Below are 144,179 nucleotides of genomic sequence, written 5' to 3'. Positions count from 1 at the left end.
TTTGCATGCCTCACTGTGCCCATTTGCATGCCTCACTGTGCCAATTTGCAGCCATAGGTCCTCTTAACTTTAAACTCTGTAGTTAAGGGTTCCTAGATGCCCCCTAGCTACAGCCAAAATTTGGGGTCTCTGGACCCAAAGGGTCCCGAAATGACATTGCTGCAGATGGACACAGTTGACCGATTTTGGGGCCCATATCTCGGGGCCACTTGGTGGTAGGAACCCCAGCTTTGGATATGTTGTAGTGCTATCAATATAGTTCCTGATGACGCATACTATGATGCGAAACGCGTAGAGGCTGCTGGGAGATTCTCAATCACGTGAGCGTGAACGTCCGGAACGGACGGGAACGGACGGGAACGAGGGGTGAAGCGCAAGCCGGATACGGGGGTGATCCTTATCGCACACAGGCTGACCACGCTACTAGAGACACCCATCCTTAACTGCTGGAATAGCTTAGTGCCGGCTTGAGGGCACTTTTAAATGTGAGTGTACACTTGTATTTTAGTGATAATAAATAAGTTTTAAACGCACTGCGCAATGATCTTTGTCCATATATTTTGCATGAGGAATACCAAAGCTCAGGCATAGCAGGTGTGGAACAGCACAAACAGGTGAAGTGGTTATCCCTATTAATGAACTGAAGGCATATTATACAAGAAATATCTGGTGAGTGGCCGATCTAAACGGTGGTGGTGTGTCACAAAAGTCACGATGAATCACAGATGATACACAGCGATACCTAAAGGCTGAATACACAGCATCTATTTACGGATTTGCACTTGGCACATGGACTTTGTTAATCCTTTTTTGATAGCAATTTTTATTTGCAGATTGGTGGATATTGGTGACTTAGATATATGTTTTGATAGTGGGGGAATATATAAGTGGAATACACATAATTTAGAGGGAGGCATGAGAGAGTTTGTATTAGTTCATTGATTGTACAATTTATTGATTATTGACATGAGTTGTGTATGGTAAAAGGGTAGCGCACTCACACACACAGATTATAGCATGTTGTAGTGCTAGTTCCACTGGGTATGCATACCAAATTTGGGGTTCCTAGCGCCATGTGGCCCTGAGGTACGGGGCCCCAAAATCGGTCAACTGTGTCCATCTGCAGCAATGTCATTTCGGGACCCTTTGGGTCCAGAGACCCCAAATTTTGGCTGTAGCTAGGGGGCATCTAGGAACGGAAAGTGTCAAGCACTTTTTCTGACATTTTCTGAACCGAATTTGGGGCTCCATATCTCGGGGCCACTTGGTGCTAGGAATCACAGCTTGGATATGTTGTAGTGCTAGTTCCACCAGGTTTGCATACCAAATTTGGGGTTCCTAGCACCAAGTGGCCCCCGACATACGGGGCCCCAAATTCAATTCCGAAAATGTCATTCTTTGCACCAGAAAAGTGCTTGACTCGAGTATAAGCAGAGGGGGGCACTTTCAGCACAAAAAAATGTGCTGAAAAACTCGCCTTTTACTCGAGTATATACGGTATACATTTATATAGCTCTGACATATAACATAGTGCTGTACAGAGAACACCGAGCCAGTCACATCAGTCTGTACCAGAGGAGCTTACACTCTAATGTCCACCTACAGTCACACACACACTATTATTAATATACATTTTATTTAAAAGCTTGTGAATCTTTGGAGAAAGTTGCATGACTCTTGGGTGAAAACATTGATAAATAAATCCCTAAGAGTGAATAAATATTGATAAAAAAAAAAAAAAACATGAATATGTAACTAAAAGTCCAAAATATGAAGAGGATACTGCATATAGTAGCATGGAAACACTACTTGGCATAAAAAGCACGAGGCCCAGCTCTTGATACACTTCGTCCTCCCCCATTTAGCTCCCCCATCCATTGCCACAACCTGTTTCACCACTTATAACATGCAGGAACTGTACACTATATGGCCCATAGTTTGTGGACCCCTGACCATCACGCATATATAAACTTGTTAGACATTTCATTGCAAAAGCATGGTTATTAATATAGAGTTGACCCCCCTTCACTACTATAATAGCCTCCACTGTTCTTGGATGGCTATCCACAAGATTTTGGAGTGGATCTGTGGGAATTTGTGCATATTTGTGAGGTCATGTGTTTAGTAGGGTTGAGATCCAAAGGCATTTGTTAGGATTGTATCACAGGGTTAAAGTCCAAAGGTGTTCAGTAAGTTTGAGGTCCAAAAGTGTTAAGGTAGGGCTGAGGTCCAAAGGTGTTCAATAGGGTTGAGGTCCAAAGCAGTTCAGTAGGGTTGAAGTCCAAAGGTATTCAGTAGGGTTGAGGTCCAAAGGTATTCAATAGGGTTGAGGTCCAAAGGTGTTCAATAGGGTTGAGGTCCAAAGGTGTTCAATAGGGTTGAGGTCCAAAGCAGTTCAGTGGAGCTGAAGTCCAAATGTGTTCAGTAGGGTTGAGGTCCAAAGGTGTTCACTGTTCAGTAGGGTTGGGATCCAAAGGTGTTTAGTAGGGTTGAGATCCAAAGGCATTTCTTAGGGTTAAGGTCCAAACATATACCACAGGGTAAAAGTCCAAAAGGTGTTCAGTAGGGTTTGAGTTACAAAGGACTTCAGTAGGGTTGAGGTCCAAAAGTGTTAAAGTAGGGTTGAGGTCCAAAGGTATTCAGTAAGGTTAAGGTCCAAAGGTGTTCAGAAGGGTTGAGGTCCAAAGGTGTTCAGAAGGGTTGAGGTCCAAAAGCTTTTATTAGAGTTGACCTCCAAAGATGTATCTTAAGGTTGAAGTCTAAATGTGATCAGTAGGGTTGAGGTACAAAGGAGTCGGACTTCGGTAGAGTTGAGGTACAAAGGACTTTAGTAGGGTTGCGGTCCAAAGGCGTTCAGTAGGGTTGCAGTGCAAAGGAGTTCAGTAGAGTAGAGGTCAAAAGGGGTTAAGTAAGGTTGAGGTCTAAACGTGTTCAGTAGGGATCAAGCTCAAAGGTGTTCAGTACGGCTGAGGTCCAAAAAGTGTTCAGCAGGGTTGAAGTCCAAAGGTGTTCAGTAGGGTTTAGGTCAGGGATCTGTGCAGGACATTCAATTTCCTCTACACCAGACTGGTCAAACCATGTCTTAGTGGAGCTGGCTTTGTGCACAGGGGCACAGTCATGCTGGAACAGAAAGATCAGATTAACATGCACAACAGAATTAATCAGAAGAAAGACTAATGACAGAACCGCTATGACAGAACATGCTAATGACAGAACATGCTATGACAGAACAGCTATGACAGAACCCGCTAATGACAGAACACGCTAATGACAGAACGCGCTAATGACAGAACCGCTATGACAGAACACGCTAATGACAGAACCGCTATGACCGAACACGCTAATGACAGAACTGCTATGACAGAAACACGCTAATGACAGAACCGCTATGACAGAACTGCTATGACAGAACACGCTAATGACAGAACCGCTATGACAGAACATGCTAAGGACAGAACCGCTATGACAGAAACGCTAATGACAGAAACGCTATGACAGAAATGCTATGACAGAACCGCTAATGACAGAAACGCCATGACAGAACACGCTAAAGACAGAACCGCTATGACAGAAAATGCTGTGAGGCATGAATCATGAAATGACCATGGAAGCGGAGCAACCCCACCAATCAGCCCCCCCACCTGCTGGTCTGCACCCCCCCAGTGATTTGTGACCCCAAGGTAGCCTGAACTATCAAGCAAGGCTCAGCTGGCTTGCTCTCCCAACTCTCAGGGCCATGCCAGGACAGATCAAGCCAAAACATGTCCTCACTAGGATTTACTGAGAATCTGGTGACACACTGTGTAGAAAGCAAACTAAAGGTAGACTTGAGCAGGGGTTCTTAAACAGGGGTGATATGGATCCAATTGATAGGGGTATGATATGAATCTTTGAACAATTGAATTAAATTGAAATGGCAGTCTCTGCTGTGCTGCAAGCAACCCCCCCGTTATTGGCACCCCCCCGTCCCATCCATTCCAGGACTAAAACAGCTAACCAATGCGGGCACCCCCCCTCCCCGATGATGCCCAGCGTGAGTACCGGGAGAAGTGAGTGACACACGATCAGACAGAGGAGGAGGGATATATACCCCTCTGACTCCTCCTACAAATACAGGCTGGATTCCAGCCAGCCTTCTCACATGTCCATGTACACCCGCCACTCCATAGAGGACAATGGAGGGTCATTTCGGGTCCTACCACAAGATGGACAGGTGGACTCGATCAGACCGCTAATGTGTAAGGGGCTTAAGAAAACAGATAAGATGACCCTACACATTGTTGTTATCGTGTCCCATATTTCCAATACCCAAGGAGCGTCACCAATCCAACACTGACCAGGATTGTAAAGGTGAACAGAAGTGCTGCCTCTCTGGCTGCCAGTATATATGCACAGGCACCAAAGGTAGGAGGCACAGGACTGACATGACGTCCATATATCAGAGTCCAAAAGTCACCCCTCCTGCCTCCAAAGACACCCTTTTAATCATATAATACAACTTTTTTAACAAGTTGGTTGCAGGAGAAGATTAAACAAGACTATGACAGGAAAAGGTGTACATAATTTGTAAGTCCTCTTTATTCAGAATGACAGAGAAGTGGTAAGTGTGTGGTATATGTAGCCAATCCACACTTACCACACTGACAACCATAACCCAGATACCTCCCTTCCTCTTCAAGGGCAGGAAGTAAACCAAGTTGTTGGAAATAAGTCATGGAAGGGTAGGGATCATTTCTGTTAGTCCTCTGAAAGGAGCACTCTTAACACCCTAAGGCTCGCCAGTTCCTAAATGTCTTGCAGGACAATTTTATGGGTCAGATGGTAGACGCACCAACTAGAAATAAAGCGTTACTGGATCTACTGATTACCAACAATACAGACTTGATCACGGATGTAGAAATACGGGGCAATTTAGGTAACAGCGATCACAGGTCAATTGGCTTCAGTATAAATCACACAAATAGGAAATATAAGGGGAATACAAAGACACTGAATTTCAAAAGAGCCAACTTCCCTAAACTACGAACCTTGCTAGAAGGCATAAATTGGGATAAAATCTTAGGAACAAAGAACACAGAGGAGAGATGGGTTTGTTTTAAGAGCATATTAAATAAGGGCATTAGCCAATGCATTCCTGTGGGTAATACATTTAAAAGAGCAAACTAAAGTCCTGGATGGCTTAACTCCAATGTAAAAATGCATATAAAAGCAAAGGAGAAGGCCTTCAAAAAATACAAGGTTGAGGGATCATCATCAGCATTCAGACTTTATAAAGAATGCAACAAGAAATGTAAGGGTGCAATAAGGACGGCTAAGATAGAACATGAAAGACACATAGCGGAGGAGAGCAAAAAAAATTCCAAGAAATTATTTAAGCATGTAAACAGTAAAAAAGGGAGGACAGACCATATTGGCCCCATAAAGAATGAGGAAGGACATCTGGTTACAAAGGATGGGGAGATGGCGAAGGTATTGAATTTATTCTTCTCCTCAGTCTTCACAAGGGAATCGGGGGGCTTCAGTAATGATCCTCATGACACATCACAGGAAGCACCTCCATGGTTAACAGAGGACAGAATTAAAATTAGACTTGGGAAACTTAATATTAATAAATCGCTGGGACCAGATGGCTTGCATCTGAGGATACTTAGTCAAGTAATTGCCAGACCATTGTTCCTAATTTTTACTGACAGTCTACTGACTGGAATGGTACCAGCTGATTGGAGAAAAGCCAATGTAGCACCAATATTTAAAAAGGGCCCAAATACATCCCTGGGAATTACGGACCAGTTAGCCTAACAATAATAGTATGTAAACTCTTGGAGGGGTTGATAAGGGACTATATACAAGATTTTAGTAATGAGAACGATATCATTAGCAGTAATCAGCATGGATTCATGAAGAATTGTTCTATCTATTAATATTCTATGAGGAGGCGAGTTGCCATCTAGATAAAGGTAGGCCTGTAGACGTGGTGTATCTGGATTTTGCAAAAGCATTTGACACAGTTCCCCATAAATGTTTACTGTACATAATAAGGTCCGTTGGCATGGACCATAGGGTGAGTACATGGATTGAAAACTGGCTACATGGGTGAGTTCAGAGGGTGCTGATAAATGGGGAGTACTTGGAATGGTCAGGGGTGGGTAGTGGGGTCCCCCAGGGTTCTGTGCTGGGACCAATCCTGTTTAATTTGTTCATAAACGACCTGGAGGATGGGGTAAGCAGCTCAATCTCTGTATTTGCGGACGATACTAAGCTAAGCAGGGCAATAACTTCTCCGCAGGATGTGGAAACGTTGCAAAAAGATCTGAACAAATTAATGGGGTGGGCAACTACATGGCAGATGAGGTTCAATGTAGAAAAATGTAAAATAATGCATTTGGGTGGCAAAAATATGAATGCAATCTATACACTGGGGGGAGAACCTCTGGGGGAATCTAGGATGGAAAAGGACCTGGCGGTCCTAGTAGATGATAGGCTCAGCAATGGCATGCAATGCCAAGCTGCTGCTAACAAAGCAAACAGAATATTGGAATGCATTAAAAAGGAGATTAACTCCAGAGATAAAGCGATAATTCTCCCACTCTACAAGGCTCTGGTCCGGCCGCACCTGGAGTATGCTGTCCAGTTCTGGGCACCAGTCCTCAGGAAGGATGTACTTGAAATGGAGCGAGTACAAAGAAGGGCAAAAAATCTAATAAAGTGTCTGGAGGATATTCGTTTTGAGGAAAGGTTGCGAGCACTGAACTTATTCTCTCTGGAGAAGAGACGCTTGAGAGGGGATATGATTTCAATTTACAAATACCATACTGGTGACCCCACAATAGGGATAAAACTTTTTCGCGGAAGGGAGTTTAATAAGACACGTGGCCACTCATTAAATTTAGAAGAAAAGAGGTTTAACCTTAAGCTACGTAGAGAATTCTTTACTGTAAGAGCGGCAAGGATGTGGAATTCCCTTCCACAGGCGGTGGTCTCAGCGGGGGGCATTGATAGTTTCAAGAAACTATTAGATAAGCACCTGAACGACAGCAAAATACAGGGATATACAATGTAATACTGACATATAATCACACACATAGGTTGGACTTGATGGACTTGTGTCTTTTTTCAGCCTCACCTACTATGTAACTATGTAACCCTTGCAACCTTATCCACTTCAGCTCCGGAAGGATTTACCCCCTTAATGACCAGGCCTTTTTTTGCGATACGGCACTGCGCCGCTTTACCTGACAATTGGGCGGTCGGGCGACGCTTTACCCAAAACAAAATTGATGTCCTTTTTTCCCCACAAATAGAGCTTTCTTTTGGTGGTATTTGATCACCTCTGCAGTTTTTATTTTTTGCGCAAAAAACAAAAAAAGAGCGACAATTTTGGAAAAAAAACAATATTTTTTTACTTTTTGCAATAATAAATACCCCCCCAAAAAATTTGTCTTCATCAGTTTAAGCCAAAATGTATTCTTTTACATAGTTTTTGGTAAAAAAAAAATCGCAATAAGTGCATATTGATTGGTTTGCGTAAAAGTTATAGCGTCTACAAAATAGGGGATATATTTATGGCATTTTTATTATTCTTTTTTTTTTTACTAGTAATGGCGGTGATCAGCGATTTTTAGTGGGACTGCAACATTGCAGCAGACAGATTGGACACTTTTTTGGGACCAGTCACATTTATACAGCGATCAGAGCTAAAAATAGCCACTGATTACTGTAATGTCACTGGCAGGGAAGGGGTTAACACTAGGGGGCGATCAAGAGGTTAAGCGTTCCCTAGGGAGGTGTTTCTAACTGTGGGGGGAAAGGGGACTGACTGGAGGAGGAGAGAGATCGCTGTTCCTGACCACTAGGAACAGCAGATCTCTCTCTACTTCCCTGACAGAACGGGGATCTGCTGTTTACATTGACAGATCCCCATTCTGGCTCTCTGAGGAGCGATCACGGGTCGCCGGCGGTTATTGCTATCTTACCAGATGTGGAGGAATGGATACCTGTCAAAATCAGGTACCCGTTCCCCCAACAAAAAAAGTGCCAAATGTTAAGGAGGAGGGGGGGAGGAGAGGAGGAAGAGAGGAACTTTCCCTTTTGGGTGAAGTTTCGCTTTAGGCTCCCTTTACATGTCCCATTTTCACCTAACTCCCATGGCCAATAGAAAGCCAAATAAAGGTGTCACCCTGCACTAATGGTTCCCCATAATGTAGAATAAAGACAAGTTTGTAGGAGTTAAACATTGAGTGGATTACACCCTTGCTATGGTCTTGGGATGAGCAAAGACAAACTGTTGGAGGGGCTTAGAAGGAGAAGCAGAGACACGAGCTACAGTGGTAACTGGTTTGTGCTGGAGATCACGCTGGACTGACTGGATCAGTCACTGGTAATGGATGGGAAATTGTGTGGGTGAGTAGGAAGAAAGCCCTTTCCAGTAGGTTATGCCCAATGGTGGATGGTGGGGGTGAACTCTCTTGGGACTTGGGCTGCTACCTTTTCCGATTCAGCCTTACGGTCATTTCCACATGTAGATTTGGAAAAGAAGGAAAGAGCACCCGATGTCCAAAGAAATGTGAGTTTTAGGTAGGGTTAAAGTGGTTGTAAAGACTCATTCTCAGTATAGACAGTTATTGCCTTGTTATATCCTGGAGGGAAGGGACTGATGTGAATGTACAATCTATCTGTAAAGTGCTAGGTAAATATAACTACCTGTAATAATATTAATAATAATAATAAATGTGTTTTTTCCTGCAGAGACGAGGAAACCAGGCACCTGTCCCGTGGTTTATACCTTTGCAGCATGTAAGCTCCCCATCCCCAGGCATTGTAATGTAGACAAGGATTGCCTCGGGACAATGAAGTGCTGTAACGTCGGCTGTTCTATTGGTTGCCATGAACCCACCGGTAAGTGGATGACTGTGATAAGATATTAAGTGGCCCAGTACAGACCAGATCTTACCCAAATGTGAGGGAGGAACTGTCAGCATTGCCCCTCGGAGCCAATAATCCGATCCTCCCTTTCCTTCTCCCAGTGTAGCTTGTATAAGAACAATGTGTACAGCAAGTTTTTACAAAGACTTTGCAGAGCTTTCGTCCAGCTTTTAGCAGCTTTGTAAAAGCGTCCATCCAGCTGTACACACTGGGAGTAAACAGAGTGTGTGTAGTACATCCCGTCCTTCTTCCTCGCTACTGTTGCCCCATCTCATTTGCAACAAATGGCTGTCAAAATGACAGCAGGGAGTTCCTGTGTAAATACAGCAGCTTTAGAAGCTGCTGCTGTCAAAAAAGGACATCTGACACAGTGTTTATAAACATTGTTCAGCTGTAAGATAGAGCGGTAGAAAGCAACATATTTACGCATATTTTTTTAGACAGGAGATAGAGAGATACAAAGTAACATTGTTTATAAACATTGATCAGACGAGAGATAGAGAGATAGATCAGACAGGAGAGAGATACAAAAAGTAACACTGTTTATAAACATTGATCAGACAGGAGAGAGAGAGATTCAAAAAGTAACATTGTTTATAAACATTGATCAGACAGGAGATAGAGAGATACAAAATAACATTGTTTATAAACATTGATCAGACGAGAGAGAGAGAGATAGAAAGTAACATTGTTTATAAGCATTGATCAGACAGGAGAGAGATACAAAAAGTAACATTGTTTATAAACATTGATCAGACAGGAGGGAGAGATGCAAAAAGTAACATTGTTTATAAACATTGATCAGACGGGAGATAGAGAAATACAAAGTAACATTGTTTATAAACATTGATCAGATGGGATGGCAGCATACATTTTTGGGACATCAGGCCACCCTTATGAGGTTAAGGCCCCTTTCACATGGGCCGTACTCCATCAGAAGTCCACTTGTTCAGTGGGGAATCTGTCTGCTGATCCTCCGCTGAGCAGGAGGATAGTTGGTCCGTGTCCGCTCCATTTATACAGAGTAGACACAGACACAGCCTGCTGTCCTCTATGGACAGTCGAATGTATAGAACCCGATTACCATCAGATCCACCCAGATGGAGGGTAACAGAACCCCATCCATTCATTTTTAGCAGATTAGATGTAGGTGGGTGTAAACAGACACATGTCCACTTACACCCGCCACTCCATAGAGGAGAATGGAGGGTCATTTCGGGTCCTCCCACAAAATGGACAGGTGGACTCGATCAGACCGCTAGTGTGAAAGGGGCTTAAGAAAACAGATAAGATGACCCTACACATGGCTGTTATCGTGTCCCAGATTTCCAATCCCCATCATCCCCTGTTCTCTGCAGGAGATACCCAAGGAGTGTCATCAATCCAACACTGACCAGGATTGTAAAGGTGAACAGAAGTGCTGCCTCTCCGGTAAGGATGGTCTCGGGCGTGTTCACACTCCACGTACAGAGCCCGCCAGGAAGTCGGCGCGGCGCTGCGCTAATCACAGGCAGTGAGACATTGTCCCAATCTCTGCAGCCGCACATCGGGAAAATGTCTTACTGCCTGTGATTAACGCCGCGCCAACTTCCTGGCGGGCTCTGTACGTGGAGTGTGCGAACACGCCCGAGACCATCCTTACTCTCCAGCTGCCAGTATATATGCACAGGCACCAAAGGTAGGAGGCACAGGACTGACATGACGTCCATATATCAGAGTCCAAAAGTCACCCCTCCCGCCTCCAAAGACACCCTTTTGATACAAATTTTTTAACAAGTTGGTTGCAGGAGAAGATTAAACAAGACTATGACAGGAAAATGTGTAGATAATTTGTAAGTCCTCTTTATTCAGAATGACAGAGAAGGGGTAAGTGTGTGGTATATGTAGCCAATCCACACTTACCACACTGACAATCATTACCCAGATACCTCCCTTCCTCTTCAAGGGCAGGAAGTAAACCAAGTTGTTGGAAGGAAGTCATGGAAGGGTAGGGATCATTTCTGTTAGTCCTCTGAAAGGAGCACTCATAACACCCTTGAAACCTTAACCACTTCAGCCCCGGAAGGATTTACCCCCTTTATGACGGGGCCATTTTTTGCGATACGGCACTGCGTCGCTTTACCTGACAATTGGGCAGTCGTGGGACACCCAAAACAAAATTGATGTCCTTTTTTCCCCACAAATAGAGCTTTCTTTTGGTGGAATTTGATCACCTCTGCGGTTTTTATTTTTTTGCGCAATAAACAAAAAAAGAGCGACAATTTTGAAAAAAAAAAACAATATTTTTTACTTTTTGCTATAATAAATATCCCCCCAAAAAATAAAAAATGTCTTCAACAGTTTAGGCCAAAATGTATTCTACATATTTTTGGTAAAAAAAAAAAAAAAAAAATTTGAAATAAGTGCATATTGATTGGTTTGCGCAAACATTATAGCATCTACAAAATAGGGGATATATTTATGGCATTTTTATTATTCATTTTTTTTTATACTAGTAATGGCGGTGATCAGTGATTTTTAGCAACATTGCGGCAGACAGATCGGACACTTTTGAGACTTTTTTGGGACCAGTGACAATTAGACAGCGATCAGAGCTAAAAATAGCCACTGATTACAGTATAAATGTCACTGGCAGGAAAGGGGTTAACACTAGGGGGTGATCAAGGGGTTAGGTGTTCCCTAGGGAGGTCTTTCTAACTGTGGGGGGAGGGGACTGACTGGAGGAGGAGAGAGATCGCTGTTCCTGATCACTAGGAACAGCAGATCTCTCTCTACTTCCCTGACAGAACAGGGATCTGCTGTTTACATTGACAGATCCCTGTTCTGGCTCTCTGAGGAGCGATCGTGTGTCCCCGGCGGATATTGTGATCTGACCAGAAGCTGAGGAATGGATACCTGTCGAAATCAGGTACCCGCTCCCTCCCCAAAAAAAGTTCCAAATGTAAAGGAGGATGGGGGGGGGGGGGAGAGGAGGAAGAGAGGAACTTCTCCTTTTGGGTGAAGTTCAGCTTTAGGCTCCCTTTACATGTCCCATTTTCACCTAACTCCCATGGCCAATAGAAAGCCAAATAAAGGTGTCATCCTGCACTAATGGTTTCTCCATAATGTAGAATAAAGACAAGTTTGTAGGAGTCAAACATTGAGTGGATAACACCCTTGCTATGGTCTTGGGATGAGCAAAGACAAACTGGTTGAGGGGCTTAGAAGGAGAAGCAGAGACACGAGCTACAGTGGTAACTGGTTTGTCCTGGAGATCACGCTGGACTGACTGGATCAGTCACTGGTAATGGATGGGAAGTTGTGTGGGTGAGTAGGAAGAAATCCCTTTCCAGTAGGTTATGCCCCAATGGTGGATGGTGGTGGTGAACTCTCTTGTGGCTTGGGCTGCTACCTTTTACGATTCGGCCTTACGGTCATTTCCACATGTAGATTTGGAAAAGAAGGAAAGAGCACCCGATGTCCAAAGAAATGTGAGTTTTAGGTAGGGTTAAAGTGGTTGTAAAGACTCATTCTCAGTATAGACAGTTATTGCCTTGTTATATCCTGGAGGGAAGGGACTGATGTGAATGTACAATATATATGTAAAGCGCTAGGTAAATATAACTACCTGTAATAATAATAATAATAAGAAAAAGAATAATAATAATAATAAATGTGTTTTTTTCTGCAGAGGTGGTGAAACCGGGCACCTGTCCTGTGGTTAATCGCACTCAAGCATGTAGGCGCGTCATCCCCATGTATTGTAAGGTAGACAAGGATTGTCTCGGGACAAGGAAGTGCTGTAAGGTCGGCTGTTCTTTTAAGTGCTCGGAACCCACCGGTAAGTGGATGACTGTGATAAGATATTAAGTGGCCCGGTACAGACCAGATCTTACCCAAATGTGAGGGTGGAACTGTCAGTATTGCCCCTAGGAGCCAATAATCCGATCCTCCCTTTCCTTCTCCCAGTGCAGCTTGTATAAGAACAATGTGTACAGCAAGTTTTTACAAAGACTTTGCAGAGGTTTCGTCCAGCTTTTAGCAGCTTTGTAAAAGTGTCCATCCAGCTGTACACACTGGGAGTAAACAGGGTGTGTGTAGTACATCCCGTCCTTCTTCCTCGCTACTGTTCCCCCATCTCATTTGCCACTAATGGCTGTCAAAATGACAGCAGGGAGTGCCTGTGTAAATATAGCAGCTTTAGAAGCTGCTGCTGTCAAAAAAAGCACATCTGACACAGTGTTTATAAACATTGTTCAGATCTAAGAAAGAGAGGTAGAAAGCAACATATTTACGAATATTTTTCAGACAGGAGATAGAAAGATACAAAGTATCAATGTTTATAAACATTGATCAGACGGGAGATAGAGAGATACAAAGTAACATTTTTTATAAACGTTGATCAGATGGGAGATAGATACAAAGTAAAAATTTTTTATAAACATTGATCAGACGGGAAATAGAGAGATACAAAAAGTAACAATGTTTATAAACATTGATCAGACATGAGCTAGAGAGTTACAAAGTAACATTGTTTATAAACATTGATCAAACAGGAGATAGAGAGATACAAAATAACAATGTTTATAAACATTGATCAGACAGGAGATAGAGAGATACAAAGTAACATTGTTTTATAAACATTGATCTGACAGGAGAGAGATACAAAAGGTAAAATTGTTTATATACATTGATCAGACAGGAGATAGAGAGATACAAAGTAACATTGTTTATAAACATTGATCAGACAGGAGATAGAGAGATACAAAGTAACATTGTTTATAAACATTGATCAGACAGGAGAGAGAGAGATACAAAATATCATAGTAGGACATTTATTTAAAAAAGGTAGAAAACCTACACAAAATAGGATAAAATGAGCAGTTCGTCGGCCGGCATAGCGAGCCCCCGTTCACAATAGGATCGCGATGACGTCAGAGCGTCAACCTCCCGACGTACGTTTCGTCCACAACTGACATCGTCTGGGGAATGGGCGACGCTCTGAGTCATCGCATTATATAGAGTACATAAAACCACGCCTCGCTGTGACATCCCAGCGGCGAGAGGGGCAAGCCATCAATCCCCGATTGGATTGTAGCCAGAGTTAAAAAAGGGAAAAACCAGAAATCACTCGTTATCTACAAGGGATATACTTAGAACCATTAGAATTAAGATGTATAAATTATATAAGGAAAGAATATTAAGTGTATGAATGGTCAAATCCATCAGTATAAGGCCGGTGAATCAAATCGACAACAGGGCGTATCCTTACGGGCACAGAGTGTATGTAAAACGACGCTCCGCCATCTTGTGGAACTGAGGGGAATTGCGTCTCAAAAAAACAGAATATTATACACCCATAATGTCTGTGCAATCTACATGGATATAAACCTAAAAAAATATATGTGAAAAATGTGTATATATAGGACACATGTACAAAGTGTTATAAAAAATACCCTTTAAAAGTACATATGTCTTTACCAAAAATTATGTCAAAAAGTGGTCATTGTAAAACTAAAAAAAGGAAGTATGTAGGCCAAGAGGCAACAAACCTCGTACGAAATGATACAAAATGGTGTTTATATGAAACCATAATGGGAAGGTCACGAAAAACAAATAGGAGTCAAGGGACAAGAACAAAGGACAAAACAAAAACAAACAATCTATGAAAAAATGAGGGAGAAATATGAACTCCTATCAACACTGAGATGTCACATCGAGTTCACAGCGATATTAACAATATTAGGCATTATCAATAAATGCATTCAAGTCTACCTCCACATTTAACCCGAATGGTGTATAACATTTAATTTTAAATATCCATGCCATTTCTAACCGCGAGATCCCTCGCACTAAAGATCCACCCCTCCAGGGACATGTATATTTATCTATCCCCAAAAAGATAGTTTTATCTGGATTTTTATTATGGACTTCTAAATAGTGCCTGGACACAGGATGTTTGGGGAAACCACTGAGGTGACCCTACACATGGCTGTTATCGTGTCCCAGATTTCCAATACCCATCGTCCCCTGCTCTCTGCAGGAGATACCCAAGGAGTGTCATCAATCCAACACTGACCAGGATTGTAAAGGTGAACAGAAGTGCTGCCTCTCCGGCTGCCAGTATATATGCACAGGCACCAAAGATAGGAGGCACAGGACTGACATGACGTCCATATACCAGAGTCCAAGAGTCACCCCTCCTGCCTCCAGTCACCCCTCCTGCCTCCTTTTAATCATATAATACAAATTTTAACAAGTTGGTTGCAGGAGAAGATTAAACAAGACTATGGCAAGAAAATGTGTAGATAATTTGTAAGTCCTCTTTATTCAGAATGACAGAGAAGGGGTAAGTGTGTGGTATATGTAGCCAATCCACACTTACCACACTGACAACCATTACCCAGATACCTCCCTTCCTCTTCAAGGGCAGGAAGTAAACCAAGTTGTTGGAAGGAAGTCATGGAAGGGTAGGGATCATTTCTGTTAGTCCTCTGAAAGGAGCACTCATAACACCCTTGCAACCTTAACCACTTCAGCCCCGGAAGGATTTACCCCCTTAACGACCAGGCCATTTTTTTTGCGATACGGCACTGCGCCGCTTTACCTGACAATTGGGCGGTCGTGCGACGCTGTACCCAAAACAAAATTGATGTCCTTTTTTCCCCACAAATAGAAATTTCTTTTGGTGGTATTTGATCACCTCTGCGGTTTTTATTTTTTGCGCAATAAACAAAAATAAGCGACAATTTTGAAAAAAAAAAACAATATTTTTTACTTTTTGCTATAATAAATATCCCCCCAAAAAATTAAAAAAAAAATCATCAGTTTAGGCCAAAATGTATTCTACATATTTTTGGTAAAAAAAAAAAAAAAAAATCGCAATAAGTGCATATTGATTGGTTTGGGCAAACGTTATAGCGTCTACAAAATAGGGGATATTTTTATGGCATTTTTATTATTTTTCTTTTTACTAGTAATGGCGGTGATCAGCGATTTTTAGCGGGACTGCAACATTGCGGCAGACAGATCTGACACTTTTGACACTTTTTTGGGACCAGTGACATTTATACAGCGATCAGAGCTAAAAATAGCCACTGATTACTGTATAAATGTCACTGGCAGGGAAGAGGTTAACACTAGGGGGTGATCAAGGGGTTAAGTGTTCCCTAGGGAGGTGTTTCTAACTGTGGGGGGAGGGGACTGACTGGAGGAGGAGAGAGATCGCTGTTCCTGATCACTAGGAACAACAGATTTGTCTCTACTTCTCTGACAGAACAGGGATCTGTATGTTTACATTGAAAGATCCCCATTCTGGCTCTCTGAGGAGCGATCCTGAGTTGCTGGCGGACATTGCAATCTGACCAGACGTGGACGAATGGATACCTGTCAAAATCAGGTACCCGCTCCCCCCCAAAAAAAGTGCTAAATGTAAAGGAGGAAGGGGGGGGAGGAAGGAAGAGAGGAACTTCTCCTTTTGGGTGAGGTTCAGCTTTAGGCTCCCTTTACATGTCCCATTTTCACCCAACTCCCATGGCCAATAGAAAGCCAAATAAAGGTGTCACCCTGCCTTAATGGTTCTCCATAATGTAGAATAAAAACAAGTTTGTAGGAGTCAAACATTGAGTGGATAACACCCTTGCTATGGTATTGGGATGAGCAAAGACAAACTGTTGGAGGGGCTTAGAAGGAGAAGCAGAGACACGAGCTACAGTAGTAACTGTTTTGTCCTGGAGACCACGCTGGACTGACTGGATCAGTCACTGGTAATGGATGGGAAGTTGTGTGGGTGAGTAGGAAGAAAGCCCTTTCCAGTAGGTTATGCCCCAATGGTGGATGATGGTGGTAAACTCTCTTGGGGCTTGGGCTGCTATCTTTTCCGATTCCGCCTTACGGTCATTTCCACATGTAGATTTGGAAAATAAGGAAAGAGCATCCGATGTCCAAAGAAATGCGAGTTTTAGGTAGGGTTAAAGTGGTTGTAAAGACTCATTCTCAGTATAGACAGTTATTGCCTTGTTATATCCTGGAGGGCAGGGACTGAAGTGAATGTACAATGTATCTGTAAAGCGCTAGGTAAATATAACTACCTGTAATAATAATAATAATAATAATAATAATGATAATAATGATAAATGTGTTTTTTCCTGCAGAGGTGGTGAAACCGGGCACCTGTCCCTTTGTTAAACACATTAAAGCATGTGCGCGCAACTTCCCCAGGCATTGTAACGTAGACTCGGATTGTTCCGGGACAATGAAGTGCTGTGACAACGACTGCGATTTTGTTTGCAAGGAACCCACCAGTAAGTGGATGACTGTGATAAGATGTAAACATTGTTCAGATGTATGATAGAGAGGTAGAAAGCAATTTACGAATATTTTCCAGACAGGAGATAGGGCAAGTTCACACCACTGCATCAAAAACGCACCAAAAACATGCATGCAGAAAAGCATCTGGACTGCGTTTCTATGGTGCGAACTGGCCCATAGAGAGTTACAAAGTAAATTGTTTATAAACATTGGTTATACAGGAGATAGAAAGATACAAAGTAATATTGTTTATAAACATTGATCAGATGGGAGATAGAGAGATACAAAGTAACATTGTTTATAAACATTGATCATACAGGAGATAGAGAGATACAAAGTAACATTGTTTATAAACATTGATCATATTGGAGATGGAGAGATATAAAGTAACATTGTTTATAAACATTGATCAGACGGGAGATAGAGAGATATGCAAGTTTTAAGTAGGTTTAAAGTGGTTGTAAAGACTCAAGGTTTTTTTACCTTCATGCAGTCTAAAAAACCTTCTGTGTGCTGCAGCCCCCCCAATACTTACCTGAGCCCGATATTCCTCCAGCGCTGTGCACAGGGGCCTCAGCTCTCCCAGGTCTCTCCCTCCTCATTGGCTGAGACAGCAGTGGGAGCCATAGACTCCTGTCTACTACTGTCAATCACAGCCAGTGAGCCAATGAGGAGAGAGCAGGGGCAGCGGCTCGGGAGCGAGTCTGCTTGGGTACCCCTGTAGCAAGCTGCTTGCTATGGGGGCACTCAACAGGAGGGAGGGGCCAGAAATACCAGCGAGGGACCAAAGAAGAAGAAGATTGGGGCTGCTCTGTGCAAAACCACTGCATAGAGCATATAAATATAACATGTTTGTTATTTTTTTTAAATAAAAAAATGCCCTATTTATTACTTTAAAAGGCATTTATTGAAATTAGCATCATGTACATCAAGCCAACGTGTTTCGGGGGAAAGGACTACCCCTTCTTCAGGGCTGTTACTGCATGCTATTATTAGATGGGAAAGATTGCTGCCTCTGCAGCTACTGTATAGCCGGGACTCTGTCAGCCTGCAGTCTGAAGTCTTGCAATTAATATAACCAGTTTGAGAACCATTTCCATCTAATAACATGCAGCAACAGTCCATAATGTATAAAGCCAGATACTCGGTGTACTCTTAATAAAGAAATCCTTTTTGTGGTTACATGTAAAATGACAAAGCATCAGAAATGCAATGTGTTTCGGCTTATACAGCCTTCCTCATAGCATACCAACAACAGCCCTGAAGAAGGGGAGTCCTTTTCCCTGAAACGCGTTGGCTTGATGTACATCTCGCTACTTTCAATAAACACCTTTTAAACCTACCTAAAGCTCGCATTTGTTTGGACATCCGCCGCTCCCTCCTTCTTTTCCAAGTCTACAAGCTACAGTGGGGAAGTCTCACAGCTGTAGGAGGAAACTCTGATATAAGAAGCAGGAGGATCATTCAACCCAATCGTGTCTACCCAAATCTGAAATACCATGTGTCCATTTTTCATGTAATAACGCTTCTATATGACATATTGACCGGTGATGTGTTTGGATTATATTGCTAATGCCTGCCTTCATTGTCTCCTCCTCCAGAGTGAAGTCACAACAGGACGAGACAAGTCACAAGGTCTTCCAGATGATGAGAACAACATTAGTTCTTTTCTCCCGTGGGGACATCAGCCTGTCAATGACTAATAATGACTAATAAATAACTAATGACTAATGTCAATAACTAATAAATGATCATTCCAATCTACACCATGACGATTTGTGGTTTCTATACTTTTGAAGGTTCTCATGAATCCAGGTCATGGTATAACTAATAATAGTTAGTCACATGTCACTGGTGTTGTTCTGTAACGCTGGAGAGGTGAATACTTAGGACCATGTGATATTTCAGTTTTTCTTTTTCTGTCAATATGGGGTGCTGTGTGTACATTAATGAGGAAAAAAATGTACTTAAATGATTTTAGCAAATGGCTGCAATATAACAAAGAGTGAAAAATTTAAGGGGGTCTGAATACTTTCTATCCCCATTGTATGCAAGTTATTGCCATAAAAAGTGTTTGGGGACCCGGGTCCTGCCCCAGGGGACTTGGATCAATGCAAAAAAAAAAGTTTTAAAAACAACGAGAGCAGTGATTTTAATAATGCTTAAAGTGAAACAATAAAAATGAATTATTCCTTTAAATATCGTGCCTGGGGGGGCAGGCCCGGACTGGCCATAGGGCAGACCGGGCACTTGCCCGGTGAGCTGGGGCTGCCCGCTCCGTGGCCTGTTGATGATCAGGCCGTACAGTGGGAGGTAAGCGGCGACCGCGGCCTGGACAGGGTTAACACAGGCCACAGCCGCAGCTCGCCTACCGCTATGCGGCCGTGCCAGTGCCTTCTCCAGTGGAACTAGCGGCTGCAGGGGCTGAGCTGTGCCTCTCTCACACACAGATCAGCCTCAGAGTCGCGCTGACAGTTCCGCTCTAGGCCCCTATGGACTGCTCCTCCTCCTCCAGCCATTGGTGTCTGCACAGTGGGGTAAGGGGGGGAGAGCTGCGGGCCGCTGTCAGGATGTCTCCCCCTCTCCCCCTTTCTCACGTCGGCAGCATGGGAGAGGAGAAAGCTTCCTGCTTGTTCTTCTTCTCTCCCAATTAGCCACAGCGGAGGGCCAATCAGAAAAAAACTAGTGGGGCATCATGGGAAATGTAGTCCCAGAGATAGGAGGCCCAATTGATCACAGCAGGGAGACAGCTACAGCCTACAGTCCCCAGCATGCACTGTGCTGGGGGAAAAGAGAAAACCTGGAAACAAGCCGAGTAGTGCTACACTGTAGAAGGTACTACAGGAGACATGGAAAAAGAAAGAGGACTGTGCTGGGGGAACTAATAGCCCCAGCACCAGACACGCTGTACCCGCACCACCAGAGCGCCACCTGTACCTGCACCACCAGAGAGAGAGAGAGACACGCTGTACCCACACCACTAGAGAGAGCCATGAGAGCCACGCTGTACCCACACCACCAGAACTCCACACTGTACCCACACCACCAGAGAGAGCCACGCTGTACCCGCACCAGCAGAGAGAGAGGGAGAGCCACGCTGTACCCGCACCACCAGGGAGAGCCACGCTGTACCCGCACCACCAGAGAGAGAGCCACGCTGTACCTGCACCACCAGGGAGCCATTAGAGCCACACTGTACCAGCACCACCAGAGCGCCATGCTGACCCCGCACCACCAGATAGCCATGAGAGCCACGCTGTACCCGCACCACCAGAGAGAGCCACGCTGTACCACACCACCAGAGAGAGCCACGCTGTACCGCACCACCAGAGAGAGAGAGCCACACTGTACCCGCACCACCAGAGAGAGAGAGCCACGCTGTACCCGCACCACCAGAGAGCGAGCCATGCTGTACCCGCACCACCAGAGAAAGAGAGCCATGCTGTACCCGCACCACCACAGAGCCACGCTTTACCCACACCACCAGAGAGCAACGAGAGCCATGCTGTACTATACCACCAGAGAGAGCCACGCTGTACCACACCACCAGAGAGAGAGCGCCATGCTGTCCAGGACCACCAGAGAGAGCAGGTCAGTATCACTGCACAGAGTGGGCACAATAGGAGACAGACAGTACTAGCATTGTATGGCCACAATAGGACCGGGACACTGTAATATAAAGGGGACTGCAATTACAGTGCCCCTTTACAGTGCAGTCCCCTTTATATCACAGTGTCCTTGCACAGTGTGGAGGACCGACACCAGCCACCCCCACAAATGTCTCCCGACACCCCCCCGGTCCCTGGAAAAGTTGTCTGCTCCGTCTAAAATGCCCGGGCCTATTTTTTGCCCCAGTCCGGGCCTGCTGGGGGTGTCCTTAGCATGCCTGTAAAGTAGCGCATCTTTCCCATGCTTATAAAAGTGTCACAGCAAAATTACATTTCTAAAGGAAAAAATGTCATTTTAAATTACCAAAAAAAAATGGCGTGGATGTCACCCCCAAAATCCATACCAGGTCCTTCAGGTCTGGAATGGATATTAAGGAGAAAATTTTTTTAAAAATGGCGTGGGGATCCCCCAGGAACTATATACACTGAACAGCAGTATATATACTATACGGCCTGCCCTATATACTCTTCAGAAAATTGGGCCTTAGGTGTTACCAGAACACTGTATCCCCTCACAGTTACTCTTGTTGGGTGCAGGAACGCCCTGCTGTGAAATATTATATCAAGAATTTTAATTACATGCCCCTGTTAAACAGGGGCAGAAAAATTGGGCCTTGGGTGGTGGTGCCACAACACTGTACCACCAGAAGTGTAGTAGAAACTGTACACACTGTATTAGATACTGTGTACACCACCTGAAGTGTATTAGAAACAGTACACCACAGAATGCAGTGTAGATATAAGCTACACTAGATGCAGAATATATATATATATATATATATATATATATATATATACATATACATGAGACTGGCACTGTGTATACAATATCTCACAAAAATGAGTATACCCCTCACATTTTTGTAAATATTTTATTATATCTTTTCATGTGACAACACTGAAGAAATGACACTTTGCTACAATGTAAAGTAGTGAGTGTACAGCTTGTATAACAGTGTAAATTTGCTGTCCCCTCAAAATAACTCAACACACAGCCATTAATGTCTAAACTGCTGGCAACAAAAGTGAGTACACCCCTAAGTGAAAATGTCCAAATTGGGCCCAAAGTGTCAATATTTTGTGTGGACACCATTATTTTCCAGCACTGCCTTAACCCTCTTGGGCATGGAGTTCACTAGAGCTTCACTGGAGTCCTCTTGCACTCCTCCATGACGGCATCACGGAGCTGGTGGATGTTAGAGACCTTGCGCTCCTCCACCCTCCATTTGAGGATGCCCCACAGATGCTCAATAGGGTTTAGGTCTGGAGACATGCTTGGCCAGTCCATCACCTTTACCCTCAGTTTCTTTAGCAAGGCAATGGTTGTCTTGGAGGTGTGTTTGGGGTCGTTATCATGTTGGAATACAGCCCTGCCTCTGAAGGGAGGGGATCATGCTCTGCTTCAGTATGTCACAGTACATGTTGGCATTCATGGTTCCCTCAATGATCTGTAGTTCCCCCGTGCCGGCAGCACTCATGCAGCCCCAGACCATGACACTCCCACCACCATGCTTGACTTTAGGCAAGACACACTTGTCTTTGTACTCCTCACCTGATTGACGCCACACATGCTTGTCACCATCTGAACCAAATAAGTTTATCTTGGTCTCATCAGACCACAGGAAATGGTTTCAGTAATCCATGCCCTTACTCTGCTTGTCTTCAGCAAACTGTTTGCAGGCTTTCTTGTGCATCATCTTTAGAAGAGGCTTCCTTCTGGGACGACAGCCATGCACATATTTGCCAACATTGCAAAAAAATATGTGGGACACTTTTTTGGCTGTAGGCGGAGCCGTACAATAATTAGGCGGCGGGGCATTCGTTTGTAGGCATGACCTAGCAAAAAATTAGTGCGCTGCGGCGACAAATGGGCGTGGCTTACGGTAAAAGTGGGAGTGGCTTAAATGGGCGTGGCTCAAGAGGGTGTGGTTAGAGTCTGAGATGAATGAGGGATGGAGAGGGAAAGGGGGAGAGGGGAATGACAGGACAGCAGCCCCAGATCCTACACAATAGAAATATGTGTATTCTAGAAAGTTTAACAATCAGCAGATAAAGATACTCCAAACACCAGATGTTAACGCTTCAATCATCCCGCGGCACCATGGTTGTTATGGTGTCAGGATGATTGAAGCGCATTATTTCTATTATTACATTGTAATATAAAATTAAATCATTCAACTCACCATAATGCCGAATCAGTGGGATCCCTGAGCGTGTCACTAACCACGTCGCCTGCCACAAGCAGAGTCCATCCTTGCATCAGGTGCCCCCGGCAGAGTCTGTCCGTGCATCAGGTGCCCCCGGCAGAGTCTGTCCTTGCATCAGGTGCCACCGGCAGAGTCTGTCCTTGCATCAGGTGCCACCAGCAGAGTCTGTCCTTGCATCAGGTGCCACCGGCAGAGTCTGTCCTTGCATCAGGTGCCACCGGCAGAGTCTGTCCTTGCATCAGGTGCCCCCGGCAGAGTCTGTCCTTGCATCAGGTGCCCCCGGCAGAGATCTGTCCTTGCATCAGGTGCCACCGGCAGTCTGTCCTTGCATCAGGTGCCACCGGCAGAGTCTGTCCTTGCATCAGGTGCCCCCGGCAGAGTCTGTCCTTGCATCAGGTGCCCCCGGCAGAGATCTGTCCTTGCATCAGGTGCCACCGGCAGAGTCTGTCCTTGCATCAGGTGCCCCCGGCAGAGTCTGTCCTTGCATCAGGTGCCCCCGGCAGAGATCTGTCCTTGCATCAGGTGCCACCGGCAGTCTGTCCTTGCATCAGGTGCCACCGGCAGAGTCTGTCCTTGCATCAGGTGCCCCCGGCAGAGTCTGTCCTAACATCAGGTGCCCCCGGCAGAGTCTGTATAGACCCCCTCAGTGCAGACCCCCTCCATCAGTGCAGACCCCCTCCATCAGTGCAGATCCCCTTAATCAGTGCAGACCCCCTCCATCAGTGCAGACCCCCTCAGTGCAGACCCCCTCCATCAGTGCAGATCCCCTCCATCAGTGCAGATCCCCTCCATCAGTGCAGACCCCCTACATCAGTGCAGACCCCCTCAGTGCAGACCCCCTCAGTGCAGACCCCCTCCATCAGTGCAGACCCCCTACATCAGTGCAGACCCCACCTCTATTAGTGCAGACCCCCCCTCTATTAGTACAGCCCCCTCTATTAGTGCAGCCCCCCTCAGCGCAGCCCCCCCTCTATTAGTGCAGCCCCCCTCTATTAGTGCAGCCCCCCTCAGTGCAGCCCCCCCTCAGTGCAGCCCACCCTCTATTAGTGCAGACCCCCCTAGGTGCAGCCCCCCTCAATTAATGCAGCCCCCTCAGTGCAGCCCCCCCTCTATTAGTGCAGACTCCTCCCTCAATGCAGCCCCCCTCTATAAGGGCAGGCCCCCTAGGTGCAGCCCCCCTCAATAAGTGCAGCCCCCCTCTATTAGTGCAGACCCCCCCCTCAATGCAGCCCCCCCTCACCCCCCGCTCACCCCCCGCTCAGTGCAGGTGCGGCCGGCCGGTGTTCTGCCTGCCGAGTTCCCCTCGGCAAGCATGGACCCCCTGTACTGCGCAGGCGCAGCGCTTGTGCAGTACGGGGCTGGGGAATTTTCGTCAAGACACGGCGCCATCGCAGTTGACTTCTCCTTCAGTGGAGAGGGGAGGGGCCGTGCAGCTAAAGAAGCCGCTTCATTGGCTGCACGGATCAACCCCCTTCCTCTCTCCACTACACAACACACAGTCACTAGGCGGAAGATCGAGCGGCAGCGCTGGCCGCCATTTTGCTGGAGCCAGCTGCTCCAAAAAAAAAAAAAAAAACATTCCCGATTTTCCTTATGTAAAATCCCAATTCAGGACAGCCTCAATCCGGGACGAGGGTCCCAAAATCAGGATTGTCCCGGGAAAATCGGGACTGTTGGCAACTATGCATGCAGACCAATTTGATGCAGTGTGTGCGGCGTATGGTCTGAGCACTGACAGTCTGACCCCCACCCCTTCAACCTCTGCAGCAATGCTGGCAGCACTCACACGTCTATTTCCCAAAGACAACCTCTGGATAGGACGCTGAGCATGTGCACTCAACTTCATTGGTCGACCATGACGAGGCCTGTTCTGAATTGAACCTGTCCTGTTAAACCGCTGTATGGTCTTGGCCACCGTGCTGCAGCTCAGTTTCAGGGTCTTGGCATTCTTCTTATAGCCTAGGCCATCTTTAAGTAGAGCAACAATTCCTTTTTTCAGATCCTCAGGGAGTTCTTTGCCATGAGGTGCCATGTTGAACTTCCAGTTAACAGTATGAGAGAGTGAGAGCGATAACACCAAATTTAACAAACCTGCTCCCCATTCACACCTGAGACCTTGTAACACTAATGAGTCACATGACACCGGGGAGGGAAAATGGCTAATTGGGCCCAATTTGGACATTTTCACTTAGGGCTGAGCTCACTTTTGTTGCCAGCAGTTTAAACATGAATGGCTATGTGTTGAATTATTTTGAGGGGACAGCAAATTTACACTGTTATACAAGCTGTACACTCACTACTTTACATTGTAGAAAAGTGTCATTTCTTCAGTGTTGTCACATGAAAAGATATAATAAAATATTTACAAAAATTGTGAGGGGTATACTCATTTTTGTGTGATGTTGTATATACAGTGCCTTGCAAAAATATTCACCCCCCTTGGCATTTTACGTGTTTTATTGCCTCACAACCTGGAATTAACAAGGATTGTTTGAGGATTTGCATCATTTAATTTACAGAACATGCCCACAACTTTGAAGATGTTTTTTTTTTTTTATTGTGAAGCAAACAACAAATAGGACAAAATAACAGAAAAACTCAATGTTGCCTAACTATTCACCCCCCTAGTATGGATATACACTGGATCCTCAGCAATCAATCGACTCCCTCAGATATCCACAGCAATGCCGGTACCAAAGTAGATTTCAGGCTCATCAAATGCAGTATAGACATGCAATAAAGAAGGGGGGCTCCATAGGGCAGTAATTCAATCCAATTTATTAAAAAAACAAGTAGTAACTTACAGTTCAGAATAATAGGTACAGCTATGTAGGGTACGTCCGGTCTTGGCCTGCGACCGGAAGTGTCGACACCTGGCTCCTCTCTGACGCATTGCGTCACTGAACACGTGACTTCATCAAAGGGTAATGGAGTCAGGTGTCTATTGCCAGTTGATATACTAAGTTCCGCTGTCATAGCAACAGCAATTGTTGATAAAACATCCTAATTCTCTCTGAATTAAACAGCAACATGTTAGCAGTACCAGGAATCCTCCTACACAATTCATAAAACACTTTTCAAAACTAAAATAAAGACATAAAAAATATATAATAAAAATGATCTAGGACAGGGATATGCAATTAGAGGACCTCCAGCTGTTGCAGATCGATAAGCCCCATGAGGCATAGCAAGACTCTGACAGCCACAAGCATGACACCCAGAGGCAGAGGCATGATGGGACTTGTAGTTTTGCAACAGCTGGAGGTCCGCTAATTGCATATCCTTGATCTAGGAGATACATATAATCTGCCATGGACAGCGCCATCTGGTGGTTAAATCACATAACTTGCCCATATTACTACGGAACTCTCTGAAGACATCTAGTGGATAAAAGAAAGATGGCGCAAATATTGGGATCCTCCTAACACAATTCATATAACATTTTAAGTACAACAAATGATCCAATAGACAGACATGATTCAATACAGGTCACCGCCATCTAGTGGATATAATGCACATGAAAAAAAAAAAAAAAAAACATCTTATTAGGTAAATCTCTAGTAACATCTAATAAGAATATAAGAAATAGGAAAAACAAATAACCCTGATAAGGTTAAAAGACCAATAAACCTAAATCTTTTTTTTTTTTTTTTTTTCCTTGTCAAAAGAAGTTTATTGAGTATACAATGTTATAAAGATACATAAAGTAAGTTTACAAGGATCTATAAAGTAAGCTCATTGTTTTACAGTAGGGTTTATATAGGTAAATATCATGAAATTTCAAATATTAAACATTGGGTTCACGTAAACCTAAATTAAAGATATATATCATTTCCTTAGTTACTTTTGTAGGTATTTAAATGATTTATACCTACTATACATATTGTTTACAAGTAGAGTGTATATAGGTCAAATAAATTCTGATAATGAGCTTTAATCGTAAGGTGGAGAAAAGGAAAGAGAAAGAAGAAAAAGGGTTGAAAGGTAGAGGTATGGTCCACAAGGTTGTCCTGCTCGTCAGTTTATTATTCTTTTTAGTTCTCTTTGAAGCCTTAGAATGGGTGTCTCTGTAAGTCATTTAATCTGTTACCATGGCAACAGGACAGAGTCATTGAAGTTTGACAGGAACTGTTGTTTTATCCAAGGATGCCAAAGTTTTTCAAATTTTGGAATTTGATTTTGATCGATGGCTACCATCTTAGCATGGGACATTGTATTATTCATTCTGTGAATTGTTTCTGCTAGTACCAATGTAGGAGATTTCCATGCCTTGGCCACTGTTTGTTTTGCAGCCGTTATTAGTTGGATCATAAGTTTGAATTGAGAGAGTGTTAACCATTCCGGTTTTAGATTAAGTAAAGTTAAATATGGATCTGGTTGTATTATTTTTTAAATATTTTAGATGCAATCACGAAGACTTCCTTCCAGAAGGTTTGGATTACTGGGCACGTCCACCATATGTGTAAATATGTGCCTATTTCTGGGCATCCTCGAAAACAAAGAGTTGAGGTATTAGGTGAATATTTTGCCACTCTAGCGGGTACAAGGTACCAGCGAGTTAGGACTTTATAATTTGTCTCCAGTGCTAAGATGTTGGGTGAAGATGACTTAGATGTGAGCCATATGTTAGACCAGTCCGTGTCTTCTAAAGTTCGTCCCAGGTCCTCCTCCCACCTCTGAACGTAAGAGGGTCTATTAAGATTTGCTCCATATAATTGATTATAAAGTGATGAAATTGTACCTTTAGCAAATGGATCTTTTGTACAGATTGATTCAAAAATGGATAATTGGGATAATGGTGTATCCCCCTTTAGGAATGGTGTATAGAAATTTTTGATTTGGAGATATCTAAATATCTCAGAGTTTGGTAGATCATATTTTTCTCTAAGCGATGGGAATGAAAGGAATGATTTAGATGCTATGAAGTCATTTAGTGTCTGAATGCCTGATGTTGTCCAAGCTTTAAAAGAATTTGGGTAGATCCATGCCGGATAAAAGGCCGGATTTCTGATAAAAGAAAGGAGAGGATTGTGTGGAGATTGTAACTGATATTTGGTTTTTAGTTTATCCCATAGAGATAAGAAGTGTTTAGTTATGGGATTATGAATTTTAAAGCGGTCTTTAGGATCAAGCCATAATAAATTTGATATTAATAGAGGGTCATTTTCTGAAGCCTATATAAATACCCATAATGGGATTTCCTGTTTTGCATGGTATTTGGACAGACTGGCCAAATGTGCTGCTCTGTAGTAGTTAGTAAAATTAGGGTATCCCAGGTCTCCTTTATTTTTAGGAAGATGCAGTGTGTATATAGGTATACGTGGTTTAGAAGAACCCCATATAAACGAAGTTGCTCTTTTTTGTACTATTCTCAAAAAATAGGAAGGAATTGGAATAGGGAGGACTCTGAATAGATAAAGCAATTTGGGTAGAATAGTCATTTTGATTGCATTAATTTTCCCTATCCAGGATAAAGGAAGTTGCGACCATTGTTTTATTAGATTTGTGATCTGTCTTAATACAGGAGGATAATTGGTTGAGAATAAGTCAGAATGAGATGCTGTTAAATGAATTCCAAGATATGGGATTGATTTTTCTGCCCATGTGAATGGGAGTGCAGCCCTAGCCGGGATCAATTCCATGTTTGTGAGTGAAATATTGAGCACTAGGCATTTCTTAGGATTAATCATAAGGCCGGATAGGGCTGCAAATCCATCAAGAGCTGGTATTAAGTTAGGACCAGAGACCTGTGGTGATGATAGAAAAAGTAATATATCGTCTGCAAATATACATAATTTGTGTGTAATACCTCCTACTTCAATGCCAGTTATAGTTTGGTTTGTTCTGATGTATTGGGCCATGGGTTCGAGTATAAGGGCAAATAATAAGGGAGATAATGGGCAACCCTGTCGGGTACCTCTTTCGATATTAAAGGCTTCAGATTTGTATCCAGCATATTTTATATAGGCTTTGGGTTTATTATATAATGTTTTGATCCATGTTAAAAAGTGGGGTCCAAAACCCCATTTTTGTAATGAATATTGCATATATTGCCAGGATACTGTGTCAAATGCCCTCTTAATATCGAGAGATAGAAAACATAAAGGGATTTTCCGTTTTTTAGCAATATGTGCCAATAACACTGCCCTGTGTATATTATCGCCTGCCTGTCTATTTGACAGGGGCATGGCGCAGACATCATGGCTCTTTCCTGAGTGGCTCTGTCACGAGTGATGCGCAGTTTCACCGACGCAGTTATCAATTCTGATCATGTCTTCTCTGCTCTTTTACAGGTAATTGTCTCCTATCTCCTATCCAACTGTACATCCCTACTGAACTGGCTTTGCTGAGTCTGCTATTAGTATTTTTGGTAATTGTCTCCTATCTCCTATCCAACTGTACATCCCTACTGAACTGGCTTTGCTGAGTCTGCTATTAGTATTTTTGGTAATTGTCTCCTATCTCCTATCCAACTGTACATCCCTACTGAACTGGCTTTGCTGAGTCTGCTATTAGTATTTTTGGTAATTGTCTCCTATCTCCTATCCAACTGTACATCCCTACTGAACTGGCTTTGCTGAGTCTGCTATTAGTATTTTTGGTAATTGTCTCCTATCTCCTATCCAACTGTACATCCCTACTGAACTGGCTTTGCTGAGTCTGCTATTAGTATTTTTGGTAATTGTCTCCTATCTCCTATCCAACTGTACATCCCTACTGAACTGGCTTTGCTGAGTCTGCTATTAGTATTTTTGGTAATTGTCTCCTATCTCCTATCCAACTGTACATCCCTACTGAACTGGCTTTGCTGAGTCTGCTATTAGTATTTTTGGTAATTGTCTCCTATCTCCTATCCAACTGTACATCCCTACTGAACTGGCTTTGCTGAGTCTGCTATTAGTATTTTTGGTAATTGTCTCCTATCTCCTATCCAACTGTACATCCCTACTGAACTGGCTTTGCTGAGTCTGCTATTAGTATTTTTGGTAATTGTCTCCTATCTCCTATCCAACTGTACATCCCTACTGAACTGGCTTTGCTGAGTCTGCTATTAGTATTTTTGGTAATTGTCTCCTATCTCCTATCCAACTGTACATCCCTACTGAACTGGCTTTGCTGAGTCTGCTATTAGTATTTTTGGTAATTGTCTCCTATCTCCTATCCAACTGTACATCCCTACTGAACTGGCTTTGCTGAGTCTGCTATTAGTATTTTTGGTAATTGTCTCCTATCTCCTATCCAACTGTACATCCCTACTGAACTGGCTTTGCTGAGTCTGCTATTAGTATTTTTGGTAATTGTCTCCTATCCAACTGTACATCCCTACTGAACTGGCTTTGCTGAGTCTGCTATTAGTATTTTTGGTAATTGTCTCCTATCTCCTATCCAACTGTACATCCCTACTGAACTGGCTTTGCTGAGTCTGCTATTAGTATTTTTGGTAATTGTCTCCTATCTCCTATCCAACTGTACATCCCTACTGAACTGGCTTTGCTGAGTCTGCTATTAGTATTTTTGGTAATTGTCTCCTATCTCCTATCCAACTGTACATCCCTACTGAACTGGCTTTGCTGAGTCTGCTATTAGTATTTTTGGTAATTGTCTCCTATCTCCTATCCAACTGTACATCCCTACTGAACTGGCTTTGCTGAGTCTGCTATTAGTATTTTTGGTAATTGTCTCCTATCCAACTGTACATCCCTACTGAACTGGCTTTGCTGAGTCTGCTATTAGTATTTTTGGTAATTGTCTCCTATCTCCTATCCAACTGTACATCCCTACTGAACTGGCTTTGCTGAGTCTGCTATTAGTATTTTTGGTAATTGTCTCCTATCTCCTATCCAACTGTACATCCCTACTGAACTGGCTTTGCTGAGTCTGCTATTAGTATTTTTGGTAATTGTCTCCTGCTGCCATATCTTTAAACTTCCATATTTACTGCTAGCTCTATAACAAACACACTGCAATAGCAATATTACTGGTGATTGATTCTCAACTCCATGTGGCTTGAGTGATCAAGAGAGGTAATTAGCTTTACGACCCTAGCCTGTGTCTGGCCTGGCCCTGGCCATCTCCTCCCCATATTCAGGTGTCTCACATCAGACCCAATAATGACCAACTGAGAAATGCATCCCAGCTTAGGCTGTCTATAAATTTATGGCAGCTTATGGGGTGGCGCAGACAGGGGCATGGCGCAGACATCATGGCTCTTTCCTGAGTGGCTCTGTCACGAGTGATGCGCAGTTTCACCGACGCAGTTATCAATTCTGATCATGTCTTCTCTGCTCTTTTACAGGTAATTGTCTCCTATCTCCTATCCAACTGTACATCCCTACTGAACTGGCTTTGCTGAGTCTGCTATTAGTATTTTTGGTAATTGTCTCCTATCCAACTGTACATCCCTACTGAACTGGCTTTGCTGAGTCTGCTATTAGTATTTTTGGTAATTGTCTCCTATCTCCTATCCAACTGTACATCCCTACTGAACTGGCTTTGCTGAGTCTGCTATTAGTATTTTTGGTAATTGTCTCCTATCTCCTATCCAACTGTACATCCCTACTGAACTGGCTTTGCTGAGTCTGCTATTAGTATTTTTGGTAATTGTCTCCTATCTCCTATCCAACTGTACATCCCTACTGAACTGGCTTTGCTGAGTCTGCTATTAGTATTTTTGGTAATTGTCTCCTGCTGCCATATCTTTAAACTTCCATATTTACTGCTAGCTCTATAACAAACACACTGCAATAGCAATATTACTGGTGATTGATTCTCAACTCCATGTGGCTTGAGTGATCAAGAGAGGTAATTAGCTTTACGACCCTAGCCTGTGTCTGGCCTGGCCCTGGCCATCTCCTCCCCATATTCAGGTGTCTCACATCAGACCCAATAATGACCAACTGAGAAATGCATCCCAGCTTAGGCTGTCTATAAATTTATGGCAGCTTATGGGGTGGCGCAGACAGGGGCATGGCGCAGACATCATGGCTCTTTCCTGAGTGGCTCTGTCACGAGTGATGCGCAGTTTCACCGACGCAGTTATCAATTCTGATCATGTCTTCTCTGCTCTTTTACAGGTAATTGTCTCCTATCTCCTATCCAACTGTACATCCCTACTGAACTGGCTTTGCTGAGTCTGCTATTAGTATTTTTGGTAATTGTCTCCTATCTCCTATCCAACTGTACATCCCTACTGAACTGGCTTTGCTGAGTCTGCTATTAGTATTTTTGGTAATTGTCTCCTGCTGCCATATCTTTAAACTTCCATATTTACTGCTAGCTCTATAACAAACACACTGCAATAGCAATATTACTGGTGATTGATTCTCAACTCCATGTGGCTTGAGTGATCAAGAGAGGTAATTAGCTTTACGACCCTAGCCTGTGTCTGGCCTGGCCCTGGCCATCTCCTCCCCATATTCAGGTGTCTCACATCAGACCCAATAATGACCAACTGAGAAATGCATCCCAGCTTAGGCTGTCTATAAATTTATGGCAGCTTATGGGGTGGCGCAGACAGGGGCATGGCGCAGACATCATGGCTCTTTCCTGAGTGGCTCTGTCACGAGTGATGCGCAGTTTCACCGACGCAGTTATCAATTCTGATCATGTCTTCTCTGCTCTTTTACAGGTAATTGTCTCCTATCTCCTATCCAACTGTACATCCCTACTGAACTGGCTTTGCTGAGTCTGCTATTAGTATTTTTGGTAATTGTCTCCTATCTCCTATCCAACTGTACATCCCTACTGAACTGGCTTTGCTGAGTCTGCTATTAGTATTTTTGGTAATTGTCTCCTGCTGCCATATCTTTAAACTTCCATATTTACTGCTAGCTCTATAACAAACACACTGCAATAGCAATATTACTGGTGATTGATTCTCAACTCCATGTGGCTTGAGTGATCAAGAGAGGTAATTAGCTTTACGACCCTAGCCTGTGTCTGGCCTGGCCCTGGCCATCTCCTCCCCATATTCAGGTGTCTCACATCAGACCCAATAATGACCAACTGAGAAATGCATCCCAGCTTAGGCTGTCTATAAATTTATGGCAGCTTATGGGGTGGCGCAGACAGGGGCATGGCGCAGACATCATGGCTCTTTCCTGAGTGGCTCTGTCACGAGTGATGCGCAGTTTCACCGACGCAGTTATCAATTCTGATCATGTCTTCTCTGCTCTTTTACAGGTAATTGTCTCCTATCTCCTATCCAACTGTACATCCCTACTGAACTGGCTTTGCTGAGTCTGCTATTAGTATTTTTGGTAATTGTCTCCTATCTCCTATCCAACTGTACATCCCTACTGAACTGGCTTTGCTGAGTCTGCTATTAGTATTTTTGGTAATTGTCTCCTGCTGCCATATCTTTAAACTTCCATATTTACTGCTAGCTCTATAACAAACACACTGCAATAGCAATATTACTGGTGATTGATTCTCAACTCCATGTGGCTTGAGTGATCAAGAGAGGTAATTAGCTTTACGACCCTAGCCTGTGTCTGGCCTGGCCCTGGCCATCTCCTCCCCATATTCAGGTGTCTCACATCAGACCCAATAATGACCAACTGAGAAATGCATCCCAGCTTAGGCTGTCTATAAATTTATGGCAGCTTATGGGGTGGCGCAGACAGGGGCATGGCGCAGACATCATGGCTCTTTCCTGAGTGGCTCTGTCACGAGTGATGCGCAGTTTCACCGACGCAGTTATCAATTCTGATCATGTCTTCTCTGCTCTTTTACAGGTAATTGTCTCCTATCTCCTATCCAACTGTACATCCCTACTGAACTGGCTTTGCTGAGTCTGCTATTAGTATTTTTGGTAATTGTCTCCTATCTCCTATCCAACTGTACATCCCTACTGAACTGGCTTTGCTGAGTCTGCTATTAGTATTTTTGGTAATTGTCTCCTGCTGCCATATCTTTAAACTTCCATATTTACTGCTAGCTCTATAACAAACACACTGCAATAGCAATATTACTGGTGATTGATTCTCAACTCCATGTGGCTTGAGTGATCAAGAGAGGTAATTAGCTTTACGACCCTAGCCTGTGTCTGGCCTGGCCCTGGCCATCTCCTCCCCATATTCAGGTGTCTCACATCAGACCCAATAATGACCAACTGAGAAATGCATCCCAGCTTAGGCTGTCTATAAATTTATGGCAGCTTATGGGGTGGCGCAGACAGGGGCATGGCGCAGACATCATGGCTCTTTCCTGAGTGGCTCTGTCACGAGTGATGCGCAGTTTCACCGACGCAGTTATCAATTCTGATCATGTCTTCTCTGCTCTTTTACAGGTAATTGTCTCCTATCTCCTATCCAACTGTACATCCCTACTGAACTGGCTTTGCTGAGTCTGCTATTAGTATTTTTGGTAATTGTCTCCTATCTCCTATCCAACTGTACATCCCTACTGAACTGGCTTTGCTGAGTCTGCTATTAGTATTTTTGGTAATTGTCTCCTGCTGCCATATCTTTAAACTTCCATATTTACTGCTAGCTCTATAACAAACACACTGCAATAGCAATATTACTGGTGATTGATTCTCAACTCCATGTGGCTTGAGTGATCAAGAGAGGTAATTAGCTTTACGACCCTAGCCTGTGTCTGGCCTGGCCCTGGCCATCTCCTCCCCATATTCAGGTGTCTCACATCAGACCCAATAATGACCAACTGAGAAATGCATCCCAGCTTAGGCTGTCTATAAATTTATGGCAGCTTATGGGGTGGCGCAGACAGGGGCATGGCGCAGACATCATGGCTCTTTCCTGAGTGGCTCTGTCACGAGTGATGCGCAGTTTCACCGACGCAGTTATCAATTCTGATCATGTCTTCTCTGCTCTTTTACAGGTAATTGTCTCCTATCTCCTATCCAACTGTACATCCCTACTGAACTGGCTTTGCTGAGTCTGCTATTAGTATTTTTGGTAATTGTCTCCTATCTCCTATCCAACTGTACATCCCTACTGAACTGGCTTTGCTGAGTCTGCTATTAGTATTTTTGGTAATTGTCTCCTGCTGCCATATCTTTAAACTTCCATATTTACTGCTAGCTCTATAACAAACACACTGCAATAGCAATATTACTGGTGATTGATTCTCAACTCCATGTGGCTTGAGTGATCAAGAGAGGTAATTAGCTTTACGACCCTAGCCTGTGTCTGGCCTGGCCCTGGCCATCTCCTCCCCATATTCAGGTGTCTCACATCAGACCCAATAATGACCAACTGAGAAATGCATCCCAGCTTAGGCTGTCTATAAATTTATGGCAGCTTATGGGGTGGCGCAGACAGGGGCATGGCGCAGACATCATGGCTCTTTCCTGAGTGGCTCTGTCACGAGTGATGCGCAGTTTCACCGACGCAGTTTAACGAAAGCAGGATAACTAAAGCTGCATGAACAACAGGAACTCTGCTCCACTCTGCAAGACGACAAGCAAACCAACTTTGAAATTTATTTTATATTAGGTTAGTTTCCCACTCTCTATCCACTAACATGCTCCTTATTCTCTTCCTTCTCACATTGGTGTCTTCTATCCTCAAATTATCTTTACTCTACCCCTCCTCTCTTCCCTGCAGCATGCACATATCACCCTCACTCCTACCCTCTCCCTACTATGGCACCCATCATCTCCTGCAGTTGTTGCACCCACATGCTGACATAAACTCCAGGGCCACTAGACACGTGCGCTCATGCACATCCCACTCCCACCTTGCCTTCCTCACCCTCCTCCTTCTCCTAGTCTCAGGTGATATTTCTCCTAATCCTGGTCCGCCATTTTCCAAATGCAAGCCACATATCCAATACCCCTCCCCCTCTGGCAACCACCGCAATCCACTCAGTTTAATTTCTATCCCCCTACTTCCTCAAAGTACCCCACCAATCTCATGTGCCCTGTGGAACGCCCGCTCCATCTGTAACAAGCTAACATCTGTACATGACCTCTTCATCTCTCATGGCTTGAACATACTGGCCATAACAGAAACCTGGCTGCAAAATTTTGACTCAGCTTCTCCTGCTGCCCTCTCCCATGGTGGTCTCCATTGGACTCACTCCTCCAGACCCAACAGACAGAAAGGAGGTGGAGTTGGCTTCCTTCTGTCCCCACAAAGCACCTTCCAAGTCCTTACTGTCCCTCCCTCTCTATCCCTCTCTTCTTTCGAGATGCACTGTATTCGTCTGTTTTCTCCCATTTCTGAGGATTGCAGCAATTTATAGGCCTCCAGGACCGGTATCGCGCTTCATTGATGACTTTGCTGCCTGGCTACCCTACTTTCTCTCCTCTGAAATACCCACCATTATTCTTGGTGACTTTAACATTCCTGTCAATGTCAACAGCCCAACTACAGCTAAACTTCTCAACTTAACCTCATCTTTTGACCTAACCCAATGGACACATACTTCCACTCACTCCAATGGTAATACCCTTGACCTTGTATTCTCCCATCTCTGCAACCCTGGCAACCTCACCAACACCCCCTTTCCTCTATCTGATCACAACCTCATTACTTTCACTGTATCCTTGCCTCCAACCACCCATCCCTCCAAGCAGCAAACAATTACTTGTAGAAACCTTCGCCACTTTAACCCTTCTCTTCTCTATTCTGCTACTGACAACCTATATGACATAATCTCTCCCCTGTCCTGTCCTGACCTGGCCACTTCTGTCTACAACAGTTCACTCTCATCATCACTAGATGCACTTGCTCCCCTAACCACACGCAGAATTAGGCCCCGACCGTTACAACCCTGGCAAACTGACAACACTAGAAATCTCAAGAGACATTGCCGTGCTCTTGAACGACTGTGGCGTAAAACCAAATGCCTGCAAGATTTCACCCTATATAAATCTGCCCTTCTAAAATACAATTCATGCCTCCATGCTGCCAAACAAGCCTACTTTGTCTCTCTTATTAATTCCTTGTCATCCAGTCCCCGTCGGCTCTTCTCAACCTTTAACTCTATGCTTCGTCCACCACCCCCTCTACCCACTAACTCACTCACTGCCCAAGAGATTGCCAATCACTTCAAAGACAAGATCAATGCAATTCGTGAGGACATCTCCACTGTGCGTACATCTTCCCCACCCATCATACCTTGCCCAGCAGCACATTCAACCCTCTCCTCTTTTGAATTGGCTACTACGGAAGAGGTTACAAAAATTTTCTCGAATGCCCACCTAACCAATTGTCCCTTGGATCCTGTTCCCTCACAACTACTACGGTCACCCTCTTCTTCTATCCTATGCTCCCTCACCCACATCTTCAATCTCTCCCTTTCTAGTGGCATTTTCCCCTCCCCTCTAAAACATGCACAGATCACTCCCATCCTTAAAAAGCCCTCACTGGACCCTACCGACCTGAACAACTTAAGACCCATCTCATTACTCCCATTCACCTCTAAACTTCTAGAACGCTTAGTCTACAACCGTCTTAGCTCCTACCTCAATGAAAATAACCTTCTTGACCCCTTACAGTCTGGCTTTCGCTCGCAGCACTCCACGGAAACTACCTTACTAAAACTCACTAACGATTTACTAACTGCTAAAACCAACAGCCAGTACTCCATACTCCTACTACTTGACCTCTCTGCGGCCTTTGATACTGTTGACCACCCGCTCCTTCTCAATAAACTACATTCCCTTGGCCTCCGAGATTCTGCTCTATCCTGGTTCTCTGGCTATTTATCACAGCGCTCCTTCAGTGTCACCTACAACTCTGTCTCCTCCTCTCCATTGCCCCTTTCTGTGGGGGTCCCCCAAGGCTCGGTTCTTGGACCCCTTCTCTTCTCTATCTACACCACCTCCCTTGGTCACCTAATAACTGCCCACGGCTTCCAATACCACTTATACGCTGATGACACCCAAATCTATCTGTCTACTCCTCACCTCACTCCTTCAGTCTCCTCTCGCATTACTAACTTACTAACTGACATATCAGCATGGATGTCGCACCACTTCCTTAAACTAAATCTCTCTAAAACTGAGCTATTAATATTCCCCCCCGCCCGTGCCCCCCTCCATGACTTTTCCATCAAAATCAACAATGCAACCATCAGTCCCTCCCCTCACGCCAGGGTACTAGGTGTAATCCTAGACTCCGACTTGTCATTTCAGCCTCAAATCCAATCATTGTCAAAAGTTTGTAGAATTCACCTCCGTAACATCTCTAAAATTCGCCCTTTTTTAACAAATGAAACCACCAAGCTCCTCATTCACTCCCTTGTTATCTCTCGCCTTGACTATTGCAACTCCCTTCTCATTGGCCTACCGCTCCATAGGCTATCCCCTCTTCAGTCTATCATGAATGCTGCTGCCAGACTTATCCACCTTACCAACCGCTCAGTGTCTGCCAACCCTCTACTTCAATCCCTACACTGGCTCCCAATCACCCAGCGAATTAAATTCAAAATTCTAACCACAACATACAAAGCCATTCACAACTCTGCTCCAAGCTACATCACTAATCTTGTCTCCAAATATCACCCAAATCGTCCTCTCCGCTCTTCTCAAGACCTCCTGCTTTCAAGCTCTCTCATCTCCTCCTCCCATGCTCGTCTCCAGGATTTCTCCAGAGCCTCTCCCATCCTCTGGAACTCGCTACCTCCATCTATCCGGCTATCCCCTACTCTTGCTACCTTCAGGCAATCCCTGAAAACTCATCTCTTCAGGAAAGCCTATCACGTCTCCAACTAATCTCCTACCACTTCCACCAGCTCATTCCCCACAGTTACAACCTTTTGTACCACCTGCCCCACCCTATTAGATTGTAAGCTCTTCTGAGCAGGGCCCTCTTAATCCTATTGTATTGTATTGTATTGTATTATATTATAACTGTATTGTCTCCCTTTTATATTGTAAAGCGCTGCGTAAACTGTTGGCGCTATATAAATCCTGAATAATAATAATAAATAATAATAATTTGGCATGAAGCCTACTTGATCTCTATGTATTAATTTTCCTATAATGCTATTGAGGCGTTTTGCTATTATTTTTGCTAATAATTTAATATCGAGGTTTAACAGAGAGATAGGCCGATAATTCACACAGGAAGTATCATCAGAAAGGGGTTTTGGGATCATACAAACAATTGCCATTAGTGTTTCTTGCCGAAAAGAATGTCCATCTAGAAGTTTGTTAAAAGTTTCAGTGAGAATGGGAGAGAGTATTTCTGAGAATGTTTTATAGTATAAAGCCGAGTAGCCGTCTGGGCCTGGTCTTTTGTTAAGTTTTAGGTCTTTTATGGCGTTAGCAACTTCATCTATAGTTATAGGCTCATCCAAACTGCTTTTTTGATTCTGAGACAACTCGGGTAAGGTTATTTTTGAGAAGAAGGATTCAGCTTCTGTAGGATTAAATTCATTGTTTGTCTTGTATAAAGTTGTGAGATGTGAGTGAAATTTATGGACTATTTTAACTGGATTACAAGTGTAAACATTTTTTGATAATTTCAAACGTATTGGTTTGAAAGATTTATTAGTTGAATTTAATGCCCGAGCCAAATATGTACCTGGTTTGTTTGTATTCATGTAGAAATTGTGTTTGGAGCGTTTGAGGGATTTATCAACTGACTCAGTGAGAAATAGATCGTATTCCAATCTAGATTTTTCCAGATGAGATTTTGTACTCTGAGATGGATTATCTTGAAATTATATGTAGGCTGCATTAAAATTGAGTTCTAGTTTTTTTGCTAGATTTTTGCGTTCCTGTTTAAATAGTGCCATTTGTCTTGTATTGTACCACGCAAGACAGGCTTATGAGCTTCCCACAGTGTTATTGGGGAGATGTCTGTTGTATTATTAATTGATATGTATTCCTTTAAAGCTTGTTCAATGGCCATCTGATGTAGTGGGTGTTTGAGCATTATGTCCGGTAAGTACCACGTTGGGTCATGCGCTTTTGGTATGGCTGAGGCTATAGTAGTGTATACTGCATTATGGTCAGACCACGGAATCGGAATTATATCTGATGCAATAATTTCTGGTATCATTCCTATTGTTAGAAAAATATGATCTATTCTGGTGAAGGTTTGATGAGGGTGCGAGAAATAAGTGAATTTCTTTTTCATTGGGTTAATTTCTCTCCATGAATCTACCAGATTGTATTTGGAAAGAAGTTGAGAAAAAGGTAATCTAGAGGTTATTTTGGATGGTGTAAAAGGTGATTTATCTAGAAATGGGAGGAGGACCTGGTTTGAATCCCCACACATTATCACTGTTCCTATTTTGTGTGTATTAATCACTTGTAATATATGTGAGAGGAATGGTGTAGGTTGTTTGTTAGGAGCGTAGTAGGAAATCACCGTGATTGCTGTATCCATTATATAACCCATGAGTATCAGGTATCTACCTTCTGGGTCTTTAATTTCTGATGATAAGGTGAATGGTGTGGATCGGTGAAATGCAATTAGAGTTCCCCTTTGCTTGGTACAGGCAGAAGCCGTGTAAATTTGTTGATAAAAAGGAGAAATATATTTTGGAGTAGAATCTTTGGTGAAGTGTGTTTCTTGGAGGCATACTATGTGAGCCTCCTTGTTATGGAAAGTACGGAAGGCTTTGGTCCTTTTTTGAGGGACATTTATTCCCTGAACATTCAGGGAAAGTATATTCAGTGGTGCCATGGCAATAGATCAAATAGTTTTGACTTACTTTTTGTTATGCAGAGCTGACTGCGCAGATCAACCTGTGTGGACTGAAGAGATGAATAGATAGAAAAGAAACCAGTGAATTCTGGAGTAAAGAGCAAACAAAAAACATATGAGATTAGATGATACATTGTATAAATTATTTTTTGCAAGTAATCACAATTTACCCGTGAAAGAGAATAAATATCTCTCTCAGGGGAATAAGTGCCTTCGTCACACTCCCACATAATATGGTTGGGAGAATGAGGAGGGCTAATGGGGGTACACGGATCTTGCGCTTACAGGAGAAAAGTGCTATGTCAAAAGACATCAAAATGATGTTTCATTAATTGGAGTGCAGAATATAGTTTTTGTTGAAATTATTTATTCCAGGGTGGTTGTATATGGTTAGTCTTGCCCTAGGCTAAATAATTCAGTTAGAAAGGTACTGTTAATAACTTTGGTATTGATGAAGATAGTTTGAATTATTTTGGGATTTTAACCCTTTTAGAGTAAACAATTACATATTTTATTCATATGTAACTGTTTAGATATGTTAACTCATAAAATTGAGGTTGTATTGCTTCAGATTAGAATAAACAAAAACATAATTCTAGGAACTAGTTAGGTAATAATATATTTGTTTTAAGAAAAGAAAGAAAAAGCGTCCATTACTTCTGGATTATTGAACATATTTGTCCTAAAAAGTAATAAATCTATTGTTATTACCTGATAATATATAACTGAACAAGAATTTCCTTATTTCACTTATATATTCTAAGGCTATATGAATCAGAAGTAATAAGAAATATAACTGGAATGTAACATGATCCCACACAGTGTGAGACTATCAGAATGCAGTTACATTCAGTTATAAATATAGGTTTTTTATAGAGAACCATCTCTTAGTATAATAAATGAAGAGATATCAGGAATATGGATGTCAGTCCATTGAATCTTCTTGGTCCATGGATGATGTGGCATAACGGCCTCTTTTGTGAGAATGATGATTCCCATTTTGTTCTGAAATTTTCTGGGTGCTGCCTGAAGGTGAAGATGACGCCATTCTTCTGCGTGTGGGAGTGTTGCTGCTTGTGGGTTCTGTCAGATTTAATTTTAAAAGGGTTTGTTGTAGTTCATCTGCTGATCTGCTTCTGTAAATTGTACCTTGGTAGTTAAATCTGACTGAAAAGGGGAAGCCCCATTGATACATAATGTTGTGGCGTTGCAGTTCCATTAGTTGGGGTTTCATGGATCGTCTTTTAGTAATAGTAAGTTGGGATAGGTCAGCAAAAATTTGATAATTGTGTCCTTGAAAATTAAGTTCCTTTTTTTCTCTTGCAGCAATTAGTATTTGTTCTTTCGTTCTGTAATAATGAAATTTTGTGATTATATCACGTGGGGGTCCATCTTTCTTTTTGGCTGTGAGGGCTCTGTGTACTCTGTCCAGTTCTAAACGTTCAATAGGGATATCTGGCTTTAGTTCTTGTAATAGAGCAGTAATAGTAGATTGCAGGTCTGTCACAGTTTCAGGTATTCCCCTTATGCGCAAGTTTGAACGTCTGGCTCTATTTTCGTAATCTTCGAGCTTAGTTTGAAGTATTAAATTCTCTTTTTTTAATTGTTCCAATTCTGTTATATTTTCTTGGGTTGTAATTTCAATTTCATCCATTTTTATTTCTAAGGCTGCGGTGCGGTTTCCCAGCTCTCTTATTTCTTTGGTTAGGCTTTTTGTTGTTTGGTCTGAGGTTTGTTTTAAAGCCTTATGAAGCATCTTTTCAAATTGTAATAATATTACTGGGGATGCTGAGGAGGCTTGTGGAGAAATTTGTGAGAGGGTTTGTTCTGTATCTGACTCAAATGGAGAGTCTTGCTGTGACATTTTCTGTCTGTGAGAGCGCCCTGATGCTGTATATTGTGAGGTGACTGGAGCTGCTTCAGCTGCAGTGAGTGCCTGTGAGCTCTTTGTGAGGTGATTTTTATTTCTGCCACGGTTTCCTCCCAGTACCATATTTCCTGCCCAAACTTTCACAGTTTGTTCCCTGGGGCAAAAAGGTTCAAATGGATAACTTTTGAGCCTGCAGGCTCCGCTTTGTCCTTCTCTTCTCTCCTCAGCGGTGTGGAGCTCTAACAATGCATGTCTGCTCCGCTAGGCTCCGCCTCCTGCCCCCCCCAATAGACCTAAATCTTAATCCTCTCAGTATAGCAATGAAAGGAATAAAAATAACTCCAGTACTCTTGTGGTAGAGCAGATATTCAAATGAATACATAACTTATAACTCATAACGCTGTCTAATGGCTAATACAGCCTAAAAAGACTCTCTAATAGTGTATGAATGCAAGATGAATAATCAAGGGAGATAAAGAATAAAATAAAAAATTAGATATAAAACAGTTCAAATCGAACTCAACGTTATGTCCCAATGGTGCTAAAGTAAGTAGCTCATGTATCTAGCGAGACCCTGGCTCAATTTAATAATTTTGTTGTCCCCCCTCCAATGGGGTTTATACTTTTCTATTCCACAAACCATCAGGGATGAGGGATCCCTATTGTGGTGCTGTGCATAATGTCTGGATAGGCTATGTTTAACAAAACCATTCTTTATATTTTGCACGTGCTCTCTCTAATGATTTCCATAGTTCTCTTTTGGTCCTCCCAATATACTGAATCCGGCAAGGATATTTTAAAAGGTAGACAACCCCTTCAGTTCGGCAAGATATAAAATCTTCTATTCTTCATTGTTATCTAGAGTTAAGGTCATGGAAAATCCAAAATATTTGACTTGCCACCTAAACAAACGGTGGAGGAAATCTTTAATAGGGTCACCTGACCTTGTGACAACTGTCAATGTTTGGGAGATATCCTCTCAATAGTCTATATTTAGGATGTATCTGGTCTATAAACCAGAGGCTCTGGATGGACAGTTGGGGAAATGGCTCTATATTTAGGATGTATCCAGTCTATAAACCAGAGGCTCTGGATGTACAGTTGGATAAATGGTTCTATATTTAGGATGTATCTGGTTTATAAATCAGAGGCTCTGGGGCACCCTGTACTGTACCCTTCTGCCCCCTGTACTGTGCCTTCCTGACCACTGTACTGTACACTCTTGACCACCCTGTACTGAACACTCCTGATCTGTACTGTGCCCTTTTGCCCCCCTGTACTGTACCCTCCATACCGCCCAGTACTGTACCTTCTGCACCATGTACTGTGGCCTTCAGCCCTGTAACGGAACGTCCCACACTCCGCTTGAGTGCTTCCGTCATATACCACTTCCTCCCAGTCTGTATACAGATATCCCAACCTCTCTGAGCACAAAACAAGGCGACACTTGCTTGTTGCTACCAAGAACTCACTTTATTCAGAACCAGAATACAGTCTTATATACACAGGAGAAGATTACTCTAACAATACAAATGTAACCTAATTAACATGAGCTAATTATCTAATCCTTTATACAGCCTAGGAGACTGAGACATGACCTTTCGCCCAGACTTGTGGGCACCGAGTTTCACACAGTTATATCAACACAATAGCAGCTCCAATAGGAGTCGTCCCGTCTCCTACATTGTATAGAGGACAATGTCATTAGCTCATTCAATTAACATAAACACAGGTTGATGACACCAGCATCTCCTCACAGGATGTGTCCCAACAGAATGAATCAGTCTTATCAGCAGGGGGCTGCTGGAGGAACCCCCCCTCCCTCTTCAGGGACACAGATCCACAGCAAGGAGTCCCCATACAATATATACATATATACACAACTGAGTCCGATTAGTACAGTTCAAACCGGACCTCCAATTCACCCCACAAAGAGCACCGTTCCATTGAAAATCCAGGGCCCATAATCAAAAGGCAACAGGCTAGTGTTCAGTCCCCTCCAATAGCCTCCTCCTCGGGTGAGTCTGTCACAAGCCCCCCTGTACTGTGCCCTCCTTCCCGTCTGTACTGTTTACTTCTGACCGCTGTACTCTACCTTCCTGCCCCCCCAACACTGTGCCATTCTTACCACTATACTATACACTTCTGACCCCCCCCCCATATTGTACCTTCCTGCCCCCCCATAATGTGCGCTCCCGACTGCTGTACTATACCCTTCTGACTTCCCTCTTCTGTACCCTTCTGACTTCCCTGTACTATATTCTTCTGACTTCCCTCTTCTGTACCCTTCTGACTTCCCTGTACTGTACTCTTCTGACTTCCCTCTTCTGTACCCTTCTGACTTCTCTCTTCTGTACCCTTCTGACTTCCCTCTTCTGTACCCTTCTGACTTCTCTCTTTTGTACCCTTCTGACTTCTCTTTTCTGTATCCTTCTGACTTCCCTGTACTGTACTCTTCTGACTTCCCTCTTATGTACCGTTATGACTTCTCTTTTCTGTATCCTTCTGACTTCCCTCTTATGTACTTATGTACCCTTCTGACTTCTCTCTGAAACCTCTTCTACTGAAATCTGTCTAAGAAGGGATTTATACTCACTTTGGAGGGATATTCTCCTTCTGATTCTCTAAGAAAAAAGTGAGGGGAAATCTCAACAATGGGACAGAGACAGAAAAATTGACAGGTGACCAGAGGCTCTGGTTATAGATCAGTTACATCCTATAAAGAGAGCTATTTATCCAACTGTCCGTCCAGAGCCTCTGGTCTATAGACCAGATACATCCTAAATATAGAGCCATTTATCCAACTGTCAATCCTGAGCCTCTGGTTTATAGACCAGATACATCCAAAATATAGAGCCATTTATTCAACAGTCCATCCAGAGCCTCTGGTTTATAGACCAGGTATATCCTAAATATAGAGTCATTTATCCAACTGTCCATCCCGAGCCTCTGGTTTATAGACCAGATATATCCTACATATAAAGCTATTTATCCAACTGTCCATCTAGAGCCTCTGGTTTATAGAGCATGTACATCCCAAATATAGAGCCATTTATCCAACTGTCCATCCAGAGCCTCTAGTTTATAGACCGTATACATCCTAAATATAGAGATATTTATCCAACTGTCCATCCAGAGCCTCTGGTTTATAGAGCAGGTACATCCTAAATATAGGGCCATTTATCCAACTGTCTACCCAGAGCCTCTGGTTTATAAAACAGATACATCCTAAATCTAGAGCCATTTATCCAATTGTCCTGCCAGAGCCTCTGATTTATAAACCAGATACATCCTAAATTTAGAACCATTTATCCAACTGTACATCCAGAGCCTCTGGTTTATAGACCGGATACATCCTAAATATTGAGCCATTTCTCCACCTGTCCATCCAGAGCCTCTGGTTTATAGACCAGATACATCCTAAATATAGACTATTGAGAGGATATCTCCCAAACATTGACAGTTGTCACAAGGTCAGGTGTCCCTATTAAAAATTTCCTCCACCTTTTGTTCAGGTGGCAAGTCAAACATTTTGGATTTTCCATGACTTTAACTCTAGATAACAATGGTCACCTGTACCACAAACATTTCCATGGAAATAAATAGAGATGGGTCACTCTGACCCTGTTGGTGGCTTTAACATGTACTGCAATATATGCCATACAAGAATCCAGCATACTTTTCCAAGAGGTGGATATAGAAGAAGCAGTAAGCGGAGGGTTAATGGTGAAGATTAGAGGTTGGCGTGCAGTCACACCCCTCCAGCACCTAACATTTATGCCTGGGACTAGAGGTTTTAATACAGCATTCCAGGTAATTACACCAGAACAAAATTGTCAGTAAACAATTGCAAAGCTGGATGATGGCAGAAAATTGTGAAATATTAGTATCCAATCAGATGTTTGAGGCTCTAACCGCTTTTTTTTTTTTTTTTTTAAGATTAGGATATAAAGATATAAAGTCCATCCACTGAAGGGAGATATTCCTTCTAGACCAAAGACACGAAACTAACAGCAGTGACCATATCCATCCTGCTTGGGGCGCTACTGTTCCAAGTGGTGATTGCAGGTAAGTGATGCTCTGCTATGGCTTCTATTGATATGTAAAATTCCAACATATACCACAGTGCTGTACAGGGAACACGTCACAAAGCCAGTAACATCAGTCTCTTAAGCAGAGGAGCTTACACTGTAATGACCCTCCACAATCACACACTATTATTATTATACATTTATATAGCTCTGACATATACCACAGTGCTGTAGGGAGAACACTGAGCCAGTCACATCAGTCTCTGTACCAGAGGAGCTTCTCCACCAGGTGGTGCTGTTCTGCAGGGTGCTGTTGGCTCACTCTGCTGTGATCTCAGCTGAGAGAAGCAGCAAGCCTGGGGCCTCTCATGCAGGCTTTTCCTAGGCAAGCATGGACCATATTGGGGAGGACGAAGGTGGAGGCTCTCCAAAGGCACTGAGGCCTACTCCATGTGCTCAAGCTGCAATGGATCCTGGGCCTGTTCCTATGCAAGAGGGGTCCTTACCAGTCTTCCAGGATAAAGTAGTAAACAGACTTTGCCGCATTGCTAAGGAGGAACAGAAACTTTCTGTCATGAAAGAAGATCTCAGAAAAAGAAATCCCTGCATAGTAAGCCTGGAAACAGTAAGAGGAAAGTCTCCAAGCTGAAGTTTCTGGAAAGGCATTGAAAAAGCCGGAGAAGTTGGTCGCCTCTCTGAAGGAGAGCAGCGCGTGTGTTCAGAGAGAAGTGTGAGAATGAGGACAGATGCCAACAGATGAAGGAGAGTGCCTGTGCCAGTACCAGCCAGAGGGTGGATTCCACAGCAACGGTGACAATAAGGATGGGGGGGTAAGGAAGTGGCTTCACATGGTGGCCCTAGTACTACCCCTGTCTCAGGATCTGTTGCACCTGAGTCAGTATCTGCCCCTTTCCCTCCACAGCGGCCTGGGTCATCTCAGGAGGGGGTTGAGGAAAATGGCAGATTGCTGCAGGCCATTGCAGAAATGGAATCTCCATTGAGTGGCACTGACTCATCAGATGAAGATCATGGGAATGCAGGAAGAGATGGCGTGTATCCAGACAGAGAAGTTTCTGCTGGCTGTGAGGAGTCCCACATGGACACTAACAGTGCAGAGAAGGAATGTCGCATGAACATTGAAACTGCAGAGCAGGAATGTTGCATGAACATTGAAACGGCAGAGCAGGAGAGCCGTATGAACGCTGAAACAGCTGGTGTTTTTTCTAAACAGAAGACTTTACTTGATGATGGGACTTCTGGTAACTGTGGTACTTCTGGGACTATGGTGAGCGGGACTGTTGTGCTGGAGGGGAGGAGGGAGGATTAAGTGGTTGGTAATTTACCAAACCAGTTTTCAGAGGTTCCTATGCAGCCAGTTAATGTTCCTATGCAGCCAGTTAATGTTTCATCTGTCCCAGTTAGGAATTATGCTAAGGCTGTGTCGGGAAAAAGTCATGCTATTGGTGGTGGAAGGGAGCCAGTTGTGTGACTTTCACCTAACGCACCTTCTTCCTTTAAATGCAGGAATGTGATACAGCTCAGGTGGGAAGGAGGATATATTCCACTTATCAGGAGGGTGGTTGTGGATAAGATCCTAGCCATGGGATTTAAGGCAGAGGATATTTATGCTCTCATCAGTCCGGCTGGTTCTTATGAATATAATTTATCCTTTGTGTGTCCAGAATTGCTGGATCTGTTTTGGGAGCGGTATGAGCGTGTATATGGGGGCCAGCCGGACTGGAAGGGGCTTGTCCCAGAAGTTGTCTCACGACAGCCCTTGATAAAAAAATGTGACTATCCTGAAAAGGAATGAGTCTATACCCCCCAAGGATTTATGGGTCTGGTTGAGGAGGTTTGGTGAAACGTTGTGTCCCCTAAAAAAGATTGTGGATGATAGGGGAATATGGACAGGTGGGTGGTCAGTATCAATGAGGTTGAGTGTGCGTGCAAATGTGGTCCAGCATTTGCCCTCCTCTGCCTTTATTGGTAGAGATAGAATTACTTCTACTTCTACTACTTTACTTCTACCCTGATCAACCTAAGCTGTGCCATAAATGTGGAGTCAAGGGGCATTTCTCCTCTAAATGTCCAGAATAGAAGTGCTCTTTGTGCCAGTAACTGGGGCATCTGGCAAGGGGCTGTAACAACATTAAATGTAACCTATGTGATAAGGTTGGTCACCCTTATAGCTGGTGCCCTAAGGCTTTGCACAATAAGCCAGAATTAGTGAAGGAATTCTTCCGTCCGGATAGAGAAGAGTCTGGGTTGGTGGAGGTTGTACCAGGGGATCCTAGTGTCTCTGTCCCCTCAGAATCTGTGTCTGTGAGGCCCTCTGTGGTGTCAGTGTGCCCCCAGTCTGTGGTCTCCCAGTTAGTGTCAAAAAGTGTGGTTGTCAAGTCTGTGTCTGCACCTATTGTAAAGGCAGCGAAGGGTGCTGAACCAGAATGTATGGTGGTGCCAACCCCTCCTCCTCGGCCTGGCAGAAGTGCAGCTGGAGGTCAGCGGACACGGAGGGGTCGAGTGAGGGATGGATTGGATGATGGTGGAGGGGAAGGTGAGAAGGGAATGAGGGTGGCTGGTGCAGAATGCAAGGTGAATGATGTGTAAGTCAGGGTGAATGATGTGGGGGGAGGGGTTAATGGAGGGGTTTTGGAATCGCATCCTGATGGCGATTAAATCTCAAAAGGTTTCTTAGCCTGGATTATGTTTAAGTTGAGGTTCGGGGTTTGTAGTCTCTTTTTTTTTTTTGTCATTAAAATATTTCTCTTTATATTTTATCTTGTCAGGAAATGGTTTTCTTTACTTGCTGATGTAAGCTTGCTTGTTTTTGTTTAGTTGTTGTTTATTTTTGTGTAAATATGTTTTTATTAATGAGCTGTACGTTTGTATGATTTTTTTAATATTAAAAATTTACACTCTAATGTCCCCCCACAGTCAAGCATGTTTATTATACCTTTATTCTATATAGCTCTGACATATACCGCAGTGTTTACTGCTGACAATACTAGTTGAGTCTCTCCCCCCTACAAGATACAGACACCAATCAGCCCTAACTTTATGACCATTGACAGGTAACAGTGAATAACATTGATTATCCTGCTTAGGGCCACCATCAAGGGGGTACAGGCAATACTCATGTAAGGGGCCCGAGAGGGCCCCTAGGAACCTTACAGCAGCATGTGAAATTAATCATTTAGCAGCTCTGCCACTTCTGTCTACTTTTACCCACACCCTGAAGAAATCAGTAACATTCTCCAGTATTGTAATTTAGTGAGCCCGCTCCGCTGCCTGAGCACTCACCGCCTATCAGAATAGCAACACCCCCAGCAGGAGATCGCGGCCAGCGCTCCTCTTCCATTCCCTGCTGAGGCGGAACATGATGGATGGTGGTAGGTATCCTTTCAATGTAATTGGCCGGGACAGGGGCAGGGGGAGTGACCAGCTCGTCGATGGTGCACATGGACACAGCCATAACAGGTGCATGCAAAGGGATGCGACAGTGCAGCATTGAGGGTAAGTCACAAAAATGTATTTTGTGCTGCTGTGCCCCCTGTGCTGCCTGTAGATTTGATTTGGACTTTATTTAATCTCCTTCTTCTTGGATGGGACACCTGAGGCTGACAAGCTGGCATGATTGAGTTGCATAGTGAAAATGGATGAGGATGACTCTCCACCCAGTCATCATCATCCATTTTCACAATGCAACTCAATCATCTTCATCCCCACCTAGCACCATTCATCCGTCCAGTCTCAACAATGCATCCCCACCTACGCCCAGCACCATCCATCCCTCCAGTCTCCACAATGCATCCCCAATCCCACCCAGCACCATCCATCCCTCCAGTCTCCACAATGCATCCCCACCTACGCCCAGCACCATCCATCCCTCCAGTCTCCACAATGCATCCTCACCTACGCCCAGTACCATCCATCCCTCCAGTTTCCACAATGCAATGCATCCCCACCTACGCCCAGCACCATCCATACCTCCAGTCTCCGCAATGAATCCTCCCACTACGCCCAGCACCATCCATCCCTCCAGTCTCCACAATGCATCCCCACCTACACCCAGCACCATTCATCCAACAGTTGGTGCGATTATTTGCAAATGGAAGAAACACAAAATAACTGTCATTCTCCTTCAGTCTGGGCCTCCATGCAAGATCTCATTTCGTGGGGTTTCAATGATCATGAGAACAGTGAGGAATCAGCTCAGAACTACACTGGAGAATCTTGTCAATGATCTCAAGGAAGCTGGGACCATAGTCACCAAGAAAACAATTGGTAGCACAGGACTGAAATCCTGCAGAGCCTGCAAGGTCCCCCTGCACAAGAAAGCACATGTACAGGCCTGTCTGAAGTTTGATAACGAACATCTGAATGATTCAGAGGAGAACTGGGTGAAAGTGTGTCAAGCTCTTTGGCATCAACTCAATTCGCCGTGTTTGGAGGAGGAGGAATGCTGCCCATGACCCTAAGAACACCATCCCCACCTTCAAACATAGAGGTTAAAACACTATGCTTTGGGGATGTTTTTCTGCTAAGGGGACAGGACCACTCTACAACATGTATCGTCAAATCTTGGGTGAGAACCTCCTTCCCTCAGCCAGGGCAGTGAAAATGGGTCATGGATGGGTATTCCAGCACAACCAAAACACACGGCCAAGGCAACAAAGGAGTGGCTCAAGAAGAAGCACATTAAGCTCCTGAAGTGTGCTATCCAGTCTCCAAACCTTAATTCAATAGAAAATATGTGGAGCGAGCTGAAGGTTCGAGTTACTAAATGTCAGCATCGAAACCTTAATGACTTGGAGAAGATCTGCAAAGAGGAGTGGGACAAAATCCCTACTGAGATATGTGCAAATCTGGTGGTCAACTACAAGAAACGTCTGACCTCTGTAATTGCAAACAAGGGTTTTGCCACCAAGTACTACAGTGCCTTAAAGTGTTCATACCCCTTGAAATTTTCCACATTTTGTCAGGTTACAAACAAAAACATAAATGTATTTTATTGGGATTTTATGTGATAGACCAACACAAAGTGGCACATAATTGTGAAGTGGAAAGAAAATATAAATGGTTTTCAATTTTTTTTTACAAATAAATATGTGAAAAGTGTGGCGTGCATTTGTATTCACCCCCCCTGAGTCAATACTTTGTAGAACCACCTTTCGCTGCAACTACAGCTGAAAGTCTTTTTGGGGATTTCTCTACCAGCTTTGCACATTTAGAGAGTGACATTTTTGTCCATGCTTCTTTGCAAAATAGCTCAAGCTCTGTCATATTGGATGGAGAGCATCTGTGAACAGCAATTTTAAAGTCTTGCCACAGATTTAGGTCTGGACTTTGCCTGGGCCATTCTAACACGTGAATATGCTTTGATCTAAACCATTCCATTGTAGCTCTGGCTGTATGTTTAGGGTTGTTGTCCTGCGGGATGGTGAACCTCTGCCCCAGTCTTAAGTCTTTTGCAGACTCTAACAGGTTTTCTTCTAAGATTGAACTGTATTTGGCTCCATCCATCTTCCCATCAACTCTGACCAGCTTCAATGTCCCTGCTGAAGAAAAGCATCCCCACCACATGATGCTGCCACCACCATGTTTCACTGTGGGGATGGTGTGTTCAGGGTGATGTGCAGTGTTAGTTTTCCGTCACACGTTGCGTTTTGCTTTTAGGGCAAAAAGTTAAATTTTGGTCTTATCTGATCAGAGCTCCTTCTTCTACATGTTTTCTGTGTCCCCCACATGGCTTCTCGCAAGCTACAAACGGGACTTCTTATGGCTTTCTTCCAACATTGGCTTTCTTTTTTCAACTCTCTCATAAAGACCAGATTCATGGAGTGCACGAGTAATAGTTGTGGACAGATTCTCCCACCTGAGCTGTGGATCCTCCAGAGTTGCCATGGCCCTCTTGGCTGCTTCTCTGATTAATGCTCTCCTTGCCCGGCCTGTCAGTTAAGGTGGACGGCCATGTCTTGGTAGGTTTGCAGTTGTGTAGCCCCGATTGGCTGTTGGGGCTACACTACACAGGATTTATATGGACTTCACATATAATTGTCTTTAATCACTTTATCATAGTATTATATATGCACTTTGATTGCATGTATTTGCTTTTTGTCACTTTTCAGTCTTACTTGTATTTGTGATTATCACTTGCATAGGGGAACACAGCGCGGCACACTGACTGAGTAGTTTGATTATATTTTGCACACCTGTATGGGAATGTGAATAGTGCTTGCAGCTTCTTTGATTTGGTGACTATACAGTACATACTGTAGTAGATTGCAAGAATTTACTACAATCATTGACCTGGTGCCAATGGCATACCTCCCAACTTTCTGAGATGGGAACAAGGGACACCTATTAGCAAAAGTATGTAGGCATAAGACACTCCCCCTTCCACACACCCCCCTTACGAAATGAAATGATTGGTTTTTACCACTACTATTCCTTTATATTGGATTTTGGAATTAGAAATTGGATAAAAGGTTTAACACTGGGAAACACTTTTTGAAAGATAAAAAGTGCATTTTATATACAACCATATAGATCAGACCGAAATGAGGGACAAATGAGGAGGAAAGAGGGACTTTGTTTTAAATCAGGGACAGTTTGGAGCTATGGCCAATAGTCTTGTTAACACCAACAATGTTTTAACTACGCAAATTTCTTTGGGGTAATGAGATGTGCATGAACATGTGAAATGTGTATTATGAAAGGACCTTGCAACACACACACTATGCGCCGGAGATCTTTTTTCTGTAAAGGTGTTGACACATTTTACTGGGGTGTGTATTTAGATTAATTATATGTTGTGTGCATCATGGATGTGCGTGGCCTATGTCATTAGAGTGTGCCCCCCAAAGACGCGGTGAATGGTGGGTGTTGCCAAATAGTTTTTTACAGTGGGAGGGGCTTAAAGGGGAATGGTTAAATAAAACAAAAGTTTTCCTATACCAATAAAATATGCTTTATGGTCTTCTCTCCCCCCAGTAGGGTGCATTCACACTAATGCCGTATGGTTTTCATGTTTGCAGTGCAGCGTACTTACAGTTTCGGTGCGGATTAGTTGCACTTTGCCATAGACTTCTATTAGATCCTGCAGTTTTGGTGCGCTTTCTGAAAACAAAAACTGAAAGGGCGGTTTTGGCGCACCTTCAGAAAGCGCAAACCAAGGGACATAATAGAAGTCTATGGCAAAGTGCAACTAACCCACACAGAGACCGTGGTTACACTGCGCTGCAGCCATGGTGTGGGGAAGCTGCACCACATTAGTCTGAAAGCCAAGCTGATCATTTATTATTACTGACCTCTGAACTCTGGTATTTACTACTGACCTCTGAACTCCGCCTCACTTACTACTGACCTCTGAACTCTGCCTCACTTACTACTGACCTCTGAACTCTGCCTCACTTACTACTGACGTCTGAACTCTGCCTCACCTACTACTGACCTCTGAACTCTGCCTCACTTACTACTGACCTCTAAACTCTGCCTCACTTACTACCGACCTCTGAACTCCGCCTCACTTACTACTGACCTCTAAACTCGGCCTCACTTACTACTGACCTCTGAACTCTGCCTCACTTACTACTGACCTCTGAACTCTGCCTTACTTACTACTGACCTCTGAACTCCGCCTCACTTATTACTGACCCCTGAACTCTGGTTCACTTACTACTGACATCTGAACTCTGCCTCACTTACTACTGACCTCTAAACTCTGCCTCACTTACTACTGACCTCTAAACTCGGCCTCACTTACTACTGACCTCTGAACTCCGCCTCACTTACTACTGACCTCTGAACTCTGCCTCACTTACTACTGACCTCTGAACTCCGCCTCACTTATTACTGACCCCTGAACTCTGGTTCACTTACTACTGACATCTGAACTCTGCCTCACTTACTACTGACCTCTGAACTCTGCCTCACTTACTACTGACCTCTAAACTCTGCCTCACTTACTACTGACCTCTGAACTCCGCCTCACTTACCACTGACCTCTAAACTCCGCCTCACTTATTACTGACCCCTGAACTCTGGTTCACTTACTACTGACATCTGAACTCTACCTCACTTACTACTGACGTCTGAACTCTGCCTCACTTACTACTTACCTCTGAACTCTGCCTCACTTACTACTGACCTCTGAACTCTGCCTCACTTACTACTGACCTCTAAACTCTGCCTCACTTACTACTGACCTCTGAACTCCGCCTCACTTACCACTGACCTCTAAACTCCGCCTCACTTATTACTGACCCCTGAACTCTGGTTCACTTACTACTGACATCTGAACTCTACCTCACTTACTACTGACGTCTGAACTCTGCCTCACTTACTACTTACCTCTGAACTCCACCTCATATACCACTGACCCCTGAACTCTGGTTCACTTACTACTGACGTCTGAACTGTGCATCACTTACTACTAGGGTTGTCCCGATACCGATACCAGTACCTGTACTGATACTGAGCATTTGCACGGGTACTTGTACTCGCGCAAATGCTTCGATGCTTGACCCGATACTTGGGCAGTCAGTGGTGATCGGCGTATAAATATCAGCACAGATCCCCCTGTATAGATTTCAATATAGCAGCTGACAGACGCTTTTTCTCCTCTTCCCCCCCCCCCATGGCTTTCAGCTGCTATATTGAAATCTATACAGGGGGGTCGGTGCTGATATTTATACACCGATCACCGCTGACTGCCCAAGTATCGGGTCAAGCATCGGAGCATTTGCGTGAGTACAAGTACCCGCGCAAATGCTCAGTATCAGTACCGATACTGGTATCGGTATCAGGACAACCCTAGTAGTAGTAAGTAGTAACCCCCCCCCCCCCCCCCACAAAAATAACAAAAGAAAAAATTTTTAAAAAATAATTTAAAAGAATTAATTGTAAAAAAAAAAACACTACTGACACAGTCCACGCGTCATCAGTGCTGCATTTTAGTGCCACTGTCACATGACATAAAAAAAAAGTATCGGTATCAGGGAGTACTTGAAAAAAAGTATTGGTACTTGTACTCGGTCTTCAAAGAGTGGTATTGGTGCAACCCTACTTACTACTGACTAGGGATGAGCCGAACACCCCCAGTTCGGTTCACAGCAGAACATGCGAACAGGCACAAAATTTGAACGAACACGCGAACACCGTTAAAGTCTATGGGACTCGAACTTGAAAAATCAAAAGTGCTCATTTTAAAGGCTTATATGCAAGTTATTGTCATAAAAAGTGTTTGGGGACCCAGGTCCTGCCCCAGGGGACATGTATCAATGCAAAAAAAAGTTTTAAAAACTGACTTTTTTTGGGAGCAGCGATTTTAATAATACTTAAAGTGAAACAATAAAAATGAAATATTGCTTTAAATATCATGCCTGGGGGTGTCCTTAGTATGCCTGTAAAGTAGTGCATCTTTCCCATGTTTATAACAGTGCCACAGCAAAATGACATTTCTAAAGAAAAAAAATGTAATTTAAAACTGTTCGCAGCTGTAATGTATTGATGGATCCCAGCAATATAGATAAAAGTAGCCAAAAAAATGGTGTGGATGTCACCGCCAAAATCCATACCAGGCCCTTCAGGTCTTGTATGGATATCAAGGGGAACCCCGCACCCCGCGGCTGGTCCAGAAGAGGTTAAAGGTGTTTTTAATGAAAACATCCCACATTGTAGAGGGTAAAGCAAGTTGAGTTTTGAAGTGGTAGAGTAAGAGAGGAGTTATTTATTAATGGAAGTATTAAGGTCTTGGGATTGCAGTGGAAAAGTTAATAGAACTTATCACTCCTGAGGCCAGGTGGAGCTCACATCTAGAAACTTAGGGACACTGTGTCTGCAGTTAAATCCATTATCGAAGGTGAATTAGTATGCTACGGATATGTCTGCCATATAGTTCAGAGACAAGATACGCAGGAGTAAAACTTCGTTTTAAAAACAGAAAGTAACATTAAAGAGCTTTTAGAGGTTCAAAGGGGCATTGGAAAACATTAATGGCGAAGGGTACCAATCCTGGCAAAGTGTCCATGTTTGCTGTAGCATCGCGGGAAAATTAATTTTCATGTATTTATTGATTATGAAAAATATTTGAACCAAAGGATGGTCAGGCAATGACTGTCTAGATTGAATAGATGATAGCTGGTTTAATATGAGGAAGTTAATTTTTTGCAGCCTGAAATTTCGAGATATGTGTAAGCCCATGTATTAATATAGAAAAAAAAAAGGGGGGGGAACCTGCCATTGCGGCTATAGAATCAGATTGCAGATCGCACGTCTGATGGTTCAGTCATCCGATGCTCCTAGAACTACAGCTATGTGCCGTTCTAATCCAGTTGTGTAGCTCAGAACAAACACCAGGCAGGCTGTATGTAAGTTCAAACGGGAATCTCTTTTATTGAAAAATACAGGCTCTTTTATACAGTAAAAGAGGAGGAGCATACCTCCTGCTCATATTACTCTGAGCATACACCTGTGACAGAAACCTAATTAACATAGGCTAATTAACTAATCCCTTTAGACAGCCTAGATGACTCAGACATGACCTTTAGGCCAGACTAGCCATCTTGTAGCTCAGAAAACCCAATTAACATTATTACAATAGCAGAGTTAATTAACACAAACAACAATGGGGATCTAATGACTCTTAGATTCCATACTAGAGACTTATTTACAATACACATTCTAGCAGGCAACAGACAGACAGGTGGCTGGAATTGACACCAGCACCTCCCAACAGTATTTGTCCCAGCATTTTGAATCAGTCACTATTTCTAATATTGCAAATCCAGGGTCCCCAGAGTCTGTGTGTCCTGGGGGACCAGGACTTGAATCCACAGTAATACCACCTCAAGGGTCCCCAGGCACACAGCTCACAAAGAGCACCATTCCCCCAAATGCCATGGCCCACGATTGATCGGCAAGAGGCTAGCATTCAGTCCCCTCCAAAAGTCTCTCTCCTGGCTAGGTCGGTCACAGGGGGAACTTGCCATTCAGCATAATGTTGTTACTTGTTTTAAATGATTAGCCAAATACAGACCAAGTGTTTTAACACATATAACATTGCCATCTTTGTTTTGATAATTTAATAATAAAGGTTGGAACAGAAAGGTAAGAGTTAGGAGGTTAACCCAAACATAGCTTAAATGTAAGAAGTATTGTATAGCAGAGCTTTGGAGTGTGTATGTGTGCAGGGCACACACAAGCGGTATCACTCGTAGCATTTTTTACAGCTCATGAACTACTGGTGAATTACTGGTTATTAGGTAAGAGAAAGTTGTTGTTAATAGAGAGAAACGCTTAATTTTATGTATATGTGAATTTTTGTCTTGTCTTGGAATTCCAATTTAGAGTATAAGTTGTTTTTTCCTCTGAATGCAAATGGATTGTTAGGTAGTTGATATGTGTCCTATGATCCTGCCAAGACGGAGAGCATTGCTAAAGTGGCCAGGTGAGAGGGACAGAGTAGGGTACTCATCTGTGTGTGTGGTGCTTTAAGAGGATTGAATCATGGATTTGGACAAGGACAAGTTACTACTTGAGTGATTCCTCCTATCCAAAGTATTGTTTAGCACAATACACAGAGGTACATATACGCTTGCATGGATCTGCTATGTTGCTTCAAGTGAAAAAGGGGTTTAAACCGCCGAACATGCCTTAGTCACTGCTCTTGCGCAAGACATACTGATATATATGCATTACATATTCAGCGAGTTTGAGAGACTTGCTGAGGTGGGGAGTGAATGTTAAAGGATTTAATTCAGAAAAGTTATCTATAAAAATATATGTTTATTGTTAAAATGTTGCAACTATTGTCAGTCTATTCATAAAATGTGTTGGGCACATATTAGGCCCATGCCCAATGCATAGTTAATTGGGAACACTAAAAGGGGAATGTGACATGTCACTGATAAATTACATGTATGCCCTGGTACCAGAAATCTGATCAGATACAAGTAGCATTTCAATTTATGTATAGGGTATTTTGATTATTTCTGACTTTAAGGACTGTTTTAATTGTCATTGCCTATCCTTACATTATTTAAGTTAAAAGGTGTTTTTTTTCAATAACAGCAAATGTGCTATATTTGTGCAAATGGTTTTAATTGTGTTTGGGCTATATTACCAAGGATTGGGGATTTTAAAATGTTTGATTTTATCTTTTTTGTTAAATACAAGTTTAAGAATATTATAAGTAAGAAGTATATATCTATGCTATGGAAAGAATAGGGAAGTTATGTATTCCAGCCTCTACGCCCGAGGAATTGTGGTTAGTAGAGAAAAAGAGAACTGTGTTGTGTAATGCTATGCACTAGGGAAAATATATACTTCGGGTGAGATAAGGATTTAAAAATATGGAAAAAGGTGTTCAAAGGTGTTTATATTGCGTTTTTTTTTGTTTTGGGAGTAGAGGTTATTAGGCCCATGTTCCTGATAATATATATTTCCCTAAAAGTTTGGGGTTAAATTAAAATTAATAATGGGATTTTGGTAAAAAAAAGGGTGAAACTATAAATGTTTGAAGAGTTACTGACATTAAGTAACCAGGACCAAAATAAATTGCTGCATGTATTGAGTCCAAGAGATACTAAAATATTGAGGGGGAAAGTTTGTTTGAATAACAGCCAGAGTGACTATTCTGGATATACTGTATTTACCCTTTGAATTCCCAGAATGTCAATCGTGAAGTGTTAATGATGTAATGGTGTTTATCCATCAATGTTTTGTTTGTTGCTAATGATCAGACATATTTGCGAAGTTGGGAGGCTGACTTCTGAGTCAGAATATGTGTTTGGGTAAAATGTTCTGTTCAGAGACCCTCAGGTCCACTTGGATCCCGGGATAGAAGGAACTAAAAGGTGTTTAAGTTTTGTTGAAATACTGGATTTGAAGGGGGAAAAAAAATTACACCTTGAGGGTTAGCCAATGACGCATGCCCAAGGTCTACGGAATTTCAGTGAGCATCACAAGAGAGAGATCCAGATTCGCCAGCGCGAAGACCCAAGTCTAGCCCAATGCATCAGTTCCAGTCTGTCTGTGGATATTGAGTTCTATCCTCACAAAGAGAGGCAGGGTTTTTGGGGTGGAGGATCTCTGTAAAATATGGATGAGCACACAATCGAAACAAAAATGTTTTGGGAAAAGTTTAGGAGAATGAGGACATTTCCTTTTCCTTCCTTGTTATGAATTTAATGGATATTCAGAAGCCATACAAGAGATTTTTTTGTTTGTGCTTGTCTTTGGGACTATTTTTATTTGGCCTAAAGGCTGTCATGCCCCTCCCACTTGCTTTTATGGACTGTCATGCCCCTTCCCCCTTTATATTTCATGGACAATTGCTATGCAGCTGAGATTATGTGTTTATTGTTTTCTATTTTCACATGCTTAGTGTGGTGGTAAATTGGTGGGAAAGTAGTCCAGGTGAATGTCGGGGGCGTATTGGGTTTGTGATTGTCACGTTCGTGACAAAAGAGAGGATTGTAATAATATCACCAATGTGACTCCATTTTGATATGCTCTGCTATTTCTGTATACAAGATAGCTTAAATCTGCAACTATAAAAGAATGCTTAGAAAAATGCTTGCACAAGCACTGTACTCTATATACATCATTGTGGGTTGGTTTGTCCTATCCTGTTCTCTGTTCTGTAGGCCATGGGACAGGATGCATGACTCATGACTCATAACCAGATGGCCTGTTGACTCTTGTAACCTCATGATAGATGTATTTTAGGGGTCATTGACTTGTATAACCATATATTTTATACCAATACATCATTTTCTAACCACTCCCCCCTCCCCTCTTTCTATTGGTATGTTGAACCATATATAAGCTGTAACACACCTAATAAAGGCAGACATTTTATGAATGCACAACCTGCTTCTCGTTTAATTTGGTGTCTCCAGATATCTGAGGGCCCTGTTGGTGTATCTAATAGAAGGGTGGTCATCCAGAATACCTACTATTTCCTTTCACACAACAAGTAAAACTGCAAGTCTTAAAAACTTTTCACGATCACAAGCTTGCAGGACAGTTTGGAGAACAAAAGACCTCCAAACTAATACAGCGTTCTTTTTGGTGGCCGGGTTGGAGACAAGACTGTAAGAACTATGTTAATTCATGTATTACCTGACAACGTAACAAAGGGTCCAACACTAAATCCTGGGGCCTGCTAAAACCTTTACCCATCCCGAAACAACCCTGGAAGGAAGCCTCTATGGACTTTATCGTTGACTTAAAACATACTTCATCAAAGACGTGGTGAGGCTTCATGGGGTACCTAACAATATTGTGTCTGATAGGGGAGTCCAATTTACCTCCAAATTCTGGAAAGACCTCTGCAAGTCCTTAGAAATTAAAGTCTGCCTTTCCTCAGCATACCATCCTCAAAGTAATGGCCCAACGGAAAGAACAAATCAAACTTTAGAACAATACCTTCGCTGCTTCTGTTCCTGCTCCCAAGACAAGTGGACTTCTCTTCCTCCTTGTGCAGAGTTTACCTACAATAATTCCATACACACAGCCACCAATCAAACCCCTTTTTGGGCCAATAATGGGTTTCACCCCTCCTTTCTTCCTGATTCTATCCCTGAAGCTTCAGTCCCTGCAGTACAAGGTCGAATAAATTTAATTCAAATACATTTTCAACATATCCAAGAAGCTACGCAGAAGGCTCAGGACAGCTACAAAAAGTACTATGACAGGGGGAAAAGGAGCAACCCATCCTTCAAAGTGGGGATGAGGCAAACAACCCCCGGTTCGGTTCGCACCAGAACCTGCGAACGGACCGAAAATTCGCACGAACGTTAGAACCCCATTGACGTCTATGGGACTCGAACTTTCGAAATCAAAAGTGCTCATTTTAAAGGCTAATTTGCATGGTATCAATGCAAAAAAAACTTTTAAAAACGGCCGTTTTTTCAGGAGCAGTGATTTTAATGATGCTTAAAGTTTAAAAAAAAAGTGAAATATTCCTTCAAATATCGTACCTGGGGGGTGTCTATAGTATGCCTGTAAAGTGGCGCGTGCTTCCCGTGCTTAGAACAGTCCCTGCACAAAATGTCATTTTTAAAGGTAAAAAAGTCATTTAAAACTGCTTGCGGCTTTAATGTAATGTCGGGTCCTGGCAATATGGATGAAAATCAGTGAGACAAACAGCATGGGTACCCCCCAGTCCATTACCAGGCCCTTTGGGTCTTGTATGGATATTAAGGGGAACCCCGCACCTAAATTAAAAAAAGGAAAGGCGTGGGGCCACCAGGCCCTATATACTCTGAACAGCAGTATACAGGATGTGCAAACAAGACAGGGACTGTAGGTTTGTTGGTAAGTAGAATCTGTTTGTAATTTTGAACTGGTACATTTTTAACGTGTTTAGCTCCAGCCAAAAAATCTATTTTAAGCTTTTTGGAAAACATAGGGAAGGGTTATCACCCCTGTGACATTTGTTTTGCTGTCTGTGCTCCTCTTCAGAAGATTTCACCTCATTTTTTGTCCCAATGACAAATGTTTTTTGAAAATGTGGGGTTTTTTGTGAAACAAGGATTGGTGATAAAGCATCAGTGGAAAGGAGAAACGTTTTTCCCTTATTTAATCTTACAGGAGAGAATTTCCCTTCCTAGGGGTAGATTTCATCTCACTTCCTGTTGTCTCCTTCCGTTTGCAAGTAGGAGTCGTTTGTAAGTTGGATGTTTGAAAGTAGGGGCCTGCCCTATATACTCAAATTTATATGAGTAATTGTGTCTGCGCTAAGAAAAAAAAAATATAAAACAATTGCTAAAAAAAATATATATATAACAATAGCTAAAAAAATATAATATAGAACTGTGCCGAGAAAATTCAATATAGTAAAACCGACAAAGTGCCAATACAACACAAATCCATATAATAAATGCAGTCCTTTTGTGAAAGTATAATATAAAGTGCAACATGCAAAAGGAAAACAATATATGCATATGAGTGTAGCAATCAAGTGTCCACATCCAAATAAAAATCAGCTCATTGATAACAAAACGTAAAGTGCAAATATATAGTGTCCATAAAAATTAGTGTCCATCATGCTCCTCCTTAATGGTGTTCACAATATAGCATGCTTCAGTGCTCTCCTGTGACCCCCCAATCGTGCTTGCGCTCACCTCTAAGCGTGTGACACGGTAATTAAACGGTGTCTAAACACGCATTGGAGCCACTCCTGGGCTCATACAGGGTATGCTGATGTAAACTCCAACCCTCTCAGATGACATCAATGGTTTCACATAAAAGAAAGAAAAAGCTCCATAGTGTGATATAGCCAAGGATTTATTAAAAGTAAATAAAAATTCCCACCAGGAGGGTACTCACAATATACAGGTGCGTGAGTGCACCAGCCTTTCCAGAGTGTAGTATACAAAACAAAAACTCGTATGACGTGCGGTGTGGTGTGCTTCCTCTGCTCCTTTGCTGACAGCTTCGTCCTACCCCTCCCCGACGCGTATTCGGCACAGGGATCACGTGCCTTCCTCTGGGGGATCTCATTGGACGGACGCTTTGTGTGCTATATATATGCTGGCGGTGGCCATTTTGCCTAGGACCGCTGACAGCTCTAGTGAAAGGCTACACCTGTAAACGGCGGCCATTTTGCCTAGGACCGCCGACCGCTCTAGTAATAGGCTACACCTACACATTAATTCAACGAACAGCATAAGAAGAACCAGTTATAGGTTACAGCTGTGGGAGAATTATAGCAACCTATGGCGCTAATGATTATTCACATTAACCTAAAATAAATTGTTGTTACCTGGCATTAATAACCCAATTGAGATATATAATGTATGTATATGTAACTTAAACATTATTACTAATCAAGGATGGAGCTGCGCAATCCAGAGGACACCATACCGCACCTCATAAGCCACTGCTATGAGTCTCAGCCTGCTAAATTAATTACATAAAAAACATGTATTACAATCAACCATGAATGTAAAAATTATGCACATGAATATGATTATACTTAAAACAGATCCCAGCATATGCTAAAATTGAATCCCAAAATAACGAAGAATCAATTAATTCTCAGTGATAGATCACACACCAAGTACTATAGCCCTTCTAAAAGAAGGGGGGTCTAAATCCTATAATCCTTTATTGAAACTAATCCCTACCCTTAAAAGGGGGCTATTTATAGTAAAATATATATACCAATAAATAAAAACCAAAATTATTTAATATATAAAAAAATATAAAAACAAAAAATCTTAATAACATATGAACCCCATTGCAGGGTGCCTAGAGGGAGTACTAGTCCCAGTAGTACGACAGAATAAAATTTAAAGTATGTGGTGTGTCATGAAGAATGATATACAAATCAATAATTCCGCCACCACCGTAATTTCACAATAATAATCTTCACATACTGTAATCAAAACCTACATAGCCAAATCAGATAATCAATTGATACATACCAGCCTAACCACAAACTGTCTAAAATGTGGGTAGGTATATGGGGTACAGTACTAAACTACACTTTAAAAATTACTGAGAAAACATTTTAAATCAAACTCTTTGTTAAGCCCACCAGGAGATAAAGAGCCCAGCTGGTGTATCCACCAAGATTCTCGTTTACTGATTTCCCTCACAAAATTGCAGCCTCTCCAGTGGCGTCTGGGAGCCTCTATTCCCCAAAACTGCCTACCAGCCGTGCTTTGATTGTGCACTTTTTTAAAATGTATGGACAGATGGTGCTTATCCGACCCTTTGCGTATATTTCTTACATGCTCCTCTAAGCGGTCTTTCAAAGCCCTAGTGGTGCGACCTACATAAATATAATTGCTAAGAATTGCGGTCTGTTGCTTTAAAAAACGATCTGGTAATAATACCGTCATTAGTGTTAAAAATTTCCAGATCTAAAAAATGAATACATTCCCTGTTCACATCCCAAGTTAAAGAGATGTTGAGATCATTGCTATTCATGGAGTCCAATAGACACATTAGTGATTCCATGTTGCCCTTACAAATAATCAGTAGGTCGTCAATGAACCTCTTGTATAGTAAAATGTTGCCGCATATTTCATTTAAAACTCCCTCCTCTTCCCATTTGGCCATGTATAAGTTCGCCACGCCAGGGGCAAATTTAGCGCCCATAGCGACACCTTTTGTCTGCAAATAAAATTTGTTGCCATACCAAAAGAAGTTGTGCCGCAAACAAAAATCTAAACACTTCAGGATAAATATAATGAAATCTTCATCAACTGAGTCTTCTTTCCTCAGAGCCCATTCCACAGCTTTCAAGGCTCCCTCATGATCTATATTGGTGTAAAGTGAGGCCACGTCTCCCGTGGCCATAATAATATTCTCTTGTGCAGTACATTTATTCAGAAGATGTAATGTATGCTTGGTGTCTTTGAGGTAAGCTTTGTTTTTTTTAACCAGAGGTTGCAGATGAATATCTATATACTCCCCCAATCTAGATGTTAAAGATTCAATGCCGCTCACTATCGGTCTACCTGGGGGGTTCTTGCTATCCTTGTGTATCTTTGGTAAAAAATATATCACTGGTATCCTGCTAACCATGGGTACTAGGTACTTTGCTTCTTGCTTATTCAGGAGTCCTTCTTCTACACCATATTTAATAATATCTTCCAATGTTTTTTTGAAGGGTTTAGAGGAGTTACCATCCAGTAACCGGTATGTATCAGTATCATTTAGTATCCTTTCCATTTCCTCATTGTATTGTTGTAGGGATAGCACAACTATCCCACCCCCTTTATCTGCTGGCCTAACCACTATATCTGTCCTTCTTTCTAATGAGTTCATTCCTTTTTTTAAATCTTTATGTTCATAAAACTTTTTAATGGGCAATTGTTCAAGTTCAGTGGGGACCAACTTCTTGAACAAATCCACATATTTGTTATTGGCTATGTGAGTATTAAACAGAGTTATTCCTCAGATTGGTATATCTGGTATTCCCAATAGCGTTTTCGATAGGATTAAGAGCGTAATATTTTTTGATATTCAGCTTTCTAATGAACTTTTGTATCCCGACAAACGTCTCAAATTTACTGAGCCCTTTTTTGGGGGCAAACTTGATGCCCTTATCGAGCACCAATAGTTCTTCCCTTGACAGTGGAACCCCACTTAAATTGAAAATCCCCTCCCCTAGTCTTCTCGCCTTTAGAGACTTTATATCCTGTGACACTGTAGGGGTCGTATATGCGTTAAAATGCCCATGCAATTATATTTATGTAGGTCGCACCACTAGGGCTTTGAAAGACCGCTTAGAGGAGCATGTAAGAAATATATGCAAAGGGTCGGATAAGCACCATCTGTCCATACATTTTAAAAAAGTGCACAATCAAAGCACGGCTGGTATGAAGTTTTGGGGAATAGAGGCTCCCAGATGCCACTGGAGAGGCTGCAATTTTGTGAGGGAAATCAGTAAACGAGAATCTTGGTGGATACACCAGCTGGGCTCTTTATCTCCTGGTGGGCTTAACAAGGAGTTTGATTTAAAATGTTTTCTCAGTAATTTTTAAAGTGTAGTTTAGTACTGTATCCCATATACCTACCCACATTTTAGACAGTTTGTGGTTAGGCTGGTATGTATCAATTGATTATCCGATTTGGCTATGTAGGTTTTGATTACAGTATGTGAAGATTATTATTGTGAAATTACGGTGGTGGCGGAATTATTGATTTGTATATCATTCTTCATGACACACCACATACTTTAAATTTTATTCTGTCGTACTACTGGGACTAGTACTCCCTCTAGGCACCCTGCAATGGGGTTCATATGTTATTAAGATTTTTTGTTTTTATATTTTTTTATATATTAAATAATTTTGGTTTTTATTTATTGGTCCAATGAGATCCCCCAGAGGAAGGCACGTGATCCCTGTGCCGAATACGCGTCGGGGAGGGGTAGGACGAAGCTGTCAGCAAAGGAGCAGAGGAAGCACACCACACCGCACGCCATACAAGTTTTTGTTTTGTATACTACACTCTGGAAAGGCTGGTGCACTCACGCACCTGTATATTGTGAGTACCCTCCTGGTGGGAATTTTTATTTACTTTTAATAAATCCTTGGCTATATCACACTATGGAGCTTTTTCTTTCTTTTATGTGAAACCATTGATGTCATCTGAGAGGGTTGGAGTTTACATCAGCATACCCTATATGAGCCCAGGAGTGGCTCCAATGCGTGTTTAGACACCGTTTAATTACCGTGTCACACGCTTAGAGGTGAGCACAAGCACGATTGGGGGGTCACAGGAGAGCACTGAAGCATGCTATATTGTGAACACCATTAAGGAGGAGCATGATGGACACTAATTTTTATGGACACTATATATTTGCACTTTACGTTTTGTTATCAATGAGCTGATTTTTATTTGGATGTGGACACTTGATTGCTACACTCATATGCATATATTGTTTTCCTTTTGCATGTTGCACTTTATATTATACTTTCACAAAAGGACTGCATTTATTATATGGATTTGTGTTGTATTGGCACTGACTCGGTTAAATTGATGATAGGCAACTCCTATCCTCATATTGATTAGTGGTTCCAAATTAATAATAACTACTGCAGTAGGGAACAGCCACAAAAGATACGCTCACATCTTTCCAAATTACTGTTCTGCTTTATTATGACGCAATTGAAGGTTTTTATGCACATGATTATGTAGGTATCACATTAATATTACAATTGTACGTTTATGGTAACAAGGGGCGTTACATAGGCAGGCTTATTCTAATCAGGACTCGAAAGAATGTAAACATTTACTGAAAACATTATTAGTGCCGTGTGCACAGTGAGGGCAATGTGCAATACATACAAAATACAATACAATTATATACAGAACTTACAAATTTCCATTACAGCACTTTGTCGGTTTTACTATATTGAATTTTCTCAGCACAGTTCTATATTATATTTTTTTAGCTATTGTTATATATATTTTTTTTAGCAATTGTTTTATATTTTTTTTTTCTTAGCGCAGACACAATTACTCATATAAATTTGAGTATATAGGGCAGGCCCCTACTTTCAAAAATCCAACTTACAAACGACTCCTACTTGCAAACGGAAGGAGACAACAGGAAGTGAGATGAAATCTACCCCTAGGAAGGGAAATTCTCTCCTGTAAGATTAAATAAGGGAAAAACGTTTCTCCTTTCCACTGATGCTTTATCACCAATCCTTGTTTCACAAAAAAACCCAAATTTTCAAAAAACATTTGTCATTGGGACAAAAAATGAGGTGAAATCTTCTGAAGAGGAGCACAGACAGCAAAACAAATGTCACAGGGGTGATAACCCTTCCCTATGTTTTCCAAAAAGCTTAAAATAGATTTTTTGGCTGGAGCTAAACACGTTAAAAATGTACCAGTTCAAAATTACAAACAGATTCTACTTACCAACAAACCTACAGTCCCTGTCTTGTTTGCACATCCTGTATACTGCTGTTCAGAGTATATAGGGCCTGGTGGCCCCACGCCTTTCCTTTTTTTAATTTAGGTGCGGGGTTCCCCTTAATATTCATACAAGACCCAAAGGGCCTGGTAATGGACTGGGGGGTACCCATGCTGTTTGTCTCACTGATTTTCATCCATATTGCCAGGACCCGACATTACATTAAAGCCGCAAGCAGTTTTAAATGACTTTTTTACCTTTAAAAATGACATTTTGTGCAGGGACTGTTCTAAGCACGGGAAACACGCGCCACTTTACAGGCAAACTATAGACACCCCCCAGGTATGATATTTGAAGGAATATTTCACTTATTTTTTAAACTTTAAGCATCATTAAAATCACTGCTCCTGAAAAAACGGTCGTTTTTAAAAGTTTTTTTTGCATTGATACATGTCCCCTGGGGCAGGACCCGGGTCCCCAAACCCTTTTTAGGACAATACCATGCAAATTAGCCTTTAAAATGAGCACTTTTGATTTTGAAAGTTCGAGTCCCATAGACGTCAATGGGGTTCTAACGTTCGTGCGAATTTTCGGTCCGTTCGCAGGTTCTGGTGCGAACCGAACCGGGGGGTGTTTGCCTCATCCCCACTTTGAAGGATGGGTTGCTCCTTCTCCCCCTGTCATAGTACTTTTGGTAGCTGTCCTGAGCCTTCTGCATAGCTTCTTGGATATGTTGAAAATGTATTTGAATTAAATTTATTCGACCTTGTACTGCAGGGACTGAAGCTTCAGGGATAGAATCAGGAAGAAAGGAGGGGTGAAACCCATTATTGGCCCAAAAAGGGGTTTGATTGGTGGCTGTGTGTATGGAATTATTGTAGGCAAACTCTGCACAAGGAGGAAGAGAAGTCCAGTTGTCTTGGGAGCAGGAACAGAAGCAGCGAAGGTATTGTTCTAAAGTTTGATTTGTTCTTTCCGTTGGGCCATTACTTTGAGGGTGGTATGCTGAGGAAAGGCAGACTTTAATTTCTAAGGACTTGCAGAGGTCTTTCCAGAATTTGGAGGTAAATTGGACTCCCCTATCAGACACAATATTGTTAGGTACCCCATGAAGCCTCACCACGTCTTTGATGAAGTATGTTTTAAGTCAACGATAAAGTCCATAGAGACTTCCTTCCAGGGTTGTTTCGGGATGGGTAAAGGTTTTATGAAACGTGGTCAGTGTTTGCAGCTTATCTGTAATTGATATACATTCCAGAGGCATTAATCCATCTGTGGCTCGCAAGACCTTCACATAACCTGCCCTATATACTCAGCAGAAATTTGGGCCTTAGGTGTTGTTGTGGCCACAACACTGTAAGCCCTCACAGGGCCCTGCTGTGAAATATTAGATCAAGAATTGTAATTACATGCCCCTGTTGAACAGGGGCAGAAAAATTGGGCCTTTGGTGGTGGTGGTGCTAGTGCCACAACACTGTAAGTCCTCACTCGCTCTTGGTGGGCGCAGAAACGGGCCCTGCTGTAAAATATTAGATCAAGAATTGTAATTACATGCCCCTGTTGAACAGGGGCTGAAAAATTGGGCCTTACGAGGATCCTTACGCAGGCTTTGCAGGATCAGGGAGGCCATGCAGTTTAGGTTTGCTGAGGCATTCGGTCCGGAGTCCTCTGGGTCACTAAGGACGACATGGTCCGCAGCCACCTCCTCCCAGCCACGTACAAGTCCATGTGTTTCTTGGGACTGAGCCCTTAAAGACTGCTGCTGATGCTGAGTGCCAGGCTCCACCTCCATACTGACACAATCCTCCTCCTCCTCCTCCTCCTCCTCCTCCTCCTCCTCTTCCTGTGTAATCGGCGGGCACGCAGGAACACTGTCTGGATAAAGGGGGCCTTGAGAGCTAAGGAAGTCCTCCTCTTCCTGCCTCTGTTCTGCCTCAAGTGCCCTGTCCATTATTCCACGCAGCGTGTGCTCCAACAGGTGGACAAGGGGGACAGTGTCACTGATGCATGCACTGTCACTGCTCACCATCCTTGTGGCCTCCTCAAATGGTGACAGGACAGTGCATGCATCCCTGATCATGGCCTACTGGTGTGGGGGGAAAAAAAAAGCTCCCCTGACACTGTCCTGGTGCCATAGTCGCACAGGTACTCATTGATGGCCCTCTGCTGCGTGTGCAGCCGCTGCAGCATGGCCAACGTTGAGTTCCACCTGGTGGGCATGTCACAGATTAGGCGGTTCTTGGGCAGGTTAAACTCCTTTTGGAGGTCTGCCAGCTGAGCACTGGCATTATATGACCGGCGGAAATGCACACAGACTTTCCTGGCCTGCCTCAGGACATCCTGTAAGCCCGGGTACCTGCCCAAGAACCGCTGCACCACCAAGTTAAGGACCTGAGCTAAACAGGGCACATGGGTCATTTGTCCCTGTCGGAGGGCAGAGAGGAGGTTGGTGCCATTGTCACAAACCACCATTCCTGCCTTAAGTTGGCGTGGTGTCAACCACCTCTGAACCTGCCCCTGCAGAGCTGACAGAACCTCCCTTGAACGGGTACGGAGCACCGCTGGTTCCGAGGACAAAGCACAGGAAGAGGCCATGGTGGAAGAAGAAGAGGAGGGGGTGGAGGAGAGAGGTGTGTCACAATCATTAGTAGTGGCATTTTGGAGGCGTGGTGGCGGAACAACCTCCAACACTACTGCACCTTGTCCTGCATCCTTCCCAGCTGCCAGCAGAGTCACCCAATGCGCGGTGAAACTTAGGTAACATCCCTGTCCATACCTGCTGGACCATGAGTCAGCGGTAATATGCACCTTACCACTGACCGCCCTGTCCAGCAAGGCCAAGACATTGCCTTCCACATGCCGGTAGAGAGCCGGAATCGCCTTCCATGAGAAAAAGTGGCGTTTGGGTACCTGCCACTGAAGAACCGCACATTCCACAAACTCACGGAAGGGGACAGAGTCAACCAACTGAAAAGGCAGCAGTTGAAGTGCTAGCAATTTTGCCAAGCTAGCATTCAACCGCTGGGCATGTGGATGGCTGGGAGCGAACTTCTTTTGGCGGTTCAGCAGCTGGGGCAGGGAAATTTGCCTGGTACAATCTGACGTCGGTGTACCGAAAGCAGATTGCCCACAAGTACTTGGCTGTGACACACCTAATTCTACACCTTTATTCCTCTCAGTGCAGGTCTCAGAGAGGACTGAAGGTATAGTGGGGTTGGAGATCTCAGCTGATGAGGAGGAAGGAGAGGTCCTCTTTGTTCTTTGGTGTGGGTCTTTTAAATACGCTTGCCAACGATCTGCATGGCAGGTCAACATATGTCTGGTAAAGCATGTGGTGCCCAAGCGGGAGATGTTTTGGCCACGCGAGATACGCTTGAGACATATGTTGCAAATAGCAGAGGTGCGATCTGATGCACTCGTCTCAAAAAAGGCCCACACCAAAGAACTTTTTGAATAATGCGCAGAGACTGCAGCGCCCTGCACATGCAGAGCTTTGGGGTGTGATGCAGTTAGTGTGCTGCCCTTAGGCTGGCCCCTGGAGGGCATCCTGCCTCATTGATGATGTGCCGCCTCCTCCTCCCCTCTCCCATCAGGCACCCACGTTGAGTCAGTGACCTCATCAACCCCTCCCTCCTCATCACTGGAGCAAACCTGGCAGTATGCTGCAGCAGGGGGAGCATGACTGCCAGATTGCTGTCCTTCTTGGGCACTCCCTCTGTCCGTGCTCACGTTACTGCTTTCATCTAGCTCAGTATCATCATCAGAGCCTTCCAAACGCTGGGCATCCTCCTGGAGCATGTACCCAACACTGTGGTCAAACAGTTTGAGGGACTCCTCAGGAGGACATGGTGGGGCTAGGGAAGGAGTCACTGATGCCATTGAGCCGAGGGAAGAGGCCGCTGCTTTGCCAGACAAAGTACCCTGAGCATGGGTGAGAGAGGATGAGGAGGATGAGGAGGAGGACGGCTTGGTCATCCACTCGACCAAGTCTTCCGCATGTTGCGGCTCAACACGGCCAGCTGCCGAAAAAAGGCCAAGCGTGTCCCACGGCCATGTGCTGATGAGGATGCACCGTCTCTATATATACAGTATATATATATATATGTACTGATACTGCAGCTAGCAAAATCAACTGCCTGCCTGTAGTATGAGAACACCACCAACCTTCTACAGGTAGCTTTAGCTGAACACTGTGCAGAGCTCGCAAAAAACTAACTTGTAGCTTATTTAGCTGCCTGCAGTAGTGATAGGATCAGGAAAACACCACCAACCTTCTACACGTAGCTTTAGGTGAACACTGTGCAGATCTTGCCAAAAAATAACTTGTAGCTTATTTAGCTGCCTGCGGTAGTGATAGGATCAGGAAAACACCACCAACCTTCTACAGGTAGCTTTAGGTGAACACTGTGCAGAGCTCGCACTACACTAACTTGTAGCTTATTTAGCTGCCTGCGGTAGTGATAGGATCAGGAAAACACCACCAACCTTCGACAGGTAGCTTTAGGTGAACACTGTGCAGAGCTCGCCAAAAAATAACTTAACTAACAGTTTGCATAGAACCACACCTTATGAGTTACTGTGGTTAAGCCGATTCCCGACGCAACATCCTGTGTCAGCAAGTCATCAGCTATTTCTTGTTATCTAGTCAGCAGTCTAACTCTTGATAAGAAAGTAATGAGTGTAAGTTTGTATAACCCTTAGGCACCTATATATTAAAACGCAGCCCCTCCCTTCTTTGTTTTACTGGTATATAAGCTACTGTTGTGTTCATTAAAGTCAGACATCTTATGAACACACTCAAGCTTGTTTCCCGTGTCTCATGTGGTGTCTCACAGATCCGAGGGTCCTGGTGGTCTGCCTGCATAACCAGGGTGGTCATCAAGGTGTATAATTACTTTCAGATACAAGAAGCCATACTCAGCCACTTTCATAAGGACTATACGCTGTAGCCTGGCCAGCCTGGGCAGCGTTTTGGGGTCTCCATATCCAAGTAAAACTCGTGAATAAGCTTGCAACCAGACTTCGCCGATTGAGTTGGCTTAGCTATAATGACTTTAGGGACCCATCCTGCCCAACGATCCTCCTCAAAGGATTCAGTGAGACACAGATGAAGAGCTGCACTGGCAGATAGCACAGGAAGAATTTCATCCTCCTTCAAATCGCACAATTGTTCCTCTTCACTGTCACTCCACTTCCCAGTCCATGATAAAGTATCTGAGAACAGTTCAGAGATCTAAACAGATGGGATATCCGAATCAGTGATAGTGGAGCACTCTTCAGCCGGGAGCAGGTTGTGCTTTGAGCTAACATCAACTGGCAAAACAACCTTATCCCCCTTACTGGTCACAGGTATCACAGCCCTCACTGGCACAATACTTTCACCCATTTCAGGCTTACCTGACTCCAGTGTTTTTCCCCTTGGAGGTTCAACCATCAAGTAAAGCAGGTGGGCCCGACCACGACCTCGAGGGATAACTGGAGTGCAGGGCCATGGAGCAGCCACAGATATAAGAGGAGCAGCTTCTCGTACAAGCCGGGTAATAGCAGGTGGACTCACGATGCAGTCCCCAGCTGGGATGGTCATATTCCTGTCCCAATCTGCTTGTAGTGTCCGCAGAGGTTGGGCTGGTGAGACTGCCTCGAGCAAGGGTTCCCCGCAGCGTCCACAGACGATCCAAGGCTGCAGATGCATGGCCAAACCGAAACACTTCCTGCAGATCAGTCCCAAAGCTTCATAGCCTTAGGCCATATACAGGGCAAGGCTGCGGTGTATACCGTACTCTGGTGTCAGTCAGAACACCTTTAGTTCCTCTTAGACCAGGGCTGGAACACACATTTTCCAATCTCCAAACTGGGCCATCTTCTCCATCCAACCATCGGATACATGTGGCAGCACTTACATCTGTATAGGTAGGACCGCTGTATCTTATGGCAACTGAACTTGTAACAGTCACTAAAGGTATTTGCACATAACTCTTGGTAACACAGGATGGTTATTCTCTTATCTCCCAGTATCCCACTGTAGATCTTCACTCACTGAGCTCCCAGTCTCTCACTAGACTTCCAGATCCAATCGTCACTGAATCTCCTGAGCTCTTCCACAGCTATCCCGCTGTATATTCCTCAAGTGTCACCCCCGCTAACCTGCTGGGTCCCTAGCTTGGCACTTTGCTGAAGCTTTCCCACCTCTTCACTGTCCCCGGCTGGTGAGAAGACTGCTCTGCTACTTGCTCAAGCTTACTCACAGTAGTCTCCGGTAACAAGGTAGATGGTCCCTTAGCGGCGACTGCTTTCCTTTTACCTCCGACCACAACTGGTTCCCCTTCCGGCTCAACCTTCGCAACTCAGTTGGGCTACAATCCTGCAGTCCCAACCCGGCGCTGCTTCTCCTGCTCCTGGATAGGCCTCAGGCAGCCTAGCAGCCAGGTGTCTCTGGGATAGGCCTCAGTCCTCCGGCCTAGCAGCCCGGGGCGACATAACGCACGTCCACCCAGACAGCCGTCCAGGTGGCACAGAACACCAATCACCTGACTCCACCCCAATAAATAGGCTCTTCCAGCAGGCCAAGGGACTAAAGAAACCCCTGCCAATTGGCTGATATGCCCATCCATTTATAATCTGACCTTGCAGAGCCCTTGTCAATCTAATGTCACCAGCCATAGTGCCACCTAGTGACAGAAGAGAAAAGGTGCAGCAATTCCAGAATTAGAGAGGAATCAGTGGATCTACTACCAATTGACCAGGACAATTACTACCTGGCAAACTAAATTTGTTAGCAACCCTGCCTAAACACCAGGGTGCTACATACATATTATCAAATTGTTTCCAGGTCATCTGAAACAATACGATTTCAGATTTCTGAAGTTTATTTTTGGCTGATTACGCAGAGCTGACCATGACCAGTTACTGCTGTGTACCTAGCATCCTTTTGCAGAGCACATAGTCTCAGTAGCGTCAGGTGCTCCCTCCTGCAATTGGGCCACACCCTGTCTGATCTAAAGTTAGGCTTGGCATGTGCAGGATTTGTTGGTGACATCAGTGGAGGAAGTATGAAGGCATGTAGAATGTTGGCACCAGGATGGATAAAGATAGCACTGGCTTAAGCAGGAGGGAGGATTGTGCAGGGTGCAGTCTTGTGTATGGTAAGGCTATTAATATTTGGGAACTCAGCATTCTCAAAGATGAAATTGTGATGTCATCAGCTCCTCCTCTCCAATTAGAGAACACCTTGTATTCTCTGAAAAAGACAAGGCTTCTCCTGAGTGGTGGAGGTGCAGGAGCAAGCAACTCTCCGTATTTAGTGCACAGAGGGGAAGTTGCTTGAGCACCTTCTGGAAAAGTATTAGGCCACAACAGTGAACTAGAGCTGCCCATTTCCTGGAAACCAGAATAAAGGGGTTGGGGTCTGGAGAAAGGTGGTGGAGATTACAATGCTCCATGAAATCTTCAGATGTAACAATAGACACCTAGGACAGAATACAATCCAGATGTACTAATTGGATTGGCTTTGTCTACAGAGATTCTGGTAGGATAAGGCAGTTTCAGGCATCAACCGGATCTTTCCGATTGTGAAGGGAGTCACTTTGGGCGGGGGGCTTGTGGAACCCAGCTTACCTTAGAGAGCTCTGGAAACTCCTTGTCCTGCTCCCCCAGGCCCTCCTATGTGTAAGTTACCCTGTGTCTATTAGGGGCACAGGGTGACCAAGAACTCCAGTCTGGTCTGCACTAATCAGACTCACCGTACAACCACACCTAGCATTTCCTTTTACCCCTGTTATCCTAGGTTCTATATGTCTGGTGTGTGTTGAAAGAATGAAGGGGCTGTTTCACTTTGGACAGTAATATTTCTGAACAATATCTCTCAAGAAAATATGAAGATAAATTCCACTTTTCCATCTGCTGAAATATTGTTTGAGCTTGTTCTCATAAATTGTATACTTTTTACTAGATTGTTTGAGGTGTGGCTGTATCCCATTATTCTATTCTTTGTCTGTCTTGGGAGCAACCGATTATGGAGTGTATATGTGTTTCTAGCATGTGGACCGGGGGCAGGGTGGAGGGAGGGGGAAATTTTTCCCTGGTGGCGCTGCTCGCGAACTAGCGATTTTTTTCCAGAGTTGTAGGCAGACAGAATTATACCATCCCAGCAGGACCTGCATTGAAAATGGTCCTCTGTGCTCTATCCGCATCGCTCACAACCTCCTTTCGAATACCTCTTCCATGGTGGCTGGTATCTGTACCTGTCCTCTCTTGCTATCCGAATCTTGGATCCCGGTGGTGGTTTGGACGTGTTCACAGCTAGGAAGCACAATCCCACTACTGCCACCAATGTCATGGATCCCCATACAAACAGGATGGCATGTGTGCCATGGCCTGTTAGTTCCAATGTGGGAGAGCTGTACCCAAATGACAGCTGGAGGCCACCATGAGCGCAGCTACCCATAGAAATAAATAAATACACAGAGTGAAGAGAAGCCAGTTGGGTCCATACCAGTGGTAAGATCATGGGAGAAGGTAAGTATAAAGTTGAGGTTGCCTGCACTTACGGGCTTTATTAACAGAAAACTTCTCAAAAGCACCTATTAAGTAAAAAAACTAAAATAAAATAAAAAAATCGTGCAGATGAACAATAAAGGTCTCAAACCATTTAAGAACTTTTCAGAAATAGGAATATCCCAGCCTGTGTAGAACCAGGGTCTTCCTGGGTTTAAAGTGTCAATATGACCATGATAATGAAGTCATGTAGAAGACTAGTGTACATTCTCCACCATCCTCTTCTTTAGTCACCCACCTACCCAAATGTGATGAACATAAAGTGCCTTAAAAAAGTATTCTTTACCCCTTGAAATTTTCCAAATTTTGTCAGGTTACAACCAAAAGCGTAAATGTATTTTATTGGGATTTTATGTGATAGACCAACACAAAGTGGCACATAATTGTGAAGTGGAAGGAAAATGCTAAATAGTTTTCAACACTTTTTACAAATAAATATCTGAAAAGTTTGGTGTGTATTTGTATTCAGCCCCCCTGAGTCAATACTTTGTAGAACCTCCTTTCGCTGCAATTACAGCTGCAAGAATTTTTGGGGATGTCTCTACCAGCTTTGCACATCTAGAGAGTGACATTTTGCCCATTCTTCATTGCAAAATAGCTCATGCTCTGTCATATTGCATGGAAAGCATCTGTGAACAGCAATTTTCAAGTCCTGACACAGATTCTCAATTGGATTTAGGTCTGGACTGTGACTGGGCCATTCCAACACATGAATATGCTTTGATCTAAACCATTCCATTGTAGCTCTGGCTGTATGTTTAGGGTCGTTGTTCTGTTGGAAGGTGAACCTCCGGCCCATTCTCAAGTCTTTTGCAGACTCTAACCGGTTTTCTTCTAAGATTGCCCTGTATTTGACTCCATCCATCTTCCTATCAACTCTGACCAGCTTCCCTGTCCCTGCTGAAGAAAAGCATCCCCACCACATGATGCTGCCATGGTTGGTCTATCACATAAATCACATAAATATCACATGTTTCACGGTGGGGATGGTGTGTTCTGGATGACATGCAGTGTTAGTTTTCCGCCACACATCATGTTTTGCTTTTAGGCCAAAACTTTCAATTTTGGTCTCATTTGACTAGAGCACCTTCTTCCACATGTTTGCTGTGTCCCCCACATGGCTTCTCGCAAATTGCAAACAGGACTTCTATTGGCTTTCTTTCAACAACGGCTTTCTTCTTGCCACTCTTCCATAAAGGCCAGATTTGTGGAGTACATGACTAATAGTTGTCCTGTGAACAGATTCTCCCACCTGAGCTGTAAATCTCTGCAGCTCCTCCAGATTTACCATGGGCCTCTTGGCTGCTTCTCTGATTAATGCTCTCCTTGCCCCGACCTGTCAGTTTGGGTGGACGGCCATGTCTTGGTAGGTTTGCAGTTGTGCCATACTCTTTCCATTTTCGGATGATGGATTGAACAGTGCTCTTGGGATATTTGTTTATAACCTAACCCTGCTTTAAACTTCTGCACAACTTTATCCTTGGCCTGTCTTGTGTGCTCCTTGGCCTTCATGATGCTGTTTGTTCACTAAGGTTCTCTAACAAACTTCTGAGGGTTTCACAGAATAGCTCTACTGTGTTTATACTGAGATTAAATTACACACAGGTGGACACTATTTATTATTTAGGTGACATCTGAAGGCAATTGGTTCCTCTAGATTTTAGTTAGGGGTATCAGAGTAAAGGGGCTGAATACAAATGCACGCCACACTTTTCAGATATTTATTTGTAAAACATTTTGAAAACTATTTATCATTTTCCTTCCACTTGACAATTATGTGCCACTTTGTGTTGGTCTATCACATAAAATCCCAATAAAATACATTTACGCTTTTGGTTGTAACATGACAAAATGTGGAAAATGTCATGGGGTATGAATACTTTTTCAAGGCACTGTATCATGAAGCAACTATTCATTTTATTGTCGCCTTAAAGTGCTTCAGTTGACAATAAAATGTTGCTGTTCCTCCCTTGTAAAAAGTTAAAATACAATTAAAAAATCCCACATAGGGCTTGCTTAAACATGTGCTGCAAAATATGCAAATCTTGACCCTTTATTTTTGATGCAAACAGACATTACCTATGAATATTAGGACTGACATGGGGCACACCCCTCCAGGTCCTCGTGTGTTCTATATATCAGAGGTGTGCAATGGAATACAGGCTTTATTACAACACCTCCAGGGATTTACACATAAGGTGTTTGCAAGATGAGTATGATGCCACCAAAGGGAACAGATTATTGGGAAATTGGGGAAACAATAACAGATAATGACAGGTTTCTGGCACGCCTCTGACATCTCTTCCTTCTAGAATTCAGGTATAAAAACCATCCACAGATTAAGGATTTATTCCATCCAGACTGCAGACATGAAATTGGTGGGACTGACACTATCTATCCTCCTGGGGGTGCTACTGCTCCAAGTGGTGACTGCAGGTATGTGATTCTGTGCTGAGGCTACTACAACTATAGCTCTGATATATTCCACAGTGCTGTGTACAGACAGACCTTGGACAGTCTCTGCACCAGAGAAGCTTACACTCTAATGTCCTTCACACTGTCACAGTCTATTTTTACTCATTTATATAGCTCTGACATATACCACAGTGCTGTACAGAGAACACTGAGCGAGTCACATCAGTCTCTACACCAGAGGAGCTTACACTCTAATGTCTCTTTACAGTCGCACACTATTGTTATACATTTATATAGCTCTGACATATACCACAGTGCTGTACAGAGAACACTGAGCCAGTCACATCAGTCTCTACCAGAGGAGCTTACACTCTAATGTCCACCCACAGTCACACACACTATTATTAATATACATTTATATAGTGTAAAAGAAATTTGTAAGTTCTGTATATAATTGTATTGTATTTTGTATGTATTGCACACTGCCCTCACTGTGCACACAGCACTAATAATGTATTCAGTACGTGTTTGCATTCTTTCGAGTCCTGATTAGAATTAGTCTGCCTATGTTACGCCCCTTGTTACCATTAACGTACAATTGTAATATTAATGTGATACCTACGTAATCATGTGTATAAAAACCTTCAATTGTGTCATAATAAAGCAGAACAGTTATTTGGAAAGATGTGGAGTGTATCTTTTGTGTCTGTCCCCTACTGCAGTAGTTATTATTAATTTGGAACCACTAATCAATATGAGCTGCCTATCTATAAATTCCCATGTCAATAGCTCTGACATATACCACAGCACTGTACAAATAACACTGGGCCAGTCACATCAGTCTCTGCACCAGAGGAGCTTTCACTCTAATGTCCCCCATTATACATTTATAATGTCACAAGACGTGTAAAGAGCCTGCATGTGAGTAAAGCTCAGCACCCGTGTAACACACAATCCAACTGACCTTAAAGGATATCTTTACATTATAACAGAGCCCCTGGGTTGTATAGGCACTATGCTTGCACACCAGCTGAAATGAGAAATCAGAATGAGTGTGGAGGTTCCGAAAGAGGAGCAAAAGGGAGAAACCCTCATTCTCTGAGGAGATGATAACCCCTTCTAATGTTTATAGACAGAGAAAAGCTTTAAAAAAATCACCCCCCCCCCCCCCCATCACCAGTGAAGTATTCCAGAATCTGGGCTGGCTTGTGATTTCCTTCTTGCAGTCTTTAGTTCACATCATTTTATTTAAAAGCTGGTGAATCTTTGGAGAAAGTTGTGTGACTCTAGGATGAAAACATTGATAAATAAATCCCTAAGAGTGAATAAATATTGACATAAAAAAAGCATGAATATGTAACTAATAGTCCAAAATATGAAGAGGATACTGCATAGAGTAGCATGGAAACACTACTTGGCATAACAAGCACGAGGTCCAGCTCTTGATACACTTCGTCCTCCCCCCATTTAGCTCCCCCATCCATTGCCACAACCTGTTTCACCACTTATAACATGCAGGAACTGTACACTATGTGGCCCATAGTTTGTGGACCCCTGACCATCACGCATATATAAAGTTGTTGGACATTTCATTGCAAAAGCAAGGCTATTAATATAGAGTTGACCCCCCTTCACTACTATAATAGCCTCCACTGTTCTTGGATGGCTATCCACAAGATTTTGGAGCGGATTGTGTGGGAATTTGTGCCCATTTGTGAGGTCATGTGTTTAGTAGGGTTGAGATCAAAGGGCATTTGTTAGGATTGTATCACAGGCAGGGCCAGACTTACCATAGGGCTTTGAGTGGGCTCAAGCCCATGGGCCCCGCCCAATAGGGGGCCCCGCGGACCCCAGCCGAGTGTACATCGGCTATACTCGGCTAGTTCCGCTCACAGTCACGCCTAGTCCCGCCCTATGAAGGACATAACACAGGGACTGGGCGTGACTGTGAGCCGAGCTAGCCGAGTACACAAAAAATGTCCTCACTAGGATTTACTGAGAATCTGCTGACAGAAAGCAAACTAAAGGTAGACTTGAGCAGGGGTTCTTAAACAGGGGTGCTGGATCCAATTGATGGGGGTATGGTATGAATCTTTGAACAATTAAATTAAATTGAAATGGCATTCTCTGCTGTGCAGCCCCCCCCCCCCCCCCCCCCCGTTATTGGCACCCCCTGGCCCATCTATTCCAGGACTAAAACAGCCAACCAATGTGAGTGCCCCCCCCCAGATAATGCCGAACCGCCATGAGACTCCTGCAGCCAACCGCCGTACTGTGAAGAAACCGGAGGCCAACATGGAAATGACATGTGTCGGCTGTAACCATGACGAGCTAACGCACGATCAGACAGAGGAGGAGGGATATATACCCCTCAGACTCCTACATATACAGGCTGGCTTCCGGCCAGCCTTCTCACATGTCCACTTACACCCACCACTCCATAGAGTAGAATGGAGGGTCATTTCGGGTCCTCCCACAAAATGGACAGGTGGACTCGATCAGACCGCTAGTGTGAAAGGGGCTTAAGAAAACAGATAAGATGACCCTACACATTGCTGTTATCGTGTCCCAGATTTCCAATACCAGACATCCCAACCTGCAAAAACTCATTTTTGGGAGGTGGCAAACTCATTTCAGGGAGGTGGGCATGCCTTTAACTGTGCTACATATTGCGCGTGGCTTAATTGGGGTGTGGTTTTATAGAGTCTGAGATGACTTACATGTGCAGAATGTAGTAATGTTAAATAGGGAATATACAGTGTGGAGTGTATGTAGGTGAGTAGTATGTGCAGCATGGACTGTGTCAGTAGTTCTTTAGTTTTATTATAATTCATTTACAATTTTATTTTTTTAATTATTTTTTACAATTAATTTTTTTATTTTTTGTTTTTCACAGTGATTGTGGGTGGGGGTAGTGGACAGTGTCGGTAGAGCAGTGTGTCAGTAGTTTTTTTGTTTTTATTATTTTCTCTATTATTTTTTACAATTTTGTTGTTTTTTATTTTCTTTAAATATTTTGTTTAAATCTTTTTAGGAGGAGGGGGTTGGGGCAGTGGACAGTGTTGGTAGGGCAGGGGGTGGTGTCAGTAGTTTTTTTATTTTATATATATTTTTATAATTAAATTTTTTATCATTTTTGTTTACAGTTTCATTTTTTTATGTGTTTTGCATTTTTTAAATCAAACCTGTATGGGGGGGGGGGCTTTGGTGAGATATCAGGGGTCTAAACAGAACCCTGCCATCTCCCCTTTGAGACAGAGAAAGAGGCTGAGGACAGAGATTCCACAGTCCCTTTCTCAGCATTGAAGATGAATGGAAAGGAAACAGCAGGCTCCTCTCCATTCATAAACTGAGCAGAGTAACACACAGGTTACTCTGCTTAGTTTTCACAGGAGCGATCTCGCTTACTGTGTTCAATTCAGAAAAGGAAGGGGTCGCTAAATGACCGGTCTCTTCCTCTGCTCGCCATTCTGACAGATCCCCACAGCCGGCGGGAGAGGAGAGGAGGGAAGCCGGCTGTGGGGGATGAGGGGGGCGGAGGAGGAGGACAGGGAGCCGGAGAAGAAGGGGAGGGGTGAAGGATACAGAGCGGAGCTGTAGAAGAATGGACACAGAGGGGGGGCTGGAGAAGGAGAATACAGGGAACAGTCGGGGATGATCGGTGCAGCAGGAGGAACAGCTGTGATCACCGTTCTCCCTGTATAGCTTTTTAGCCGACAGCCGCAGGAGGGAGAGAGGGAGAAGCGGCTGTCAGCTATACAGGGAGATTGGTGTTCACAGCTGTCCCTCCTGCTGCACTGATCATCCCGACTGTAAACCAGGGGACAATCCAGGATCAGCCCCGCAGCCGGGATATCAGGCAGCACTTGCGGGTGTCCGGGAGCTGCCCCCGAAATGCGGGAGGCACCCACACCTTGCAGGAGACTTGGGATGTCTGCAATACCCATCGTCCCCTGCTCTCTGCAGTAGATACCCAAGGAACATCATCAATCCAACACTGACCAGGATTGTAAAGGCGAACAGAAGTGCTGTCTCTCCGGCTGCCAGTATATATGCACAGGCACCAAAAGTAGGAGGCACAGGACTGACATGACGCCCATATACCAGAGTCCAAAAGTCACCCCTCCTGCCTCCAAAGACACCCTTTTAATCATATAATACAGCTTTTTTAACAAGTTGGTTGCAGGAGAAGATTAAACAAGACTATGACAGGAAAAGGTGTAGATAATTTGTAAGTCCTCTTTATTCAGAATGACAGAGAAGGGGTAAGTGTGTGGTATATGTAGCCAATCCACACTTACCATACTGACAACCATTACCCAGATACCTCCCTTCCTCTTCAAGGGCAGGAAGTAAACCAAGTTGTTGGAAGGAAGTCATGGAAGGGAAGGATCATTTCTGTTAGTCCTCTGAAAGGAGCACTCATAACACTCTTGCAACCTTAACCACTTCAGCCCCGGATGACCAGGCCACTTTTTGCGATACGGCACTGCGTCGCTTTACCTGTCAATTGGGTGGTCGTGCGGCGCTGTACCCAAAACAAAATTGATGTCCTTTTTTCCCTGTCTGTTTACATTGACAGATCTGCATTCTGGCTCTCTGAGGAGCGATCACGGGTGAACTCTCTTGGAGCTTGGGCTGCTACCTTTTCCGATTCCGCCTTACGGTCATTTCCGCATGTAGATTTGGAAAAGAAGGAAAGAGCACCCGATGTCCAAAGAAATGTGAGTTTTAGGTAGGCTTATGCCGACGACACACAACCGGACTTTCCAGCAAACTAGGTCCGACAGGATTAGTCCGTCGGACAATCCGACTGAGTGTGAGCTAGTCCGATCGATTTTTGGGGAAAAAATCAGACAGACCCAGAAATAGAACATGTTTCCAATCTGTCCGACGGACTCAAGTCCGACGGACTAAAAATTGGGAAAACCGTTTGTCTGTGTGCTGGTCCGACGGACCAAATATGACGCAAGGGAAGCTATTGGCTACTGGCTATTGAACTTCCTTTTTTTTGTCCCGTTTAGGTCATCACGTACAAAACGAACGGACTTTCGACCGGACTTAGTCCTTTCATGTGTGGCCAAGTCTGTTCGTTCTGAAAGTCCGTCGGACCTTTGCCGAAAGTCCGTCGGGAAGACCGTCGGACCTAGTTTGCTGGAAAGTCCGGTCGTGTGTACACGGCATTAAAGTGGTTGTAAAGACTCATTCTCAGTATAGACAGTTATTGCCTTGTTATATCCTGGAGGGCAGGGACTGATGTGAATGTACAATGTATCTGTAAAGCGCTAGGTAAATATACAGGTAACAACCTGTAAAAAATAATAGTAATAATAATGATAAATGTGTTTTTTCCTGCAGAGGTGAGGAAACCGGGCACCTGTCCTGTGGTTAAAACCCTTGTAGCATGTAGGTTCCCCATCCACAGGAATTGTGACGTAGACTCGGATTGTCTCGGGACAAAGAAGTGCTGTAACCTCGGCTGTTCTATTGGTTGCCAGGAACCCATCAGTAAGTGGATGACTGTGATAAGATATTAAGTGGCCCAGTACAGACCAGATCTTACCCAAATGTGCGGGTGGAACTGTCAGTATTGCCCCTAGGAGCCAATAATCCGATCCTCCCTTTCCTTCTCCCAGTGCAGCTTATATAAGAACAATGTGTACAGCAAGTTTTTACAAAGACTTTTGCAGAGCTTTCGTCCAGCTTTTAGCAGCTTTGTAAAAGTGTCCATCCAGTTGTACACACTGGGAGTAAACAAAGTGTGTGTAGTACATCCCGTCCTTCTTCCTCGCTGCTGTTCCCCCATTTCATTTGCCACTAATGGCTGTCAAAATGACAGCAGGGAGTTCCTGTGTAAATACAGCAGCTTTAGAAGCTGCTGCTGTCAAAAAAGGACACCCCCTTAATGACCAGGCCATTTTTTGCGATACGGCACTGCGTCACTTTACCTGACAATTGCGCGGTCATGCGACGCTGTATCCAAAACAAAATTGATGTCCTTTTTTCCCCACAAATAGAGCTTTCTTTTGGTGGTATTTGATCACCTCTGCGGTTTTTATTTTTTGCGCAGTAAACAAAAAAATACAGACAATTTTGAAAAAAAACAATATTTTTTTACTTTTTGCTATTATAAATATCCCCCAAAAAAAAAATTCTTCATCAGTTTAGGCCAAAATGTATTCTACATATTTTTGGTAAAAAAAAAATCGCAATAAGTGCATATTGATTGGTTTGCACAAAAGTTATAGCGTCTACAAAATAGGGGATATATTAATGGCATTTTTATTATAATTTTTTTTTTTTACTAGTAATGGCGTTGATCAGCGATTTTTAGCGGGACTGCGACATTGCGACAGACAGATCGGACACTTTTGACACTTTTTTGGGACCAGTGACATTTATACAACGATCAGAGCTACAAATAGCCACTGATTACTGTATAAATGTCACTGTCAGGGAAGGGGTTAACACTAGGGGGTGACCAAGGGGTTAAGTGTTCCCTGGGGAGGTATTTCTAACTGTGGGGGGAGGGGACTGACTGGAGGAGAAGAGAGATTACTGTTCCTGATCACTAGGAACAGCAGATCTCTCTCTACTTCCCTGACAGAATGGGGATCTGTCTGTTTACATTGACAGATCCCAGTTCTGGCACTCGGAGGAACGATCACGGGTCGCCAACGGACATTGCGATCTGACCAGAAGTGGAGTAATGGATACCTGTCAAAATCAGGTACCCGCTCCCCCCCAAAAAAAGTGCCAAATGTAAAGGAGGATGAGGGGGGGGGGAGGAGGAAGAGAGGAACTTACCCTTTTGGGTGAAGTTCCACTTTAGGATCCCTTTACATGTCCCATTTTCACCTAACTCCCGTGGCCAATAGAAAGCCAAATAAAGGTGTCACCCTGCCTTAATGGTTCCCCATAATGTAGAATAAAGACAAGTTTGTAGGAGTCAAACTGAGTGGATAACACCCTTGCTATGGTCTTGGGATGAGCAAAGACAAACTGTTGGAGGGGCTTAGAAGGAGAAGCAGAGACACGAGCTACAGTGGTAACTGGTTTGTGCTGGAGACCGCGCTGGACTGACTGGATCAGTCACTGGTAATGGATGGGAAATTGTGTGGGTGAGTAGGAAGAAATCCCTTTCCAGTAGGTTATGCCCCAATGGTGGATGGTGGTGGTGAACTCTCTTGGGACTTGGGCTGCTATCTTTTCTGATTCTGCCTTACGGTCATTTCCACATGTAGATTTGGAAAAGAAGGAAAGAGCATCCGATGTCCAAAGAAATGTGAGTTTTAGGTAGGGTTAAAGGGGTTGTAAAGACTCATTCTCAGTATAGACAATTATTGCCTTGTTATATCCTGGAGGGCAGGGACTGATGTGAATGTACAATGTATCTGTAAAGCGCTAGGTAAATATAACTACCTGTAAAAATAATAATAATAATAATAATAATAAATGTGTTTTTTCCTGCAGAGGTGGTGAAACCAGGCACCTGTCCCGTGGTTTATACCTTTGCAGCATGTAAGCTCCCCATCCCCAGGCATTGTAACGTTGACTCGGATTGTCTCGGGACAAAGAAGTGCTGTGAAACAGGCTGTTCTATTGATTGCCATGAACCCATCAGTAAGTGGATAACTGATAAGATATTAAGTGGCCCAGCACAGACCAGATCTTACCCAAATGTGAGGGTGGAACTGTCAGTATTGTCCCTAGGAGCCAATAATCCGATCCTCCCTTTCCTTCTCCCAGTGCAGATTGTATAAGAACAATGTGAACAGCAAGTTTTTACAAAGCATTTGTAGAGCTTTCGTCCACCTTTTAGCAGCTTTGTAAAAGCGTCCTTCCTGACACAGCATGACAGCATATACGTATGGGTAGGCTCCACCCCCTGCGCTATCACAGGACCGGTTATACTATAAAATTAGGTCTCCTCCCTGGCTGCAGTATTCTCTTTTTTTTTCCTCACTGCTAACAGCCGGTTATGCTGCTGCTGAAAGAACAGCATTTTAATTTTTTCCTCACCTTGTCAGACACTTCTGACCAAGCCACACAGGTTCGAGCCTCTCCTGTGTCGAAGCTCCCCGCTGTAAAGGCTGACATGAACACCTATATGGGGGAGACCTCCCCCCACAAGGATCCTGGAGAGGGGTGCAGATATCTGGTCTAGGAGAGCCATCAGAAAACAGCAAACAAACGTGCAGTGGGCTGCCCATTCTCAAAATGGCGGAATCACTACTTCCGGGATTAGCAGCCTCATTTGAGTGAAGCAAGATAGCGGAAATACAACTTTCAGTTAGCTGTACATCAGAATACAAGCTATAACTTCCAAGTGTAGCAAGATGGCGGCTGAGGTACTTCTGGTATCAGAAACAGCGTGAGGAGTGTCTCAGGAAGCCGCAGAAGGGGCTCACCCACCCCAGCACTTAAATAGCTTCAAGGTATGGGGGACAGTGCGCAACCTGTGAGGACACAAATGCACTAGCATGAAGTTGTCAGGTGCCACGGGAATCGATCAGAGGATACTGGTAGGAGACATGCAAATCAAAGTTTACATTGCCAATTTTGGGACAAGTGACTGAGACAGTACTGTCTGTGAATTTCAGAGTCAAAGATGAGCTCTCCTAGGGGCCAGCCACGTATCTTAAGGTAAGGGCAGGTAGGTATATGTGTCTGTATGACATCCTAAAAAAGAGTGCACATACTGACAGGTTGTAATCTGTTTCAGCCCATATCAGCCACAACACTCCTCCAAGAGCAAAGAGACACAGCAGCAACAAGCTCTGAGAGGTCGGCTACACACTCTAAAGCCCGCGAACAAAGCCGGCATAGAGTAGAATATGCATATCAGGAAGAAGAGTCTAGAGATGATCTCTGCGTAGGATGTGGATTAAAAGCGCTTACAGGGAAAATGTTATGTTATTAGAAGCGGCAACGGATAAACAAGCCGAAAAGGCCGAAATGGTCCGCATAATCAAACAAACGGTCAAAGAGTCTCTACAAGACCTAACGACCACAACTAGTCAGCCTGGGGAGAGTGGTGTGAGCCTGACGGCAGCCCAGAGGCCAAGAGATCCTTCCCCAGGATCCAGTTCTGGAGAGGAATCCCAGCAAGAGGACACCATAAGTTTCAGATACTCTTCAGTACAGCCTTTAGTAAAGGAAGTTAGGGAAGCACTAGAGTGGGAAGAAGAAATAACGCAACCTACTAAAACTAGGAGGTATTACCCCCAGTTGAAAAAAACAAGTCTCTCATTTCCTCTTATTGAAGAGGTGAAAGACATTATTAAAGAAGAGAGGGGGAAGGTGGACAGGAAAGTATCCCCAGTCAACAGATTTAATTGCATGTACCTGTTCAAAACGGAGGATATGCACTCCTTGGAAATCCACCTCTTGTAGATGCGGCAGTTATGAGACTCGCCGCCATGTAACCCTTCCCATGGACAATGCAGTGTCCTTTAAAGAGCCTTTAGACAGAAGGATGGATGCGGATATTAAAAGAGCCTACATAGCAGCGAGCAACACATGTAGACCTGTCCTGCTGCTTACCTCTTTGGCCAAGGCTATTACGTCTTGGGCAGAGAGCGTAGAAGCAGATCTGCAATCAGAAACAGATATGACCACAGCCCTCAAATTATTGACCAACATTAAACTTTCAGGTGACTTTGTCGGCGAAGCAGCAACTGATGCCATGCGCTGCTCAGCCAGGGCCATGCAGTCGTCGGTAATGGTGAGGAGGGCGCTGTGGCTTAAACCCTGGACAGCAGATATATCATCAAAGATTAACTGGTGCCACATTCCGCTCGACGGAACTGCCCTGTTTGGTAAATAAAATGGAGTCAGCAATTTCAAAAGTCACTGGAGGCAAGTCGGTTATGCTCCCGCAAGATATGAAACCAAAACAAAGACGCTTCCAGGGGAGGCAGCAGTATCCAAGTAAGGTGAGAGAATTTAGACCTTTCAGACCTCTTAAAGAGTATAAAAAAGCTGGAAGAACAACTCAGAATACAGTGGCACGAATGCCAAAGACAGGATCAACTTCGGAGCAGCAGAAACCCTTTTGACGGTTTTCCAGTCCAGATGGGGGCAATAGGAGCCAGGTTGCACAGATACGCTCGTGTCTGGACGGAGCAAGTCAAAGAGCCTTGGGTCATAGATGTGGTCCAAGCAGGACACCGTTGGAAATTCCTATCCCTACCCAAAACCACCCATTTCTCTCCCACACGATTACCACACAATCAACAGAGAGCGCGGATAATATTAGAATATATCCAGACGCTACTGCAGAAGGGCGCAATAGAACCAGTACCAGTACAGGAGCAAATGCAAGATTTCTATTCACCACTTTTCTTGGTGCAGAAAAAGACAGGTGACTTAAGGCCCGTCCTGGATCTAAGAGACCTGACCAAATTAATCTCGGTCCAGAGCTTCAAGATGGAGTCATTGCAGTCCGTAGCGCAGGCCCTCTCAAAGGGCAACTGGATGTTGTCCCTCGACCTAAAAGATGCATACTTGCATGTTCCGGTGAATCCGCAGTTCCACAAGTATCTACGGTTTGCAGTATCAAATTAGCATTACCAATTTGTGTGCCTACCGTTTGGCCTGTCTACCTCACCCAGAACCTTCTCGAGAGGTGTGTTACCAATAATAGCTATTCTACGCAGTCAAGGCCTACAAGCCTTTCACTACTTAGACGATATCCTGTTGATGGCGGAGAGCCTGCAGATACTGCTAAACCATCGTCAAATACTGATAGAAAAGTTACAGGAGTTCGGGTGGATTATCAATTGGCGGAAGAGCCTATTGGAACCGTCATAAAGGCTATTATTCTTGGGTGCAGTTCTCGACACCCACAGAAACACTATAGAGCTGCCCAAGGAAAAGATGGCAGCACTCCTGACCAAAGTAGAAGAGATATCGAAGATGACCTATCTATCAGCATCACGTTGCCTCAGTCTCCTGGGAACATTAGCTGCGACAATCTCAATGGTCAGGTGGGCCCATTGGAGAATGAGGTTATTCCAGAAAGGTTTCCTCGATCAATGGCAAGAACACTCAGTCCAACAAAGGATTCGACTAACCTCAAAGATGAGAAAGTCCCTAGAGTGGTGGAAAGACCCGCAAATCTTCACAAACACCATCAACTAGTACCAGACCCCCCGCAAGTGATAACATCAGATGCCTCAGCAGCGGGATGGGGTGCACACTACAAGGGGCTCTCAGCCCAAGGCAGGTGGAGACACAGACAGAGAGAGGTCTCCAATGTGATAGAGTTGAGGGCAGCCCTCTGCGCATTGAAGGCATTTCACACACAGATTCAGGGAACAAGCGTGGTCGTCCAGATGGACAACAGGACAGCAGTCACGTATATAAGACAGGGCGGGACGCAAAGTCGGTCGCTACTCGCCAAATTACACCAATAATGGAGTGGGCACAACAACATCTAGCCCATCTTTCAGTGGTCTATATCCCAGCCCTGCAAAACTTTATTGCGGACACCTTGAGCAGGAGAACCCTAGACCCAAACGAATGGTCCCTGAACGAATCAATCTTCCATTGGATATGCAGACACTTGGGCTACCCAGACCTGGATCTGATGGCAACCACAGCCAACACAAAGTTCAGGAGGTTTCTGTGCAGGGCAAGGTTCCAAGAAGTGGAAGCAACAGATGCCCTCAATACCAGATGGGTTTGCAGACTAGCTTATGTGTTCCCTCCGATTGCACTAATCTTCAGGTTACTCAACAGAATAAAAACGCACTCAGGGATGGTGATAGCAATAATTCCAATGTGGTCACGCAGACCGTGGTTCCCATTGTTGCAGTCTTTAGCGGTGGAACCTCCAGTACCCCTTCTGAACATACCGAACCTACTACAAGGCCAAGTGGTACATGCAGACCCAGGAGTTCTACATTTAGCAGCTTTGAGGCTGAAAGGAAAAGGCTAGAAGAAGCAGGGTGTTCGGCAGCTGTAATGGAAACATTGTTAAAAGCAAGAACAACCACCACTAACCAGACCTACTCCCGAATATGGGAAAAATTCATATCCTTCGCAGAAGACCAAGAGTTCGATCCTCGGGCACCATCAGAATCCCAGGTTCTGAGCTTTCTCCAAACAGGTCTGGACAAAGGCTTGTGTCAGTACACTCAGAGTACAAATCTCAGCCCTGACAGCATTGTCAGGAGTGAAGTGGGCATCACGGTGCCTAATCCATCAGTTTTTAAAAGCAAGTGCGAGAATTCGTCTTGCAGAACGATCATATGTCCCTCCATTGGATCTCCAAATAGTTTTGGACTTTTTGTCTCAAAGCCCCTTTGAGTCAGGGCAGACTACATCTCTATGGAACATATCTCTAAAAGCAGTATTTCTTACCGCAATCACCTCAAGCAGGAGGGTATCAGATATACAAGGCTTAGGCTATAAGCCACCATACTGTTGCCACCTCGCAGACAGGGTAATATTAAGAACACTACCGCAGTACAGACCTAAAATCAATACCCCATTCCATAGGAATCAGGAAGTAGTACTACCAACCTTTCAGGCAGAGACGTCAGACATACCACACAATCTGGATGTCGGGTCCATCTTAAAGACCTACATAGAAATGACGGCATCGTTCACGAAGGAGCAGAAGTAGACAAAGTGATCTGGATGCCGCACACCGGACGGAATAACAAGTGCCTTTATTAATAAAAAGCTGGAACACAAAACCCGTTATGAGTGCGAAACGCGTCAGCTGATCTCTGTACATCCCTGCTGTAGTGTCTTGTACATTTTGTGATCCAGCTTTTTATTAATAAAGGCACTTGTTATTCCGTCTGGTGTGCGGCATCCAGATCACTTTGTCTACTTCTGCTCCACCCTGCATCAGCCAGCACCTGGGACTCTTTCCCTCTGAAGGATTCAACATGCTTATACACTCATTGTTTTAAACCTACCTGGTGGAACTCTCTTCGCATCGTTCACGAAGGCAGAGAATCTGTTCATCATCTCAGAAGGGAGCAGAAAAGGGCTAGCAGCGTCCGCAAGGACACTGGCATCATGGCTAGTACAGGTCATCAGGAGAGCTTATACCGCAAAAAACCTTGATCCCCCAGCAGAGCTTAGGGCTCACTCCACAAGGGGGATGGCGGCCTCATGGGCGAATTTCCGAGGGGTTACCCCTGGACTAATCTGCAGGGCCGCGACTTGGGCAACCTTCAATACCTTTCTAAACCACTATAAAGTGGATCCTGCGGCTTTAACCACAGTACAGTTTGGCCGCTCGGTGTTGGAGCAATTGACATAAAACAAATAAAACTATATAAATGTGTATATAGAATAAATAGTACAGCATTACCCACCCATCTGTCTGGTGATTTTGTACATCCCATACAAATATGCTGTCATGCTGTGTCAGGCATGAGGAAAATGTTATACTTACCTAACGGTAATTTTCCTTTCCTGATGCAAGCATGACAGTATATAGGGGTCCCTCCCGTTAAAAAAAAAAAAAAAAATGAAGGAAAGAAAGAAACGAAAGGCCTCGCAGTGATACTAAATTACGAGAATACTGCAGCCAGGGAGGAGACCTAATCTTATAATATAACCGGTCCTGTGATAGGGCAGGGGGCGGAGCCTACCCATACATATATGCTGTCATGCTTGCATCAGGAAAGGAAAATTACCGTTAGGTAAGTATAACATTTTCCTCAATCCAGTTGTACACACTGGGAGTAAACAGGGTGTGTGTAGTACATCCCGTCCTTCTTCCTCACTGCTGTTCCCCCATCTCATTTGCCACTAATGGCTGTCAAAATGACAGCTGGGAGTTCCTGTGTAAATACAGCAGCTTTAGATGCTGTTGCTGACATCTGACAGTGTTTATAAACATTGTTCAGATGTAAGATAGAGAGGTAGAAAGCAACATATTTACGGATATTTTTCAGACAGGAGATAGAGAGATACAAAGTAACATTGTTTATAATCATTGATCAGACGGGAGATAGAGAGATACAAAGTAACATTGTTTAAAAACATTGATCAGACGGGAAATAGAGAGATACAAAGTAACATTGTTTATAAACATTGATCAGACAGGAGATAGAGAGATACAAAGTAACATTGTTTATAATCATTGATCAGACGGCAGATAGATACAAAATAACATTGTTTATAAACATTGATCAGACAGGAGATAGAGAGATACAATGTAACATTGTTTATAAACCTTGATCAACATACATTTTTCAGACATCAGGACACCCTTATGAGGTTAAGGCCCCTTTCACATGGGCCGTACTCCATCAGAAGTCCACTTGCTCAGCGGGGAATCTGTCTGCTGATCCTCCGCTGAGCAGGAGAATAGCTGGTCCGTGTCCGCTCCGCTTATGCAGAGTAGACACAGACACAGCCTGCTCTCCTCTATGGGTATTCGGATGTAAACGAATCCCAACTGCCACCAGATCCACCCAGATGAAGGGTAACAGAACCCCATGTAGGTGGGTGTAAACAGACACATGTCCACTTACACCCGCCACTCCATAGAGGAGAATGGAGGGTCATTTCGGGTCCTCCCACAAAATGGACAGGTGGACTCGATCAGACCGCTAGTGTGAAAGGGGCTTAAGAAAACAGATAAGATGACCCTACACATGGCTGTTATCGTGTCCCAGATTTCCAATCCCCATCATCCCCTGTTCTCTGCAGGAGATACCCAAGGAGTGTCATCAATCCAACACTGACCAGGATTGTAAAGGTGAACAGAAGTGCTGCCTCTCTGGCTGCCAGTATATATGCACAGGCACCAAAGGTAGGAGGCACAGGACTGACATGACGTCCATATACCAGAGTCCAAGAGTCACCCCTCCCGCCTCCAAAGACACCCTTTTAATCATATAATACAAATTTTAACAAGTTGGTTGCAGGAGAAGGTTAAACAAGACTATGACAGGAAAAGGTGTAGATAATTTGTAAGTCCTCTTTATTCAGAATGACAGAGAAGGGGTAAGTGTGTGGTATATGTAGCCAATCTACACTTACCACACTGACAACCATAACCCAGATACCTCCCTTCCTCTTCAAGGGCAGGAAGTAAACCAAGTTGTTGGAAGTAAGTCATGGAAGGGTAGGGATCATTTCTGTTAGTCCTCTGAAAGGAGCACTCAAAACACCCTTGCAACCTTAACCACTTCAGCCCCGGAAGGATTTACCCCCTTAACCACTTGCCGACCGGGCCATAGCCGAAAGACGGCTGCAGCGCGGTCGGCTAGTTCTGGGTTGACGTCCATGGACGTCCTCCCAGAATACTGCTCTCGCGCGCCCCCTGGGGCGCGCACTCGAGAACTTCCGTGACCGCCGGGTCCAGAGGACCCGGCGCATCACGGATCACGGTAAACAGCCGCTGATCGCGGCCGTTTACCATGTGATCGCTCCGTCAAATGACGGAGCGTTCACATGTCAACAGACCGGCGTCATCTCATGACGCCGGTTCCTCCCTCCCCTCTCTGTACCGATCGGTACAGTGCGAGGGGAGAGGGGGAGGGATCGGATGGCAGCACCGCTGTGGGCTGCATGTGTAGTGCTCACAGCGGTGCTCAGTGACAATTGTAGTCACATCCATCCCTCCCTCCATGCTCAGCCATCCCTGCAATATGCCCAGCAATACTCTGCATAATGCCCTGCAATACTCTGCATAATGCCCTGCAATACTCTGCATATTGCCCTGCAATACTCTGCATAATGCCCTGCAATACTCTGCATATTGCCCTGCAATACTCTGCATAATGCCCTGCAATACTCTGCATATTGCCCTGCAATACTCTGCATATTGCCCTGCAATAATCTGCATAATGCCCTGCAATACTCTGCATATTGCCCTGCAATACTCTGCATATTGCCCTGCAATAATCTGCATAATGCCCTGCAATACTCTGCATAATGCCCCGCAATACTCTGCATAATACTCTGCAATATACCCGACACTACTCTGCAATATACCCGACACTACTCTGCAATATACCCGGCACTACTCTGCAATATACCCGGCACTACTCTGCATTATACCCCGCAATACTCTGCATTATACCCCGCAATACTCTGCATTATACCCGGCACTACTCTGCATTATACCCGGCACTACTCTGCATTATACCCGGCACTACTCTGCAATATGCCCAGCAATACTCTGCAATATACCCAGCAATATACCCTGCAATATACCCTGCACTACTCCGCAATACAACTGCAATTTTTAACCAGTTCCCGCCCACAGTCATATGACGTCCTTGACTTTGAGCGGGGATATCTGAATAATGCCTGCAGCTACAGGCATCATTCAGATATCAGCTTTTTCAGCCGGCAATTTCCTACACCATAAGAATGATGATAGCGGCTGTTCCACTGCTTGATCATTCTTATGGGAGGCAAGAGGGGACGCCCCCCCCTTCCCGCCACCCTCCGGTGCTTCTACCGACTCACCGCTACGATCAAAGCCAAGATCGTTTTTTTTTTTTTTTTTATTTCAGGCTTCCCAGTCTAGAGGTGAGATGTGGGGTCTTATTGACCCCATATCTCACTGTAAAGAGGACCTGTCATGCCATATTCCTATTACAAGGATGTTTACATTCCTTGTAATAGAAATAAAAGTGATCAAAAATTTTTTTGGGGGGGAAAAAGTGTCAAACTAAAATAAATAAAGTAAAATAAACAATAAAAAAAAAAAAAATTTTTAAAGCGCCCATGTCCGTGTGCTCGCATGCAGAAGCGAACACATACGTAAGTCCCGCCCACATATGAAAACGATGTTCAAACCACACATGTGAGGTATCACTGCGAACGTTGGAGCGAGAGCAATAATTTTGGCCCTAGACCTCCTCTGTAACTCAAAACATGTAACCAGTAAAAAATTTTAAAGCATCACCTATGGAGATTTTTAAGTAGCCACGTTTGGCACCATTCCACGAGAGTGTGCAATTTTGAAGGGTGACATGTTAGGTATCTATTTACTCGGCGTAACTTCATCTTTCACATTATGCAAAAACATTGGGCTAACTTTACTGTTTTTTGTTTTTTTTTAAAGCACAAAACTGTTTTTTTTTTCCCAAAAAAAGCGTTCGAAAAATTGCTTGCGCAAACACCGTGTGAGATAAAAAGTTGCAACAACCGCCATTGTATTCTATAGGGTTTTTGCTAAAAAAATATATATAATGTTTTGGGGTTCTAAGTAATTTTCTAGCTAATAAATGATGATTTTTACATGTAGGAGAGAAATGTCAGAATTGGCCTGGGTGCTCCAGAAGGCCTGGAGGTGCTCCCTGCATGTTGGGCCTCTGTATGTGGCCAGGCTGTGTAAAAGTCTCACACATGTGGTATCACCATACTCGGGAGTAATAGCAGAATGTGTTTTGGGGTGTAATTTGTGGTATGCATATGCGGTGTGTGAGAAATAACCTTCTAATATGACAATTTTGTGAAAAAAAAAAAAGAAAAAAAAAAATCTAGATTTTGCAAAGAATTGTGGGAAAAGATGACAATTTCAAAAAAACTCACCATGCATCTTTCTAAATACCTTGGAATGTCTTCTTTCCAAAAAGGGGTCATTTGGGGGGTATTTGTACTTTTCTGGCATGTTAGGGTCTCAAGAAATTAGATAGGCCGTCAGTACTTCAGGTGTGATCAATTTTCAGATATTCGCACCATAGCTTTTGGACTCTCTAACATTCACAAAGACCAAATAATTTACACCAAGTTGCACTTATTTTTACTAAAGATATGTAGCAGTATAAAATTTACGAAGAAAAATTACTAATTTGCTAAATTTTATAACAGAAACAAAGAAAAATTCATTTTTTTACCAAATTTTCAGTCTTTTTTCTTTTATAGCGCAAAAAATAAAAAACCCAGGGGTGATTAAATACCACCAAAAGAAAGCTCTATTTGTGTGAAAAAAAGGACAAAAATTTCATATGGGTAAAGTGTTGTATGACTGAGTAATTGTCATTCAAAGTGTGAGAGCACCGAAAGCTGAAAATTGGTCTGGTTAGAAAGGGGGTTTAAGTGCCCAGTGGTCAAGTGGTTAATGACCAGGCCATTTTTTTGCGATACAGCACTGCGTCGCTTTACCTGACAATTGGGCGGTTGTGCGACGCTGTACCCAAAACAAAATTGATGTCCTTTTTTCCCCACAAATACAAATTTCTTTTGGTGGTATTTGATCACCTTTGCGGTTTTTATTTTTTGCGCAATAAACAAAAAGAGCGTCAATTTTGAAAAAAAACAATATTTTTTACTTTTTGCAATAATAAATACCCCCCAAAAAATAAAAAAATTTCTTCATCAGTTTAGGCCAAAATGTATTCTACATATTTTTGGTAAAAAAAAAAAAAATCGCAATAAGTGCATATTGATTGGTTTGCGCAAAAGTTATAGCGTCTACAAAATAGGGGATATTTTTATGGCATTTTTATTATTAATTTTTTTTTTTTATTAGTAATGGCGGTGATCAGCGATTTTTAGCGGGACTGCGACATTGCGGCTGACCGATCAGACACCTTTTTAGGACCAGTGACATTTATACAGCGATCAGAGCTAAAAATAGCCACTGATTACTGTATAAATGTCACTGGCAGGGAAGGGGTTAAGACAAGGGAGTGATCAAGGGGTTAAGTGTTCCCTAGGGAGGTATTTCTAACTGTGGGGGGAGGGGACTAACTGGAGGAGGAGAGAGATCGCTGTTCCTGATCACTAGGAACAACAGATCTGTCTCTACTTCCCTGACAGAACAGGGATCTGTCTATTTACATTGACAGATCCCCGTTCTGGCTCTCTGAGGAGCGATCACGGGTCGCCAGCGGACATTGCGATCTGACCAGAAGCTGAGGAATGGATACCTGTCAAAATCAGGTACCCGCTCCCCCCCCCAAAAAATTTACCAAATGTAAAGGAGGATGGGGGGGGGGGAAGGAAGGAAGAGAGGAACTTACCCTTTTGGGTGAGGTTCAGCTTTAGGATCCCTTTACATGTCCCATTTTCACCTAACTCCCGTGGCCAATAGAAAGCCAAATAAAGGTGTCACCCTGCCTTAATGGTTCTCCATAATGTAGAATAAAGACACGTTTGTAGGAGTCAAACTGTGAGTGGATAACACCCTTGCTATGGTCTTGGGATGAGCAAAGACAAACTGGTGGAGGGGCTTAGAAGGAGAAGCAGAGACAAGAGCTACAGTGGTAACTGGTTTGTCCTGGAGATCGCGCTGGACTGACTGGATCAGTCACTGGTAATGGATGGGAAATTGTGTGGGTGAGTAGGAAGAAATCCCTTTCCAGTAGGTTATGCCCAATGGTGGCGGTGAACTCTCTTGTGGCTTGGGCTGCTATCTTTTCCGATTCAGCCTTACGGTCATTTCTGCATGTAGATTTGGAAAAGAAGGAAAGAGCACCCGATGTCCAAAGAAATGTGAGTTTTAGGTAGGGTTAAAGTGGTTGTAAAGACTCATTCTCAGTATAGACAGTTATTGCCTTGTTATATCCTGGAGGGCAGGGACTGAAGTGAATGTACAATGTATCTGTAAAGCGCTAGGTAAATATAACTACCTGTAATAATAATAATAATAATAATAATAATGATAATAATAATAAATGTGTTTTTTTCCTGCAGAGGTGGTAAAACCGGGCACCTGTACCGTGGTTAACACCCTTTTACCATGTAAGGGCCCCATCCCCAGGAGGTGTAACGTAGACTCAGATTGTCTCGGGACAAAGAAGTGCTGTGACGTCGGCTGTGCTTTTGGTTGCGCGGAACCCAACAGTAAGTGGATGACTGTGATAAGATGTAAACATTGTTCAGAAAGGTAGAAAGCAACATATTTATGATTATTTTTCAGGCAGGAGATAGGGCAAGTTCACACCAGTGCATCAAAAATGCACCAAAAACATGCATGCAGAAAAGCATGCGGACTGCGTTTTTTATGGTGTGAACTGGCCCATAAAGAGAGATACAAAGTAAATTGTTTATAAACATTGATCATACAGGAGATAGAAACATACAAAGTAACATTGTTTATAAACATTGATCAGATAGGAGATAGAAAGATACAAAGAAACATTGTTTATAAACATTGATCATACAGGAGATAGAGAAATACAAAGTAACATTGTTTATAAACATTGATCAGACGGGAAATAGAGAGATACAAAAAGTAACGTTGTTTATAAACATTGATCAGACGGGAGATAGAGAGATACAAAGTAACATTGTTTATAAACCTTGATCAACATACATTTTTGGGACATCGGGCCACCCTTTTAAGGTAAGGCCCCTTTCACATGGGCTGTACTCCATCAGAAGTCCACTTGCTCAGCGGGGAATCTGTCTGCTGAGCAGGAGTATAGCTGGTCCGTGTCCGCTCCGCTTATACAGAGTAGACACAGACACAGCCTGCTCTCCTCTATGGACAGTCGGATGTAAATGAATCCCGACTGCCATCAGATCCACCCAGATGGAGGGTAACAGAACCCCATCCATTCATTTTTAGCTAATTAGATGTAGGTGGGTGTAAACAGACACATGTCCACTTACACCCGCCACTCCATAGAGGAGAATGGAGGGTCATATCGGGTCCTCCCACAAAATGGACAGGTGGACTCGATCAGACCGCTAGTGTGAAAGGGGCTTAAGAAAACAGATGAGATGACCCTACATATGGCTGTTATCGTGTCCCAGATTTCCAATCCCCATCGTCCCCTGTTCTCTGCAGGAGATACCCAAGGAGTGTCATCGATCCAACACTGACCAGGATTGTAAAGGTGAACAGAAGTGCTGCCTCTCTGGCTGCCAGTATATATGCACAGGCACCAAAGGTAGGAGGCACAGGACTGACATGACGTCCATATACCAGAGTCCAAAAGTCACCCCTCCTGCCTCCAAAGACACCCTTTTAATCATATAATACAAATTTTAACAAGTTGGTTGCAGGAGAAGATTAAACAAGACTATGACAGGAAAAGGTGTAGATAATTTGTAAGTCCTCTTTATTCAGAATGACAGAGAAGGGGTAAGTGTGTGGTATATGTAGCCAATCCACACTTACCACACTGACAACCATAACCCAGATACCTCCCTTCCTCTTCAAGGGCAGGAAGTAAACCAAGTTGTTGGAAGGAAGTCATGGAAGGGTAGGGATCATTTCTGTTAGTCCTCTGAAAGGAGCACTCATAACACCCTTGCAACCTTAACCACTTCAGCCCCGGAAGAATTTACCCCCTTAATGACCAGGCCATTTTTTTTGCGATACGGCACTGCGTCGCTTTACCTGACAATTGGGCGGTCGTGCGACGCTGTTCCCAAAACAAAATTGATGTCCTTTTTTCCCCACAAATAGAAATTTCTTTTGGTGGTATTTGATCACCTCTGCGGTTTTTATTTTTTGCGCAATAAACAAAAAAAGCGTCAATTTTGAAAAAAAAACAATATTTTTTACTTTTTGCAATAATAAATATCCCCCCAAAAAATAAAAAAAATGTCTTCATCAGTTTAGGCCAAAATGTATTCTACATATTTTTGGTAAAAAAAAAAAAAATCGCAATAAGTGCATATTGATTGGTTTGCGCAAAAGTTATAGTGTCTACAAAATAGGGGATATTTTTATGGCATTTTTTATTATTAATTTTTTTTTTTACTAGTAATGGCGGTGATCAGCGATTTTTAGCGGGACTGTGACATTGCGGCAGACAGATCGGACACTTTTTTGGGACCAGTGACATTTATACAGCGATCAGAGCTAAAAATAGCCACTGATTACTGTATAAATGTCTCTGGCAGGGAAGGGGTTAAGACAAGGGAGTGATCAAGGGGTTAAGTGTTCCCTAGGGAGGTATTTCTAACTGTGGGGGGAGGGGACTGACTGGAGGAGGAGAGAGATCGCTGTTCCTGATTACTAGGAACAACAGATCTCTCTCTACTTCCCTGACAGAACGGGGATCTGCTGTTTACATTGACAGATCCCAGTTCTGGCTCTCTGAGGAGCGATCACGGGTCGCCGGCGGACATTGCGATCTGACCAGAAGTGGGGGAATGGATACCTGTCAAAATCAGGTAACTGCTCCCCCCCCCAAAAAAAGTGCTAAATGTAAAGGAGGATGGAGGAGAGGAGGAAGAGAGGAACTTTCCCTTTTGGGTGAGGTCCAGCTTTAGGCTCCCTTTACATGTCCCATTTTCACCTAACTCCCATGGCCAATAGAAAGCCAAATAAAGGTGTCACCCTGCCTTAATGGTTCTCCATAATGTAGAATAAAGACACGTTTGTAGGAGTCAAACTGTGAGTAGATAACACCCTTGCTATGGTCTTGGGATGAACAAAGACAAACTGGTGGAGGGGCTTAGAAGGAGAAGCAGAGACACGAGCTACAGTGGTAACTGTTTTGTCCTGGAGATCACGCTGGACTGACTGGATCAGTCACTGGTAATGGATGGGAAATTGTGTGGGTGAGTAGGAAGAAATCCCTTTCCAGTAGGTTATGCCCCAATGGTGGACGGTGGCGATAAACTCTCTTGGGGCTTGGGATGCTATCTTTTCCGATTCCGCCTTACGGTCATTTCCACATGTAGATTTGGAAAAGAAGGAAAGAGCATCCGATGTGCAAAGAAATGTGAGTTTTAGGTAGGGTTAAAGTGGTTGTAAAGATTCATTCTCAGTATAGACAGTTATTGCCTTGTTATATCCTGGAGGGCAGGGACTGATGTGAATGTACAATGTATCTGTAAAGTGCTAGGTAAATATAACTACCTGTAATAATAATAATAATAATAATAAATGTGTTTTTTCCTGCAGAGGTGGTAAAACCGGGCACCTGTACCGTGGTTAACACCCTTTTACCATGTAAGGGCCCCATCCCCAGGAGGTGTAACGTAGACTCGGATTGTCTCGGGACAAAGAAGTGCTGTGACGTCGGCTGTGCTTTTGGTTGCTCGGAACCCCACAGTAAGTGGATGACTGTGATAAGATGTAAACATTGTTCAGAAAGGTAGAAAGCAACATATTTATGATTATTTTTCAGACAGGAGATAGGGCAAGTTCACACCACTGCATCAAAAATGCACCAAAAACATGCATGCAGAAAAGCATCTGGATTGCATTCGGACTGCATTTCTATGGTGTGAACTGGCCCATATAGAGAGATACAAAGTAAATTGTTTATAAACATTGATTATACAAGAGATAGAAAGATACAAAGTAACATTGTTTATAAACATTGATCAGATAGGAGATGGAAAGATACAAAGTAACATTGTTTATAAACATTGATCATATTGGAGATGGAAAGATACAAAGTAACATTGTTTATAAACATTGATCAGATGGGAGATAGAGAGTTATGCGAGTTTTAAAGCGGGGTTCCACCCAAATTTGAACAATATCTGTATGTATTCTCTTCCTTGCCTAGATGCTGACATGCCATTTAAAAAAATTTAAATCGCCGTAATTACCTTTTATTTTTCTATTCTTCTTTGCACTTCCTGGTTCTCCTCCCGTGGGAGTAGGCGTGTTTCTAGCCTCTCCCAGACTCCACACAGTCTCCTGGGAGCTAGTCTTAGGCTTCCCAGAATGCCACTGAGCATGTGCGGGAACGAGCGGTGAATGCTGGGAGCACAGCATTCACCACATCCAGGAAATAAATGCTTGTGGGCTTCAAATGCCCACAATGAAGATGGAAACCATCTGCAGTGAATAATATAAGTTATTCTTTCGGACGAAATCTGACACAGGCGGACATATTACACACAATATGTGAGTATGTAATGCTGAGAAGAAAAGTTTGTGAATGAACTAAAAAAAAAAAACGATAGATAGGTGGACCCCCGCTTTAAGTAGGTTTAAAGTGGTTGTAAAGACTCAAGGTTTTTTTTACCTTCATGCAGTCTAAAAAACCTTCTGTGTGCTGCAGCCCCCTCAATACTTACCTGAGCCCGATATTCCTCCAGCGCTGTGCACGGGGGCCTCAGCTCTCCCGGGTCTCTCCCTCCTCATTGGCTGAGACAGCAGTGGGAGCCACTGATTCCCACTACTGTCATTCACAGCCAGTGAGTAATTGAGGAGAAAGCAGGGTCAGGGCCGAGACGCGCTCCATGTGTGAATAGATACACAGAGCAGCGGCTCAGGAGGGAGTCTGCTTGGGTACCCCTGTAGCAAGCTGCTTGCTATGGGGGCACTCAACAGGAGGGGGGACCAGGAATACCAGTGAGGGACCCAAAAACAAGATGATCGGGGCTGCTCTGTACAAAACCACTGCATAGAGCATATAAATATAAAATGTTTGTTATTTTTTTTTAAATAAAAAAATGCCCTATATATTACTTTAAAAGGCATTTAATGAAATTAGCATCATGTACATCAAGCCAACGTGTTTTGGGGGAAAGGACTACCCCTTCTTCAGGGCTGTTACTGCATGCTATTAGATGGGAAAGATTGCTGCCTCTGCAGATACTGTATAGCCGGGACTCTGTCAGCCTGCAGTCTGAAATCTTGCAATTAATATATCCAGTTTGGGAACCATTCCCATCTAATAGCATGCAGCAACAGTCCATAATGTATAAAGCTGGATACTCTGCGTACTCTTAAGAAATCCTTTTTGTGGCTACATGTAAAATGACACAGCATCAGAAATGCAATGTGTTTCGGCTTATACAGCCTTCCTCATAGCATACCAACAACAGCCCTGAAGAAGGGGTAGTCCTTTTCCCCGAAACGCATTGGCTTGATGTACATCTCGCTACTTTCAATAAACACCTTTTAAACCTACCTAAAGCTCGCATTTGTTTGGACATCCGCCGCTCCTTCCTTCTTTTCCAAGTCTACAAGCTACAGTGGGGAAGTCTCACAGCTGTAGAAGGAAACTCTGATATAAGAAGCAGGAGGATCATTCAACCCAATCGTGGCTACCCAAATCTGAAATACCATGTGTCCATTTTTCATGTTATAACGCTTCTATATGACATATTGACTGGTAATGGGTTTGGATTATATTGTTCATGACTGCCTTCATTGTCTCCTCATCCAGAGTGAAGTCACAACAGGACGAGAAAAGTCACAAGGTCTTCCAGATGACGAGAACAGCATTAGTTCTTTTCTCCCGCGGGGACATCACCCTGTCAATGACTATTAATGACTAATAAAAAACTAATGACTAATGTCAATAACTAATAAATGATCATTCCAATCATGATGATTTGTGTGGTTTCTATACTTTTGAAGGTTCTCATGAATCCAGGTCATGGTATAACTAATAGTAGTCACATGTCACTGGTGGGAGGTGTGAAAGTTTGTGACACTCACCTTGTTCTGATTAGAGATGAGCCGAACACCCCCCCCCCCCCCCCAGTTCGGTTCGCAGCAGAACATGCGAACAGGAAAAAATGTTGTTTGAACAAGCGAACACTGTTAAAGTCTATGGGACACGAACATGAAAAATCAAAAGTGCTAATTTTAAAGGCTTATATGCAAGTTATTGCCATAAAAAGTGTTTGGGGACCTGGGTCCTGCCCCAGGGGACATGTATCAATGCAAAAAATAAGTTTTAAAAACGACCGTTTTTTTGGGAGCAGTGATTTTAATAATGCTTAAATTCAAACAATAAAAATGAAATATTCCTTTAAATATCATGCCGGGGGGGGGGGGGTGTCTCCTTAGTATGCCTGTAAAGTAGCGCATCTTTCCCATGTTTATAACAGTGCTACAGCAAAATGGCATTTCTAAAGGAAAAAATGTCATTTAAAACTGCTCGCGGCTGTAATGTATTGCCGGATCATAGGCAATATAGATAAAAATACAAAAAAAAATGGCGTGACTGTCACCCCCAAAATCCATACCAGGCCCTTCAGGTCTGGGATGGATATTAAGGAAAACCCTGCACCCAAATTTTTTACAAAATGGCGTGGGGATCCCCCAGGAACTATATACTCTGAACAGCAGTATATATACTATGCAGCCTGCCCTATATACTCTGCAGAAAATTGGGCCTTAGGTGTTGGTGGTACCAAAACACTGTAAGCCCTCACAGTTACTCTTGTTGGGCGCAGGAACGGGCCCTGCTGTGAAATATTATATCAAGAATTGTAATTACATGCCCCTTTTAAACAGGGGCAGAAAAATTGGGCCTTTGGCGGTGGTGGTGGTGGCGCCACAACACTGTAACCCCTCACAAATACTCTTGTTGGGCGCAGGAACGGGCCCTGCTGTGAAATATTATATCAAAAATAGTAATTACATGGCCCTGTTAAACAGGGGCAGAAAAAAGTGGGCCTTGGGTGGTGGTGGTGCCACAACACTGTACCACCAGAAATGTAGTAGAAACTGTACACACTGTATTAGATACTGTGTACACCACCAGAAAAGTAGCAGAAACTGTACACACTGTATTAGATACAGTACAGGCGGTGTACACAGTATTAGCAACTGTACAATGGCTGCACTGTATTGTATACTGTATACACCACCAGAATAGTAGTAGAAACTGTACACACTGTATTAGATACTGTGTACACCGCCTGCACTGTATTAGAAACTGTCCTTCTGAGGATCAGTGGCCACTCCCTCGGCTGAGACTACATGTCCAAGATACGTGACTGAAGTCTGATAGATTTGACAATTCTCTAACGACAACTTCAGCCCCTCAGTGTGTAATCCTTGGCAGACTTTCTCCAATCGAGCTTCGTGCTCCTCCAACATTTTGACAAAAACGATGATATCTTCCAGATACACGAGCACTTCTATCAAGTTCATGTCGCCCACTGTGTTCTCCATCAGTCTCTGAAAGGTGGAGGGGGCCCCTGTTAACCCCTGTGGCATGTGGTCGAATTCAAAGACTCCTAGAGTACTGATAAAGGCTGTCTTCTCTCGGTCGTCCGGATGCATGGGTATCTGATAATATCCACTCTTCAGATCCAGAGCACTGAACCATTTAGCACCCGATAGGCATTGCAGGGCCTCTTCTATACGAGGGGTTCTGTACTGATCTGGGGTAGTCGACTGAAAGTTCGGTAGTCAATACACATCCAGAGGGACCCATTTTTCTTTCTCACGACCACAATAGGAGAGGCATAAGGGCTCCTGGATTCTCTAATGACCCCCAACTTCTTCAGTTCAGCCAATTGTTCCCGAAGTAAAACTATAAATAAAGAATTGCGCTAGGTGCATAAATGGTAAAAAAATGAATAAATCAATAATAAACAAAGAGTCCTGCTGCTGGACACTATAACCCAGATATAAGGCAAAAAGATGTATGGATAATGAACAGTGCAGCACTGGACATAAATCTAGATGAATTATTATACCAAACAATGATAATAACACCAATGAAAAATAGTGACAACAATGAAAGTGACAATATACTAATAAGATGCTGTGAGCAATCTATAATAATAATAATTTTAAAAAAAGGGCTAGAAAAACACATATGCGAGAGTACCCGGAGCTGCACAACCCAAAAGTAGAATACAAAAAAATATATCGAGAATTTCCCCGGGGGGGTTTTAAAGCAGCAAAACATGGACTCTTAATATAAGATAAGTAGATCATAATATTCAAAATGCGATAGATTTATTAAAAGATACAATTTCTGGTTCATATGCAACAAACAGCAACATAAAACATCATGGCCAAAGGGCCCTCAGGTGAACATATTATAGTGTATAGCAATAGCATAACAAAATTGATATCCACTGACTACCCCAATGCATTTCGACCCATTCTAGTCTTCTTCAGGGGGATTTAGATTCTAGAAAGATATATCAAAATTAAAACTTTGAGCAATATACAAAACATTTATACAACATTAGGTTTATTTAAAGCAATGTCTCGTTTTATTTATAGAGGCATATTTACCATTGGGTGGATGATAAAATGAAGGTGCATTGCACAAACCAGGTTGTTAAAAACATGAGGGTTCAAGAAATCACAAGGACCACACATATCCCATCCGTGTCCTCCAGGCGCACCCACAGTCCATCAGACTTACAAGGGGCCACACAATTTGACTAGGAGGAGATGGCGGGGGGCAAAGCACCTGCCGTTCGGTTAAAAAAACTATATTAATGAGTATTCTGAAAATATCTAATGCATATATCTAATATCTAAACTTTATTAGTGAGTATTCTGAAAATATCTAATGCAGTTGGGCAGTAGCAAAATAGCCCTCACTGCAACAAATATTGATTTGTAATAGTTACGCCTTTTGATTTTGGATTGAATTAGTCCAAAATTAGTGTAATAAATGAAGTCAATTTGTATTGAATGGGGTATACTACCCAGGTGAGTCAAAAAAGCAAATGAATGTGCTGGGTGTGCCACATGTGATGGTGAGGAGTGTAAAAGTAATCGTACTGAAAAATATATAGGGTGTGGGGCGCAAAAAACGGTGTAAATATATATGGTGTGGGACGCAAAAAACGGTGTAATATAAACCAAAAGTGATGAAAACTAAAAAATACGTGTTAAGTGCCTATGAATAGTGAAAAAGTCCATATATGAATAAATAAAATAAAATTAAAATTGTAGGAAGGAGTGTAAGTGTAAAGATATAAACCCAGACAGAGGTATTGTATTAATAAAGGAATATGATGGGTATACTTGAGTTGGGAATACCAAAAGCCTAAAAGGGATAATAATAATAATAATAAACCACCAATGTATAAACACCCATCAGTGGAAAATAAGTGCTCTTGGAACCTAAAATATAATCTAAAACAATATTGAAATAAAGTGATAAAGTCCAAAAAATTATCCAAAGAAGGTGTGAAATAAAGAGTGCAGGATCACGATCCAATAATCCACTCGATAGTGCCGCCCACCACCGGGAGAAAAAATGGAGGCTTACCAGAAAGCCTGCGATCGCCCTTACTCAGGGGGGTCAAAACAGGCTTAGTAGTTTACCGTTGATATCCTATTGGAATATTGGAATTGCAGTCGATGTCCCTCTGACCTCCTTTAATGATGGCTTGTCAGCAACAGCAGGAGACACTCAGGAGAGTGTAGTCCCAGGATGGTTCATGCAGCAAACATTCCAGCAAGGGTGAATCAAAAAACAAAATGAAGGGACTCCAATAGTGCAGAGGGCTCGATCACCATTGTTTCCCTTAGTGTCTTCAATAGAATCTAAGCAGTCTATTAGCACTTCTCCGGGTCTCATTTTCATTTGTCGGTCTAAGGCATTTATTGAAACAATAAAGTCAAAGAAAGGGTCAAGCCCAGCTCTGTGTTCAGGAGAGTTCTCTTGTACCTCCTCAGGAGATTTATAGCCTATATGGGGGGGTCTTCTGAATCCGGAGAGGCTGAACACAACAGGATAGATGGATGGATGGATGGAGAAAAAAATAACTAAATAAATAAATAAATAAAATAAATAAAAATAAACTTTAAAAGGCGACCGGAGCGAGGACAAAAAAAGAACTTTATCACTTTATTTCAATATTGTTTTAGATTATATTTTAGGTTCCAAGAGCACTTATTTTCCACTGATGGGTGTTTATACATTGGTGGTTTATTATTATAGATTGCTCACAGCATCTTATTAGTATATTGTCACTTTCATTGTTGTCACTATTTTTCATTAGTGTTATTAGCATCAATTGTTCCCGAAGGTCCACCAGGTCACACAAAGGGATTTGTCTAGCTCTTTCTTGGAAAGGCTTATCTTCACTCAGCCGAATTCGGTGTTGAGCACTCTTGGCGCAACACACATCAAAGTCATTCTTGGAGAACATTTGTCTCCCATCGGGCTAACTGAGATTTAATCCTCTCTTCCCATCTGGGGGACAGATTTGGACACTGGACAGTGGTCTCTCTTCCATTTTCCCTCCGGATTAAGTCATCCCCTTTCAGTGGGGTGGCAGCACTCAATTTCCCAATCACCATACGAGGCTTTAGACTGATTGGATGGCTGGTGACATTTCTCACACTGACAGGGATTCTTCCCCTGCTTCTCAGTAAGTCCCTAGTGGATATGATCTCTGGAACTAGTTATATTCCACTATCTTCCTCCAGTGGATCAGCTTCTACCACCACATAGGGACCCGGTTGATCCCATGATCGCTTAACAGTGGCTTTCATACAAGTTCTTTCACCAGGCTGCAACACGTTTTCTTGTGTATCTAGTCGCCACAGTTTCCTACCCCTTCAGCGAGGGCCTTCTTTTCCTGCAATACACGCTGATAAGCCTTATGCAACTGAGGATGGATCTTCCCTAATGGAGCACCCTCCAGGGACAGCGGCGTGAGTAATCTCCTCACAAGATTGGTGTTGGTCCCTATCAGCAAGGAATTTCGGCCTGCCCCAAGAGGTCGAGGACAGACAACAGCCAAAGTGTCGAAAGTCTCCGCCTTTCCAGCCAAGGAAGTATCAAAGTTTATCTTGATAGGGATATAACCGTCATATGGGCACTTTTGGGTACCTATACCCCAGATCTCTAACTCTTCGAGCTTACACAAAGGGATGTGCCTTAAGTGCTTGTTATAGAAGTCCCGATACAGCAAAGTCACCTGGGCTCCTGTATCCAGCAAAGCTTGAATATAGATACCCTCTACTTGTATCGAGACTATCGAAGGCCCTAGATTTCCAGATGGTGACTATAGTTTGAGTCCTAATCAGCTTCTTTGAGGGTGAGTCTGTTTAACAACTCAATCAGAAAGGTGTTCATTGATTTCCCGTGTCCGTCTTTCCTTCCCCGGGGCCCAGTTTTCTTTTTAACAGGCAAGAAAGGGGAAGAGGTAGCAGGCGGTTTTCTTTTTTTTTCTCTTCTTTGATTCTTTATTAGCTTTGGAGCGCAGTTTTCCCTCGGGACTCTCAACTAGCTCCTTCACTGAGGTCCCTTGAAGTTTCCTGCCGGCATTTGGAAAAGGAGCCTCTGTAAAGCTTTTAAAACTTGCGTGAGTAATTGTGGGCTGATTCCAGCCTTGGGGCACTCAGCCCGGAAGTGTCCAACTTCCCCACATCCATAACATTTCTTTTCTCGCACTTTTCTCGCACTCTGAAGTTTTGGCCCTCCTTGGTGAAGTCCTTGTTCTTGGACCTTTACTTGAGTTTCAATTACTCGCATTAGAGCATGATACATATAAGTTTGGGCTTGAGCTACTTGGGTCATCAGTTCAGCTGGTCCGAGTTTGCCCACCAGCTTGTTAGTATCAGAAATGGCCAGCCCAGCCTGTTCTGACTCAGTTTCACTGTCGTTATCCGAGAAACCTGCTTCAACATGGACAGTTCGGGCAACTACTTTCTCCCTCTTAGCAGCAATAGCGCTCAATTCTCTTGTTCCCTGTCTCTTTTCTTCCAATAGAGCTTCCTCTTCCTGCACTTCTCTTATCAATTCAGGATACGTGGGTACAACCTTGGTTCTTTTCAGTAATAACTTTAAGACAATGGGATGGTTTGGCCCCTTGCAAGACCCAAACTAAACAAGCTTGATCAATCGTCCTTGGGATCAATACCACTTTTTAGAATAATCTGGTGCAACATTCTGTCTACTCGGGAGATGTATCCAGAGAGGCTCTCCCCCTTTTGTTGATAAGTGTGATTAAATTTGTACATCAGATCTGCAGTTGTTTCAACTCTTCTGAATACAGCATCTTCGAAGTACATAACAATACAAGATTTCCTTCCCATTCTCAAGTTATGGATTAAATCGGCAGCAGGGCCTCGGAGGCTCTCACTGAGCCGCTGTCGTTTCACACGCCCTGAAACACTCCATTCCTCCATAGCCCGGATGGGCTGACTCATCCAGATCTCAAACTCATCTTCTTCGATAGGGGTCGGCAGCTGACCTGAGATAAATCTGAATCTCTGATAGCTCTGATTGGCATTTCCAGATCCATTCTTCATTAAGCTATCAACTAGCCGGCTCATGTCAGTGTAGAAGGAAACAGGAGAGGCACTGGCCCCATGAGATTCTGTCCCAACAGATCATAGGCCCCTCTCCTGGGCCCTCGGTGATGGCTGCATCTCAACAGTCTCTCCCCGCACTTTCAGTGGGATCACCCTGGCAGTTACCCCTTCAGCTGGGTGTACCTCTTCTTCCTGAAAGCAAACAGTTATCTCTTCCTGCCATTCCAACATTACCCTGACTTGGTCCAGGTCATACTCAACTTCCACATCCACAATGTAGGCCCTCTGTCCTGGGGCTAGAGCTTTCACCCACTGTCGAATCTCCTCAGTGCATTCCCTTCCTGAGATCTCTAGAACAGTGCTTTGCTCCACTTGAGCTCCCTGGGCTCTGCCCCAAGCAACCGCAGCCATAGAAGCTGCCTTCCACGCGGATCGTGGCTCTTGTCTAGGTTGACTAGGGCCAGCTGCAGAACAGATCCCAGACAAGCCCCAAATGTAGCATGGCCCCCTTGAGGACTGCTTGTATTTACCTGTTCATCTGCATCCCCATGACCCTGTCAACATTCCAACCCACCTGACACTCTGCGTTCAGACATCTTTTACAAGCACCTTTAAATGACACATCACACACAGGAATTCCCTGAACAAGACAGCTTAGGAACAGTTCAACGGTACAAGAGCACAATATACATATATGTACAATGAAATACCACCTGGAGCATGATCTGTAAGGACAGTAAGGGGTTAGCTATTTAATGCAGGCAGTCACACACACTAAAGGGGAACTCCAGGCCGGCCTATTTAACCTTTATAGCCTAATGAGAGAACAGACAGCATAGGGATAAGATAGGCCCCTTTAAATAGTAACAACAGCAATGTCCAAGATGCAGGCCTGATAGTCTTCACCGGCAGTTGGAGCGCATTAGATTATATCCAATAAGGCACAGTAATGTGATAGCAAGCCGAATAGCTTAAACAGGTTAGTGGTACTCCTTGAAGTGGTTTTAGGTAGAGGTGTCTATGTACAGTGTTCAAATAGAATCGCAGTAAAGTGTTCTCAAGGTCAAGGTTTCTGTACACAGTGTTCGAATAAGATAACCAGGGAAGGATTGCATAAGATGGGAAATTGCCCTCTCACCAACGACTGGACCACCTAGACGTCTTGCAGACAGAGTCCCTGGAAGAGACGTCCTTCAGTAACGAGACAAGCGATGACCCACAGCTGCTGAATGCGGACGATCATAGTGTCAATGTGATGGGTTGGTGTCGCATAGATGTCTGATGAACAGCAAGCAGAGTTAGGCCCTTCGGGGCTGGGTGGAAATCACTCGAGTACCGCGTGGTAGGCCGCAGCCTCCTCTCTCCGCCACACGAAGGTGTGCACTCGGCAAGGCCCAGGAAGAAGAGAGAACAGATGGATCTGCTGACTCTTTTGTAGTTCCTCCAAGAAATCTCCTTGGGTTGTAGCAAGGATCCCTGGGATGTGTAGTCCAGGTGTACTGTCATGCAACAGAATCGCCAGTCTGAAAAACTACTATGCCCATAATCCTTTTGGTTGGGCTCACAGATATGACAGTCACTGGCGCCCAGCACTAGAGGGATATAACTATGGGTGAAGAATGACTGGGAAAATTGCATGTTATAACTGTAGTCCACCATGGCTACACCTGTATATGACATTAATATAAATAATAAAGGATAATTCAATTCTGCTCCATGATGATTTGTGAGTGTATCTGTATGTTTGTTTGTTTTTTTTTCATAGTGAAACTACATCTTACATATTATCAAATTGCTTCCAGGTTTTCTGAAACAATACGATTTCAGATTTCTGAAGGTTTTTTTTTGGCTGATTACGCAGAGCTGATCATGCCCAGTTACTGCTGTATACCTAGCATCCTTACTGTACCAGGATTTGCAGAGCACATATTCTCAGTAGCGTCACGTGCTCCTACCTGCAATTGGGCCACACCCTGTCTGATCTAACGTGAGGCTTGGCATGTGCAGGATTTATTGGTGACATCAGTGGAGGAAGTATGAAGGCATGTAGAACGTAGGCACCAGGATGGATAAAGATGGTGCCAGCTTAAGTGGGAGGGAGGTTTGTGCAGGGTGCAGTCTTGTGTATGGTAAGGCTTTAAATCTTTGGGAACTCAGTATTCTCAAAGATGAAATTGTGATGTCATCAGCTCCTCCTCTCCAAACGGAGAACACCTTGTATTCACTGAAAAAGACAAAGCTTCTCCTGAGTGGTGGAGGTGCAGGAGCAAGAAACTCTCTGTATTTGGTGCACAAAGGGGAAGTTGCTTGAGCACCTTCTGGAAAAGTATTAGGCCACAACAGTGAACTAAAGCTGCCTACTTCCTCGAAACCAAAATAAAGGGGTTGGGGTCTGGAGAAAGGTGTTGGAGATTACAATGCTCCATGAAATCTTCAGATGTAACAATAGACACCTAGGACAGAATACAATCCAGATGTACTAATTGGATTGGCTTTGTCTACAGGGATTCTGGTAGAATAAGGCAGTTCAGGCATCAACCAGGTCTTCCCGATTGTGACAGGAGTCACTTTGGGTGGGGGGCTTGTGGAACCCAGCTTACCTTAGAGAGCTCTGGAAACTCCTTGTCCTGCTCCCCCAACCCCTCTTATGTGTAAGTTACCCTGTGTTTATTAGGGGCACAGGGTGACGAGAACCCTAGTCTGATCTGCACTAATCAGTCTCACCGTACAACCACACCCAGCATTTCCTTTTACCCCTGTTATCCGGGGTTCTATATGTCTGGTTTGTGTTGAAAGAATGAAGGGGCTCTTTCACTTTGGACAGTAATATTTTTGAACAATATCTCTCAAGAAAATATGAAGATAAATTCCACCATTCCAACTGCTGGAATACTGTATGAGCTTGGTCTCATAAATTGTTGTATACTTTTTACTACCGGTAGATTGTTTGAGGTGTGGCTGTATCCCATTTTTCTATTCTTTGTCTGCCTTGGGAACAACGTATTTTGGGATGTATATGTGTTTCTAGCATGTAGACAAGGGGCAGGGTGGAGGGAAGGGGGAATTTTTCCCTGGTGGTGTTGCTCACGAGTGAACAATTTTTTCCAGAGTTGAAGGCGGACAGAATCATACCATTCCAGCAGGACCTGCATTGATACTGGTCCCCTGTGCTGTATCCGCATCTCTCCCAACCTCCTTTCGAATTCCTCTTTCATGGCAGCTGGCATCTGTACCTCTCCTCTCCTGCTATCCAAACCTTGGATCCCGGTGGTGGTTTGGACATGTTCACAGCAAGGAAGCACAATCCCACCGTTGCCACGAATTTCATGGGCCCCCATACAAACTGAATGGCATGTGTGCCATGGCCTGTTGGTTCCAATGTGAGAGCTGGAGGCCAACATGAGCTACCCATTGAAATTAATGAATGCAGAGTGAAGAGAAGCCAGTTGGGTTCATACCAGTGGCAAGATCGTGGGAGAAGGTAAGTATAAGTTGAGGTTGCCTGCACTTACGGGCTTTATTAATAGAAAACTTCTCCAAAGCACCTATTATGTAAAAAAAAAAATGTCCAGATGAACAATAAAGGACTCATACCATTTAAGGACTTTTCAGGAATAGGCTGTGTGGAACCAGGGTCTTCCTGTGTTTAAAGTGTCATCATGACCATGATAATGAAGTCATGTAGAGGACTAGTGTATGTTCTCCATCATCCTCTTCTTTAGTCACCCACCTGCCCAAGTGTGATGAACATACAGTGCCTTGAAAAAGTATTCTTACTCCTTGAAATTTTCCACATTTTGTCAGGTTAAAAACAAAAAAGTAAATGTATTTTATTGGGATTTTATGTGATAGACCAACACAAAGTGGCATATAATTGTGAAGTGGAAGGAAAATTCTAAATAGGTTTCAACAGGCATGTACTGGCCATCGGGACTACCGGGATTTTCCCGGTAGGCCGATGGCTCAGTGGGCCGGTTTCATTCACAGACAGGCTGTTATTTGAGCACCGCTGTACTGCCGGACTCAGCACGGCGCTCTTCAGCTCTTTCCGCCCCCGCTCGGCTCTTTACGGACACTGCACACATTTTCGGCCACCTCCAGCCCGCTCTTGTCCTTTTCCATCACCGCTCGTCTTCTCCGCGCCCCCCCTCCTCTCCGACAGCTCTTCGGCTTCGTCTGGAAAAACTCAGCTATCTCCGGCGGCCTCCGTGGTAATGGTCGCTGTGGCAAACTCACTCGGGACAGAGGCTTTTGGAGGGGACTGAATGCTAGCCTCTTGCCTACTGATTATGGGCCCTGGCATTTGGGGGAATGGTGCGCTTTGTGAGCTGTATGCCTGGGGACCATTGAGGTGGTGTTACTTTGGATTCGGGTCCTTGTCCCCCAGGACACACAAACTCTGGGAACCCTGTGTAAGCCATATTGGAAATGGTGACTGGGAGGGTATGTCTTGGATTGCTTAAAATGGGACAGTAATATTTATCCACAATATTTCCCAGGATATATGTAAAGACTATTCTTGGTTTCTTTGATTCTGAACTCAACATGTTAGTTGAGAGAGCTGATCACATTGGCCTCTAAAACTGGGTAGGAGCCGGATAGTCTACTCCTACTATAGTTTGTTGCCTACTAGGCTGAGGAGGGGGGGAGATCACTGTTTGTATTGTTAATTGTAATTAGCTCCTGCTATTGTGAGAAGGTGTCCTGAGTTTATACTAATGTGTGAAGCTCGGTGACAACAAGTCTGACCTGTAGTGAAATCCTGATTAATCATAACAATGCTCCGGAGGTCACGGAGTCACATCGGCTGCTTTAAGGGATTAGTTAATTAGCTCTTGTTAATTAGGTTTCTGGTTACAGTTCTTATTGTAAGCCTGCTGTATATATTTGTGTGACATCTCAAATAAATCAGTCCATGTTCAGCAGCTAAACAAGTATTGTCTTGTTTTGTGCTTGTGAGCGGTTGGAATATCTGATATCTATATTCAGACTGGGAGGAAGCGATATACTGATGGAAGCACTCAAGCGGAGTGGGGGAAGTTTTCGTTACATTGGTGGCAAGCAGTGGGATGCTTCCTGCAGTCTGGGACATCCAAACCTCCACCTGGATCCAAGGTCCGGATAGCAGGAGAGGAGAAGAGAGGTACAGATACCAGCCGCCATGGAAGAGGAATTCAGAAGGTAGTTGTGAGAGATGCAGATACAGCACAGAGGACCAGTATCGGAGCAGGTCCTGCTGGGATGGTTTGATTCTATCCGCTGCGAACTCTGTAAGGAAGCACTAGCCTGTGAGCAGCGACACCAGGGAAAAGTTCTCCCCTCCATCCAGGAAAGGTACTGGTCACAGTATGGATTGCGGGTGCTGTTTTTGGGAGAAAAACCGCACAAGGAGCAGACAGCGGAATTAAGCAGGCTGGTCTGGGCAGAGATGCAGCTGGATGAGAGCTACAGAGCCCTCCGGTGGCATGTATCCCAAGCATGCCCTTGGATAGAGGATGACAGCCCAACGGAAGGCTTTGGCTACGGCAGCCTGGGACTGTTGTACGTGAAGATGACAGGGGACCCTAACTTTGGGAGTGATTTGGAGTGGCGGTTAGACGAAATCATGGATTTCAGAGAAGGGCTACTGAACGTCTCGGAAGTGCACTGGGCACTGGAAGATTAAGAGTTTCTGGCCATGCAGGAATGGAAGCTGGAGATCGCCTACAGACAGCTGCTAGACTCTGCTCAGCGCCAGGACTGGGCTTCCTTTGCCTGGGACTATCAGGAAATACCAGTTGACAACTCTGAAATCCTGGCTGAAGAGTCGGCAAGGTGGCATAGTAACAGTGTGCTTTGCCCACCTGACCCCGCAGCTATGAATGTGGAGGTCATATGGCGGATGCAGCAAGTGCTTACTGACCTTGATGATCCTGTTTCTGCATGAGATGATCTTGGATGGAGGAATGTGCCTGTCCAGCGGCATGCCAGAGAATTGGCAGTGGAAAATCTTGAGGTTGTCATCCCCAAAGGTGAAGTGCTGACAACAGGGCAGAGCTCTGCTAACCTCTGCCCAGCACCGATAGCATCTTCTGGGTTCCACGGACAGGAGATGGTGGACATCTATCCCCAGACACCAGTTGCAGAGACAGGGGATTTGATAGACTTCTCTGCTGAGGAAGAACAACCTGATGAGCCTCCAGCAGAAGAGCTGGAAACAGGGCCAAAGTTCACTGTGCTCTGCACAGCACCAACAGCAGTATCTGTGGAGTTGCAAGGAACTTCCCCAGCTGAAGCACTGGTCACCAGACAGAGGGTCCAAGACCACTGCCCCACACCTGTGGTAGTTCTAGAGGCTCAGGGTGAGAAGGTAGCAATCACTTCCCAGCAGCAGATACAAGGGGAGAAGGGAGAGGAGGTGTTTGTCGTCCCTCCCCAACAGTTGGCCAGGGTGGAGGAAGCGGTCTTTCCTTCCCAGCAAAGATCCGTGCACCTGAGAGACAGTACCAGAGACATGTCGTCCCAGCAGCCAGATGAAGGAATGGAAAAGTAAGTAGCCAGCTCACCTCCCCAATGGCAGCTACACAGTTTGGGAGTGGAGGAATCCAGCCTCCTGCCCCAACAGTTAGCCGGAGCAGAGGATGTGGTGTCCACAGCAGAAGTGCTGGCAACAGAGCAGAGCGTTACCAAACTCTGCCCAGCACTGGCAACAACTGTGGAGATCCAGGGGGCCGGGGCAGTCAGCCCCTTTCTCCAGCTACAAGCTGATGTAGTGAAGCTGCTACTCCCAGCTGAATCGCTGGCAATAGGACAGAGCGCCGTTGGCCTCTGCCTAGCACCTACAGTTTCTTCTTAGCTTCAGGGAACTGGGGCAGTGGGCTCCTCTGCCCAGCAAGAGGCCAAGCCATGGAATGGTAAACACCACCCAGCTGAAGCGCTGACAGCCGGACAGAGGGTCAATGACCTCTGCCCCACACCTACTGAGGTCAACTATTCCTTGCAGCCAAGAAAGGAGATCATGCAGACAGACTATGTGAGTTCACTCTGCCTGACTAACACATGTCCAGACCAGGTGGGGGTCTGGGACCTTGTTAGTCAACTTTTGATGGGGGAGAAATGTGACAGACTCACCCGGGACAGAGGCTTTTGGAGGGGACTGAATGCTAGCCTCTTGCCTACCGATTATGGGCCCTGGCATTTGGGGGAATGGTGCGCTTTGTGAGCTTTATCTCTGGGGACCATTGAGGTGGTGTTACTTTGGATTCGGGTCCTTGTCGCCCAAGACACACAGACTCTGGGAACCCTGTGTATGCCATATTGGAAATGGTGATTGGGAGGGTATGTCTTGGATTGCTTAAAATGGGACAGTAATATTTATCCACAATAGCTCCCAGGATATATGTAAAGACTATTCTTGGTTTGTTTGATTCTGAACTCAACATGTTAGTTGAGAGAGCTGATCACATTGGCCTCTAGGACTGGGTAGGAGCCAGTCCACTCCTACTATAGTTTGTTGCCTACTAGGCTGAGGAGGGGGGCGATCACTGTTTGTATTGTTAATTGTAATTAGCTCCTGCTATTGTGAGAAGGTGTCCTGTGTTTATACTAATGTGTGAAGCTCGGTGACAACAAGTCTGACCTGTAGTGAAATCCTGATTAATCATAACAATGCTCCGGAGGGAGTCACATCGGCTGCTTTAAGGGATTAGTTAATTAGCTCTTGTTAATTAGGTTTCTGGTTACAGTTCTTATTGTAAGCCTGCTGTATATATTTGTGTGTCATCTCAAATAAATCAGTCCATGTTCAGCAGCTAAACAAGTATTGTCTTGTTTTGTGCTTGTGAGCGGTTGGAATATCTGATATCTATATTCAGACTGGGAGGAAGCGATATATACTGACGGAAGCACTCAAGCGGAGTGGGGGACGTTCCGTTAGTCGCTGTAAGTTTAAATGAGCTGGAGCCGCCCGTGTGACGTCCTGAGAGCAGCTGACATGCAGAGAGGTCCACGGAGCGAACAAGGGAGGCCAGAGGATCACGGTGCTGCAGGAACCCGTCCAGGTAACTGGCCGGCCTGGCACAGCTGCATAATGCAGAGCCATTGAATATACAGCAAAGGATGTGGCGCTAACTAAAATAACATAAAAATAACTGTGTCCATGGTATTAAAGTGCAAAAAGAGTGCAAAAAATGTGCAAATTAATCTCTTCGAATGTGCACAGAAAAAAAACTGCAAAACATGCAATCAAAGCAGTAACAGTAAAGTGTGCCAGTGCAAGAAAAAAAAACTCTGGGTAGTGTGATCCCACTTGTGAAAGGTGGAAGCAAGTGGGATCACACTACCCAGAGAAGTGCAGCCCACCAGCAGCATGCTGTCACTGCTGCTGGGGGCTTCCCCCTTCACCCGATCTTCCTTCTGGGTTTGCGTGCTCCAGCTGTGTGGATAGCCAGGCCGTGATGACGTCACTCTCGCGCAAGTGCAAAGGACACTGTTTTTGTGCGTGTTTGCAAAATTAAAGTGGGCCGGTCTGGATGAAGTCCAGGGCCAAATTTTTGTCCCAGTCCAGCCCTGGGTTTCAATGTTCTTTAAAAATAAATATGTGAAAAGTGTGGCGCGCATTTGTATTCAGCCCCCCCCGAGTTAATACTTTGTAGAACCACCTTTTGCTGCAATTACAGCTGCAAGTCTTTTTGGGGATGTCTCTACCAGCTTTGCACAGCTAGAGAGTGACATTTTGCCCATTCTTCATTGTAAAATAGCTACAGCTCTGTCAGATTGGATGGAGAGCGTCTGTGAACAGCAATTTTCAAATTCCTGACAGATTCTCAATTAGATTTGGTTCTGGACTTTGAATGGGCCATTCTAGCACATGAATATGCTTTGATCTAAACCATTCCATTGTAGCTTGGGCTGTATGTTTAGGGTCATTGTCTTGCTGGAAGGTGAACCTCCACCCCAGTCTCAAGTCTTTTGCAGACTCTGACAGGTTTTCTTCTAAGATTGCCCTGTATTTGGCTCCATCCATATTCCCACCAACTCTGACCAGCTTCCCTGTCCCTGCTGAAGAAAAGCATCCCCACAACATGATGCTGCCACCACCATGTTTCACGGTGGGGATGGTGTGTTCAGGATGATGTGCAGTGTTAGTTTACCGCCACACATCATGTTTTGCTTTTTGGCCAAAAAGTTCAATTTTGGTCTCATCTGACCAGAGCACCTTCTTCCACGTTTGCTGTGTCCCCCACATGGCTTCTCACAAACTGCAAACACGACTTCTTATGGCTTTCTTTCAACAATGGCTTTCTTCTTGCCACTCTTCCATAAAGGCCAGATTTGTGGAGTGCACGACTAATAGTTGTCCTGTGGACAGATTCTCCCACCTGAGCTGTGGATCTCTGCAGCTCCTCCAAAGTTACCATGGAACTCTTCGCTGCTTCTCTGAATAATGCTCCCCTTGCAGTTGCCCGACCTGTCAGTTTGGGTGGACGGCCATGTCTTGGTAGGTTTGCATTTGTGCCATATTCTTTATATTTTCGAATGATGGATTGAACAGTGCTCCTTGAGATGTTCAAAGCTTGGGATATATTGTTATAACCTAACCCTGCTTTAAACGTCTCCACAGCTTTATCCCTGGCCTATCTGGTGTGTTCCTTGGCCTTCATGATGCTGTTTGTTCACTGCTTCACGGAACATCTGTATTTATACTGAGATTAAATTAAACACTAGTGGACTCTATTTACCAATTAGGTGACATTTGAAAGCAATTGGTTCCACTAGATTTTAGTTAGGGGTATCAGAGTAAAAGGGGCTGAATACAAACACAAGTCACACTTTTCAGATACTTATTTCTAAAAAAATATTGAAAACCATTTATCATTACCCTTCCACTTCACAATTATGTGCCACCTTGTGTTGGTTTATCACATCGTTTTTGTTTATAACAAGACAAAATGTGGAAAATTTCAAGGGGTATGAATACTTCTTCAAGGCACTGTATCATGAAGCAACAATTAATTTAATTGCCACCTTAAAGTGCTTCAGTTGACAATAAAACAATGCTGTTCCTCCCTTGTAAAAAGTTTAAATATAATTTAAAAAATTCCACATAGGGCTTGCTTAAACGTGCTGCACAATATGCAAATCTTGATTATTGTGAAATTGGGGAAACAATAACAGATAATGACAGGTTTCTGGCACGCCTCTGACATCTCTTCCTTCTAGAATACAGGTATAAAAACCATCCACAGATTAAGGATTTATTTCATCCAGACTGCAGACATGAGATTGGTGGGACTGACACTATCTATCCTCCTGGGGGTGCTACTGCTCCAAGTGGTGACTGCAGGTATGTGATTCTGTGCTGAGGCTACTACAACTATAGCTCTGATATATTCCATAGTGCTGTGTACAGACAGAACATGGACAGTCTCTGAACCAGAGAAGCTTACACTCTAATGTCCTTCACACTCTCACAGTCTATTTTTACTCATTTATATAGCTCTGACATATACCACAGTGCTGTACAGAGAACACTTAGCCAGTCACATCAGTCTCTGCACCTGAGGAGCTTACGCTCTAAATGTCCACCCACAGTCACACACTATTATTATACATTTATATAGCTCTGACATATACCGCAGTGCTGTACAGAGAACACTGAGACAGTCACATCAGTCTCTGCACCAGAGGAGCTTACACTCAAATGTCCACCCACAGTCACACACTATTATTATACATTTACAGTGGGGACGGAAAGTATTCAGACCCCCTTAAATTTTTCACTCTTTGTTATATTGCAGCCATTTGTTCATTTTTTTCCCTCATTAATGTACACACAGCACCCCATATTGACAGAAAAACACAGAATTGTTGACATTTTAGCAGATTTATTAAAAAAGAAAAACTGAAATATCACATGGTCCTAAGTATTCGGACCTTTGCTGTGACACTCATATATTTAACTCAGGTGCTGTCCATTTCTTCTGATCATCCTTGAGATGGTTCTACACCTTCATTTGAGTCCAGCTGTGTTTGATTATACTGATTGGACTTGATTAGGAAAGCCACACACCTGTCTATACAAGACCTTACAGCTCACAGTGCATGTCAGAGCAAATGAGAATCATGAGGTCAAAGGAACTACCTGAAGAGCTCAGAGACAGAATTGTGGCAAGGCACAGATCTGGCCAAGGTTACAAAAAAATTTCTGCTGCACTTAAGGTTCCTAAGAGCACAGTGGCCTCCATAATCCTTAAATGGAAGACGTTTGGGATGACCAGAACCCTTCCTAGAGCTGGCCGTCCAGCCAAACTGAGCTATCGGGGGAGAAGAGCCTTGGTGAGAGAGGTAAAGAAGAACCCAAAGATCACTGTGACTGAGCTCCAGAGATGCAGTCAGGAGATGGGAGAAAGTTGTAGAAAGTCAACCATCACTGCAGCCCTCCACCAGTCGGGGCTTTATGGCAGTGTGGCCCGACAGAAGCCTCTCCTCAGTGCAAGACACATGAAAGCCAGCATGGAGTTTGCTAAAAAAAAAACACCTGTAGGACTCCAAGATGGTGAGAAATAAGATTCTTTGGTCTGATGAGACCAAGATAGTTAATAATTCTAATTCTAAGCGGTATGTGTGGAGAAAACCAGGCATTGCTCATCACCTGTCCAATACAGTCCCAACAGTGAAGCATGGTGGTGGCAGCATCACGTCGTGGGGGTGTTTTTCAGCTGCAGGGACAGGACAACTGGTTGCAATCGAGGGAAAGATGAATGTGGCCAAGTACAGGGATATCCTGGATGAAAACCTTCTCCAGAGTTCTCAGGACCTCAGACTGGGCCGAAGGTTTACCTTCCAACAAGACAATGACCCTAAGCACACAGCTAAAATAACAAAGGAGTGGCTTCACAACAACTTCATGACTGTTCTTGAATGGCCCAGCCAGAGCCCTGACTTAAACCCAATTGAGCATCTCTGGAGAGACCTAAAAATGGCTGTCCACCAACGTTTACCATCCAACCTGACAGAACTGGAGAGGATCTGCAAGGAGGAATGGCAGAGAATCCCCAAATCCAGGTGTGAAAAACTTGTTGCATCTTTCCCAAAAAGACTCATGGCTGTATTAGATCAAAAGGGTGCCAAGGTGAGCTTGATCCACAACCTAAGTGCCACCACCTAATAGAAAACTTGCTTACCAGATGGCAAGCAAAAGAGTTACCGAGACCTACCGGATACCCACGGCAACAGGGGATTGCGGGACACAGACGAGCTATTTGGGTATACCAGTCCGGATGTTCCTATATTCAAGCAAAGGCCTCGGCTGGGCTAAAGCCATCTGCATGCTTTTGCTTGCCATCTGGTAAGCGAGTTTTCTATTAGGTGGTGGCACTTAGGTTGTGGATCAAGCTCACCTGGGTGTTTTGTTCTGGACTCTGTGTAATGCATATATTATCTTGATACTTATAAGCCATTGCTGGCTTGTACCTTATATAGCGCAGCTTCTCCTCTTTATTCCAATTTTGTGTTATCCTGCAAATAAGCTGCTGCTCTTTGGACTTTGATTTTTATATAAATGTATTAATTTTTAAATTTTTTAAATCAATATTGCCACTTGGATCTAGCGCATTTTTTTCTTTTTATACTGATACATAAACCCCTAAGAGTGAATAAATATTAATTTAAAAAAAACAAAAAAACATGAATATGTAACTAATAGTCCAAAATATGAAGAGGATACTGCATATAGTAGCATGGAAACACTACTTGGCATAACAAGCACGAGGCCCAGCTCTTGATACACTTCCCCTCCCCCATTTAGCTCCCCCTTCCATTGCCACAACCTATTTCACCACTTATAACATGCAGGAACTGTACACTATATAGCCCATAGTTTGTGGACCCCTGACCATCACGCATATATAAACATTTCATTCCAGAACCATGGCTATCAATATAGAGTTGACCCCCTTTCACTACTATACCAGCCTCCACTGTTCTTGAAAGGCTATCCACAAGATTTTGGATTTTAGGATCTGTGGGAATTTGTGAGGTCATGTGTTTAGAAGGTTGAGATCCATTTTGTTAGGGTTGTATCACAGGGTTAAAGTCCAAAAGTGTTCAGTAGGTTTGAGGTCCAAAAGTGTTAAGGTAGGGTTGAGGTCCAAAGAAGTTCAGTAGGGTTGAGGTCCAAAGGTGTTCAGCAAAGTTGGGGTCCAAACGTGTTCAGTAGAGTTGAAGTCCAAAGGTGTTCAGTAGAGTTGAAGTCCAAAGGTGTTCAGTAGGGTTGCGGTCCAAAGGTGTTCACTGTTCAGTAGGGTTCGGATACAAAGGTGTTTAGTAATTTTGAGATCCAAAGGCATTCGTTATGGTTGAGGTCCAAACATGTACCACAGGGTTAAAGTCCAAAGGTGTTTAGTAGGGTTGAGGTACAAAGGACTTCATTAGGGTTGAGGTACAAAAGTGTTAAAGTAGTGTTAAGGTCCAAAGGTGTTCAGAAAGGTTGAGGTCCGAAGGTGTTCAGTAGGGTTGAGGTCCAAAAGCTTTCATTGGAGTTGACCTCCAAAGATGTATCTTAAGGTTGAAGTATAAATGTGTTCAGTAGGGTTGAGGTACAAAGGAGTCGGACTTCGATAGGGTTGCGGTCCAACGGAGTTCAGTAGGGTTGCAGTCCAAACGAGTTCAGTAGGGTAGAGGTCCAAAGGAGTTCAGTAAGGTTAAGGTCCAAACGTGTTCAGTAGGGTTGAGGTTCAAACGTGTTCAGTAGAGATCAAGCCCTAAGATGTTCAGTACGGTTAAGGACCAAAAAGTGTTCAGCAGGGTTGAAGTCCAAAGGTGTTCAGTAGGGTTTAGGTCAGGGATCTGTGCAGGACATTCGATTTCATCTGCACCAGACTGGTTAAACCATGTCTTAATGGGGCTTTGTGCACAGGGACACAGTCATGCTGGAACAGAAATATCAGATTAACATGTACAACAGAATTAATCAGAAGAAAGGCTTCCACTCAACCTACTCTGTTCAGAGGCTGAATGGAGATTCAATAAGAGAGAGACAATCTTAAAGCACACATGGCCTACTGTGCTTTCTTTGGAAGACCCATAATGCTGCGTGAATCCATGAGTGACCCCATATTGTGTTTTTTTAAATGTAAATGATATCTCTAGCCAACATGTTTTATTTTGAATGAATCAGTGAGGGGATTGTACCCCTGAAAGGTTTATTGCCCCGGCTGAGGAGAATCACCCTCACTGTTTGACCTGGTGACCATTGTCTTGGGAAAATCTACTGGTGGGGGCACCTGTTTTGGTGGCAACTGTCTAAGATGGGAATTTCCCTCCCTTTACAGGGATCTTCTCTTACTCTGCAACAGGAAGTAAGGGGAGATCTCCCCAATGGGACACAGGCAACAAAAGAAACCTGAGATGGAACTTTTAAACTTTCCCACTCCATTCAAAACTAAAAACATTCCTGGACTTGAAGTGAAGAATTTGGGATGATGCCTGCAGCTACAGGTATCATCCCGGTATCTTTCTTTTCAGACGACGATTCCCTACAATGAAAAAGCCTTCCTAAAGGCTGATTAGTCGGTGGAATTCTTTTACTGGCAGCGGGGGGGAATGCCCCCCTGCATCTGCAGGCTCTCCCGTGTGATCGAGAAGCCCAGGATCCGATCCGGCAGTGCTGCCGAGTTACCACAGAGCTGGCTGTGGACTGTATGGTCCCCAGCCATCTGTATGATACTGGGAGGCTGGAAGTGGCATTGTGATGCCATACTGCTATTTTATTTATTTTCTGTAAAGCAGAGATCATTTTCTATTGATATTTTTAAGTACCAAAGTTAAGCGCCATTCCACGAGCGTGCGCAATTTTAAAGTGTGACATGTTCGGTTTTTATTTACTTGATGTAACATCATCTTTTATATTTTACCAAAAATTGGGTACTATATTGTGGTTTTTTTCCTTACATATTCATTAAAGTGTATTTAAAAAAAAAACTGCAATTAAAAAAAAAAAATCGCTGTGCAAATACTGTGTGACATAAAAAGTTGCAACCTTCACCATTTTGTTCTCTATGGCGTCTGTTTAAAATATATATATTTTACATCCTGTCCTTCTTCCTCGCTGCTGTTCCCCCATCTCATTTGCCACAAATGGCTGTCAAAATGACAGCTGGGAGTTCCTGTGTAAATACAGCAGCTTTAGAAGCTGCTGCTGTCAAAAAAAAGGACATCTGACACAGTGTTTATAAACATTGTTCAGATGTAAGATAGAGAGATAGAAACCAACATATTTATGAATATTTTTTAGACAGGAGATAGGGAGATAAAAAGTAATATTGTTTATTAACATTGATCAGACAGGAGATAAAGAGATACAAAGTAAAAACATTTTATAAACATTGATCAGACAGGAGATAGATACAAAGTAACATTGTTTATAAACATTGATCAGACGGGAGATAGAGAGATGCAAAGTAACATTTTTTTATATAAACATTGATCAGATGGGAGATAGAGAGAGATACAAAAAGTAACATTCTTTATAAACATTGATCAGACAGGCGACAGAGAGATACAAAGTAAAAAAAATTTTTATAAATATTGATCAGACGGTAGATAGAGAGATATAGAGTAACAGTGTTTATAAACATTGATCAGACGGGAGATAGAGAGATATAAAGTAACATTGTTTATAAACCTTGATCAGATGGGATGGCAGCATACATTTTTGGGACATCAGGCCACCCTTTTGAGGTTAAGGCCCCTTTCACATGGGCTGTATTCCATCAGGAGTCCACTTGCTCAGCGGGGAATCTGTCTGCTGATCCTCCTCTATGGGCAGTCGGATATAAACGAACCCCGACTGCCATCTGATCCACCCAGATGGAGGGTAACACAACCCCATCCATTCATTTTGAGCAGATTAGATGTAGATGGGTGTAAACAGACACATGTTCACTTACACCCGCCAGTCCATAGAGGAGAATGGAGGGTCATAGCGTTCGACTCGAACATCGGGTGTTCGTTTGTTCACAGAACAAATTAACATATGGGGCGTTCGCTGCAAATTTGAGCATCGCGGAGCACCCCATAGAGCATTGACGGCTGCTGATTGGCCAAAGCATGCGCCTGACCTGCATGCTTTGGTCAATCACAACGCGCTCTGCTGTGAGAGCCATGATTGGCCAAAGGCAGGGTGCTAAGTCCATGCCCCACACTATATAAGGGTGCTTACACGGCGGTCGTATATAGTAAATATATATAATATAAAAATATATATACAGTGCAGTCAATGTAGAATATATATATATATATATATATATATATATATATATATATATATATATATATATATATATATATATACAGTGCAGTTAGTTTACAGTATATTGAAGTGGTTAACAAGAACCCTATGACAGAATTAATAAACAAAATGGCATGGGGTCCCCCCAAAACCCTTTGGGTCTGGTATAGATTTTAAGGGAAACTCCATGCCAAAATGCTTTAAAAAAAACAGCGTGGGGTCCCCCCCAAAATCCGTACCAGGCCCTTGGGTCTGGCATGGATTTTAAGGGGAACTCCACACCAAAATTAAAATAAAAATTGGCGTGGGGCCCCCCCAAAATTCATACCAGACCCCCTATCCGGGCAAGCAGGCCGGCAGGAAAGGGGGGGGGATGAGCTCCTGAACCACACCAAGCCGCTTGCCCTTAACATGAGGGTGCTTTGGGGTCCCCCCCAAAGCACGCCTCGTCCCCACAATCCTGGCTTGGTGGTTGTGGGGGTCTGCGGGTGGGGGGCTTATAAGAATCTGGAAGCCCCCAGATCCCACCTCCCCATGTGAATTGTTATCGGGTACATTGTATACCTATTCACCAAAAAAGTGTCAAAAAGTAAAAACCACAATAGACAGTTTTTGACAATTCCTTTATTAAAAAAAAAAAAGCGTCCCGCGAAGTCCATCAATCTTTAATCACACCTCCCGACGGACCCGAAAAAAAAAATTTAAAAAAAACCTCAGCCTCGATGAGAGGCCTCCCACCCACTGTTGTCTCATGGCTGTGACAGCTGTTACATACGTGAAGTAACCAAGTGACCCTGCCCCCTTCTGACATCATATGACATCAGAGGGACAGGGTCATCTAGTTATGTCAGCGGGTGGCCCCGTCCTTGCCTATATAACAGCTGTCACAGCCAAAAGACAGCATCACCGGGAGGCCTCCCATGGAGGCGGAGTATTTTTCTTTTTTTTCTATTTTTTAGCTTCGTTGGGGCGGCGTGATTGATGATAGATGTACATCACGGGACACTTTTTATTTTATTTTTTATTTCTTTAATAAAGGAATTGTCAAAAACTGTCTATTGTGGTTTTTACTTTTTGAAACTTTTTTTGGTGAATGGGTAGGGGTACAATGTACCCCTACCCATTCACATAGGGGGGCCAGGATCTGGGGCCCCCCTTGTTAAAGGGGCCTCCAGATTCCGATAAGCCCCCCCACCCACAGGCCCCCACAACCACCGGGCCAGGGTTGTGGGGATGAGGCCCTTGTCCTCATCAACATAGGGACAAGGTGCTTTGGGGGATCCAAGCAGCCTGGAATGGTTCAGGAGGGGGGGCGCTCACTCATCCCCCCTCCGTTCCTGGCCTGCCAGGCTGCTTTCTCGGATAAGGGCCTGGTATTGATTTTGGGGGGGGGGGGCCACACTGTTTTTTTTCTTAATTTTGGCATGGATTTCCCCTTAAAATCCATATCAGGCCCTTCCTGGTATGGACTTGGGGGGGGACCCATGCAATTTTTTTTCATAGATTTTTCATCTATATTGCCAGGAGACGGCAATACATTACAGCCGTGAGCAAGTTTAAATTACATTTTTTCCACTGTTCAACACATCACACAGATGCGCCACTTTACAGGCAGACTAAGGGGACCCCCCGGCACGATATTTAAAGGAATATTTCATTTTTATTGTTTCACTTTAAGCATCATTAAAATCACTGCTCCTGAAAAAAAAACGGTAATTTTAAAAACTCTTTTGCATTGATACATGTCCCCTGGGGCAGTACCCGGGTGACCATACACTTTTTATGGTAATAACTTGCATATAAGCCTTTAAAATGAGCACTTTTGGTTTTTCATGTTCGTGTCCCACAGACGGTAATAGGGTTTGAATGTTCACTCAAAATTTTTGCTTGTTCGCACGTTCTGGTGCAAACCGAACCGGGGGGTGTTCGGCTCATCCCTATACAGGTGATACCCAAGGAGCGTCATCAATGCAACACTGGCCAGGATTGTAATGGCGAATAGAAGTGCTGCCTCTCCGGTTGCCAGTATATATGCCAACTGCACATTCGAGAGCCACGTTCCCCTTTGTGATTGGACCCACAGTCTTCTGGGACCTGTGATGTGTCCCTGAAGGCTGCAGGAGAAGAAGGGGGGCCGAACTTCCTCTCAGATCGTCGCCGCGAAGAAGGAATGGATACCTGTCAAAATCAGGTACCCGCAACCCCCCCCCCCCCCCAAAAAAAAAAGTGCCAAATGTAAAGGAGGAGGGGGAAGAGGAGGAAGAGCGGAACTTCTCCTTTTGGGTGAAGTTCCGCTTTAGGCTCCCTTTACATGTCCCATTTTCACCTAACTCCCATGGGCAATAGAAAGCCAAATAAAGGTGTCACCCTGCCTTAACCACTTGCCGACCGCCTCACGCATATATACGTGAGCAGAGCGGCACGGGCAGGCAAAATCACGTACCTGGTACGTGATTGCCTTCCCGCGGGCGGGGGGTCCGATCGGACCCCCCCCGGTGCCATCGGCGGTCGGCGTTTGGCTGGGAGAGTTGAGAGACGAGGGGGAGACCATCCGATCGTGGCCCCCCCCTCGCGATCGCTCCCAGCCAATGAGAAACATCCCCTGCCTCTGTATAGTACACAGAGGCAGAGGATGTGATGTCATCTCTCCTCGGCTGGCCAGTTTCCGTTCCAGCACCGAGGAGAGAAGACATGTAAGTGCACCAACACACACACAACACAGTAGAACATGCCAGGCACACTAAACACCCCCGATCCCCCCCCGATCGCCCCCCGATCCCCCCCAATCACCCCCCCCCCCTGTCACAAACTGACACCAAGCAGGTTTTTTTGTTTTGTTTTGTTTTTTTCCTGATTACTGCATAGTGTCAGTTTGTGACAGTTAGCAGTGGTAGGACAGTTAGTATTAGCCCCCTGTAGGTCTAGGGTACCCCCCTAACCCCCCCTAATAAAGTTTTAACCCCTTGATCACCCCCTGTCACCAGTGTCGCTAAGCGATCATTTTTCTGATCGCTGTATTAGTGTCGCTGGTGACGCTAGTTAGGGACCTAAATATTTAGGTTCGCCGTCAGCGTTTTATAGCGACAGGGACCCCCATATACTACCTAATAAATGTTTTAACCCCTTGATTGCCCCCTAGTTAACCCTTTCACCACTGATCACCGTATAACTGTTACGGGTGACGCTGGTTAGTTCGTTTATTTTTTTTAGTGTCAGGGCACCCGCCGTTTATTACCGAATAAAGGTTTAGCCCCCTGATCGCCCGGCGGTGATATGCGTCGCCCCCGTTCAGCGTCAGATTAGCGCCAGTACCGCGAACACCCACGCACGCACCGTACACGCACCGTACACCTCCCTTAGTGGTATAGTATCTGAACACATCAATATCTGATCCGATCAGATCTATACTAGCGTCCCCAGCAGTTTAGGGTTCCCAAAAACGCAGTGTTAGCGGGATCAGCCCAGATACCTGCTAGCACCTGCGTTTTGCCCCTCCGCCCAGCCCACCCAAGTGCAGTATCGATCGATCACTGTCACTTACAAAACACTAAACGCATAACTGCAGCGTTCGCAGAGTCAGGCCTGATCCCTGCGATCGCTAACAGTTTTTTTGGTAGCATTTTGGTGAACTGGCAAGCACCAGCCCCAAGCAGCGTCAGATTAGCGCCAGTACCACTAACACCCACGCACGCACCGTACACCTCCCTTAGTGGTATAGTATCTGAACGGATCAATATCTGATCCGATCAGATCTATACTAGCGTCCCCAGCAGTTTAGGGTTCCCAAAAACGCAGTGTTAGTGGGATCAGCCCAGATACCTGCTAGCACCTGCGTTTTGCCCCTCCGCCCGGCCCAGCCCAGCCCACCCAAGTGCAGTATCGATCGATCACTGTCACTTTTTTTTGTAGCGTTTTGGTGAACTGGCAAGCGCCAGCGGCCTAGTACACCCCAGTCGTAGTCATACCAGCACTGCAGTAACACTTGGTGACGTGGCGAGTCCCATAAGTGCAGTTCAAGCTGGTGAGGTGGCAAGCACAAGTAGTGTCCCGCTGCCACCAAAAAGACAAACACAGGCCCGTCGTGTCCATAGTGCCCTTCCTGCTGCATTCGCCAATCCTAATTGGGAACCCACCACTTCTGCAGCGCCCGTATTTCCCCCATTCACATCCCCAACCAAATGCAGTCGGCTGCATGAGAGGCATTTATATGTCCTCCCGAGTACCCCTACCCAACGAACCCCCCCAAAAAAGATGTGTCTGCAGCAAGCGCGTATATAGACGTGACACCCGCTATTATTGTCCCTCCTGTCCTGATAATCCTGGTCTTTGCATTGGTGAATGTTTTGAACGCTACCATTCACTAGTTGAGTATTAGCGTAGGGTACAGCACTGCACAGACTAGGCACACTAACACAGGGTCTCCCAAGATGCCATCGCATTTTGAGAGACCCGAACCTGGAACCGGTTACAGTTATAAAAGTTACAGTTACAAAAAAAAAGTGTAAAAAAAAAAAAAAAACACAAACAAAAATAAAAAAAAGTAGTTGTCGTTTTATTGTTCTCTCTCTCTCTATTCTCTCTCTGGTGTTCTGCTCTTTTTTACTGTATTCTATTCTGCAATGTTTTATTGTTATTATGTTTTATCATGTTTGCTTTTCAGGTATGCAATTTTTTATACTTTACCGTTTACTGTGCTTTATTGTTAACCATTTTTTTGTCTTCAGGTACGCCATTCACGACTTTGAGTGGTTATACCAGAATGATGCCTGCAGGTTTAGGTATCATCTTGGTATCATTCTTTTCAGCCAGCGGTCGGCTTTCATGTAAAAGCAATCCTAGTGGCTAATTAGCCTCTAGACTGCTTTTACAAGCAGTGGGAGGGAATGCCCCCCCCCCACCGTCTTCCGTGTTTTTCTCTGGCTCTCCTGTCTCAACAGGGAACCTGAGAATGCAGCCGGTGATTCAGCCAGCTGACCATAGAGCTGATCAGAGACCAGAGTGGCTCCAAACATCTCTATGGCCTAAGAAACCGGAAGCTACGAGCATTTTAGGACTTAGATTTCGCCGGATGTAAACAGCGCCATTGGGAAATTGGGAAAGCATTTTATCACACCGATCTTGGTGTGGTCAGATGCTTTGAGGGCAGAGGAGAAATCTAGGGTCTAATAGACCCCAATTTTTTCAAAAAAGAGTACCTGTCACTACCTATTGCTATCATAGGGGATATTTACATTCCCTGAGATAACAATAAAAATGATTTAAAAAAAAATATGAAAGGAACAGTTTAAAAATAAGATAAAAAAGCAAAAAAATAATAAAGAAAAAAAAAAAAAAAAAAAAAAAAAAAGCACCCCTGTCCCCCCTGCTCTCACGCTAAGGCGAACGCAAGCGTCGGTCTGGCGTCAAATGTAAACAGCAATTGCACCATGCATGTGAGGTATCACCGCGAAGGTCAGATCGAGGGCAGTAATTTTAGCAGTAGACCTCCTCTGTAAATCTAAAGTGGTAACCTGTAAAGGCTTTTAAAGGCTTTTAAAAATGTATTAATTTTGTTGCCACTGCACGTTTGTGCGCAATTGTAAAGCATGTCATGTTTGGTATCCATGTACTCGGCCTAAGATCATCTTTTTTATTTCATCAAACATTTGGGCAATATAGTGTGTTTTAGTGCATTAAAATTTAAAAAAGTGTGTTTTTTCCACAAAAAATGCGTTTGAAAAATCGCTGCGCAATTACTGTGTGAAAAAAAAAAATGAAACACCCACCATTTTAATCTGTAGGGCATTTGCTTTAAAATAATATATAATGTTTGGGGGTTCAAAGTAATTTTCTTGCAAAAAAAAATAATTTTTTCATGTAATCAAAAAGTGTCAGAAAGGGCTTTGTCTTCAAGTGGTTAGAAGAGTGGGTGATGTGTGACGTAAGCTTCTAAATGTTGTGCATAAAATGCCAGGACAGTTCAAACCCCCCCAAATGACCCCATTTTGGAAAGTAGACACCCCAAGCTATTTGCTGAGAGGCATGTTGAGTCCATGGAATATTTTATATTGTGACACAAGTTGCGGGAAAGAGACAAATTTTTTTTTTTTTTTTTTTTTTTGCACAAAGTTGTCACTAAATGTTATATTGCTCAAACACGCCATGGGGATTTGTGAAATTACACCCCAAAATAAATTCTGTTGCTTCTCCTGAGTACGGGGATACCACATGTGTGGGACTTTTTGGGAGCCTAGCCGCGTACGGGACCCCGAAAACCAAGAACCGCCTTCAGGCTTTCTAAGGCCGTAAATTTTTGATTTCACTCTTCACTGCCTATCACAGTTTCGGAGGCCATGGAAAGCCCGGGTGGCACAAAACCCCCCCAAATGACCCCATTTTGGAAAGTAGACACCCCAAGCTATTTGCTGAGAGGTATAGTGAGTATTTTGCAGACCTCACTTTTTGTCACAAGGTTTTGAAAATTGAAAAAAGAAAAAAAAAAAATTTTTTTTCTGGTCTTTCTTCATTTTCAAAAACAAATGAGAGCTGCAAAATACTCACCATGCCTCTCAGCAAATAGCTTGGGGTGTCTACTTTCCAAAATGGGGTCATTTGGGGGGGGGTTGTGCCATCTTGGCATTTTATGGCCTTCAAAACTGTGATAGGTAGTGAGGAGTGAAATCAAAAATGTATGCCCTTAGAAATCCTGAAGGTGGTGCTGGGTTTTCGGGGCCCCGTACGTGGCTAGGCTCCCAAAAAGTGCCACACATGTGGTATCCCCGTACTCAGGAGAAGCAGCTGAATGTATTTTGGGGTGCAATTCCACATATGCCCATGGCCTATGTGAGCAATATATCATTTAGTGACAACTTTTTGTAAATTTTTTTTTTTTTTTTTTTTTTTTGTCATTATTCAATCACTTGGGACAAAAAAAATAAATATTCAATGGGCTCAACATGCCTCTCAGCAATTTCCTTGGGGTGTCTACTTTCCAAAATGGGGTCATTTGGGGGGGGTTTGTACTGCCCTGCCATTTTAGCACCTCAAGAAATGACATAGGCAGTCATAAACTAAAAGCTGTGTAAATTCCAGAAAATGTACCCTAGTTTGTAGACGCTATAACTTTTGCGCAAACCAATAAATATACGCTTATTGACATTTTTTTTACCAAAGACATGTGGCCGAATACATTTTGGCCTAAATGTATGACTAAAATTTAGTTTATTGGATTTTTTTTATAACAAAAAGTAGAAAATATCATTTTTTTTCAAAATTTTCAGTCTTTTTCCGTTTATAGCGCAAAAAATAAAAACGGCAGAGGTGATCAAATACCATCAAAAGAAAGCTCTATTTGTGGGAAGAAAAGGACGCAAATTTCGTTTGGGTAGAGTATTGCATGACCGCGCAATTAGCAGTTAAAGCGACGCAGTGCCGAATTGTAAAAAGTGCTCTGGTCAGGAAGGGGGTAAATCCTTCCGGGGCTGAAGTGGTTAATGGTTCTCCATAATGTAGAATAAAGACAAGTTTGTAGGAGTCAAACTGTGAGTAGATAACACATTTGCTATGGTCTTGGGATGAGCAAAGACAAACTGGTGGAGGGGCTTAGAAGGAGAAGCAGAGACACGAGCTACAGTGGTAACTGGTTTGCCCTGGAGATCACGCTGGACTGACTGGATCAGTCACTAGTAATGGATGGGAAATTGTGTGGGTGAGTAGGAAGAAATCCCTTTCCAGTAGGTTATGCCCAATGGTGGATAGTGGTGGTGAACTCTCTTGGGGCTTGGGCTGCTATCTTTTCCGATTCGGCCTTACGGTCATTTCCGAATGTAGATTTGGAAAAGAAGGAAAGAGCACCCGATGTCCAAAGAAATGCGAGTTTTAGGTAGGGTTAAAGTGGTTGTAAAGACTCATTCTCAGTATAGACAGTTATAGCCTTGTTATATCCTGGAGGGCAGGGACTGATGTGAATATACAATGTATCTGTAAAGCGCTAGGTAAATATAATTACCTGTAAAAATAATAGTAATAATAATGATAAATATGTTTTTTTCCTCCAGTGGAGGTGAAACAGGCAACCTGTCCCATGGTTAATACCTTTGCACCATGTGAGGAACCCATCCCCAGGAATTGTGACGTTGACTCGAATTGTCCCGGGACAATGAAGTGCTGTGACGTCGGCTGTTCTTTTGAATGCTGGGAACCCACCAGTAAGTGGATGACTGTGATAAGATATTAAGACCAGATCTTACCCAAATGTGAGGGTGGAACCAGGGCCGATCCTGGGCAGGTGCTCGGGGTGCCCTGCACCCAGGCGACGCAGGGGGGAGGCGCTGATGTGTCAGAGTGCTCCCCTCCCTCCTCCTCTTCTTGTTCTGTGCAGTAGTGTTGCTATGGGGAGGCGGTGCAGTCCACCAGTAAACACAAGCGGCCGCGCTGTGACAAGGGAGAAGCGAGCTGCAGGATGTCAGCGTATCTCCCCCGCTCCCCCCCTTCTCCTGTCAGCAGTGAAGAGTGCGTGGCTCTCATCTTGTTCGCCGCCCAGCTTGGTGCCCAATTTGCTTCCCTCCCCATTGGCCACAGTAGAGGGCCAATCAGAAGAGGCAAGCAGTGCATCATGGGACGTGTAGTCCTGGAAGATTGTCAGCCCCACTGTTGTCCACAGGCAGCAGACTTTAGCCCCCAGCATGCGCTCTGCTGGGGGAAAGAGTGAGAGTCGGGAACCCAGGAAGAAGCTGAGTGACTACTACAGGAAAAAGAGAGGACTGTGCTGGGGGAAGCCAGAGAAAGAGCCACACTGTACCCACATCACCAGAGAGAGAGCGCCACCACCACGCCGGACCCAAACCACCAGAGAGAGAGCGCCACCACCACGCTGTACCCACACCAGAGAGAGAGAGCCACCACCACGCTGTACCCACACCACCAGAGAGAGCGTCACCGCCACGCTGTACCCACACCACCAGAGAAAGCGCCACCACCATGCTGTACTCACACCACCAGAGAGAGTGCCACCACCATGCTGTACTCACACCACCAGAGAGAGAGCCACCACCACGCTGCCCCTGTTCTCTCCTCAGATGGAGCGATCTCCTGCTGAGCCGTAGAAACCTATATAGGTTTCTACGGGTAACTGTTAGGCGGTTGGAGGGAGTGGAGGTGTAGGAGAGGGAGAGAGTGAAACTGATAAGGTAGTGATCAGAGAGAGGGTAAGGATAGTTGGAGAGGATGCACGGAGTGCATAGGTGGGAGAAATCCTTTTTTTGGCTACATGTAAAATGACACAGCATCAGAAATGCAATGTGTTATGGCTTATACAGCCTTCCTCATAGCATACCAATAACAGCCCTGAAGAAGGGGATGTCCTTTTCTCTGAAACACGTTGGCTTGATGTACATGTCACTACTTTCAATAAACGCCTCTTAAACCTACCTAAGGCTCGCATTTATTTGGACATCGGGCGCTCCTTCCTTCTTTTCCAAGTCTACAAGCTACAGTGGGGAAGTCTCACAGCGGTAAAGAGAATCATTCAACCCAGTCGTGTCTACCCAAATCTGAAATACCATGTGTCCATTTTGCATGTAATAACGCTTCTATATGACATATTGACTGGTAATGGGTTTGTATCATGTTGCTCATGCCTGCCTTCATTGTCTCCTCCTCCAGAGTGAAGTCACAAAAGGACAGGACAAGTCACAAGGTCTTCCAGATGATGAACGGCATTAGTTCTTTTCTCCCGTGGGGACATCACCCTGTCAATGACTAATAAATAACTAATGACTAATGTCAATGACTAATAAATGATCATTCCAATCTACACCATGACGATTTGTGTGGTTTCAATATCTATGAAGGTTCTCATGAATCCAGGTCATGGTAAAACTAATAGTAGTTAGTCACATGTGACTGGTGTTGTTCTGTAATGCTGGAGACGTTTCGTAGCTGGTGGCTTCCTCAGTAGCGAGTGTCAGGAACATACCCCAGCCACACAGGTAATACCGACACCTTCATCCAATCAGCACAGAATGTGTCAAGGCAGATGTTTATTGTACAAGAACACGGGAGGTGTGAAAGTTTGTGAAACTCGCCTTGTTCTGATTATGTAGTCCAATCCACAATGCCATAAAGTCTGGAACTAGTGTTGACCCTTTGGGTTACATGGCTGAAAGTGTATATTGCTGTGAAATCGCCACGGTAGAATTGTTCAAATGGCATTATATAATGATGACAATGGTGTCAACAGCCCCCAAACCCCACAACGTTTGCACCCCCATGCTCCACTGGTCTAGGAACCTGACGTCAGCAAAACCAGAGTAGGGTCCATAGCCAGGGTCATCTCAATAGCATCATGGGCCCCTGGGCAAAGTAATGCACTGGGGCCCCTACCCGCATGCCCCAATTTACGCACCCACTCTCAAGAATTAAAAGTATAAACAGTTGATAGAGTGGTTGTAAACCTCAGATATAAAATATGAACAAAGCATATCCCTCTATATTGTGTACTTGTCTCTATCCAGAGCATTACGTGTAATTTCTGTCTGCTGCTTGCTTCTTCTCCTATCGGCATGATTCACTTCTGACAATTTTTCCTGACACCAAGAGAAAAATGGTGACGGGGAGGGAGCTCCAGCAGATTGACAGCCTCAGATCTGTTCCTATGAGCTGTGTGCCAGGGGGTGTGTCTCTTTCCTCCAATCAGCACTAAGAGCTCTCCTCACTGAGCTCTGCAGAGTGTAATTTCACCTCTACATTCTCTTTTTTTCTGAACTCTCAGACAAGCTGTAAAAATTCTGCATTTGAACTGCTGCAGAGGAGAGAATACCCCACGATCAACAGTTACAACTTATATAGGAGGATTTGTTTAATCTCTGTGTATCACCTGAGGCCTGTCACTCCCCTGGGTATATGTGAGGGTTTACAACCACTTCAAAAATATATTTATTAATACCTTCAATAACATTGATTTTAAACAATAAGAATACATGTCATATATCAAAGAGTAATCAACAAAAATACCTAAACAATATAAAAAAAGTCAGCAGCACAGGGGACAAAGTTAGAAGGGCAGATTATGGGGGTCAGCAGGGCAAGGAGGGCAGGAGTGCACAGTACGGGAGGGGTTCTGGAGGGTACAGTACAGGGAAGTCAGAAGGGTACAGTACAGCAGTCGGGAGCGCACAGTACAGGCGGTTTAGGAGGGCACAGTATGGGGGAGGCAGGAAGGTACAATATAGGGGGTAGTCAGAAGGGTACAGTACAGTGGTAAGGATGGCACAGTACTGGGGGGGGCAGGAAGGTACAGGACAGCAGTCAGGAGGAAACAGTACAGAGGGGCAGGAGGGCAAAGTACAGGGGGCTGAGGGATTAGAACAGTGTCCCTATTGACCACCATTGGTCTCTGGCATAGAAGCTGAAAGGAAATACAACAAGTTTGAGATGTCACGCCAACAGGAAATGGAAATCCTCTGATGGGAAAACCTCTTTTACTGACAGCTGTCTAAGAGGGGATTTATACTCACTTTGGAGGGATATCTCAAAAAAGTGAGGGGAAATCTCAAAAATGGGACAGAGGCAGAAAAATTGACAGGTGACCAGTGGCTCTGGTTATAGACCAGATACATCCTAAATATAGAGCCATTTATCCAACTGTCCATCCAGAGCCTCTGGTTTGTAAACCAGATACATCCTAAATATAGAGGCATTTATCCAACTGTACATCCAGAGCCTCTGGTTTATAGACCGGATACATCCTAAATATAGAGCCATTTATCCAACTGTCCATACAGAGCCTCTGATTTATTACTATTATTATTATTATTATACAGGTTTATATAGCACCAACAGTTTACGCAGCGCTTTACAATATAAAAGGGAGACAATACAGTTATAAAACAATAAAATACAAGAGGATTAAGAGGGCCCTGTTCAGAAGAGCTTACAATCTAATAGGGTGGTACAAAAGGTTGTAACTGTGGGGAATGAGCTGATGGAAGTGGTAAAAGATTAGTTGGAGACGTGATAGGCTTTCCTGAAGTTTTCAGGGACCACCTGAAGGTAGCAAGAGTAGGGGATAGCCGGACAGGTGGAGGTAGCGAGTTCCAGAGGATGGAAGAGGCTCTGAAGAAATCCTGGAGACGAGCATGAGAGGAGACGAGAGAGCTTGAGAGTAGGAGGTCTTGAAAAGAGCGGAGAGGACGATTTGGGTGATATTTGGAGACAAGATTGGTGGATGTAGCTTGGGGCAGAGTTGTGAATGGCTTTGTATGTTATGGTTAGTATTTTGAATTTATAGACCATACACATCCTAAATATAGAGCAATTTATCCAATTGTCCACCCAGAGCCTCTGATTTATAAACCAGATACATCCTAAATATAGAGCCATTTATCCAACTGTCCATCCAGTGCCTTACCAGGAACATCCTAAATATAGAGCCATTTATCCAACTGTCAGTCCAGAGCCTCTGGTTTATAGACCGGATACATCCTAAATATATAGAGCCATGTATCCAACTGTCCATCCAGAGCCTCTGATTTATAAACCAGATACATCCTAAATATAGAGCCATTTATCCAATTGTCCATCCAGAGCCTCTGGTTTATAGAACAGATACATCCTAAATATAGAGCCATTTATCCAACTGTCCATCCAGAGCCTTACCAGAAACATCCTAAATATAGAGCTATTTATCCAACTGTCAGTCCAGAGCCTCTGGTTTATAGACCGGATACATCCTAAATATAGAGAGCTATGTATCCAACTCTCCCTCCAGAGCCTCTGGTTTATAGACCAGGTACACCCTAAATATAGAGCCATTTCTCCAATTGTCCATCCAGAGCCTCTGGGTTATAGACCAGATACATCCTAAATATAGATCCATTTATCCAACTGTCCACCCAGAACATCTGGTTTATAGACCAGGTAAATCCTAAATATAGAGCTATTTATCCAACTGTCCATCCAGAGCCTCTGGTTTATAAACCAGGTACATCCTAAATATAGAGCCATTTATCCAACTGTCCATCCGGAGCCTCTGGTTTGTAAACCAGATACATCCTAAATATAGAACCATTTATCCAACTGTACATCCAGAGCCTCTGGTTTATAGACCAGATACATCCTAAATATAGATCCATTTATCCAACTGTCCACCCAGAACATCTGGTTTATAGACCAGGTAAATCCTAAATATAGAGCCATTTATCCAACTGTCCATCCAGAGCCTCTGGTTTATAAACCAGGTACATCCTAAATATAGAGCCATTTATCCAACTGTCCATCCGGAGCCTCTGGTTTGTAAACCAGATACATCCTAAATATAGAACCATTTATCCAACTGTACATCCAGAGCCTCTGGTTTATAGACCAGATACATCCTAAATATAGAACCATTTATCCAACTGTACATCCAGAGCCTCTGGTTTATAGACCAGATACATCCTAAATATTGAGCCATAAAGAGGATATCTCCCATACATTGACAGTTGTCACAAGGTCAGTTGTTCCCATTAACCACTTCCCACCCGGCCACTGCACATAAACGGCCGGGTGGGCTATCTCTCCTTCTGAGTGGACGTTCAGGAACGTCCCTCAGAAGAAGCGGGATCACGCGCGCGCGTGCCCGCGCAGCGGCGCGATCCCGATGCGCTCGTGTCAACCGGACACGGAGCATCTCCGATCGGCAGGAGGGCTCTGCGATTGGCCCTCCTGATCACATGACGGCCATGTCGAATCACAGCCGTCATGTGATGTAAACACAGAGCCGGTTGCTAAGCAATCGGCTCTCCTCTCCTCACACGGAAGTTGTCAATGAGGAGAGGAGAGCGGATCGCTGCAGCTGGCTGGTGATCAGTGAGTATGAGCTGTTTTTTACAGCTTTTTACTCACTGATCACCAGTCTAGTGTCCCCACACATGTACAAACACAAAGTAAACACATAATGTCCCCAAAACACATGTCCCCACATAGTAAAAACACATGTCCCCCACATATGTCCCAGTAAAATCACATGTCCCAATGATTATCTGCACACATATGTCACCTGCGTACATCTGTACATGATCATTTGCACACAAGTGTCCATGATCACACGAACCAATTATTATACACTTAACGGGAGTTTTTTTACCAAAAACATGTAGCAGAATACATTTTGGCTTAAATTTATGACAAAATTCAATTTTATTGGATTTCTTTTAAAATAGAAAGAAGAAAATATTGTGTTTTTTTTCAAAATTTCCGCTCATTTTTCGCCTATATCGCAAAAAATAAATAACGGAGTCGTGAATAAATACCACCAAAAGAAAGCTCTATTTGTGTGAACAAAATGATAAAAATTTAATTTGGGTACAGCATTGCATGACCGCGCAATTGTCATTGAAAATGTGAGAGCGCTGAAAGCTGAAAATTGGTCTGGCAAGAAAGGGGGCTTAAGTGCCCAGTATTGAGGTGGTTAAAGATTTCCTCCACCTTTTGTTTGGGTGACAAGTCAAACATTTTGGATTTTCCATGCCTTTAACTCTGGATAACAATGGTCACCTGTACCACAAACACTTCCATGGAAATGGATAGAGACGGGTCACTCTGACAATGTTGGTGGCTTTAATATGTACTGCAATAGAGCTCATTGTGAAGCTTAGGGGTTGGCGTGCAGTCACACCCCCTCCAGCACCTCACATTTTATGCCTGGGACAGCTCAGGTGGGAGGGAGAAGATATTCCACCTATCAGGAGGGTGGTTGTGGATAAGATCCTAGCCATGGGATTTAAGGCAGAGGATATTTATGCGCTTATCAGTCTGGCTGGTTCTTATGAATATGATTTATCATTTGTGCGTCCAGAGTCGCTGGACCTGTTTTGGGAGCAGTTTGAGCATGTATATAGGGACCAGCCGGACTGGAAGGGGCTTCTCCCCAAAGTTGTCTCACGTCAGCGCTTGATTAAGGATATGACTATCCTGACAAGAAATGAGTCTATACCCCCCCCCCAGGATTTATGGGTCTGGTTGAGGAGGTTTGGTGAAATGTTGTGTCCCCTAAAAAAGATTGAGGATGATAGAGGAATCTGGACAGGTGGGTGGTCAGTGTCAATGAGTGTGCCTGGGAATGTGGTCCAGCATTTGCCCTCCTCTGCCTTTATTGGTAGAGATAGGATTACTGTCTTCTACCCTGGTCAACCTAAGCTGTGCCATAAATGTGGAGTCAAGGGACATTTCTCCTCTAAATGTCCAGAACAGAAGTGCTCTTTGTGTCAGGAACTGGGGCATCTGACCAGGGACTGTAACATCATTAAATGTAACCTATGTGATAAGGTTGGTCACTCTTATAGCGGGTGCCCTGAGGCTTTGCATAATAAGCCAGAGTTAGTAGAGGAATTTTTCCGTCTGGATAGAGAAGAGTCTGGGTTGGCGGAGGTTGTACCAGGGGATCCTAGTGTCTCTGTCCCGTCAGAATCTGTGTCTGTGAGGCCCTCTGCGGTGTCAGTGTCCCCCCAGTCTGTGGTTCCCCAGTCAGTGTCACAAAGTGTGGTTGTCAAGTCTGTGTCTGCACCTATTGTTTCTCTTAGTGTAGTGAAGGCAGCGGAGGGTGCTGAACCAGAATGTATGGTGGTGCCAACCCCTACTCCTCGGCGTAGCAGAAGTGCGGGTGGAGTGAGGGATGGATTGGATGATGGTGGAGGGGGAGGAAGGAAGGGAATGAGGGTGGCTGGTGCAGAATGCAAGGTGAATGATGTGGAAGTCAGGGTGAATGATGTGGGGGGAGGGGTTAATGGGGGGGGGTTGGAACCGCATCCTGATGGCGATTAGATCTCAAAATGTTTCTTAGCCTGGATTGTGTTTAACCACTTACCAACCGGCCCATAGCCGAATGACGGCTGCAGGGCGGTTGGATAACTCTGGGAGGGCGTACTATGACGTCCTCCCAGAATTCCCCTCGGGCGCGCACCCGAACACATCCGTGACCGCCGGGTCCAGAGGACCCGGCGCATCACGGATCCCGGTAAATGGCCGCTGATCGCAGCCGTTTACCATGTGATCGCGCCGTCACATGTAAACAGACCGGCGTCATCTGATGACGCCGGTTCCTCTCCTCCCCTCCTGTGTACCGATCGGTACACTGTGAGCGGAGAGGGGGATGGATGGATGGCTGCAGCGCTGTGGGCTGTATGTGTAGTGCCCACAGTGACATCCAGCCATCCATCCATCCATGCTCAGCCATCCCCACTACGCTGCAATGCCCCACATTACTCTGCAAAGCCCCAGATTACCCTGCAAAGCCCCAGATTACTCTGCAAAGCCCCCACATTACTCTGCAAAGCCCCCACATTACTCTGCAAAGCCCCCACATTACTCTGTAAAGCCCCGACATACCCCGCCATACCCTGACATACCCCGCCATACCCCGCAATACCCCGCCAAACTCCGCCATACTCCGCAATACCCCCGCCATACTCCGCAATACCCCGCCATACTCCGCCATACCCCGCCATACTCCGCCATACCCCGCCATACCCCGCCATATTCCGCAATAGCCCGCCATACTCCGCAATACCCCGCCATACTCCGCAATACCCCGCCATACTCAGCAATACCCCGCCATACCCTGCCATGCTGAGCCATGCTCGGCTGTACTCGGCCTCTGTATGTGACCAGGCTGTGGAAGTTCTCACACATGTGGTATCGTCGTACTCAGGAGGAGTAGGAGAATCTATTTTGGGGTGTCATTTTTGGTATGTACATGTTATGTGGTAGAAATATTGTATAAATGGACAACTTTGTGTTAAAAAAAAAAATGCGTTTTAACCACTTCCCGCCCGCCGGCCGTCATACAACGTCCTTGACTTTGTGCGGAGATATCTGAATGATGGGTGCAGCTACAGGCATCATTCAGATATCAGCTTTTTCAGTCGGCGATTCCCTATACCATGAGAATGATCATAGCGGCTGTTCCACTGCTTGATCGTTCTTACGGGAGGCGAGAGGGGATGTCCCCCCCTCCCGCGCTTCTGCCGACTCACCGCTACGATCGAAGCCAGGATCGTTTTTTTTTTTTAAATTTCAGGCTTCCCAGCCTAGAGGTGAGATGTGGGGTCTTATTGACCCCATATCTC

At 44.0% G+C, this 144,179-nt stretch overlaps 1 protein-coding gene and 1 long non-coding RNA gene across 3 annotated transcripts; both read left to right on the top strand.

The window, feature by feature from the left end:
• The first annotated feature begins 78,798 nt into the window (after positions 1 to 78,798).
• Positions 78,799 to 104,178, top strand: LOC141139001 (uncharacterized). Of its 2 annotated transcripts, XM_073624768.1 has the most exons (6): positions 78,847 to 79,003; positions 84,341 to 84,490; positions 86,456 to 86,605; positions 98,615 to 98,764; positions 101,787 to 101,936; positions 104,014 to 104,178. In XM_073624768.1, the coding sequence occupies exons 1-6, from the start codon at positions 78,937 to 78,939 to the stop codon at positions 104,016 to 104,018; spliced, it is 672 nt and encodes a 223-aa protein (XP_073480869.1). In that variant the 5' UTR covers positions 78,847 to 78,936; the 3' UTR covers positions 104,019 to 104,178. The 2 variants fall into 2 exon arrangements, with proteins under 2 accessions (XP_073480870.1, XP_073480869.1); XM_073624769.1 differs by lacking the exon at positions 86,456 to 86,605 and having other exon boundaries at positions 78,799 to 79,003.
• A 16,818-nt stretch (positions 104,179 to 120,996) lies between these two features.
• On the top strand, positions 120,997 to 136,888 carry LOC141139003 (uncharacterized). Its single transcript, XR_012243698.1, has 3 exons — positions 120,997 to 121,149; positions 135,132 to 135,281; positions 136,738 to 136,888. It is a non-coding gene; the product is annotated as an uncharacterized lncRNA (long non-coding RNA).
• The last annotated feature ends 7,291 nt before the right edge of the window (positions 136,889 to 144,179 follow it).

This window comes from Aquarana catesbeiana, linkage group LG04, assembly GCF_042186555.1.
Source record: "Aquarana catesbeiana isolate 2022-GZ linkage group LG04, ASM4218655v1, whole genome shotgun sequence".
Taxonomy (NCBI): Eukaryota; Metazoa; Chordata; class Amphibia; order Anura; family Ranidae; genus Aquarana; species Aquarana catesbeiana.
Note: the sequence above shows the minus strand (reverse complement) of the source record. Positions and strands in the feature narration are given on the sequence as shown.

Excerpts from the sequence above, each read along its gene's own strand:
- LOC141139001 (XM_073624768.1), top strand. The coding sequence starts at position 78,937 with ATGAAATTGGTGGGACTGACACTATCTATCCTCCTGGGGGTGCTACTG. Across the intron at positions 86,606-98,614 it reads TGATTGCCATGAACCCATCA|AGGTGGTAAAACCGGGCACC; the intron begins GTAAGTGGATAA and ends TTTTTCCTGCAG. Across the intron at positions 98,765-101,786 it reads TGGTTGCGCGGAACCCAACA|AGGTGGTAAAACCGGGCACC; the intron begins GTAAGTGGATGA and ends TTTTTCCTGCAG.